Source organism: Pinus tabuliformis, chromosome 4_2, assembly GCF_031772625.1.
Source record: "Pinus tabuliformis cultivar Carrire ecotype Pingquan chromosome 4_2, CPIR1, whole genome shotgun sequence".
Taxonomy (NCBI): Eukaryota; Viridiplantae; Streptophyta; class Pinopsida; order Pinales; family Pinaceae; genus Pinus; species Pinus tabuliformis.
The window spans coordinates 363,826,930-363,971,108 of NC_142304.1; the positions used below are offsets into that span (position 1 = coordinate 363,826,930).

The 144,179-nt window shown below is 38.6% G+C and overlaps 1 protein-coding gene across 2 annotated transcripts; it reads left to right on the forward strand.

Moving 5' to 3' along the window:
• The first annotated feature begins 13,748 nt into the window (after window positions 1-13,748).
• LOC149169453 (uncharacterized) lies at window positions 13,749-80,180 on the forward strand. Of its 2 annotated transcripts, none has more exons than XM_089428697.1 (6): window positions 13,749-14,727; window positions 17,454-17,514; window positions 17,612-17,703; window positions 17,804-18,337; window positions 18,466-18,559; window positions 79,726-80,180. In XM_089428697.1, the coding sequence occupies exons 1-6, from the start codon at window positions 14,582-14,584 to the stop codon at window positions 79,810-79,812; spliced, it is 1,014 nt and encodes a 337-aa protein (XP_089284823.1). In that variant the 5' UTR covers window positions 13,749-14,581; the 3' UTR covers window positions 79,813-80,180. The 2 variants fall into 2 exon arrangements, with proteins under 2 accessions (XP_089284823.1, XP_089284824.1); XM_089428698.1 differs by having other exon boundaries at window positions 13,751-14,727; window positions 18,469-18,559.
• Window positions 80,181-144,179: the final 63,999 nt, after the last annotated feature.

The following is a 144,179-nucleotide window of genomic DNA, read 5'->3' on the forward strand; positions in this document are numbered from 1 at the left end:
TGTTATTTTTGGACAAATGTCCCCGGAAAAAACTAACGCGGGAAAACCGATGCAACAACTCTGTGGGTTTATTATTATTAAGCAGTAGTAAAATTCGAATACATCTCTGGATTCCCTCCCGACAATCTAATTACAGAGAATAATCATGACAGAGAGATTTGTGAGATTACCTCACACTATTAGTGGGAATCCTTGCTGATCCAACCCCAGATAAATTGCCCCTGACTTTTCTGGTTGCCTTTGCATAGTGTCTGCGTTAGCCCAGCATCAAGCTCACTGGGGACAATGTTAATCCTCTGGCTGGTCGATTTGCTTCCCAGGTGATTTGATTTCTGCTCTCGGTGTCACACCCCGGTTGTCGGCTTCTAAAACTAAAATTCCCTTTGCAAATTTTAGACTCCCTCTTGGCTTCTACTCTTCCTCTGCGTGGCTCTGTGTCAGACCCTCTGTCTTAGCACTAACACTGCTGGATCTCCCCTTGCCTTCTCTATTGAGTATCCTTCCGACCGGGAAGGATTTCCCTTCGGATACTATCCCCGCCCCTTGCTGCAAGAAATCTACTCGATCAGAATTTCCTCCTGAGAACTTCTCACTTTAGAAATTCGATATCTTGATCTCTCTCGATGTGTTTTCCAAGTGACCCTCAAGCCCCTTCTTATATCTTCTTTTTGGGCAACCAACAACCTAGATTAACTCCTAATCAAAGGCTCATATTTTTTTGACTTGATCTCCATCTTTTTTTAGAAGTTACACCCACAATTAGATTAATACCCATTGATATTTTATTTTTCCTAAGTTTAGACTTAGGAACTCCATTAAAAATACTAATTATTTTAATATAATTATCTCTGGGTGGAATTTTCCAAAATGGTTTCTACTTTCTTTGGAAGGCATGTGCCCAAGCCTCCTTGCAAAATTTGAGGCCTAAAGCACATCCGATGCTACCCCAAATCAACACTTCTTGCATAAATCAAGTTGTGTAGCACCAACGAGATTCCAAATCTGTTATGAATAGTCTGCTTCAAATCTCAAACCAAATCCCCCGTTCAAACCTTGATAATAACGGATTTCCCTTTCGAGGTTATCACAAAAATATGAAATGTCTTCTTCATGACCAAATTTGAATGAGGATCCTCTAGATCTAGTTTTGGTTGACAATCTAGGGTTTTCATGCAAGCTTGAAGTGGAACCTCCTTTAGTAGATTTAGTTTATGATACTTACCAACCCCGAGTTCAATTCCTTCAGCCAAAATTCTAAGCACCATGAAGTTGATGAGTTTCATTGAACTGCATAGGTGGTTGTTGGAATTTCATATCTTTATATTCCCCACCGTCGCATGTCACTAAGCGTTGACAAGGATGATCTGTCGTTGATCCATGTCTATCATTCGACTCCAAAGAGAAATAAAGGCCCAAACTTCGCATACTGGACTATTTGCTTTGGATGTTGCATGAAAACGAGGCTCCAACATAATAACCTTCCTACATTCTCCATAAGGTGGCCAAATCTTGCATGAAAGCTCATTGCTAACCATGGATCCACAATTGCAAAAGTGTGATCTATCACAATGGAAATATACATGCCCACTAAGACCCGTCTCTCCGCACATAATTTTTTTAAGCCCGCTCCAGCAAGAAAATTGTATGAGGATGACAAATCTAGGGTTTTGAGTGAAAGATCCTGCATAGGGATGAAGCCTACAAGAAAGGAGTTCACTGTAGTGTAATCCATACTACCTTTATCTCACCCCAACAACACTATTTCCATATATCCACAACCTTCCATCATCTCTCATAAAAAATTGAGATCCCTACTTCGCAAATCGCCACAAGGAAGAAAGACGAGCACAATCTCTAAGGTGGCAAAAACTGCACCACATGTAACCTTAGCACTCCTCAGATCCATTGTCACCACCTCCAATAATTATCATTAATGTTATGAATATCACATCCAAAATTAAATTAAAGTTTTTATAAAACATGTAAAGGAAATTGTTTCATATATATGTAACTATATGTGTTATTAGAGTTTTATTAAAATTAAAACTAAGAATATCTCTATGTACATAGATGTCAAGCCCTGAGGGTTGGCTCAATTGGTCAACTTCTTGTCGCTAAAACACCTCGCTTATGGGAGGTCATGGGTTAATTCTCCTTGACACCCTTGGGGTTAGGCTCTGTTAATAAGGCGACGAAATGTGATCCCTTCGAGTGGATCTGCCCGAATATTTCCTCGAAAAAAAATGTACAAAGATGTGAAATTTATATAAATACAAATAATATTATTAAGAACCAACATATATCCATTTGAACTTTAGATTTACCAAATGTAGAGATGAATAAAATCTCTACAGGTGCAAATCTTTCCTCAAGTTTTGCCATCAAAATGAAGTTTTAATCTTGAGAGATTTGATTCCTCTAAATGCTTGGTAGATTCAGAGTTAAGATGGATCTATGCTAGTTATACCCAACATGGAATTCACATGGTCTCTCTCTACATATATACACACACACACATATATATACATATACACACACACACACACACACACATATATATATATATATATATATATATATATATATATATATGTGTGTGTATATATACATACATATATGTAGTATATATATATATATACATATACATATATGTATATGTATATGTATGTATGTATATGTATATACATATACATGTATGTATATATATATAGTATATGTATATACATATACATATGTACATACACATATGTATATATATATTCTTCTCAATTTTGCATTTATCAAGTATCTAAAATAATCAAATCTCTCTTGGTGTAAACTTTTTATTTTTATTTTTTTGTAAGCAAATAGTCAACTTTCTATTAGCTAAAATATGTTACATAAAATACATTTCAAAAGTCATTGGGAGGCCTGAAATCAAAACCAAACTGAGAAGAACTGGGAGTGGATCATCTGCTTGTGATAGGGAAACTAGATGATCCCTTAGATAGAGTAGAGATTTTACAATATAACATGGACCAAATAGAAATCAAAACAAAGTTCAAAAAAAGCTTCGGCCATCAAAACAAGAGCCATCGATACTAGCATCATGTGAAGAGCTAAGGAGACACAAGAACAAAGGCAACTACAAAGGAAACCTAATCAGGGCACTTGTTTTCTTTTGGAGTTCGATGGAGCTTGCTACACTTTGCTGCTACTTGCTTCATTGACTCTTATATTGTCTGGGGGCTTGTCATCCACCTTTTCCTTGATAATAAGGTAACCATAGGAGTTGGTTTCTTGCTGGGAGTGCTCTTTGACAGTGATCTAGGCAGCGCAGGTGGGAGGCTGCTTTGAGCTACATGTCGTTGCTTCAATCTTTGGGCCTTGAGAACCATGGACAATAGGGCTTGTGCTTCTCCTACTGTGAAATCAAGGTGAAGAGGGGATATGAGGCTGGAAGAAGGGATTTCTATCTTTTGAACTGTCAAAGGCGCTGGAGGACGTCACTATAGTAGGCGAAAAGTCTATGCCTATGGATTTAGAGAAATGGCGTAACGAGAGACACATTTGATTGATTTGAGTATTTGTCTTTGCCATCTGCCTTTCTGCATTCCCTCTAGCTAGCTCCATAGTCCAGAGTGACATGCCAACAGATTCCAACAACCTAATGTCTGTCTCTCATTCTTCGGTGTTCCTAAGTTTCTAGGGAAGCCACTCTTTTATGGATATGGACAAGGATATCGAGATCAAATGACTCCATGGGGTCAATGATCCATGGAATGCGAGGAGGGCATCCCTTGCCTTTGCCACCTCGTCGAACTCTTCCTCTTTCATGAACCATGGTGGAGGGATTAGGAACAAAATGGATGAAGTCTCTGGCAACAATGACAAGGAGTGCAAGAGAATGATTGAGCTTATGTCTTGCTGCAAATATCTGCATGTAAGGAAACAGAGGGAGACCATAAGGTAGTGACATGAACATTAACTGGCACAACCAGGTTGAGGCGAGGTAAATCATGAAGCAAATGGGAGAACTGTGAGCTGGATTGTTTATATTAACTTGCATATCAATTGCTTGGAGGGAGTCGACCGCACATGAATGCCAATAGGTGTTTTTCAGTCATGTCGGGGATGAATGATGTCCTGCATGAATTGATAAGTTTCTGTTGTCGAAGAAGCACCCGGATCTAGGAGATGTAAACCTTTTATGTTATAGTTCATGTGAAATGCTATTAAAGTAATATTAAATAGCTATATATATATATATATATATATATATTTTATTTTATTTTTTTTTTTTATAGAATTTTTTTTATAAAATGATTATAAATAAGGGCACAGTCTAACTAATAGTGACCTTTTCCGAAACAAGAATGGAGACAAAAACGACCCCTTGGAATTGGACGATACGATTTCAAGTGAGATTGTGATTTATTATTGTGTAAAATTAATTTTTGAATGCATATGAATTCAACGCCCTAAAAGACCCAAACTTGAACTTTGCAAATTAAACAACTTAAGCGTATGATTCTTAAAAATCTCTATCGGATGTTGGCAAAATTGAGTGAAAAATGCAAAAAAAGAGCTATTTTGTCTATTAATTAGACTACGTTATAAATAAATTAACGAGTAGGCTTTAAGTGCGACTTTTTGGAAAGTTTTTCAGTTTATTTTCTGATTTAATTTGTTTAGACTCCGGTAGGGATTCATTGAAATCACAAGTTTGACAATGAACTTTTCACAATCGAAGTGCCCTTGGGGGTTTTGAGGGTGCTAAATCCACATATGCAGTAAAAAAAAACCCATTTAAACAACACAAATCAAGATTTGGCCACAATTTTTTTCGTCGGATTCCAACAAAAAACCATCGAAAACTCCAAAAAATCACACTTAAAGACTACTCCAATAAATTAATAATTTAAGTCATCTTCAAAGTATTTATTTATAATATGTTTTCATAAATATGCCCACATAAACCCACATGATTTTTCTCCATATGGTTTTGAAGCAACCATTTAAAAATAAATAAAATCCTCATAATACAATTAAATTTCCAAAACTTAATTAAACATTTAATAATCTTCTCAACCATATAATTTAAAATTTAAAAATATTTTTAATAACTTCTAATATCAATTAGATAAATTTTGGCTAAAATTTTATTTATTTATTTATTTATTGTTTGTCATGTTGTTTGTGATTCTCCAGGCTTGACCTGTAGCTTGAGGTGTCACGACCCAAAGGCATCTAACCTGTCAAAGTCACCCGGGATCGCACCCAACTTGGACCACACCAACCCTAAGCTGACTAGATTTTTTAGCGTATCTCTTCCCTTAGCACAATGCACAAACACCCCCTATGAGGTTTGATCTTGGGTCGTCTTGCTAACGAGGCATATCCTCAACGGGTTGTGCTAGTGAGACTTGACAAAATTTTATTTATTTTTAAAACACCATGAATTTAATATTTTTTTATTATTAAAACTTATTTATAATTTTGTTTTTTAAGACAATCATGGTTCGGGGTCATCCACGAGAAATAATCCACACAGATCCATCAAAGATGACATAATATATTGGGCCTAACCCCACGTGCATCGAGGAGATTTGAGCTCATGACCTCCAACCAACAAGTTACTTAACAACAAAATTCAACCAATTAAACTATCCTTGAAACTAAAACTTATTTATAATTATTTTCAAAATAAATAAATTAATCTCAATAATAAAATGAATAATAAAAAGATCATTTATTTATTCTGTTTGACCCGAAAAGCACACAATCCAATAAACATGAATAGGAGGGATTGCATTTAGTTTTTTACAATTCAGTGTTTGAATCAAATATCATGTTTATAACTAAGTTGTTTGAATCAAAGAACACCCAGTCCAATAAGCATGAATGCTAAGTAGGATGCCCATTGTTTGAAGAAAATATCAAGTTTGTTTCATGATTAATTTAATTGGAGATTGTGAAGATTTCAATTTAAAGAAGCTTAAGCTGACCTTTCTGACACAACACCACCAACTAGATCAAATGCTATGTCAAAATGATTAAAAGAGACAAACCAACCACAATAAGAAGTGGAGTTAAAAGGTGAATGAGAATCCATGAAGCTTTAATTTTTGTTCATCCTTCCAGGAAAGTGCAAATTAAAAAGCTTATGTATTGTAATCAGCTTGATATACCAAAAGAAAACATCAACGCTGTCATAGGTTCATAGGTATTAAGTCTGAGGCATGGGTTTCCCAAAGGTCCCAAGGAAGAACCCAAAGGAGGGCTGAGTGTCAGTTCCCAAGAGGTGGACGGGGCGTTCCCAAGTCAGAATGAAAGGAAGGTCCCAAGGCAGAGATAATAGGCAGAGGGTCAAAAGGTTGTATCACCATTAGATGCCTACTCTATGAGATTTTAGTGCCATCATGCTACCACCTTCCCTGTTTACCACCACTGACTCACAGACTTGAACTTAGAGCATTGGAAGGAAGGGGTTTACCTTAAGGTCCCAGATACAGACCCTGATTTGAAGGGACTGCTTTAGCCTGCAGGATGACTTTCTTTTGGACAGTTACCACCGTCAAGTCAGTCGTGGGAACAACTTTTCAATACAGTTGGACAACTTATACTGTAAGGGCAAAGAAAGCTACCCCGCAAAACAGAATGTGGAAACATTATCTCTTCTCTTTTTAGAAATGCCAGGCACTGAGTGGTCAAATAGGGGATTTGGGATTAGAGATGAGGTGAGATGGCTTGGCAGGTTAGAGGGTTTGTAGGTAGGAGCGTAATGACATATGCCCATATATGCATTGTCGAAGATCAGGTTCTCACTTACCGGAGTGAGCGTAGCGAAGGGTGATCACTTCACTTACCTTCGTAAGGATTGAGGGGAAGAAATATGGGTTCTCCTTACCTTTCGTCCTGTGCCGGTGAAAGGGAACTACTTACCTGAGCTCAGGCAGATAAGCACTTTCAGGATGCGCAAGCAGGCTCGACCATAAGGGAGAGGACCTTACCTCATAAATACCGGCTCATAATACCTCAACCATAAGGGAGAGGACCTTACCTCATAAATACCGGCTCATAATACCTCATAATACAGGCTCTTACTACGGGCTCCTAATACAGGATACAGGCTCAGGATACTCGCTCATAATACCGGTTCATACTACTGGCTCATAATACCTCTGACTACGGGCTCATAACTGACTATATCTTCCTCCTGATCTTCTCGGATCTTCTCGGATCTTCTTCCTTTCATGCCCAACAACTACTATCACACCTTCGAGAACGCACGCTAGCTTTCCCGACACCCACCATCCGCCTTCTACCCATAGTTGCAGAGCGTAGCGAGTCTGTCCTATAGAATGGGTCACTTTATGAATGGAGGTATCGGCTTCGCCTTCCTTCCATTCACAGAGAATATCCTTCTATCCCCAACAGCCTTTCCCAACAGCCTTTCCCCGCACCCACCATCCCCCACAACCACTTTCTTTCTTCCCCCGAAGAGAAACATTCCCCCGAAAAAGAATACTATCCACCATTCCTATTTCTTTCATCAGCCCTCTACTATCCCCAACCTTTTCTTATAGCCTTTCAATCACCCCAACATAATTCTTGACTTTCCTGCCCTACCCAACCTTCTATCCCCAACAGACTATCCCCAACAGATTGGTTCTCGTGGGCGGGCTATCCTATCTATCCTTATCTCTATCCTTTCTCCTTGAATGCATGAGCATCCTCGGGGGCACCTCATGCAGGCTCCCCACTCACCCTGACCAGCTTAGGCCTTTTGTAGTTCTTGTTCCCTGAAAAAGAAGCAGCGCCCATGCTTCCCTTCTTGCTCCCTCTTTACCTACTCTGATTCGCTCAGGGAAGCCTTCCTTGAAAGCTACGGGATCGGTAGAGCCAGTTCACCTTTCATAAGTAAATGATCCAGTTGATCAAGTTGATGAGCCATAGCTATCAGTTCCAGATCGAAAGGAAGAGCCTAAGTTTAGTGATCGGAAGAAATAGTCGGATGCTTGCTTGAGCCGAAGAGCCTGATGTTTGCGAGTCTGATGCTCGTAAGCGAGATTATGGTGTTTGTGGCCGAGATCCTGATGCTTCTGTTGCAGATCGAGACTATGATCTTTGTGTTCGAGATTGAAAGTCAGTTACTGATGATCGTGAGCTAGATCCAGACCTTCGTTATCCTTATCCAGCACCAGCAACAGAGGTAGTAGAGGTGGGAGCATGCATCCTCACCAGGAGCAGGAGCACAGTAAGCATCTTAGCTAGTCGTTTATGAGTAGTCAGTCGATTCTGATCTTTCTCCTTCAGTGGTTTAAGCAGTCGATCCAGAACCAGTAGCAGGACCGGCACATCATATACTTTCTTCTTTTGATCCAGGTTGAGAACCAGTCCTAGTAGCTTCCCTTCGCCCGGTTGGAGATTGAGGAGCAAGCCCCTACCCGAAATGATATATCATAGGTTTATGCTAAGTTACGGGGCCAGAACAAGGTAGGAAGCATAAAAGACAGGTGCCGAGACATCACTTACAGTTACAGATCGATATTTAGTTCCATATCCTGGAGCAGATACTCAAGGGACTGTATATTATGTTGATCCTGATCCAGATTATGATGTTACAAATCGAGACCCAGAAGCAGGAGTTGATTGTGTAGTTGGTTCTTATCGATGAAGCAGCCAAGGGAGCATATTCTACAGAGCGAGAACGGGCGTACCTTCCATCTCGAGAGACATATTCTGACTTTTGAGATACAGACCCGAAATAGATCTCTTTTTCTTGCTCATTACTAAAGTGTACCCTAAGCGTTAACCACATGTGGAAAACAGCGCGTCAAACCCAAATTTCACCCCAACCTTTTCAGGAGGTGGGAGCGTATGAATGATATTTGTGCGCTAAGCCCACCCAGTATATTTAAGAAATCTATCCACTAGTCATTATTTTCCTTTCGCGGCTTAAACGGACATGGTTCCAGAGGGAGGAGAAGGGGAAATAGCCTCCAAAGGGTGGGAAGCTATTTCCGCAAGGTAAGGTCACTTACCCAAGATAGCGAAGGGAAGGTCCTAGTCTTGGTCATTTCCCCTGTCGGTACCGGAAGTGATGATAAGAGTAGGAACGCTTTCACTGGAACGGACTGCACATGTTGGGGACAGTGGTTATGGAATTGAGATAACCAGATGAAACACCAGATACCTAGTCCCACCATTGGCCTGAGGACCAACCTCAGAAATCAGAACTCCTTTTCAAAATGGGAAGGTCGAGGAAGGAACTACTTGTCCGATGCGGAACAGATTAGAAAGGATCTACCAAGTCTGAATCCAAGTCAGCACGCAACTTCATATTTTATATAATAGGAGTGGCCAAGGGCTTACAATCCATCATCTAAAAAAGAATAAGCATCTATTCTGTGTACTTTCCCTACCCAAGGAAACCCTCACTTGTACCTTGCCACACCACTAGACCTAAGAAATAGTGCATCAGTCCAATGTCCTTCATCTCGAACTCACGTGCCCACTCTGCCTTGCACCATGCAATGGGCTTCTCTGAACTCTCTATAAGTATAAGGTCATATACATACAGGACCAAAAAAAACACATCTGATCTATCAAGTAAATAATCAAGATTGGAATCTACCAAAGTTTTGGCGAATCCCAAACCTAAGGTACTCATCCATCCTGGAGTACCAAGGATGCGGTGCTTGCTTCAACTCGTTAAGGGCTTTCTTCAACTTGTTGTCTTTGCATCCATCTGAAATAACTCCAAAAACTGATGCTAAAGACGTAATAGTCCTGATAGAAGTATACCTGGCAACTGGAGCAAAGGTATCCTCATAGTCAACTCCCTCTCTCTTGTAGAATCCCCTCACTATGAACCAAGCCTTGTACTTATCTATGCTGCCAATAGCTGCATGCTTCACCTTGTAAAGCCACCTGGAATAAACAACGGATTTCCCCTCTAATCTAGGCACAATATCCCACACATCATTCTTCATGATGGAATTGTACTCCTCCACCATGGCATCCTACCATACCTGCTAACCTATTGCCTCCTCATAACGGGAAGGCTCTGCATCAATGATGGAAGACATCAGTGCAACAATTTCTTAGAAGGATGGCTTACCCAAAAAGAATTCTTTGGGGCACCAACTTGCTCCTTTGCCTCCTGCAATGTCTGGGTAAGCCACCTGGGCCTCCTGGCTGTATTGGGTGGTAAAGTTGTCTCTGTACCTGTACTGGAACATGTCTGACCTAAACCTAAACTCCCTGAAACCTCTGAATCAACACTTGGGGCAGCAAGTGTTGTCTCCTCCTCCATCACTGTTGGAAGCTCCTAGTACCTGCAAGACCATGCAAGACCATGCAACCTCATCAACCTTCACATCCCGACTCACTACTATCTTCCTCGGAGATGGAACATAGATCTTGCCCCAGATGCCACCTTTATTTCCTTAATTTCCCAGTTGGACAGATAGAAAGGCCATCTTTTCGATTTATGAATTGACAATACCTTTATGACTTTTCACTAGCATCCACCCGACCAAGACTAGGTCAGATAGGGTTTCCTTTCATAGGCCACCTTTATGTATTGAATTTCCCATCTGGATAGGCTATGTGATCACTCTATATCATAATCTGGATATGATGCCACCTTTCAAGCAAATTTTCCATCTGGATAGACAAGGCTCTCATGCTCATACCACCACCAATGGAGAGGCCATCTTTCTTTCCTGAAATGACCAGTTCTCAGAAGGCCATCAGTAATAAGTGGATCATCATTGAACAATAGCCCCGTGAAAGCCTAAAGATACAAGCTTCTTATTAGTCCTGGTTAGTCCCGCCTAGAGCCCTATGGACACTTGCCTTAGTATTAAGCTTAGAGTTCAAGCCGTTAGTCTTAGCGCCTATTTAGACTGGACCTAGTCCCCCCCTTATGGATGGAATATGCTGCCTTAAGCCCTAGAGTTCAGGCCTATATATTAGTAGTCTATTTAAGCTTCGGAGAGGAAGACGAAGGATGGCTCGACTAAAAGGAGAGGCCCGGTAGGGTGAGGAACGAACGCTCGACTATAAGGAGAGGGACGAATGAATTCCGATGGGTGAGGAAGAGCTCGCCTATATAGTGGTGGGTGAGTAGGATTCAAATTCAAGCGCTTATTGGAGAGACTCTGTTGGAGCTTCGGGGAGGAAGAGCTCATGGAGAGTAAGATTCATTAGTCCCAACAAGAAAAACACCCCTATTCACGCTGTAGAGTACCCCTTCTTCTTTCGCCTTAGCCTTCCGGAGTGAAAGTCAGAGAGTGCCTTAAGCGCAAGCCTTCTTAGTCCGTGTCAACTAGAGATGCGAGTATAACATATATATGCCAGTATCACGTATCTATGCCTATCATATGTAGATATCTTTGATTCCGAGATTCTCGATTAGTCCCGTCAGAGACTCTATCTTAGTCCATGCACTTAGGTCTTCTGTGGAGTGAAGATTGTCTTAAGCTGTACATTAGACAAGTTAGTTCTTCGGAGAGTAATATCTAATCGGAGAGGAAGAGCTCTTCGGAAACAAGCCTAAAGAGAGACTACTAGCTTATTATCAGTTTCCAGTTAGTCCCGCCTGGAGCCCATGGACACTAGCTCTAGTCTTCTTGGTCCAAATAAACTCTTTAGAGACAAGCCCTATTAGTCTTTACAGTTCGAGCCCTCTGAACTGGACTAGCTGATGAAGTCTAGCCCTCTGGACTGCTGCTCTATGGACACCTACTAGCTTTAGTCTTCTCGGTCCAGCAGAGACAAAACAAGCCCTAAGAGAGTCTTCTCCAGCGTATTTCTAGATCACAACTATTGAATGCATTCTCTTCCACTCATATAACCTATAGTTTCCCGCCCCCCCAATACTGCCCCCAATATCTCTCTCAAGAAAACCCCCAATATACTCAAATTTGATCCCCGTTTGAACCATTCTTTTCAACTCAACAATGAGCTTTCTTTCTACTTGCCTATAGCGCCCGCACACGCACACACACGTACACGCATCGGAGAGTAAGATGAAAACTCGTAATCTGTATAGACGTGCCACCTTTCATGTATTGAATTGACCATATTCTAAATAGGTGGTCCTTAAGGTCTTGCCTTCTTGCTTGGTCCATAACTAGCCGGCCTTAAGAGACTCTCTTTGTCTACGCACTAAGTTCCATAGAAGAGTGAAAGCCTTTAGAGACAAAACTTAGTGTCTGTACAGTAAGAGCCCTTCATACCCTACATAACACCTTTTGTTGCTTAATTTACCATCCCCACAGGCCACCTTTTGTTCTTTCATTTCCCCATCTTGATAGGATTGCGTGAGCACTCTCTATTATATATGAAGCAACCTTTCTTTTCTTAATTTACCATCTAGATAGGCTACGTTCTCTCTCTATGCATACCCTATGCCACCTTTTCTTCCTGAATTTGCCATATTGTGATAGGCCAGTTAATACTCTCTATCATCTTGACTATGCCACCTTTCCTTCCTTAAATTACCACTTATTGGAAGGCCGGGTTCAGACTCTATCTCATCTACCCATGCCACCTTATCTTTTTCAATTTACCATAAAAAACTAGCTTAAGAGAGAGTCTCTTAGTGTCCAAGCAGTTACTCTTTTAGCCCTCTGAACTTACTGCCTAAAAGTCTTAGCTTAGTCTGTACAGTAAGCGCCCTATGTACAACACTTGCTTTAGTCTTAGCGCCTTGGTCCAACAGAGAAACCAAGCAGCCTTCTTAAGAGTCTCGTCTCTTAGTCCAAGAAGCAGCAGAGAAACAAGCCTTAAAAGAAGAGTCTAGCGTATTTTTAGATTTCACTTCAGAATGCATTCTTCTATAAGGTATTGAAGGTCTTGCCTTGGTCCTGTGCTGGGAAACTCGCCCAAAGAGACAAGCTTATTAGTCCAAGCAGTTAGTCTTAGCCCTACGAACTTACTGCTGCCTTTCAAATCTTGCCTTAGCCTAGCCTACCGTTCCGAGTGCCTTAGTTTCGTGTTAAGCCTTTGTCCAGAGTTTCAGTGACACGCCACCTTTCCTTCCTCAATTTACCACTTATCAGAAGGCCAGGTTCATACTCTCTATTGGATATGCCACCTTTTGTTGCTTAATTTACCATCCCCACAGGCCACCTTTACTTCCAATTTCCATCAATGAGGACTAGGCAGGCTCTTATGCTCGTGATCCAGATAGACATGCCACCTTTTCTCTCGCAAATTTCCCACTTGGATATACGGCTAATGCTCGTGATCTGGATATACAGGCCACCTTTCCTTCCTCAATTTACCATCCATCTCAATAGGTGTCTTGCCTTGGTCCAACAGAGAATCAAAAAGCCTGAATAAAGTCTCCATTGGAGTGAAGAGCGCAGGAACTCCAAATTAGACCTCCAATCTCAGGTTTGATGGTGGGATTTGGGCTATTGAGACATGTCAGAATGACATATCTCGAATATCGTAATTACGTATATAATGAATGCCGACCAAGACAATGAGTAAGTGACTGCTGGTCATTATGCAATCGAGATCTCGAACTAATTGGTTCATTTCGACTAGTGATTCCAGTGATTCATTATATGTCATTATTATATGTCATAAATTATATTATATGTCATTATTATATGTCATAAATTTTATTATATGTGATGCATGAATGAGATAAATGAAATTATGCTTTTCTTCTTTTGCAAGAATACAATAATTCTGCCGCGGAACTTAGAAGGATAGCCTAATCAACTAATTCTATTATACGTCATTCCCCCAATAACAGAGAGGGGGAGGTGGAAAATTGACTAGTGATACCCTGACCTTGCGAGTGCTGAATTGACCGTTTCACTTAACAAACGACTGGTCCATTTACATTCCTGAATCTGGGCTTGGGTTGGTCAGACTCCCCTAATGTACCTGGCCTTATGGGTGCCCAATGGTAAAATCTGCTCTATGAACCTGGTCTTATACAGGCTGGTAATTTTGAGTAGCAACAACGTTCATTCCCTTACTGAATCAAACCACGGAACCACACTCCGTGCCTTGCTTTTAGGGAGGACCTGTTATGCCTACTGGATTCATGTTGTCAGTTCGACTTACTGCTATCAACAATCTTTCCAACCTACCTTCTTTTCTTTTCTTTTCAAGAGGCCCGGGAGGAACAGGGGAGAAGGGAATCAATCCCCATTACAGTCAGATAGTGACGTAGGTAGGAGCTTCTTAGCCTATTTATAATACGTCATTACTGCATCGTTATATCTCCTCGGATTGAAGGAAGATAGAATCAATTCCTAGTTCTAAATGGAATACCAGTTGCGTTAGCTGCAGATACCACATGCGAACAGTCCCGGATTACGGGTCGAATACGTAATTCCCGGTTCAGCGAAGACCCCATTACGGTCAGACGGGAACGTTACAGTCTAGATTGATATCTACTCGTTCGGCATATCCCCTCGACCTCTTAACCTTATATTACGTATACAATCACATCATACATTCAGCAATATCTGTATGCAGGCAGGGTTACAGGCAAGCGAAAGCAACGTTGTGGCAGAAGGATAGGAAAGAGGAGAATACTTTCTGTGCTGAACACAGCGAAAATATGGCGGACAAGCCTTCCCGTGCTTTGTTGATCTATGGGGATGGCCTGATGCCTGCTCTGGGTTCTTCTCATTCTCATCTACATGCTCTAGCTTCTCGAGGCTGTTGTGGTTTCCTCGCAGTTAGAGATCTACCCCCGCAAGGCATGTTATATGTTTGTCTGACTCTTTTAAGGAAAAAGAACATATTAGTGTTTTTGATATTATGGGTTTAATGGAAACTACTTGTGAACTTTTGGGTTTAATGTCAAACCGCAGTTTCTGATCAATGACTGTAGAGTTCTATCAGGGCAGTGGGATTGTATTTCACATTTTAAAACTTTCCATCATTAGCAAACAGAGCTAGGGTGTACTGCACAGATAATGCTACAGCAAAAGACTTTTACATGAATAATGATCTTTGATATTGAAGCAACATTACCTGTTATGTTAAAGCGAACATCAGGATAACCAGCTTAAGGAATTCATATGGATAGAATTGGCCTGAAATAATGCACTTCATTTTTTTTGAAAATTTAAATTGGGACTTCACATATTGAATTTTTATTGTTGTTGTTGTTGCATAGGCTAGGTTTTCATATGATTAAAAAATGCACCATTCATAATTCTTGGATCACTGGGTCTAGCCTTTTTCTTATTCTCAATGTCCAACAGCACTGGGAAATCTATTTGTACTTATTATTTTTTAAGGTTTGCACCACTAAGCTAATCGCCTAAGGAATTTTACTGGTGGCAGTGCCAGTCCAGGTGCAACAAGAATTGCCAACCAGGGCGATCAATTCCAAAGCATACACTTGTAACATCTTAATCTGTTAGCGTTCTGCATCTCAATGGAAAATTTGTTTCTTATGTCTAGAACATGCAATGAATTGCGGCAAATTTTTTCCCCTCAATTTTTAAGCGATTAGACATTAAAAGTTTATCTATTTCATACCATTTCACTTGATGCAGAAGCCACTGCTTTATAATGCTCACATGAGTGTAAAATTTATGTCCTGATAATAAACCTATTGAATTAAGGGTTTTCTATTCTTGAATTCTTTACTTTAAATATGATATTTAATCATAAAATTTCGTTGTATTTGGTACATATTGTAAATTTGGGCAAAGCTTCTAGCTCTGCCGGATACTTGTTCCCCGTACCCGAAGTACCAGCGAACTTGCTCGGTGAAACATCTACACTTTGTCGAAAAAATTAAGGGCCTGGTCTGATTCATATACACGTCCAAGGGGCAATGGTGGCCATTGAATGGGTCGTCTGGGTTATGAGTGGGAGTGCACCATTACAGATATTTGGTTGACATTGCATTCAGAGTCTCATCTATGTCAATGCCATATTGGGCACCCCATGGCATTGAAACATTTAGTCCCTGTATCCTCAAAAGGATATGGCAAGCTTGAAGGAGATATCAACTTATCAAGGGGGTTGCACCAAGATTGGGGATTGTTACAACGGATGGGATTTGGCAGCACTTTCAGTTTGAACTTTCCTGGTGGAGAGGGGCCAAGTTAGTTTAATTCTTTCTTTACTGGAAAATGGCTAGTAGTTTAAAGTTTTTACATATGAAGAAACTTGTGGAACAAGGATTCCGATAAGTAGCTGTCTTGAGGAACCCTCCGTTGGTTTCCAAGGCTTCAAGCTGTGGACATACCTGCATTTAGCATATTCTGTTAAATAATTCCAAATGACAACTTGTTCAAGTTAAACTTGGAGTTCTTGGACCTATATGTAAAGATTGAAAATGGTCTTGTGGAATAGGACCAAGGAGCTTTATTCCAAGATTTGTGTGTCTTCCCATTATTGTTTCTCTTTATAGGAAGCTGACGTTTGAAGATCATATGACAAGATGTATTAGGCAGTCTCAAGTTATCTGGAAGTTCTACTCTACTATTCCTTTCAAGTCTTAAGTTCTTGGGTGGTTGGTTCTTCATAACATGCAAGGGGTAAGAATTGTCTACATCGTGCTGGTTTAACTGATAGATGTTATCATGTTATGTAGTTTGGCATAAAGCACAAATGGTTAATATTCTGTGAAATGGTAGGGTCACCAAAGTTGGTTGGTTATTGATTGTTGCTGAATGCAGTACCCTCTTGTTATCCCTCTACATTGGAAAGAGATTCTTTTTGAGGATACATGGATGATCTGACAAGCGGTAAGGAGTGTGTGGTATGCGATGTGACTACGGGGCATCTCCTCCTTATGAATAAGCTGGTGTCGAATAACCTTTCGTGGGGCAACCAATCTGTTCCATTTAGGAGAACTGACAACTTTTTAATCAGAGTTGGCTATGCAGATCTCATCCAGGATGGACTTATTTAGGAAGGATGTAGATTCTCTCGAGGTTAGAACCAAAGGAGATATTCTAGTGTTGCTTGATTATGTAAGGAGGGGCGGGTACCTGTAGTCTATGTGTCCGCTTTTTGGCTTCATGATGTATTTTTACTTTGTGTAGTAATGAACTATTAGATGCATTTTAAATATGCTTCTGTAAGAAATAAAAAAGCTATTGTGCAATTGATGTGGATGCTGTTCGTTTTTACAATACACTAAGTGCAACATACTAAAATACTAAGGCTGTATTATTTTTCTCAGATGTTTTTCCTATTTTATGTGAATACATCCTCAACAAATTTGAAGCAAACTATAATTTCCAATTATTGTTGTGACATGCGTATTATTAGTATTATTTATAAATCTCCATCAAATAAACGAATAATATCTTTGAGTTTGTCTTAAATTTTGAGTACCATCACTGTAGTATTTAGCATATTGAACACTGTGATTGAGCATGATTGATTTAATGATGCAATTTGAGAACATGCTTTAAAACATAAATGATTGTCATTTCTTTGGCTCGGTGTTTTACAGTGAGTGAAGATGAGAGAATGGTGAGGGAACTAGCACAACTGTTGGATCTACATGAATTCTATTCGGTAAGATAATTGCCTTATCTAGATTTCAGTCTGTGAATTTTTCCAATCGGTTTCTATAAAACCACTAACTTGTTTAGTACATCATCTATGCACGCAGAAAGAAAAAGCTGTTGAGAACAGTGCTGATGCTGGTGCAGCTGCCAGTTGGGAATGTAAGGAACATGCAATTATTCCGAGGATAGCAGAGAGGTATATTTTTTTTGGTTTAGTGTCTGGACTAGGTTTTTTGTTTAAGCCATGTTTCTAAACAAGTTTTTAAAGCCAATATATGCTATCTATTGAACTTCAGGTTTATGGGAATGAATGCTGCTATGGTAACAAATTCTGGCACTGCTAAGATATTTGGGGAAAAAGTGGGCTTTGTTGTCACACCCTTGCATGAACTTAGGAACAAAATGGAAAGCTCAAAAGAGTCAGAAGAGCCCCCAGATCCTCTTTCAGCAGCATCTGAACTTTTGGATATGATAGGGTTACAAGAAGACACAGTAGCAGATACTAGCAAGTTTGACCTTGTTATTGTGCATATTGCACCAACCCTGAAAGTAAAAGAAGCTGGAAATTGTGACAATAGCGCATCTCCAGCCAATGCCCTCGAATGGATCAATGCATTGGTTGGGGAAATAACAGAAATCGTGCACCATGGTACTGCAGCTGCCAGTCGTTTGTATCTTTCGTTGGTATTAAGCTATGGATCAGTTTCTCCTGACAAGACTGATGATTCTTCACTTCTAGTTTCGTCGGAGGAAATAAGTCCAAGCCTGGCATCACTCTGCCCACGTCAGAGCTACACCATGAAATCAGGGAAACCACTAGATGATGTGAGGTAGTTTTTTCAATCTACTTGATACCTGGGAATTAACATAGCTCAAGCATCTCTGATTGGTGTATAAGTATCATATGTCTAGTAAATATTCATATGTTTTTCCTGAAGAGCTAATATTGCTATCTCAGCAGGCACCATCATCCTATGCTAGTTGTACAACATCAGCAAGCTGTCACCCGATGTGACGATGCAAAAACATTTTCCTTTGAAGATTTCCAAGAGGTAGCAATTTGACTCTTCTGTGCTCTTTATACTCACATAAACACATTTGCAAAGTTTTTAATTAGTATTTATAGAATGCTGTGGCTGTTTTGTTGGGTTGCATGATGTTGAAATGGCAAGGGGGTCTGTGATGAGAATCTATGTGTTTATTCATGTATTTTAGTAAATGCTCACGTTTCTTATGTGCATAAAAATATATGTCATACATTTGTTGGGATATTTATGCTACGTCAAGATGAAAAGATTCTTAGACTTTATTTTCTGTTCTCTTCCAGGTTTTAGACATCCTTCCTATCTTTGAGAGCTGTTCTAATTTTTGAGAAATACTGCATATATTGCTTCCTAGAAAAAATAAATACATCATAACGTAGGGAATTACAGCATACTAACAACAGGGGTACTGGGAAAGTCCCGCCTCAAAAGGGCCCAAAAGTAAAGCATATGAGCCCATGCACCAAGAGGAAGGGACTCGGCATCTTGATGAAAGGCACTAAATTGAACTTTTGCAAGTAAAGCTAGCTTTTACTTAAAGCTCCATAATTACCCTAGGCTAAAAGCATAGTGGTCCTCATGAAAAGTTACTTTACACTGATGTTTCCATAGAAAACTAATTATAGCAGCGGAGCTTTGTGCCATAGAGATTTGTGGTTGTCCCTAATCATCCAATTGTTCCCCAGTAGAGAACCCTTCCACGAAAACAGGGCGGTGAAAAGGAAGTGAAATTCAGCTTGAAACCATGCCCAGAAAATTCTGATGGATCAGCATCTCCAGAAAGCCATACTCGACCATTTTATCCTTACTACACAGGGCACAGGCAAGATATGCTAACACCTAATTATGAAGCTTGCTCTTGATAGCCAACCCTGGATGAAGTAGAACGCACTCACATATTCTGTGTTTAAAAGAAGAGTGTGATTACCAAATGGACTGGCATCTCCTAAATCAATGTGCCATAAGATCCCTCAACCTCTACCTTTTGTTCAAGTGGGGGACAATGTTGGATGAGTGCCTTACCAGATCATAGAGGTTCTTTACCACATAGATGTAAAATGGCTTTTCACTCCTCCATCTCCAAGACCTCCAGAACGCCTGACTCATCTTGGTGCATTTTCAAAAGGAATCATATGACATTAGACCCTCTAAAACTGCTTTGTCCAAACAATTGAGCTCTTGAATTCCGTTAAGACTCAAGAGCATGGCATGTGTGCTATTGTTGGTGATCATGATTCCACAAATCCTTCCAAAAGAAGAGACCCTTTTTGGCCAATCTTTTGCTTGCAAACCTATGACCATTGAGGGACAAAAATTTCCAAATCAATTGTGATGTCAAATCCTAGGTGATGTCTCTCAAAATGCCAAGAAAGAAACAAGAAACAATTTGTGAAGCAATCCAGATTCCACACCCTCTTAAGTGGGGCAAAACTTATAATCATATGAAATCCTGAGCATTAGTGATTATTTCACAAAATTGAAAGTGATCTTTAATTCTTTGATTGTGTTGAGTTTGATGAATTTTGTGTCAAACTAAAAATTACCAAGCAGCATCCTTCTCCACTTTGCAAATTGCCGATTTTCTACCAACAACCAGCCCTTGAACTCTTACTTTATGGAGGCTCAATCCCCCTTGATCTCTTGGTAAATTGTAGAGATGCCAAGCCACCAAAGGAATCCCTTTTTGCCCCACTTTGCTTTCCGTAAAGAAAACTTCTAAGAATGCTCTTCAACATTTTTTAAGTAGGTTCAAAAAGGAAAAGATGAGGAATAATAGATTTGCTTGACTGCTAAGATCTTGTGAACAATTGGAACCTTCCCAGCAAGAGGAAGATTGAGACAATTTGTGAAGTTTTCTTCAAACTTGGCCATGATCCACTTCCATCGATCAACAAGAGAAATTTGAATGCCAAAGGGAATATCCAAATACTGAATGATCTCTCTAGCTTAAATAAATTTCCATTTATGGTTCAACCAATGAGGAGGGTCATCCTGGCCAATAAAAAATATTTCTGTTTTCTCCTCACAAACAACCACTCCATTAGCTTCTGCAAAAGTGTCCAAGCATAAAAAGTATTCCCCACAGACTGCTGAGTCAATTCAGGTATTAGGACCGAATTACCAACAAAGTGGACATTAAATAGTGGTTACCACCAGGCAAGGAGAAACCTCTAAGTTGCCCATTGCAATGTAGTATCCTCCAACAAATAATCTAGGGCACAATCGCATAACAATTTGGACTAAGAAGGAAACCATGTCAAATGTAGCATTGTAGAAGAATAAAATTAGAAATCACACTATTCGCACTAACTCTTGCTGAGGCCCATGAGAAAATAAATGTGGCTGACCTATGATAAAAAGAGCCAAAGTCCAACATGTTACGGATGGAGTCCAATTCAATTCTGTCATAAGCTTTATCAAAATAAATTAGAAAAAAAAGACTTTTGGCCAAACCACCATGCCCATTTAAGCCCCTCCCATGTAGTTATAAGATAATCAAGAATAAATCTGCCCCGAATTAATAAAAGTAATTGGGCCCCGTCCATTTTCCAACTCCCTCATACCACCACTTCGGATAGCTTCTTGGGACATTTTCGAATACACAGGGTCAAAAACCACATGCCACATTTTCTTGTACAATTCCACCAGAAGACCAATGAGGCCTGGAGATTTTTGATTCTTGGGTTTTCTAATGATTGTCTCCTCTATATATTTGTTTGGGGCCTCCTTCAACCCCCAGATTTAGCCAAGTACGCTTCATCATAGTACATTGGATTCAATGTGTAGGCTAAAGAATATAGATGGGTATCGTATTTATTATATTTACTAATGATTATGTCCAATAAGGTGCCATACAGAAGAGTTACCTGCTATTCAAGACTTGCTTAATTATTTCCAACAGATGGTCAGAATCCTCATAAATGTCACACAACATATGCACATATGAATCACAAAGTTGTGGCAAATCAACCAATGGCTCCATTATTGAAATAAAAAGCTCAGCTTGACCCTTCTAACCCCGACTGCTTTGCTGTGTTGCTTTGTTTCCATGTTTGCCACTTTTAATTAACAACCATGGAAGACAAAGCTTCCCTCATGTCTACTAGCCACTTAATCATTTTATAGTGGGTTGCAAGTCTGGTTTCTCCAAACTTTACAAGTTGGAGTTTGGCAAATCTATGATACATGGTTTCTGTGTGTTGGTGGTTAATGATAAATCCCAAATTTCTTTTGACTCTTCACATATTTTCCATCTGTTGAACTTTAGCAACAATAGATTTGAAAGTAAGATTTAAACTATGTACCACACACAGGGTCCAAAAAGTATGGTTACGCCTTTCCTCAATAATGGCAATAGCTGCTTTGCCCGAACATGCATTGTTTGTTATTCCAGATTTGATGAATGCCTTTCTTTGAGGAATAATAAAAGAATAATAAAACATAAGAGCTTTGGGAAATAGTATCAGTCAACACAACAACAACTTCTGAAGGCCAAACATTCTTAGGTATTCCATGATAAGACTTGATGAACATTGAATCTTGTTGCACCTTTTGAGTCATCCTTTCTTAGAGAATTAAATTCTATTAAAAGTTGGAAAGGATACTTTTTCTTTCCCACAGACATAGAAAATGATCAAGTAACTGCGCCTAAGTGGATATGGAGTTGGTTGTCAACTGCATGAACCAAGGTCTAGCATCCCCTTCCAAGGAATGTACAAAGAGACATATGAAAACATCTTGTTAAAATTGGCAACTAGGGACAAATTCCACTTTGGACAGCTCAATTGATGGAGATGATTATTGCATTGAATTCCTTTTTTCGAGATGACCAAAATTGACCTAAAGATCATCAAATTTGGATAAGGAAAAATATGTTATTGAAGTCAAGTCCACACATGTGCCGATTGTCAAGGTCGGCCACATCATTATGTAGGTTCATGAAGCCCAACAGACATGTCTTTTGATCCTCAACAACTTGTATAAATAAGAGAGACCTCCACTCTCATTTGGCACTTCATCAACTCACACATTCTTCTCTCTCCTCATCTGATTGGTTCGTACACCTCATTGGGCAGCTGATTTTCTCACACGTGTGGCAGGAAGCAGGACAAAATTACAGGGCTGAAATTTCTGAAATTTTCTGCAGTTTGACCAGGGTTTGACCAGCGTTGACTTTGACATTTTGGGCACTTTTTGACTTAGATTTTCAGGGAGAATTTCTGTTTCAGCAGGCTGCATTCATTGGCACCAGAACCAGGATTTTCGTGGCTGTTTGACCTGCGTTGACCACAGGGTTGACTTTTGTTTGACTGGGTTTGACCACTCCAAACAGGACTGTTTTGACTGCCGTTTGACCAACTAAGGCCGAGTTGAATGCACTTTGAGTCAGTTGCTAAAGGGCTGTTTTGACCCTTGACCGTTGACTGGTTAGGGCACACACTGCTGCTGATTTCACTGCTGTTGATCAGGGACAGAATTGCGGATTTGACTGGGCTGTTTTGGACAGTGGTTTTGATCATCTATTGGCAAGTCAATTTTGACTTTATTGTACTCTCTCTTTGCTGAAGATTTGATATAATAATAAGAAGAATTGTTCAAAGGGTTTTCCTCATCTTGGGGTTTTTTCTTGGTATTCGCCAAATATTGGTGTTCTCTTGTCTTGGCTTGACTTCTGCGTTTTATTGTTCATGTTCTATCTATAGTTTCTGTCAATGTGATGATTAATTTGATTGCTATTTGAAATTAAATTGGAAATTGTCATTGGGCTAACTAAAGGACATTAAAGGAATTGATGCAAGCATAGAACATACCATTGTTAACTAAAATTAACATGGTATCAGAGGCTAGGTGAAGACAAAGCCCAAGCAAGAGAGAGAAAAGCAATCACTAAGAGATCTGTTGGACAAGGCTATTGGACAAGTCTCCATGGCATCTACATCTTACTTCAAGACTGAGGACAAGCTCAATGACAACTCTGACTATCATGAATGGAACATGACTTTGGAAGAGCATGAAGTATTGGACTATGTGCAGGGAAAAGTGATGGAGCCTCTTTAAAATGCATTGGCTGCTGCTAAGACAAAGTATAGAAATGGAGCTCACTCTCATTGCACTTGGAGGTCTTTCAAGACCATGGGTTGTATTTACCACCACCATTATCAACAATGATAGGATACCTGGTTTTGATGAGTTATTGGGTAGATGCACTCAAGAGGAAACAAGGATGATGGAGAGAGATAAGCCCTCCAATGGAAATGAACCTACTGCCTTCTCCGTTCATGCAAAAAGGAAGAATAATGCTCGTCGAAGGAGACAGGGTCAAGGATATAAGAAGGGATTCAGAGAAGGAAGAAAAGGAAGGTGCTACAATTGCAACAGGTTCGACCACTATGCTAGAGAGTGCCCTCACAAGAACAATTCTCCAAGGGATGATGACAACAACAACAATAATTTCAAAGGCAATGGCAATCAAAGGAACAACAGGTTCAACAACAAAGGAAAGAGGAATGCTCCCACTGCTCAAAATGGAAATGGTCAACCTCCCAAAAGGACAAGAAATGCCAGGTATGATGAAAGTATTGTTGTAGAAAAACAAGATGAGTTTTGTCTTATTTCCGCTCTATTTGCTGCTCTCCTCCAGGTACTTTGGATCATTGGTTGATTGATAGTGGAGCCTCAAGGCACTTCACTGGATACAAAGAGACCCTCTCAAATTTAATTAAAAAGAAGACTAATCTAGAGATTATACTTGGAAATAATGCCACCTACCCCGTGAAAGGGATAGGTGCTGTCACTCTTCACTTGAACCAAGGTCAAACCATCTATCTACAAGAAGTGTTGTATGTGCCTGATTTGAAGAAGAATTTGGTGTCTATTTCTGCAATGGAAGATAAAGGCTTCAAGGTAGCATTCGTTGATGGAAAGGTACTTATTTGGCAAAGAAACCCTAAAGATGCATTTATTCTTGGATTTAGGGTCGATGGTCTCTGTCAAGTTGGAGGAAGTCCTTTGGGAGCTTTGGTGATTGATACTTCTCTTCAATGTGACTTATGGCATCAGAGATTTGCCCACCTACATTACAAAGCCTTACTGGGGGGAAGGAAGATGGTCGCAGGTATGCTTGAGTTTAATATGAACCATGAAGGTGTTTGTCAGGGTCGTGCAGTTGGGAAACATACAAAGAAGGTGTTTGTTAGGGTCGTGCGGTTGGGAAACATACAAAGGGACCATTCCCTTCTAGTGAAAGCAAGACAACTGATATTCTTCAATTGGTCCATTCTGACCTGTCTGGTATCTTGCCCGTAACTTCATTAGGAGCTACCTATACTATGCAATATTTGTGGATGACTGCTCACGCAAAACATGGATTTGTTTCTTGAAGAGGAAAGATGAAGTGTTCAAATGGTTCTGTTCTTTCAAAGCATTGGTGGAGAATCAAACAGGGATGAAGATCAAGATATTGAGTACCGACAATGGAACCGAATATGAATCAAATGAATTCAATGACTTTTGCAGAGAGGCTGGCATTAAGAGGGAGACAACTGTTCCATACACCTAAGCAAAGTGGTGTTGCTGAAAGGAAGAATCGAACAATCATGGAAGCCACTGGTGCCATGCTCCATGATCAAGGTCTACCGAATTTCTTATGGGGAGAAGCTGCCAATATGTTCAAAATAGGAGCCCTCATCAAGCGTTGGATTTCAAGACACGCGAAGAAGTTTTCATTGGTAAAAAACCCGATGTTTCTCATTTTAGAATCTTTGGTTGTCTGGTATATTTTTATGTGCCTAAAGAGAAAAGGAATAAGTTGGAAGCTTCGGGGAAGAAAGAAATATTTGTTGGCTATAGTGAAAATTCAAAGGCATATAAAATCTATGTGCTTGGTGAAAGAGATGTGGAAATAAGCCGTGACGTCACCTTTGATGAAGACACTGCCCTTGGGAAAGCCAAAGATCTCCCTATCCCAAGGAAGAACGATGATGATGCTGCAGAAAAATAGGATGAACCTCCGACGGATGAGCTTATGCTTGATGTCGAAGGCGTGATGGATCCTATTGATCCACCTCCTCGTGATCCCTCTACCTCAAGGAAACGTCCATTATGACTCAAAGATACACTCGAAGATGTTGAAAGACATATTGCTCCAAAAGGGACATTTTGTGAAAGTAAGAAGCCGAACAAGTATCAAGGTTATTTGGTTGCTATGAGTACTATTGTTCAAGCTGAACCATGTACATTCGAGGAAGCCGTAAAACACCAAGTTTGGAAGGATGCGATGAATGAGGAATATGAATCAATCATGAAGAATGATGTCTGGGATGTGGTGCCTAGACCTAAGGACAAGTCTATGGTCACCTCAAAATGGCTTTACAAAATTAAACATGGAGCTGATGGGAGTGCTGAAAAATATAAAGCCAACTTCGTTGCTCATGGCTTCTCTCAAAAGGAAGGAGTGGACTATGACGAGATATATGCATCGGTTGCCCGATATACCACTATTCGATCTATTATTGCTCTCACGGCCAATCAAGGATGGAGCTTGCATGAAATGGACGTCAAGACTGCTTTCTTGCATGGGTCACTTAAGGAGTAAGTCTACTTGTAACCACCGCAAGGGTTTGAAGTACAAGATAGAAGGACACATGTCTGTCGGCTAAAGAAAGCACTCTATGGGTTGAAGCAAGCACCCAGGGCTTTGTACGAAAGGATTGACAATTATCTTATAAAGCTGGGACTTACGAGGAGCTATGTTGATCCAAATCTATATTTTAAGGTTGAAAAGGACATGCCTCTTATTTTGGTTCTTTATGTAGATGATCTCTTTTTGACTAGTGTGAACCCTCTCATTTCTCAATGCAAGAGGGAGTTGACTTCTGAGTTCGAGATGAAGGACCTAGGTCTGATGCATTACTTCCTAGGCTTGGAGGTCTGGCAAAAGCCAGGTGAGATTTTCGTTTCTCAAGGAAAATACATTGTGAAGTTGCTAGAGAGATGTGGGATGGTGGATTGCAAGTCTGTGTCTACTGTGGGATGGTGGTTTGCAACTCTGTGTCTACTCCGATGGAACTCAACTTCAAGAAGCTATGTGGAAGTGCTGCTGGGCCCGAATTGGCAAAACCTTCTGAGTATCGACAACTTGTGGTGGCCCTGATGTTCTTGGTAAACTCCCAACCAGACTTATGCTTCACTGTGAATATTTTGAGTCAGTTTATGGTTGAGCCTCATCACATACATTGGATTGCTGCTAAGAATCTCTTGAGATATCTCCGTGGCACAATCAATTATAGGCTGAAATACACTATTGGGAATTTGAGGCTTCATGGATATTCTGATGCTGATTGGGCTGGCAATGTGGTAGATAGAAAGAGAACGTCGGGATGTTGCTTCTCATTGGGGTCTGCTCCAATTTCATGGATGAGCAAGAGGCAAAAATAGGTTGCTTTAAGCACCGTCGAGGCCGAATATATTGCTACTAGTATGGCCTATTGTGAAGCTATTTGTTTGAGGAAGCTCTTTAGTGAGCTATTTGAGCACGTGTTGGATACCATTGTGATCTATTGCGATAACCAGGGTGGGATTCACCTTTTAGAGAATCCTGTATTCCACTACCGCTCCAAACATATTGACATCAAGTACCACTTTATCTGGGATATGGTACAATGGGGAGCAATAAGGCTTCAACACATCAGGACTGATGAGCAGATTGCTCACATTCTCATGAAGCCCTTGGTGAAGGTTAAATTCTTAACCTTCCAAAAGAGACTTGGAGTCGTGGAAGGACCCTCCATGAGGGTCTCGCTTGAGTTGGACATTGAGCTCTGAGAGCTCCTGGGGGCCTAGGGTACTTCTTGGAGCTATGTGCGACCAAGGTGAGTGGTTCACCTTCCCCTATAGGTTCACTGTGTACAGGGTGAGTGGTTCACCTTCCCTTGTGATACCCCATGATGATATATGAGAGCATAGGGTGAGTGTTTCACCTTCCCCTATAGCTGATGATATATGCATAGGATGAGTGGTTCACCTTCTCCTACGGCATATGAGCGAGATGAGTGATTCACCTTCTCTTGCGGATGCCCTAGCATACATCCTACCCATGCATTCCGCGACTCATGGGAAGTACCTCTCATTTGGCCAATGAGTTGGGAAAAGGGGATAGGGACCATAGCACTATAGATGGATGCATTGTGTACTGTCATACTCCCTATGTGTAGGATGCATGGTGTTCAACAACTTGATTTGGGATCAAATCCGATTTGGGTTCTATCCCTGGACTGGCTTTTGTCAGTGGAGAGTGGCAAGGTCTTGTGACTCACTCTCGATTGATTCTTCTTCATTATTACATTAGTGTTTAACAAAATTGAGACGAGATGCAAAGATGGATCATTATGACATGATGGCATTATAATGGATGGATTGGTAAGTACAATTCTCCCTAGTTGAGAGGGAGTGTTAAAATTGGCAACTAGGGCCAAATTCCACTTTGGACAACTCAATTGATGGAGATGATTATTGCATTGAATTCCTCTTTTTGAGAGGACAAAATCGACCTAAATATCATCAAATTTGGATAAGGAAAAATATGTTTTTGAAGTCAAGCCCACATGTGCAAATTGTCAAGGTCGGCCACATCATTATGTAGACTCATGAAGACCAACAGACATGTCTTTTGATCGTCAACGACTTGTATAAATAAGAGAGACCTCCACCCTCATTTGGCACTTCATCAACTCACACATTATTCTCTCTCATTTGATTGGTTCGTACACCACATTGGGCAGTTTCTTTTCTCACATGTGTGGTAGGAAGGACAAAATTAGAGGGCTGAATTTTTTGAAATTTTCTGCAGTTTAACCAATGTTGACTTTGACTTTGACTTTTTGGGCACTTTTTGACTTTGATTTTCAAGGATAATTTCTATCTCAGTAGGCTGCATTCATTGGCACAAGATCCGATATTTTTTGGGCTGTTTGATCTTGTTGACCGCATGCCTATTTGACCCTAGGCTTGACTTTTGTTTGACTGTGTTTGACCACTCCGAAGAGGACTGTTTTGACTGTTGTTTGACTAGCTAAGGAGGCCGAGTTGAATGCACTTTGACCGACCGCATGCCTATTTGACCCCAAGGTTGACTTTTGTTTGAGTGGGTTTGACCACTCCGAAGAGGATTGTTTTGGTTGTTGTTTGACCAACTAAGGAGGCCGAGTTGAATGCACTTTGACCGAGCTGCTAAAGGGTTGTTTTGACCCTTGACTGTCGACTCGTTAGGGCACACACTGCTGCTGATTTGACTGCTATTGACCAGGGACAAAATTGCAGATTTGACTGGGCTGTTTTGGACAGTGGTTTTGATCATCTATTGGCAAGTCAATTTTGACTTTATTGTACTCTCTGTCTCTGTTGAACATTTGATATAATAATAAGAAGAATTGATCAAAGTGTTTTCCCCATCTTGGGATTTTCCTTGGCATTTGCCAAATATTGGTGTTCTTTTGTCTTGGCTTGTCTTTTGCATTTTATTGTTCATGTTCTATATACAATTTTTGTCAATGTGATGATTAATGTGATTGCTAATTGAAATTAAATTGGAATTTGTCATTGGGCTAACTAAAGGACATTGAAGAAATTGATGCAAGCATAGAACATACCATTGTTAACTAAAATTAACACACCCTTGTCCTCAACAATGGGGCTATTAGTGAAAACCTAAAATGTTGTGATATGTTCATTGCCACTTCTTGAGTCACTTCCACTAAACTTTGGAAGGATTTTCAAATATCCATTAGGCAAAGGTTGAGTGGTTATAGGAAAGATTAGGGGTTGATAGTAATAGTTTTAAAATTCGGCCGATTCGAAACGGAAACGGCCGAGTTGATCCGTTTCATTGCCCAAAAATGTGACTCGGTGGAGGAAACGGTTCAGTAGGCCGAGTCATGGCTGACTCGGCCAACTCGGCCGTTTCTGTATTGACTCGGCCGAGTCATAACCAGTGGCCTGTAACCCCATCAAAACAGCGATTTGACATTTTTTTAATGACATTTTGAAGTGTTTGCTGATTGGTTTGAACTCCAATGTGTTTTATGAATTAGTTAAATGTTATTTGGGGTCCATTTCCCCCTCCCAAACCCTATTTAACACACTCAAATGCTCTCTACTATTGATATGCTATTCAAATTTCATGGTAATGTTAAATTCTTAAAGTAAAAGTGACATTCTCTTTAATCTTCATTTTCATCCTTTTACTTAAATTTTTAACATTACCATGAAATGACTCAGGATGTTTGAGAGTGGTTTCGGCCTCATTGGATTTCATATGGAGAAAGTAGAATTTTAGATTTCATTCAAAATCCAGCAGACTTATCAGTTTTTTCAGGATTTCAGGATTGGAGGATTGCAATGTTTCCATTGAATTTTGTCATGTATTAGGGTATGGAACTCGTATTTAATCAAGAGCACCAATCCCTCTATGTACCTTGATGTTAGTGACATTGGTTGTCGAACTCCTCTGGGATTCGCTCCCAAACCAGGAGCTTCTGAAAATGTCGCTCCCGCTCCCGTTTTCGCTCCTGCTCCCAAGTAACACAAAGAAGAGAAACCGTTTGGATCAAAAACGGTTAAATGATCTAGTTTATGTCCAATACAACCTCCGGCTCAGACGAAACCATTTGCTGAACAAAAGACCTGATTTAGATCCCATTGTGTTGGAAGACATTGATCCAACATCAGATTGGGTAGTGGAGAGTCGTCCAGCAGAGTTTGATCCTGATGAGGATCTTGATTTAGATTTAGATATTGAGACATCAGTTGAACTTGAACATGTTGTTCAGTTGAATGCAGATCCCAATCCACCAGCCTCAGTCTCACAGCCAGCGAGGACTCCAGTTGTAGGTGCTTCCTCTGCTCAGCCACGACAGAAGCGCAGCCGCATATCTACTCTATCTCAGCTTGCATCTGCTGCAGTTGCACAGCCTGCTAGTGGTACCACTTCTACAGCTGCAGTTGGAGATGATGATGATGATGAGGAGCCATGGGGCCCCCTATCTGACTTTGATGATGATCCAGAGATTGATCGACATGATCTTGGCTCCTCTGGCAGTAGCTACTAGCCAGTAGCTGTAGTACTAGTACTGGAGTCTGGTCACAGTTTACCTTTGTTGTAGAGGCCATTTCTAGCCTCCTTGGTTATGTGTTTTTTGTTTTGAGTCTTTGATCATGTATGACAGTTGACTATGTATTGCCATTGGGTACCATTTTGATATAATGGATTGGTTCATGAGCCTACTTTGATCATATGTTGTCTTCCATCTATATTATAATGCTGTGTGTTTGGAAACATGAATGAAAATCTTTAAAATTATGTTTAAAATCTTTAAAATTATGTTTTTTTATAAAAAAAATAAATATTTAATGTATTTTTTACAACGACCGAGTCACTGAAATCGAGCCGGCCGAGTCATTACCGTTTCGGAGTCGGAGTCGGAGTCGATCCTCGGCCAAGTCGGAGTCGGAGTCGGAGTTTTAAAACTATGGTTGATACCTTGCACCTAGCTAAATATTGACATAGCTAGGTTGATTACTGGCCATTATGACAACTAATGCATAGGGCGAGTCATGGTTTTTAGCATTAGGGGTCTTTGAACATAAGGGTTTAGGGCAAAGAAATAGAGAAATAACATCCTATCTTAAGCAAGATTGACAAAGTATAGTTTTAAGCAAAAATGTAGCTGTAAGAAGGGTATTTTCCGAGATATTTTAATCAAAGAGACAACAAGGACTTTTAGGATGAGATTTAACAAAATATGCAAGATAAACGTAGAAGCCCAACTTGAATAAATGGTGTCAATGAAGAGTTGGCCATTGAAGAGATATGCACTAATTTAAGCTTGGTCCAACACTTTGAGATGGATGTGGAGTCACCAGGTGAGATGCTTTTGCCTGAAGAGCCACTTCTTACTCACCACAAGTATTGGATAATTAATAGTAATGGAAATAGGGCTTCATTGCCTAGTGGAGTCACCAATGACCTTCTATCAAGCTACAAATCTTCAATAATATGGGAAGTTGGGTTATCATTATTCACTAGGTTAAAAACCTAGTAATAGATGAACAATCGAGGCACTAATAGATTTGTTGTTACATGCCAAAGAGAACTTTGTCGTTGACAACAACACCAATTCCTATATTGTGACCCAGGTTGTCACCTATCACTCATAGAGGGGCCAAATGGTAGGGCATAATGTATAGGGTGCACCTTCTTGTGCTACTCTAGGCTTTCGAGCAAATTCTCGGCCTAGGGGGTATCCTCAATATTTTCTAAGGTAAGAGTGCTTGTTTGTCAACCAAGGATGAACTATTTAAATAGATGAAGCTTAGACTGGATTTATATTAGAGATAAAAGCTGCATGGAGTCAATCTTTGTTGTTGATTTAGGATAGAAAAAGGATGTTGAAATGTATTTTGGAGGTGATTCGAAAAGGGCCAATCAATAAGGGAGTTTAAGACGTTTCAACCATAAGAATGATTTATGAACCATGGCACCATAATCTAGTTTGTCTTGGCAAATAACTTTGAAAAAAGAACAAATATGAGTAGAGGAGGCATAATTACTTTCCTATCACATATTTATTAGATAGAAAATCAAATGGGTAAGGCAAGCATAGATCCATCAATTTATTCAACACCATGTGAGACAAAATGAAGAAGAAAAAACCTGCATGACTTGCTTAAATTTATTATTTACCAATGGAACTATTGACCAGTTCGTGTCAACCACCTTATAGTTGCATACATTTTTTCAAAGAAATCCATCATGTTCAAGCAGTCAAACATCCATATATCATCAACATTTTATCAAAGTTGTTAATCCAAATTCTATAGCCCTGTGGGCCTTTATTTTAAAAATGATTCTAGTATGACTATGAAGCCATGTAACACACCTAGGTAAGCTTAGGAATTTTCATCAACGAGTTTCATCTTATGGAGTTTTTTAACCTCAATTAATTACTTGTGTTTTTAAACAGTTAGATAATTAACGGAGTTTTTCTTTCAGATATACCCCCAAAGCTAGTGTTGGACTCCGTGGTGATGTCCTAAGCGAGTCCTAGTGTATCAAGTCTATGTATAATTATCATACTAGATCATGTCTTGAGTTTTGCAAAATTTGGTTAAGTCTAAGTGTCTATTTTAAATTATTAAAATTTCCAACTGGTTGGAAATTTAATAGTTATTTGGATGTAAATTGTAAAATCGAATGTTTGTAAAAGTTGAAGGGGGTAGAGTACTCATAATTAGAACCTCTACACCTCAACTTTGTGTTTAGACACCTTTTGGGGGTTGAAATTATGTTTATCCCCTCAATTACTTTTATTTTTGATTTTGGAAAATAAACGACAAGAAATTAGCCAGAAAAGAGTCAAAAATTAAAATTGAGAGAAAATAATATTCTCTCCGAGTGGAAAAACGAATTTTTGGAGAAGGTGGTATTTCCCGAGGAAGATTAAATTTGAAAAACTCAATTCCAAGGCAAAAAAACCCACAAAAAATTTGATGGGGTCAGAAAAGAATTAATTTTCAAGAAAATTAATTTTATGGGTCCAATTAGTTGAAGAAAATTCGTGGGTCCAAAAGAAATTAATTTTCAAGGCACTCCATCAATGGAAAAATCAATTTTTTAAGAAAAATTGAGCATATGGACCAAGATGGTTAAATAAAAAATGTTTTTTTGAGGAAAAAGTTCAAAATAATATTTTTTGGAGCAGGAAAAAAGGGATTTATCATGGAATTCGAATTTTTGCTCCAGATTGAGGGACAAAATTTAATTTAAGGATGGATCAAGCATCAACTAGCCATTATTCTCCAGGATCAAGTCAAAATTTTGCACATTTTTGGACCTAGCCATTTTCCACTTGGAGGGGGATATAGATCTTTCTATTTTCTATAAATTGAGCTTGAGGCTCCTCATTGTAATCATCTTTGGATGGTGATTTGGTTCTGAAAGCTCTGTAACAATATTTTTCTGATTAATAAAATCAAAGTCTTTGGGGGCTAATTATGGTGTATCTCTTCAGCTGGTTGTGGTAAATTTATTTTTGATGTTGCTTTAAATTTCTACTTTGTGCTTTAATTTGTTAAATTCTATAGCCATTTGGATTTATAGTTGCTTATTTGCACCTATATCTGGGTTGAGAACATTGTTGATTTGCTAGATCTATTGGATTCTTGTTTAATCACTAGATCTGCTTGTCCCCTTGTGACTTACCCCTTTTGAATCTAACAAAATCTTTCGAGTTGTGTAGAAAATATTATTAATCAGATATCGAGCATTTGAAGCGAGTTCTTGTTTGAATCTTCATCCCCTTAGCACACAAACAACGAAGAACCCATAGTGGGTTTTTCCCGAAGGCTCATGATAAGATTAATTAATGGGGGTTTTCTTAGCCACCTATCTAAAAGGAAATTTTTTATTAATCTTCAAAAATTCTATTGCATTGTGCTATAATTGATTTATATGATATTCAAAGAGCTTCAAATATTGTGATAATTTGTAAATTTTGTAAATAGTTGTGAATAATTATTTCTCTAACCCTTTTGTATCTATAGATTTTGTATATATTTACCGAATTGGAGCTTTTCTTCTTTGTTTCTTGCTTTTTATTTGTTTTGCAGGTAAATTTGCTCAAGGGTTGAAGGGAAAGTCGAAAATATTTTTCAAAGATCAGTGTCCTTGCTCCTGGCTTTAAAACCCTTTTTTCTCTCACTATAATTTGCGGCTACTTTAACCAGTAGGGTTTGCGGCATTTGGCTTTCGAATTTGAGCAAGAAAATAATATTGCAAGGCTTTGAATTTCAAATTTTGTGGGAGGCCTTCCAGCGAAGGGTTATAAATTTTTAAAATCTATTTTGGGCCTTTAACAAATCAAATTTCGAAATTTTATCCATTTATCCTTTATCCTTTTTGCAGAGAAACCATTTTTTTTGGGGAATCCAAACTTTGATTTGGGGAAGGTTTTATATTTTCAGGTTTGGGAATTGGTTTCAATTTTTTTCCTTTTTTTTAGGGAAGCCGCAATCTCCTTGAGGGCTTTCTCTCAAAGCTGCAAGCCTTCAGGGCTTTTCTCAGCAAAAGATCAATTTTTTACTAAGCCCTTGGAGCAAAATTTTTAGAGATTACAAATCTATGTTTGACCTAAGAGGGCTGAGATCTGGAAGCATACAATATTCTGGAGGGTTTAAGAAATTGAGGGTTTTCATTACAAAATTGGGCCGAGGATCTATTTTTGAAGGGTTTCATTCATTTGTAGATTCGTGAGATAGCCACAAAGGGGCAGGAGATGATTTCTCTAGGGCGCAGACCGTAGAAAAATCATTTTTCTCTTATTTAAATTCACTAGGGCTTCAACCTTTTGAAACTTAATAAATCCCCTATAATTATTTGAAATTTAACTCATATATTGTCCGGTTTTGGGAAGCTAGTTTTTTTTTCGACTTTAATCTTATTTTGGCACTGTTACCCACCAAGCCACCATCCATGAGTGGTATCCATAGGAGAATTTTTTTTTTCCTAGATGGTCCTCAACCGGCAGCCAACACCCCCTTGCAGCCACCAGATAATTTGATGTGCAACTATCTCTTCCAAGTTCCACTTGAGCCAACCATGTGGTCTCTCACCCATCTGTTATGATTGTATGTTTGAAGGTGGGCCTCCCGACCCCAAAGGTATGGCTTTTCATTGTGTAGTTTGGTAATTTTGTTTATTTATCATGGACACTTTTTGGGCATGGCTTAGAGGGGGGACACTTTTGTACTCGTCTCCTCTCCGCGATTTGATGGTTAACCTTGTCTCCTCTCATTTTAGCCCCATTCATCACTTTTCCCATCCAGGTTCACATTTGTCCATTGGGTCCACAAGGAGTTAGCCTCCTACTCCCCTTGCCCACACCTTGGGTCGGGCCTGGAATGATGACCCGGAGGTTGATGCAGCGAAAAGAAAAAGAAAAAGCATAGTTTGGCCACTTCAATAGGAAATGTACCATAAAATGCAAAAGATGGCCGGGGCATACACATTTAGCACGTGGGCAAAAGCCGAACATGAGCTCTAACCCTATCATTGTGGCCATCACCCCGGTTCCTAGGGTCCCTCATATTGACCCCTTTCATCTTTAAGCAACCCATGATTGTTCCAACCCCTATTGGGCGATGAACTACCTCACCTGAAAGGGGGTAATTACTGCTATATCCTACACATCATGCTCTCATCCCCTGAAGCCTCGAGCAGTTATAAAGAACATCAATAAAAGGCGAAAAGCATATGAAGAAGGGTGGAAAAACAAAGGTCGGGGTAACTCATGCACCATGATTGCACCCTCCTACATTCATACACCCAAGTGTGGGCTTCCCTTATTATGGATACCCTTATACTATGGCATGTGGCTTGGAGCCTTCCCCTGATGCCCCCATTTTGTTCCACCATTATATCACATAGTACCTACCAATTGACGGATGTACCATGGACATGTCACCCCCTTTAGAGGTAGAAACCGCCTAACAAGGTCCTTGGTTAACCCCCTTATTGAGCTTGGAGACACCTGTACATGCTAAAACCCACTATGGAAGGGCATGCCACCATGAAGTGTCCATTTGATTCCATGATTTGTAAGCTCTTTTACTCGATTACTCTAATGAGTTGTTGTACTGGAAGGCAAGGGAACACATTGGATCTTATACAGGATTGCAGGTGGGTCTCCATTTAGGGTTTGGTCTCCCTCTACGGGGTTCAAGCCCTCCAAAGGTTCATATTGGCACTTGTAGGGTGAGTGTTGAGAGCCATGGGCCTCCACCATAGCAGAAAGCATATTAGCCACTTCATGGATCCCTCAAAACCATTCATTGATTGCTCATGTTCCACCTTTTGAATGAGGATGATGCACCTGGACCACCTTGCCCAACCAGCTTCACACTTGCACCACATACTTGGCAGATGTTCCAGGGCCCAGATGAGGATGTGTCTCACCATGGGAGACAGAGGGAGGGCTCATGTCATCATTCTAGTCCTTACAGATGGTATACATGCATTGTTGATTCACTTGGAGACCCATGAGGATGCCATTGTGCCCCCACACCCATTTGGGGATTACCACATTGGATTCGCTTGAGTATCAAGGGGCCACCCCCTAGATCACTATGTTTGGAGCCTATTTTCTCACATTGCAACACTTTGGACTCCACTAGGCTTGCTCAACAACCCAATGACTCATTGTATTGACTATTTGCCCTCTTGAGAGGCTTCATTTTTGTATTATTAAGCTATCTTGGTGGGCTTGTCACCAAGTCATGTTACTATTGTACATTATTTTACTATTTGGGGCTTGATTAGGCCTTTTAGGCTATTCGAACTCCCTTATGGATTGTATAAATAGACGAGAGGCTCATTCATTCCTCTCATCATCACTTGGATTGGATTAGTATCTCTTGAGAGAATTTCACATTTCCTTTTGGAGGACGTGTTTGGTTTCATGGACGAATTTTAATGTTTGGTTACTATCTCTTGATCTTGGAGCTTTGAATTATGTCTTGAATTGATGGTTGGATTTTACGGCCTACTACTAAGCATGGGTGATCATAAGACAACACAAAAACTTGCTGCCTTGTGTGCTTGGTCTTTGATATATGCAGGTAATAGGTCTGTAGTTCCAAGAGATTGCTGGTGTTTACATGATCTCCTTGTTTGAGTACGTTCATGCGCTCTTCTGAGAGCTCATGTACCAGTTGGAGCCAAATGTTACCCACCACCCGTGGGTGGTATCCATAGGAGAAATTTTTTCTCCTAGATGGTCCTCAACCGACAACCAACAACCCCTTGCAGCCACCAGATAGCTCGATGTGCCACTATCTCTGCCACCTGAGCTAGCCATGTGGTCCCTCACCCGTCTGTTATGATCGTATGTTTGAAGGTGGACCTCCTGACCCCAAAGGTATTACTTTTCACTAAGAAGTTTGGTAATTTTGTTTACTTATCACGAACACTTTTGGGCATGGATTAGTGGGGGGATTCGGCGGAAAGAGTAGGCTAGGTCTATACTCTTGTCACCTCTGCGTGATTTGTTGGTTAACCTTGTATCCTAGTCCTGTGGGATCTCCTTTACTGACTACTAGCTTTAGGGATGGCACTACATGGGAAAGCCCGATTTTGGTTGCATGGTCCCGCTTCCCGACACTATATACATCACTCCCCTCCATAAGGAGTTAGCCTCCCCCTTCCCTTGTCCACACCTTGGGTCGGGCCTGGAACGATGCCCCAGAGGTTGATGCAACTAAAAGAAAAAGAAAAAGCATAATTTGGCCACTTCAACAAGAAATGTACCATAAAATGCAAAAGATGGCCGAGACATACACATTTAACATGTGGGCAAAAGCCAAACATGAGCTCTAAACCTATCATTATGGCCATCACCCTAGTTCCTAGGGTCCCTCATATTGACCCCTTTCATCCTTAAGGAACCCATGATTGTCCCAACCCCTGGTGGGCAATGAACTACTCCACCTTAAACGGGGTAATCACTGCTATATTCTACACATCATGCTCTCATCCCTTGGAGCCCCGAGCAGTTATAAAGAAAATCAATAAAAGGAAAAAGGCATATGAAGAAGGGTGGAAAAACAAAGGTTGGGGGTAACTCATGCACCACGATTGCTCCCTCCTACATTCATACACCCAAGTGTGGGCTTCCCTTATTATGGCTACCCTTATACTATGGAATGTGGCTTGGAGCCTTCCCTTGATTCCCCATTCCGTTTCACCATTATATCACATGCTACCTACCAATTGACGGATGTACCATGGACTTGTCGCCCCCTTTAGAGGTAGAAACCACCTAATAAAGTCCTTGGTTAAACCCTTATTGAGCTTGGAGACACCTGTACATGCTAAAGCCCACTATGGAAGGGCATGCCACCATGAAGTTTCCATTTGATTCCATGATTTGTAAGCTCTTTTACTCATTTACTCTAATGATTTGTTGTATTGAAAGGTAAGGGATGCATTGGATCTTATATAGGATTGCAGGTGGGTCTCGTTTTAGGGTTTGGTCTCCCTATACGGGGTCCAAGCCCTCCAAAGGGTCATATTGGCACTTGTAGGGTGAGCGTTGAGAGACATGAGCCTCCACCATAGCAAAGAGAAGATTAGCCACTTCATGGATCCCTAAGCACCATTCATTGATTGCTCGTGTTCCACCTTTTGGATGAAGATGATGCACCTGGACCACCTTGCCCAGCCAACTACACACTTGCACCACATACTTGGCAGATGTATCAGGGCCCAGATGAGCACGTGTCTCACCATGGGAGACAGAGGGAAGGCTCATGTCATCATTCTAGCCTTTATAGATGGTATACAAACATTATTGATTCACTTGGAGACCCATGAGGATGTTATTGTGCCCCCACACCCATTTGGGGATTACCACATTGGATTTGCTTGAGTATCAAGGGGCCACCCCCTAGATCACTATGTTTGGAGCCTATTTTCTCACATTGGCACACGTTGGACTCCACTAGACCTGCTCAACGGCCCAATGACTCATTGTATTGACTATTTGCCCCCTTGAGAGGCTTCATTTTTGTATTATTGAGCTATCTTGATGGGCTCGTCACCAAGTCATGTTACTATTGTACATTATTTTATTATTTGGGGCTTGATTAGGCCATTTATGCTATTCGAATTCCCTTATGGATTGTATAAATAGATGAGAGACTCATTCATTCCTCTCATCATCACTTGGATTGGATTAGTATCTCTTGAGAGAATTTCACATTTCCTTTTGGAGAACGGGTTTGGTTTCATGGATGAATTTTGATGTTTGGTTACTATCTCTTGATTTTGGAGCTTCGAATTATGTCTTGAATTGATGGTTGGATATACTCATTATACATGTAAATGCTCTTTTCCATGTTTATCTTTACATTTATCTTGTCACATGAATAATGTATGGAATTTTCGTTCTCTAGATCTAAAATTGCGGAATTTCGGACTTTTGATGTGTTGCATGTATTACCAGAGTCTTGTATGGTGAATGAATGTTCCTAGAGGTAAAAAAATCATTGATGTTACCTTGATAAGCCATCATATCTTGCACATTGAATTATAAATACCTTTGGTAACTGAGTTCATGCCCTAGATGCTATGTTAAGTTGCTTTAGGTCTCCTTGATTGGGTAAAAGGTTCACCAAACTTTGAAATCACATTGACTCCATCTCTCCCTAAAGGCAAGGTACTGGTCTAGTCCTTTGTAGTCAGTTAAACAAATACCTTTTCCACCTTTTTCTCCTCCATTCTAGGCCCCTAGAAGGTATCCTAGGGCATCAAGCGAAATCTTTTGTAGCCATCAAAAACCCTTGACAATCGGTCCACAACTACGTTGACATCTTCTCAAGGGGTCCTCCAAGTTTGAGCTCAATGACGGTGGAATCTCGAGATATTGTAAGCCTTAGCTTAAGGATCATTCCTCTCGCTAGGTTGCTTTGGGTTAGTGTCCTCATTTGGATCATTGCACTTGAATTTCAAAGAAAATTACTCCTTTGATCCTATTCTCCTCCCTAACCTGGTCAAGCCTCACTATTGTCGATCAACTCGATACCTTTGACCTAGTTTGGGCCCACTTGGGTTCTTTGTGGTCCCACAATTTTGTGACCCAAATTCCACAAGGATTACATAGAAATTATTTCTCCTTTGGGATCCCGAGGTCTAGGATACCTCTTGTGAAGGGATATTCTCCAACCCTAAGCCTAGGTATCGCCTTAGCCCTTCCTAGAGAGCCAATCACCTTGCTTCTAAAGCAAGCAAGCCAATTATTTGAGCCTCTCTTGTGAATAGGCTTTAGGAATCACCTTTCATCCCATCATTGATCTATCATTTCTAGTGATTCCTCTCACCTTGGGACTCTCCCATCGGGGAAAATCCGTAAAGAACAGGGAGCTTTAGCTGAGGTGATAGTGGGCTATTACTCCGTTGTTGTCACTTGATCTAGTAGTTGCTCTATAGGATCCCCTTCTAGGACCCTTGTTAGTCTGAGCGGTAACAAACACCAATCTAACTCTTGTTTGCATTTCAAGCTTATGGTAAAATCTTGAGTAGGCTGCAAGGGTCTGAGAACTCTTAGACAGCTTAACAGGCAGCTCACTGTTTTTATGGCCTTGAACTAATATATTTGTGATTGTAGGTGGTTTGAAAAGAGTTTGAGCATTCCAAATTTGCAACTTGTGATCTTTTCCAATTATACCAGCCTTTTGAGGCTAGGCCACATCCTTTGAAGACCTCATTGCCATCATTAAATACCCCTTTTGGTTACTGGAATACATATCAGATCTGAAAATAAATACATTGCAGACCCTAAGCACAAAATTGACATCTGATTTGACCCAAGATTAATCTCAAGAGTTTGGTTACCATTTTGTGCATATTTGTATGACTGGGTTTGACTGTTAGAGGACTGACATTTGCATTGCAGAGGTCTGATAAATTTGCAGAGACGCTGATATTTTGATTCTGAGGATCTAATATTCTTGGTTTTGCAGGGTTATTATCATCAAAGTGTCATCATAGGAATAGATCCATAATATTTGACAATCTTTGGATTCAAGAGTTGCTCTTCATTTCCATTAAGTTGGGAACTTCTTCATCTCTGTCTTCATTTCATCAGAGGGTTAATAAGAGAGGTTTCAGGTTGTCTCAAGAACATATATTTTTGAGGAGATCTATTTCGTTATCATTATTAAAGAGCCCTTCTCTCTTGTCTAAAAAGGCCTTTTCCATTGTAATCTCCTTTTAATAAAATCGTCTCTTCTCTTGAGGGAGCTTGGAATTCATTTCCTAGGCATCCTTTCTCTTTATTTAAAAGGGAGAGCGAACTCACTAACTCTTGTTAACTTAAGATCAAAGCACCAACACCTGCATATTCAATCATTGCATCTAACTGCATTTTAATTTGCATTTCCTGATTTGACTTTCCAGAAAGAACCATATTCTCTATTTTAATGGTTGACTCTTGTGCTGCTCTAATGTTTTCTGGATCATTCTCTCTAATTTGGAACCCCAACTCTCCGTTAAATGCATTGAGGTAATAAATGAGAATTACCGCTTTGGGAGGTTTAATATCTTGATGTAGTTTTGGGTAATTTGGTTAAAACTCTTGTTGAACTCAATGGCTTTTTTCATTTCTTTTGGCATTGGTTAGGGCAACCAACAAATATTTTTTATTTTTTGTGTTCTTCCCATTTTTCCATGAAAAGTTTTGCTAATTGGTGTTAGAAAATCAGAAAGGCGGAAATATTTCCTTAATGTTGATAATTACTTGTGTTCTTATTATTTTATTTAATGTTCTTTTATCTTTGTATCATCAAGCAATCATCAAAACAAAAACATGAAGATTAGCGACGCCAAATGAAGGCTCTCAGCCAAGGCTAAAACCCCTCTAGAGGGGAAAACCCAGTGAAACTCTTCCACTAGTAAATCAAATTGAGATAGAGCAAGACCTTAGACCCAGAAGACCTTCCTCCTCCACAAAGTCAGCCTTCCAAGATGATTCAACAAACTTCAGTAGTCTCTTTTTGTTCAGTAGCTATAACTCAACAACAATCCAGAACTTCGACCCCCAACAACTTCAGAATTTTGGTCCCCAACAACAATCTAGAATTTCAACCCAACTATTTCAGAACTTCGGCCCAACAACTTCGCAAATGTGAGATAAGAAGAGAGAAAATTTCGACTTCTAGTGCTTGATAAAGTCCTCCTTTTTCGCTAGCCCTTTCCTTCTTGTTCCTTGAATTTCACACCCTTTTCTTGTCCCAAAAATTGCAGATCGAATTTGATGAGTGAGTGCTCCAAATGAGGTCGAGTTGTTGCGTTTATATAGGAGGTTATGCCCCTCAATTAGGTTGACTTGGTGGAAGAGGCTTAGAAGACCTAATTTACATCAAAATAAATTTGTTTCTTGATTGACAATGCCTAAGAAGGGTCTATTACATTATGACATGGACAAGGACATTTGACATAAGCCCTAGAAGCCTACAATGAAGGCTTTCACCTATAAATCATTGACCCAAGCATGAAACCCAATGCTTTAATAAGTCAATTTCTTTAATAGTAAAATTTCTTTTTCTTTTGTTTGACAAATACATTACAATTATGAAGACCGACACTAGTTACATTCTTCAACACTCCCTCTTAACTAAGGAGGTATGCATAATTACATATATACATAGGTACATGAAAGATCTCAAAGTGATATACTCTATGAAGAGTCACAACACACACAATGCTACAGATTAGATACCTGACCAGGGTACTCTAATCGGGTGGCACTAAGGTGAACTCAAGCTTTAGCCACTATAGGTACCATCAAGCTTTTAAGCTCTATCACCAACCCATGGATCTAGGTGTGTATCTAAGGTCGGAGCTCCATGGCCAAGGCCACCCTCCCTACTTCAGGATTTAGATATCAACACATAGGCCGACTAGATGTCCTCCCAAGCATCTCGCCACAAGATGCTTTTGTTGGCATTATGATGCATGTGTTGTATTTGATGGCAACCCACTCGTAGCAGAACACTCACTTGTATATGGTAACTAGATGAATCTACGTAAATAGATGAACCTACAGGAGAGATACTTGACTAGGGTACTCTAATCGGGTGGCACTAAGGTGAACTCAAGCTTTAGCCACTATAGGTACCATCAAGCTTTTAAGCTCTATCACCAACCCATGGATCTAGGTGCGTATCTAAGGTCGGAGCTCCATGGCCAAGGCCACCCTCCCTACTTCGGGATCTAGACATCAACACATAGGCCGACTAGATGTCTTCCCAAGCATCTAGCCATAAGATGCTTCTGTTGGCATTATGATGCATGTGTTGCACTTGATGGCAACCCACTTGTAGCAGAACACTCACTTGTATATGGTAACTAGATGAATTTACGTAAATAGTTGAATCTACAGGAGAGATATCAGATGTGACAGAATGCATAGCAGTTGTGTTTACAAATGTGACAAAACGCAGGGTAGTTCAAAGGAATCATTTTAGAAGTAATATGGCAAATCGCATTATAACAGGTCTATTAAGAGGGAACAAAGTAATGGTACAAAAGAATAGGATGAAGGAACAAAGGACTACAAATCATTATCAAGAAATTGAAGAAAGAGAATGGTTTAAGAAGTATACGCTGGTTCACCTTGTCCAAGTAGCATATACACGCGGGTTCATAGAACAAAATGGCGTATACGTATGCACACACTTTCACAAGAGGAAAAGCGCATATATGTCGGAAAATCAAGGAATTTCAAGAGTAGAGAATACCAGGGGTTAATACCATGGTATTAGCCCACAATATTGAGTGGAGTAACGACTATTTGATCTTGTCCAAGAATACCACAGATCCTAAGTGTGGTTTTGGTCTGAGGTATTGGTCCAAGCTATTGATCCGAGGTTTTGGTCCGAGGTTTTTGGTCCGAGGTATTGGTCCTAAGTGGTTTTGGTTCGAGGTATTGAGAAAAGCCAAAACTATATAAGGAGGAGAAGATCAAAGGGCTAAGCGCAGAAGTAATGAATATCTTATGAAGTGCTAGATCAAAAGAAAATATGCATGTTATGGGTTTCTGATGCTTTGCTTGATCTAGACTAAGTATGCACTTGAGTGTTTGATGATGGATGAGATCTAATGATGGATCAGGATCATAATGACTTATCATTATGTGATTTGATAATGGATGGGCTAGATCTGATTGCTAACACATGTTTTATCCTTTATATGTGACGATTGGGGTATATCTGAAGTCGGGAATTGTAACGAAGTTATAAGTAAGTATTTGTAGATCTATACACTGGTTTGCTTTGGTGAAGGTGCATATACACGTTGGTTCGGCTCTTCCAAGTAGCATATGCAAAAGAAAAGCTTGATGTTCAGGGATGAATGATCTATCAGATTAGTACTGCTGTTTTGCTGCAGTTTTATTACTGTTTGTCAATGATGTCTTCTTAGATCTGAAAGTAGAACTGAATGTATAAGGAAATTGAGTCTGATTGATTGATTGATTGAGAAAGAAGGGTGATCCTTGTTGCTATCTATTTAGAACTCTGTAATATGATAGTAGATCTTCAGAATGTCACTGATTGGTACAGTTTGTGGTTCATAGGTTTTATGATTCAATATCTTTAGAGGTATACGTAGGTTGGGCTAAAGGAAGTAGCGTATACACGCAGGTTGGCTTCATTGAAGGAGCGTATACATTCTAACACATGCCTTTTGAGGTTACAGTTAGTTTTGGTTGTTGATGCAGTGATCTGGGTTCAGATCTGTGTACTAGTTATAGTGATTTGTCTGTTCCAGTTGATTGGTTGAATTTGATTAAGTTTGAATGAATGGTTGATTCAGTTGTGTCAGAGGTTCAGTGATTGTTTGATTCGGTTGTGACAGAGGCTCAGAGGTTTCAGTGATTGGTTGATGCAGATGTATTTGATGGTTGTATTGTAGTGGTGATTGATTTTGAGCTTCAATGTTACTAATGGGTCCAGTGTGAAAATTTGATGAAACATGGCCTTCATATTGTAGTGTTGTGTACCAAGAGTATCCAGTGTGAAAATTTATGAAACGTGGTCCCTGGAGGATACTGAGAGTTGGAGCTTTCAGTGAGGAAGTCTAAGCTTCTTGCTAGTAGTGGCTGGTGATTTTATCAGGGGGTTGGATCTCCCTTCCAGTAGCAGCTGGAAAACGAGTGAAGGTTGTAGCCTTCTGTAGGTCGGAGCCTACATACTAGTAAATATATTGGCTAGTATAGAACTAGGGGTTGTAGCTCCCTTCCAGTAGAAGCTGGAGAATGAGAGAAGGTTGTAGCCTTCTACAGGTGGGTGCCTGCATACTGGTATGAGTCTGCACCAGTATAAGATTGTAAACAGGTTTTCTTATTATTAAAAGAAGACAGAGACGACAACAACAAGTGGTTTTCACCCACATTGGGTTTCCACCTTAAATCTTGGTGTTCATATGTGTTGCTTATGTGTGATGATTTATTTTGTTATTACTGCACATGGTTACTGTTTAATGCTTAATAAAGTACTGATGCACTGATTAAAGATCAACATATGATGAATTAATTGAATCATAAGTTCACTGGATATACGTTGGTTACCTTAAGAACATTTGTGTGCACACACAAGTTCCCTTCACTGAAGTAGCGTATATAAATCTGATTATGGAAATGAAAAGTTATTGATTTGTAAATACAGATTCACCTCCCCTCTCAGTATTATTTCCAATAGCATCATCTCTCCTTATCAACTAAATTAGATATATATCCACCACTCCACGCATGCTTCGAATGTTCAATCTTTTTAGGGAGAGACCCTGCAAAATCACAACCCCAATCAGTTATAAACTTTCAAATATATATATACAAGTAAACACAAACCTTCGAGGTCCTTAATCATTCTGATGCTACTTATATCATCATCAAGTTATCCAAATACAACTTGTTGGAAGCTTTCTTCTTCTTTCATTTCTTCAATAGCACCAAATACAACCTCAATACTTCTCAAGTCTTTGTGAACATCTATTTGTAGACTTTCATTTTTCGGTTTTATTCTTACTTTAAGGTATTCATTATGACTGCCATAATATGCCCTCCCTCTCAACTGGGGAGATATACCTTCTTCTTCTATCAAGCTCCCTCTCAACTTAGGGAGATTAACAATTTCATAACATCAAAGAAACTTCATCTTTTTAAGGCTTCAGTTGTTTCTCATGGCATCAAGGTTATCTTGATCATCATCATTCTTATAGCTTCCTTCATCATGCTCATCATTAAAAACATTTTCAGTATCTTGAAGATCATGTACCTACAAAACTTTAATAGCAAGTACAACCAAATACAAATTGAAGCATGAAGTTAACTATATCAAAATCATGTCATTACAATGGAAGTATCAAATCATTCATGCTTTAAATACGTAAATCTATTTAGGTTCATAATCAGCAAGGGTCACATCTTTTATATTCTAGACTTCAACTTCTTGCTAGGGTTTTGTCATAAACCCAAGACACAAACATCAATACATCGAAGTTAGATATACAACAATTTTCACTAGGCTAGGGTTTCGATCAAACATACGAACATACACCTAGGGCTTCATTCCTAGGATCTTACTATAACTATTACAAAGGTTTTGTTCATAAACCCTAATTCACCAAACCCTAAAGATCTAGGGTTTCAATATATAGCTTAGACATTAACAAAAAACCCTAAAGAACTAGGGTTTTTATCATAACAATACCAAAACCCTAAACATCAAAAGAATAGGATTTCTAGACTTCATCAACAACCCTAAGTAGACTAGGGTTTCATAATCAATACCCTTAGCATCAAAATGTTAGGGTTTATTAGTGAACCCTAAAGGTTAAGGTTTCACAAGAATGATCAAATAAGAGACCATATAACGAGGGTATATTCAATATATCGATTAATCACCCTAACAAGAATCTTTAAGATTCAAAACCCTACACATAACGATGTTGTTGAGAAATCTAGGGCATCAATAGTTAGGTGATTTCTCTACTTATGACAATTGCTTGTGATAGCCTTTTTACTACTTGATTATGATCTTCTCTTCTTGAGTTATTATTGTGTTCTTTTCATCAAGACAATTACCAAATCATGAACAATAAGGAGATAAGAGACACAGTATATAGGCTTGTCAGCTAGGGCCAAAACCTCTCACTCTTTGAGAGGAAAACCCAAACAAAATTCTTCTTAAAGATCTTCAATTGACGAATACCAAGACCATGACCTAGACCCTTGACACTAGAGTTCTCCCAAGACCAAGTCACTAGCCTCCTCTCCAACACTGTTCTTCCTCTTCTCTTTCTCGACTTCCTTGAGAATCTTAGTCTCTCCTTGTAGGTTTGCAACCTTATTACAGAAAACCCTAGAAGACTTTCGCTCCTTGGTTAGTCTCCTTAAGAGGGAGACTACTTTCACTTCCTTACTCGGTCTCCTTGAGCAAAGTCCTTCCCAAAACTAGATAAATGCAAACTGCAGTCTATCCTTGCTAACTTCGGACTTGCGCTTTCTCACACGTGTGAGGACAATCTGGCCCAAAAACAGTCCTCTAAAGATGACCCTCTCCTTCACTATCTTCCTTCGTTTCTCACTGGCTTGGAGGCTTCTTTTAAGATGTAATGCGCACTTCCTTTTGGAGACTTTCTTCAACGAACTGCTTACCTTCAAATGAGGCCGAGCACTGCTTATATGTACATGTTTGCCCATGCCCCTTAGGTCGACATGATCACTTGGAGGAAGGCCGACATCATCTTCTAGATTTCTCCTTTCGTTGTAGGCCGACTTGAAGAGGTCTAGTGACAAGGTCTTGGAGGATGACTTTACATAAACAAGTTTGAATCTTTAGTCTTTTATGACTAGATGACAATGTTATAATGTGTAACATGTCTTCATTAAATGACAATGACTCTTTAGACTTTTATGACTAGATGACAATATCCCTAAGGGATCTCAATGGGAGCCTTAACTAAAATAAAATCTCTTGCTCATGAAACCCATGATGCAAGTAATACAATAATTTTATTTTTCTTCTTTATATTTCTTATATAAAAATCACATTTACATGTCATTATGAAGACCAAACCTAGTTACACTTTTCAACACTCCCTCTTAACTAGGGAGGTATTCGTAAGGGTACTTGGTCATTCTCAATCTGAAGAATTTCTCATAAGAAGAATCCGATGGTAACCCATTTGTTTAGCATCATATTAACCAACATTGTTATATAGCAAGGCCTTGACTAACAACTCTATCTCTCCACAATATTTGAGCTCAATGCTGGCGAGACCAATGATTTATAGACACCCTCATCATTGTCTCTCTCAAAACATACCCCACTCGGGTTCTCAGGGTGTGTTCCATGAAGACTATTCTTATCTTGGACTCCCCAATACTCAAAGAATATCGGTCCTCCATGACTCCTCTTATCTTGGATGCCCTATCTCATCCTCAAAGAGTATCAGATGCCAAATGATTACCCAATCCTCTATTTTGTCTTCCCAAGTGAAGACAAGAATAATGTGTCTATCTCTCCCTCTCAATTAGGGAGGACATAACTATTCCAATAAAGGAATGTACTCATTCCTACAGAAGGAATGTACCTAAGCTCCCTTTTGGCTTAGGAATTTCCAAGTTTTTTCCAAGTAAGAAACTTGTTTCCAGGCTCCCTCTTAATCAGGGACTTGCAGCAGCGCCTCAGGTGGAGATGATGGGACAACCAACTGCTAGAAGAAATCCTTCCTTCGACGTCATGAATTTTCTTTGTCTGAAAGTCTTCGTCTTTTGGGGACTTCTTCATAGGGCACAAACCATCCATCACTTTCATCCATGAATCAGTCATGTCATCATTCTTCTCATCAGAAAGTGATCTATCTGTCTATATATGGCGTTGCTTCATGTTATGCTACTTTCATCATGCTTTCTTCTTCGGAAGGATCTTGCATCCTTTTACATGGTTATCTTGGAAGACATCCATAGTTCTTCCCTCTGGTATCTCTGCATAAGCCCGTCCAGATACTAGTTCATAAATAAGAAATGAACACTTAAATCATAATTACCTTTGTGATTGTCTTTCATCATGACATCCTCCTGTAGGCATTAGCATCCAACGTACATGTTGACACATCCCCTAAAGATATGTATTGTCAAGGGTCTCTATCTTTTCGGACTTCCATTAGAATCTTCATATCTTTTCTGGGAGATATCATAGTCAAATATTCTTGGTCTTTTGGATGTTGATTGCCTTTATCGTTGTTGCTTATTCCATGATCTCTTCCTTTCTTTCTTCACATATTTCATTCCCAAGAACTTCCAATTAGAGCTCCTCAATTGTAGTCAGTTGCCTCATCTTCCATACGAGGACATATTATGTTGATTTCATCTAGTGAATATGTGATCTATGCATTCCTATATCCTAGGAGGAGATCCTTTCTCTGATCATGCTTCTCAAAATAGAACATTGATCCATGTTGTCTGCAACCATATGCCATGACTTTTATAATATCACTTGTGAGCATACATATCTCATCTTTCCTTTGGGTCATCTAGACTTCTTGCAACAACTTCCTCTGAATGAAGGAGCTTCATTCTATTAACCTGTTTCCCTGTTATGTCATCATGCCATTATCCCATGAATTCCACAAGTTTGGAATTCTTGATGAAACACTTGTCTCTCCTCATGATCGGTGAACCTTACAATGAAGATTCCATCAGAGAATTTGGAGGATCTAGCATATCCTATCCTGCAGATGTTATGTATGATGAGCCTTGTCCTAGATGACTTCTTCCTTCTCCATAAGTATCTTTCAATGAGGTTTTCAAGAGCTATGCCCTACATAGCTATAGATTTTTGTCCCAGACATTTTTCATGTTACCTATGTCATGAGCTCTTAATGCTTCTACCATGATGCCATTCTCTAATATGATGCATCCTATCTTATTTACAAAGCTTCCTATCTATAATTTACACAACAGAAGAATATCTTAGAGATCTCTCACTTCTTCCTTCTTAGGCTTCTTTGTTTCAGGTTCTTCCACTCCTTCGGTAATATGGGCTTCTTCCTAATTTCTCTTTTTATTTTCCCTTTTAGGACAATTTTTTTTGTAGTGCCTATATTCTTGACATCTAAAACACTGAACCTTAGCCATTTTCTTCTTTTTCTTCTGAGGACCAAATTTATCGAACTTTCCTTTTCTTTTAGTAACTGTTTGACCCCTTTTTCTAGGTTCTTCATCACATTTTCCCTTCAGCCTGTTTTCTTCTGTCTTGCATAGAGACCACAAATTGTTGAATGGGATAGATTCCTCTTCTTCATTGGACATGAGGTTACCTTGTTCATCAGTTAGTGCATTTAGAATGATGGAGATCATTTCCTTATCAGATACCATCTCTCTTAGATCTTGTAATTGAGTTTTTATTTGAGATGCTTTTGAGAGGCATGAAGATATCCCTTCATCCTTCGATACCTTCAATTTATATAGATCAGATCTAAGTGATATGATCTTTCTTATTGTGCTTCCAAAGAATTGATTTTACTAGCTCATCATATATCTCTTTTGATGTCTCCAACTCGGCTATATGAGGAATAAGAGGATCTTTGATAGATTCCTTAATAATCTTTTGAGCCTTTAGATCCTTTTCCATGTATTCAGGTAGTGCTTGATCTTCAGATGGCTTGGAGATCTTTCCATGGACATGATCAATGACTTCATTTACTTCGAGGACTATGTTTATCCCTCTATTCCATGCAAGGAAGTTTGATATCCCCAACTTATGGTTTTCCTTGAAACACGAAGTCATTTTACTAGATTATAAGAGAAAAGGTACTTACTTGTGAAGATAGAATCTTCAACTAGATATCTTTGTTGGTGATGAACTTGATGCTTCTTAGATGATCCTTTTAAGGATAAGAAGGTCCTTACTTCAATGAAGGAAAGACTGCCTTCTTTTGGATGATCTTCTTCCAAGTGAAGTCCTTGCTTCAATAAAGAGAGGATTGCCCTTTTCATGACAACACCTTGCGATCTAGCCTTCTTTAGTCCCTAAAATTCTTCCAGTCCTTAGATGATGGACAAATGATGATCTCGAATATGCTACTAGGGTTTTGGTCTTTCTTTCTGCTTCCTCCTTGATGATGATTCGATGAAGATCTTGATTTCTTGCTTGGTATTCTTTGTCTTGCTTTGATCCCTCTCTTGAACCTTGATCCTTATGTGTCTCCTTGATTAGATGCCCCTCAATTAGGCGATTTCTCTACTTATGATACCTTAACAACTTAGTTTGATGAAATAGTCTCATCCTTGCTGACGAAGGAGATGAGGTGGAGAAATATGGACAGCCAGAATGGTGATGCCTTGTTTGTACGAGGACGGTTCCAGAACAGAAACAAAAATAAGTCATCGAGTGGGAGATCTAAATCTAGAGGGAGTTCTAAATCTCCAGGAAAACCTGTAAAGGTGGTGTGCTGGAAATGCGGAAAGGAAGGGCACTACAAAAGGGACTGTAAATCTAAAGCTCCTGATAAAGGAAAGGGATTTGATGATGCTCCTTCTGCAGAGGCGAAAACCACCTCAGATGAAGGTGGGGATGTGTACTTGGCTTCTTCAAGTACACATGTAGATCATGAGGCATGGTTGATTGACTCAGGTGCATCCTTTCACTTCACTCCCCATAGAGAGTGGTTCTGCGAGTATGAGAAATACAATGGTGGTGATGTCTTCTTAGGGGATGATAAGAAGGCTAGAATTGTTGGTCGCGGAAAAGTAAAGTTGAAGTTGCAAGGTGGAAGGGTTAAAACACTTCCGGGTGTTCTGCATAGACCATAAATCTAATTTCTGTAAGCAAGTTAGATGATGTAGGTGTAAAAACAGTATTCGAGAAGGATACCTGCAAGATGGTTCGGGGAGCACTGGTATTGATGTAGGGAGTTCGGATTGGAACTCTATACAAGCTGCAAGGTAGCATGGTTGTTGATGGGTGCAACAGTTCTGTGGTTCCTGAAAGTGGAGCGGAAAATCTATTGGTCTCTGGAGAGAAGACCATGCTGTGGCATCAAAGGCTTGGACATATTGGAGAGAAGGGCCTTCGAATACTTCATGGTAAAGGTATGGTAGAAGGTATGAGTAATAGCTCTCTGGATTTTGATTTCTGTGAAAATTGTGTATATGGGAAGCAGAATCGGGTGAGTTTCCCCTCTAGTGGTAAGAGGGCGAAACATGTATTAGAGTTTGTGCATAGTGATGTGTTTGGACCTGTGAAGGTTCCATCACTGGGTAAGTCTGTGTTCTATGTATTATTTATAGATGACTTCTCAAGGAATACATGGATATATTTCCTTAAGAAGAAATCTGAACTCTTTGACAGGTTTAAAGAATTCAAGGCTCTGGTGGAAAACCAGATAGAGAAAAAGATAAAGGTGTTGAGGACAGATAACGGTGGAGAGTTTTGCAGTAAGAAATTTGAAGAATTCTGTAAGAAGTGTGGTATAGCACGACAAAAGACTGCTCCATATACACCTCAACGAAATGGAGTTGCAGAAAGAATGAACAAGACGTTGATGGAAAGGGCAAGAAGCATGCTCAATGGTGCCGGGTTAGGACAGGGATTCTGGGCAGAGGCGGTGGAGACAACGTGTTACTTGGTCAACAGATCACCTTCATCAGCGTTGGAGGATAAAACTACACAAGAGATATGCACTGGTAAGAAACCCTCTCTTTCACATCTGAGGGTATTTGGATGTGATGCATATGTACATGTTCCAAAGGAGAAACGAACCAAGTTGGATAGTAAATCTGAAAAGTGCATCTTTATTGGGTATAAGGATGGTTTAAAGGGTTATAAGCTTTGGAACCCAGTAACAAGGAAGGTTGTGTATAGCCGAGATGTGGTGTTCAGAGAGGTGAAAGATGTTATTAAACATGAAATCCAACCAAAGGAACTTGAGAAGATAGAGTTTGAGCTAAAGGAGGAAGAATCAGACTCTACAACAGAGGAGGAATCAGAAGATGAATAGCCACAAACTCCGAGTGTGAGAAGATCAGTTCGAGAAAGAAGACAATCAGAAAGGTATAGTCCATCTGCTTTCTGTTCAAATTTTGCTTTATCTATTACTGATGATGATCCCAGAACTGTGAAGGAAGTAGTAGATTCAGTGGATGGAAAACTCTAGAAAGAGGCCATGGTTGATGAAATGACATCTTTGCACAAAAATGAGGCTTGGGATCTGGTGGAGTTGCCGGCTGAAAGGAAACTGATTGGCAGCAAATGGGTGTTCAAGAAGAAGACAAATGCAGAAGGAAAGGTGGAGAAATACAAAGCTCGATTGGTAGCAAAAGGTTATTTCCGGTGTCGCGAATTGATTTTGGTGATATTTTTTCTCCTGTTGCCAAGGTAACTTCTATTATATTACTTTTATCTGTTGTTGCTGCTTTTGATTTTGAGGTAGAACAGATGGATGTGAAGACAACATTTATTCACGGGGATGTGGAAGAGGAAATCTACATGAAGCAACCTGAAGGCTTTGCGGTGAAGGGTAAGAAAGAATTGGTTGCAAGTTAAAGAAGTCTTTGTATGGGTTAAAACAGTCACCAAGGATGTGGTATCAGAAATTTGATACATTTATACGGGGACTTGGCTTCACTAGAAGCAAAGCAGATCACTATGTGTATTTTAAATTAATTCGTGACCGTGTTATTTATTTGGTCTTGTATGTGGATGATATGTTGCTGGTTGGAAATGACAAAGAAATTATCCAGGATTTGAAGACCCAATTGTTTTCCAAATTCAACATGAAAGATCTTGGTGCTGCAAACTATATTTTGGGCATGGAAATTAAAAGAGATCAGGCAAAGAGGAAGCTCCGGTTAAACCAAAGGAAGTATGTCGAGACAATATTGCAGAGATTTAATATGCAGGATAGTAAACCGGTGAAGGTTCCTATTCCTGTAGGTGTAAAGTTATCTGTTGAATAGTGTCCCAAGACACAAGAAGAGGAAGAGGACATGTCCCATGTTCCATATGCAAGTGCAGTCGGTAGCCTGATGTATGCAATGGTCTGTACTAGACCAGACATTGCACATGCAGTGGGAGTATTGAGCAGGTTTATGTCAAAACCAAGAAAGGAGCATTAGACAACAGTGAAGCGGGTTTTCAGGTATTTGCGTGGCACTAGTGATTATGGTTTGTGCTACCAAGGAAGACCAGGATTGGACAGAGTGTTGGATATTCGTGGCTTTGTTGATGCAGATTGGGCTGGAGATTTGGATCAAAGAAGATCTGCAAGTGGGTATGTGTTTAACCTATTTGGAGGTGCAGTCAGTTGGATGAGTAATAAACGATCTGTAGTGGTACTATCAACTACAGATGCAGAATACATGGCAGCCACTCAGGCAAGCAAGGAAGCAGTTTGGTTGCAGAGATTGTGTTCAAGTATGGGGTTAGTATAGGGAGTTATAAAGATAGACTGTGACAACAAAAGTGCAATTTTCTTGGCAAAGAACCCTGCATATCATTCAAAGACAAAGCACATTGATGTTCAGTATCACTTTGTGAGGGATATGATAGAAGACAAAAAGGTGTTGTTGGTAAAGGTGGACACTTTGAAGAATACTACAGATGCATTGACAAAATTTGTGAGCTCTGAGAAGTTCTCTTGGTGTAGAGAAACAATGGGCATTGCAGGGCTGGATAAATGACTAAGCTCTCTTGTGGCCCCCTGTGGAAAGAAAACAACAAGTGGGAGAATGTTGGGTTGTGTTATATTCTTTCCACAACTAGCCCACATAGTTAACCGGGGGGTCCGCCCCCCCCCTTTTCGTTGCGCTGATTGCGTAGCGGGGGGGTCACAGGCGGTTTGAGGGGTACTCGTAATCTCGTGCCTCGGAAAATTTTGGTTTCGGACTCTATGTTAGGATGGGCGGACCCACCTATGGTTTTGTGCATGATTTTCGCACATGGTTTTGGATGCGATGGTTTTCAGTCTATGGTTTTGGACACGATGGTTTTCAGTCTATGGTTTTGGACACGATGGTTTTCGGTCCATGGTATTGGATGCTTCGACATGTATAAATATGTATTGTAACATTGAAAGGAATATATGAAAAATCAAGCTGGTAGTCCCGGTTTTGGGATCCAGGGGAAAATCTCTGTGTATATGTGTTTTATGTGTTATGCTCTCGCATTGTTTATTTTCTGTGTTTTAGAATTCGTATGCAGGTTATATTTTTGTACGGTGTTAAAACCTACAAGCACAAAAAACCATAAAAGACTTTCGCTCTTTGATTAGTCTCCTTAAGAGGGAGACTACTTTCACTTCCTTACTCGACCTCCTTGAGCAAAGTCCTTTCCCAAACTAGATCAATGCAAATTGTGGTCTATCCTTGCTAAATTCAGACCTGCTCTTTCTCGCACATGTGAGGGTAATCTGGCCCAAAAACAGTCCTAAAGATGACCCTCTCCTTTGCTATCTTCCTTCGTTTTTCGTTGGCTTGGAGGCTTCTTCAAAGATGTAATGCACACTTCCTTTTGGAGACTTTCTTCATCGATCTGCTTGCCTTCAAATGAGGCCAAGCATTGCTTATATATACATGTTTGCCCATGGCCCTTAGGCCGATATGATCACTTGGAGGAGAGCCGACATCGTCTTCTAGATTTCTCCCTTCGTTTTAGGCCGACATGAAGAGGGCTAGTGACAAGGTCTTGGAGAATGACTTTGCATAAACAAGTTTGACTCTTTATAATGTGTAACATGTCTTCATTACATGACAATGACTCTTTAGGCTTTTATGACTAGATGACAATATCCCTAAGGGCTTTCAATGGGAGTCTTAACTAAAATAAAATCTCTTGCTCATGAAACCCATGATGCAAGCAATACAATAATTTTATTTTTCTTCTTTACATCTCTTACATAAAAATCACAATTACATGTCATTATGAAGAGCGACCCTAGTTACACTTTTCAATAGGTGTTAGTAATGTAAAGCAAATTAAAAGAGAATGAACATACCTTCTCTATGAAGAGAACGTCGTAACAAAATTTGTAGTTTAAAATATACCTTGAATTGTTCTTTCACAAACCTTGTAGGAAATCAAATCTTGACAGGCTTCCTTTGCAACAAAACTTCTTCCATGCTTCAAGTCTATCCTTTGAAGTCTCCTCCATAACCTTTGTGTATTTTGCAATCTTTTCTACCAAGGAAAATATAATGAAAATGTTATTAGCATACAATACAAATAAATCTTGATGTGAGGAGGAAACCAAACATGAAAAGATGAAACAAAGAACAAAATACCTATATTTTGGTAAAATGGTGGAGACTCCCTCTTAATTCAATCTTTCTGAGGGACACCTACAACTTATCAAAATAATTCAAAAATATTCTAACAAGACATGTTAGACCTACAAACACTAAAAATCAAAACATAAAGGAAAATAGTACAAAGCTTAGAATAGAAGACTAAGAAGGATATGTAAGGGAGGACTTAGTAGTATAACTTTTTGACTTCCGATTCTTCAGTCTTGTTCTTCTTAGGTGGAGCTTCATCAGTAATGTTTGCTTGTTCCCTATCTCTCTTCTTATTCCTAGGATTCTTAGGACATTGATTTTTATAATGACCCATCTTATGACAGTGGTAACATTCAATTTTGGATAGGCTGAATTTCTTCTTTGGTCCTTTGAACTTCTTGAAGGTTCCCTTCTTCTTGTGATGAGCAGAATAAACATTAGATGTGTTGTCTTCTTCATCCTCCTTCTTGTTGTTTACTAATGATATTCGGGCTTCTTCTTGACTGCATGCATTCTACATTTGTTCGAAGGTTGGCATTGTTGATTTTTGTTGCTTGGGAGGTACTCCAAGCCCTAGGTTTCAGGGTTTGGAGGTTGGAGCACCACAAAATCATTTGTGGGCTTGGAACCCAAACTTGGGGTTTTGCACCCATCGATGTTTGGGCCAAATCCATGGAGCTTTTTGGACATGAGATGGATGGCAATGATAGAAGATGGCGAGGAGAATCCAACGTTTCAAGAATCGTCGAATTCTAAGATGTTGTTGATGAGATGAATTTTTGAAGTTGACAATGAATTTTTTGGGTGTTCAAGTCACGTAGGCTTGAAGTGAAATTACCCAAAAGTCATGTATCTTCATGAAGTTGTTGAGCCCTCTTGTTTGGTATAAATAAGGGGTGATTTCAAGTCATTTTACCATCCAAATGTGCAACAAACATAGAAGATCAACTTCAGAGGTAGTCACAGCTCTAGAAGAAGGCAGGCCGAGTTTTCGTAGACTGGGTTTCTGCAGGAAGCGAATTTCTGCAGACTAGGTTTCCGCAGGGAACGAGTTTTCGCAAATTGGTTTCTGTAGGCATCGAGTTTCCGCAGACTGGGTTTCCGCAGGTAGTGCATTTCCACAGACTGGGTTTCCATAGGCAGTGCATTTCCACACACTAGGATTCTGTAGGTAGTGCCTTTCCGCAGACTGGGTTTTCACAAGCAATGCGTTTTCACATGCTGGGTATAGGCCGAGTTTTTGTAGGCAAGGGCCGCAGTTTGACAACATATTTGTGGTATGGCGATGTTGATTTTATGTTGAATTTGTTGCTAGTTGGATGGTCCTAGTGTGGACAGATTTGATGGAGTCTGTTGGCAGCCAAGAGGAAGGTTTCGTAAGTGTGAGGGTGCCTTAGCCAAAGGTATATGCTATAGTGAGGATTGGTGACTTGTGAACTGTTGGAGGGTAGCGTGAGAGTGGACCAAGTGTGGATAGCAATTGGGCATTTATGGTCTGGTGGAGGACAGCGTGATGGTGCCCAAGTTGGAGCTCGGTGTGCACCATCTTCATGGAATTAGATGGTTGTTAGAGTGGTAGAAGTTGAGCTCAAGATTTGATCAGCTAGAGGAGCAATTGAGAAGCCCTTGACTTGTGTGTTGAGGACTTCTACAACAGATGATGGGTATGGGTAGTCCTCCTAGCCCCTGTTCATTGTGGGAGGTGGACATCTTGCAGCGATAGGTGGCAACCCTCCGTGCCTTATGTTGGTCTTCATTGGAGCAATGCAGGAAGACCATAGTGGGCTGAAGTACCTAAGTAGCTAAGGAGCAACAATGGGTATATTGAGAGTTGTTCACAAACGGAGTTGTGAACTACTCGACAGGAGTCTCGATGTGTTGTGTCCTTGATAGACTAAGGCACAACTAGTGAGCAGATTGGATAGTTGAGGTTAGGTGGCCAGATGGACTTGGATCGTTGATAGAGGCAGTGCTGCAGATCTGGAGCCGAAGGACCGGGCAGGTACAGGGTATGACCAAGAGGAGCTGAGAGAGTGCACACACTACATCAGCGAGATGGTCAGTGTATCTTTATGGGCAGATTGGTTGTCGATGGACTGACACCAAGTCCTAGTTTTGTGTCTTGTATCAGTGGATGTATGAGGGCCATTATCCCTTGTACGGGAGCCCTAGACTGTTGTATTATATGTTGATTAATAGAACAAAGTTGGGTTGAAAATTGAAAAAAGTTGTCCATAGTTTGTGCACTAGTGGATTTACTGCTGTTTATATTTTGCCGTGCAAAGTAGTTTCATTGTGATCTTTAGTTTGGTAGCGTCAGTGATTTAAGATTCTATCCCAGACACCAAGATCCTGGAAAAACAACATGGTATCAGAGCGTATCTGAGCTACTTTGAGGGACAGTGAATCAGAGTGTGAATAGCGAAGCAACTCAGAGGGAGTTGTGGGTGTCTAGATCATGGAGTAGAGGGTTCAACTAAAGACATGGAGATGTGGTCTTGATTGGCTTGGTAGTGAGATTGGTTGGGAGTTTTGGTGGATGGTGGTGAGCTTGGTGAACAACAGTTTGTTGTAGGGCAAGTTGCTAATCATGGACTTCCTTTAACTTGCCATGGATGGTTGGGACAACTCGAGGGTTTCTTTGGCTTGGACAAGATCAGGTTGATCAAGATGGCTTCATGTGATGGACTATAGATTGGTAGGCTAGAGTCTTCATTGGATCGTCATCTTGCATATCCGAGATTGGAGGGATTTGCACGAGTGATATTTAATCTAAGAGGATGAGTGCTTGCAGGACTGAGCTAGTGGAGATCGTGGTGGCTCAAAGGGAGTCTAGCCTCAGAGGGAGCAACCCTATGGAGGTTTGAGATCTTCAGGTTCAAATATGATGAGGCGGAGGCACTATTGAGATTTTCGGGTTCATTCTACAAAATACACTACAGTGATGGATGCCAGATGGGCTAGTGTCACCGGATGATGATGGTTACTTCCTAGTCTTGGAAGTACCTCCCTCGCTAAGAGGGAGTGTTGATTTTTGTAGCTTGGGAGGTACTCCAAGCCCTAGGGTTTGGGGTTTGGAGGTTGGAGCACCACAAAATCATTTGTGGGCTTGGAACCCAAGGTTGGGGTTTTGCACCCATCTATGTTTGGGCCAAAACCATGGAGAATTTTGGACATGAGATGGATGGAGATGATAGAGGATGGCGAGAAGAATCCAACACTTCGAGAATCGTCGAATTCCGAGATGTCCTTGATAAGATATTAATTTTTGAAGTTGACAATGAATTTTTTGGGTGTTCAAGTCATGTAGGCTTGAAGTGAAATTACCCAAAAGTCATGTATCTTCATGAAGTCGTTGAGCCCTCTTGTTTGGTATACACAAGAGGTGATTTCAAGTTATTTTAGCATCCAAATGTGCAACAAACATAAAAAATCAACTTCAGAGGTAGTTGTAGCTCTAGAAGAAGGCAGGCCGAGTTTCCGCATAATGGGTTTTCGCAGGCATTGAGTTTCTGCAGACTGGGTTTCCGTGGGAAGCAAGTTTCCCCAAGCTGGGTTTCCATAGGCAGCGAGTTTCCACAGACTGGGTTTCCGCAGGCAATGCGTTTCAACAGACAATGCGTTTCCGCACACTGGGTATAGGCCGAGTTTTCGTAGGTAGGGACCGTAGTTTGACAATAGATTTGAGGTATGATGTTGTTGATTTTATGTTGAATTTGTTGCTAGTTGGATGGTCCTAGTGTGGACAATTTGATGGAGTCTGTTGGCAGCCAAGAGGAGGGTTTCCTAAGTGTGAGGATGCCCTAGCCAGAGGTAGATGCTACAACGAGGATTGGTCACTCGTGGACTGTTGGAGGGTAGCGTGAGAGTGGACCAAGTGTGGATAGTGATTGGGCATTTATGGTCTGGTGGAGGACAACGTGATAGTGCCCAAGTTGGAGCCTGGTGTGCACCATCTTCATGGACTTAGATGGTTGTTAGAGTGGGAGAAGTTGCACTCAAGGTTTGATCAACCAGAGGAGCAGTTGAGAAGCCCTAGACTTGTGTGTGGAGAAGGAGTTCTACAACAGATGATGGGCAGTGCTCCTAGCCCATGTTCATTGTGGGAGATGGACATCTTGCAGTGATAGGTGGTAGCCCCCGTGCCCTATGCTGGTCTTCATTGGAGTAGTGCAAGAAGACCATAGTGGCTGAAGTCCCTGAGTAGCTAAGGAGCAACAATGGGTAGATTGAGAGTTGTTCACAAATGGAGTTGTGAACTACTCGACAGGAGTCTCGATGTGTTGTGTCCTTGATGGACTAAGGCACGACTATTGAGCAAATTGGATAGCCGAGGTTCAGTGGCCAGATGGACTTGGATCGTTGATAGAGGCAGTGCTGCAGATCGGGAGCCAAAGGACCGGGCAGGTACAGGGTGCGATCGAGAGGAGCTGAGAGAGAGCGCTACATTAGCCAAATGGTCAGCGTATCTTGTATGGGAGATTGGTTGTCGATGGACAGACACCAAGCCCTAGTTTTGTGTCTTGTATCAGTGGATGTATGAGGGCCATTAACCTTGGTACAAGAGCACTAGACTGTTGTATTATATGTTGATTAATATAACAAAGTTGGGTTGAAAATTGAAAAAAGTTGTCCATATTTTGTGCAATAGTAGATTTACTGTTGTTTATATTCCGCTGTGCAAAGTAGTTTCGTTGTGATATTTGGTTTGGTAGCGTCAGTGATTTAAGATTCTATCCCAGACACCAAGATCGTGGAAAAACAACAAGAGTATCCTTCCAACTGCTAATTTCTGATGCAAAATCACCCCAAGATTTTGGTAGACCTAGAAGAGCAACAATTTATTTATTTATTTGGTACTACTTCATCTATTGCTTGGAGTTCATCTCTTATTGTAGATATCCTTACAAAATATGTGACACAATATAATTTTATGTCATCCTTATTGTCCTTAGTTCATTCTTGAAGCTAGCTATCTGACCAATGTTCTTGATGGTGAATAACTTGGAAAGAGCTTCATACATTTCTTGAGCGAAGTCTATGTTGGATATGTATGGAATTAGGTTATCCTTTACTCCATCTACTATTAGATTCATGGCCAAGATTTCAATTTCTCTGAACTTCTCCTTTCCTTCATCATCAGTACATTTCTTGACTTTTCCTTGAACAAGATCCAAAACTTTGTGCTTAGCGAGGATAAGATCTATCCTCTTTTTCCATGCCTTGTAGTTGGAGGCTCCTTCTAGCTTATTTTCTCCCTTCATTGTAGTTGACATAGTTTCTATAGATAGTAGTCTCCTTGTATAGTCCTTTTTCCTTAATGATCTTTGTTTGATCACCTTTTCTTCAATAGATCTTGAAGCTACTTTTTTTTCTTTTTTTTAATCTTCCTTCTTCACCTTAGCTCTGAAACCATGTTAGAAAATTAGAAAGGTGGAAAGATTTCCTTAATGTTGATAACTACTTGTGTTCTTATTATTTTCTTTAATGTTTTCTATCATTGTATCATCAAGCAATCATCAAAACAAAAACATGAAGATCAACGACACTAGATGTAGGCTCTCAGCCAGGGCTAAAACCCCTCATTAGGGGAAAACCCAGTCAAACTCTTCCACTAGTAAATCAAATTGAGATGAACCAAAACCTTAGACCCAAAAGACCTTCCTCCTCCATTAAGTCAACCTCCCAAGATGATTCAACAAACTTCAATAGTCTCTTCTTGTTCAGCTGCTATAGCTAAGCAACAATCCAGAACTTCGACCCACAACAACTTCAGAATTTCAGCCCCAGCAACAATCTAAAATTTCGACCCCAGCTATTTCAGAACTCTGGCCCAACAACAATTCAACAACTTCGCATGTATGAGATAAGGAGAGAATTTCGACTTCTAGTGCTTGATAAAGTCCTCCTCCTTTTTCGTTACCCCTTTCCTCGCTGTTCCTTGAATTTCACACCCTTTTCTTGTCCTAGAAATTGTAGATTGAACTTGATGAGTGAGTGCTCCAAATGAGGTTGAGTTGCTGCCTTTATATAGGAGATTCTGCCCCTCAATTAGGTCGACTTGTCCAGTTTGAGGCCGACTTGGTGGAGGAGGCCTAGAAGACCTAATTTACATCAAAATAAATTTGTTTCTTGATCGACAATGCCCAAGAAGGGTCTATTACATTATGACATGGACAAGGACATTTGACATAATCCCTAGAAACCTACAATGGAGGCTTTGACCTATAAATCATTGACCCAAGCATGAAACCCATGCTTTAATAAGTCAATTTCTTTAATAATAAAATTCCTTTTTCTTTCATTTGACAAATATATTACAATTATGAAGACCAACACTAGTTACATTCTTCAACAATTGGTTCTCATCTCGAATACTATGGTTAGGTATACTTGTGAACCAATCAAGGACATTGACTTCTAATGATAAGTCCAACAACTTCATGAGAGAGTCCAAATGTGGTACACTATGTTTTACAATTAAACTCATGAAATCCCTCCAATGATCACTTGCTGTAACAACATTGTTTCCTGGGAAGGTGGGTAGTTTGTCAATAACCTTTTCAGGTAAGTTATGTGGACATCAATTTATTTCTGAAAATTCAAGCGGTTTGTAAATTTCATCCAATCAGGGTGCAACCATGTTAAGTGAATCTAAGTCTTCAAATAGGAACTTAACGTCTTCGACTACTTGATCAAGGTTTAAACTGTTTGAAGGTCTATTTTATTACCCTTTATCTAAGATATCTCTCAGATTTTGGATTCATGTGATTAAGGTCTTGTGAGGAAGTCTTAGTAGGATATACTGGGGGCACAACTTCACTCAATTGTTGTCAATGAACGTGAATGATCTAAAGTTTTGTGTTTATGCTCATCAAAGGTTTGTGAATATAAGAATTCTAAACATTTCGTGATAGCTTGTAAAGCTTTGCCTGCTAGATTGCCCACCCTATATATCAAAATGACAAACATCACCACTTTATCCTTACATCTATTTCTCCTAGAAATTTGACTTATCTTGCATAAGCAACTCAATGCTATGCATCAGTATACACCCAAAGGAAGACACAAGATTGAGAAAAAGCTACTTTATTCCAGGGAAGATCATGAAAATGTTACAACAAAATCTAGCACCTCCTAAGTATAAAGTCCCAAGCACAAATAGGCTCTAGTGGCCTTTAGTATCCAAAAAAAATCATGCTACAACAAATGCCTACATAGCATCAAAATCATTGCCTATATTAGGATCTTTGTCATCGATATAATCCTCTAAGCATTAAAATAAGATAGAAAAAACGTAGCATGTCATGTCAAGATTTTGTTTCTGTGATGGGTACATTTTTAGTAGAGTTGTGATAGAGGAGTTCGACAACCAATGCCACTAACATCAAAGTACATAGAGGGCTTGGTGCTCTTCATTAAATACTTGTTCCATACCCTCATACATGACAAAATCCAATGGAAACATTGAAATTCCCCCAATCTTGAAATCTTGAAAAACTGTTAAGTCTGTTGGATTTCGAGTGAAATCTAAAATTCTGCTTTCTCCATATGAAATCCAATGAGGTTGGAACCAGTCTCAAACATCCCGAGTCATTTCATGGTAATGTTAAAAATTTAAGTAAAAGGATGAAAATGAAAGATAAAGAAAAATGTCACTTTACATTACTATGAATTGCATTACAATACTAGGGCCATAGGCTTGAATATTAGGTTGAGGGCTATAGGCTTGAATATTAGGCGACCTAAGGGATAATTAAAAGTGGGCCAACCAATCTTGAAAAAAAATGGGCCAACAAATACAAATAAAAATAAAACATTTTTTTTTATGCTAGCTCGGGTAGGTATAGACTACACGAAACCGGTCCCGAATTGTTCGGTTTGGTACAGAATCGTCCTATTCCGGTTCCAAAGCCCTTGCTGGACCGGTTTTGGGCCCAAACCGATCGGGATGGCTGATTCTGCTGGTTCTGATCCGATTCTGATAACATTGGGGTGCACTATTCCAAGTCAAATTTCCATCATCAAGGTGAAAACATGGTGTGAATTGGGCTTATTCAAATGCGTAGGTGGACCTTCTAGTGGAACACACCACCAAGGAGTGAATGCCAAGAATATGGAGTTATATAACTAAGTGGAAAAATGGTTAAATAAATAGGAAAGTGGACAAATGGGTAGGACACATTCATAACTAACCCTCATAAACTGTGTAAGCTCAATCACCTCCTCAACATATGTGCCAAGGCTAATAAATAGTCAACAAAGAGTGGTAGTGTGAGTGTGAATTTTTGAAAAGTGTAACTAGGTTCGGTCTTCATAATGATGTGTAATTGTGATTTTATGTAATTGATGTAAAGAAGAATATAAAATTATGTTTGTAATGCTTGTCTCATGGGTTTCATGAGCAAGGAATTTTATTTTAGTTATGGCTCCCATTGTGTACCCTTAGGATTGGTCATAAAACAAATTGACTCAAACAAGAAGGATCTCATCAAGGAAGCTTTGTGTCTTTGTCTTGGAGTGGCAAATAGGTCAAGGGTCTTGGTCTTGGTATTCGTCAATTGAAGTGTCTATAAGAAGAAGAATTCGTTTGGATTTTCCTATCAAGTGGGAGAGGTTTTGGCCTTGGCTGACCGCCTATATTGAGTGTCTCTTGTCTCTTTATGGTTTATGCATTGGTAGCTGTTTGATGAAGAAGAACATTATAATAACATAAGTAAAAGAAGATCCTAATCTAAGAAGTAAAAAGCATTCAGAAACAATTATCATAAGAGAAATCACCTAATTGCAAAGCCCAAGTTTTGTCAACATGGTTTCAGAGTGAAGGTGACAAAGTCAAGGAAGGACATCAAAGCAAATTGAAGAATATCAAATCTCAAGAAAGACATCAAAGCAAATTGAAGGATATCAATGTAAAGTCAAGATCTACAAAGAAGTATCAAAACCCTAGATCGAAGAAGAAGTTTACACCAAGAAGAAGTCTTGGGATCCTCAAAAGACCACAAAGACCTCACTCAAGTTGAAGGGACTTATGAATCAAGTTGCTTGAAGACTATTCATCCTAGATAAGCAAGATCAAGGACATTGTCATCATCTTCAAAAGTTCTAAAGTAATTTACTCTCGTCGAAGCAAGGACCTTACCATTCAAGAAGATCATCCAAGAAGCATCAAGACATCACCCAAAAGTCATCATCATCAACAAGGTCATCACTATCAAAGGGTCTAAAGTGATCTCCTTCTTTGTGAAGTCAAGGATCACTCTTGAAGAGATCTATCTTCATCAAGGAGAAATTCTCTATCATCTATATTATCATCAAATTCAAGGAGGCAGTGAGTGGAAGAAACATCTTCACAAGTAAGTATATTTATGTCTGAATCTGTCAAAATGTATTTTTGCAAGGAAAACAACAAATTGGTTGAGGCTTCAAACTATCTTGCATGGATGAAGAGGACAGATCCGAATCTCATTGAAAATGAGGTTATGTTTCATGTCAAAGGATCTATCACCAAACCAACGAAAGAAGATGCTCAAGCACTTGAAAATTTTATGAAAGGGGAAGTGAGGGCTCAAAGGATTCTCATAGAATCCATCAAGGATCCCTTCATTCCATGTATCTGAACTCGACACCTCAAAAGAAATATATGACAAATTGGTAGAGTTGTTTTCTGTAAGCACTGTAGGAGAAGTTATCTCTCTAAGGAAAGAACTCTACAAGCTAAGGATATCGAAAGAAGAAGGAATAGCCTCATACTTTATGAGGATATCTGAGATAAGGGATCGACTTCAAGATCTGGGTGAAATAATGTCTGACAAGGAGATGACCACTGTAGTACTAAATGCACTACTAGAGGAGTGGGGCAACTTTACTTCAAGCATCTATGGGAAGAAAGAAGCTACTCCATTCTAGGATCTATGGTCACTATGTAAGATTGAAGAAACTAGGTTGAAAGCTAACACTGATGTGGGATCAAGTGATCAAAATCAAGCATATGCTGCTATGACAAAGAGAAGAGGAAAATCTAGGAAATTTGGTCTTCAAAAAAAGACAAGGAACATGGCTAAGATTCAATGCTATGGATGTCAAGAATATGGGAATTACAAAAAAGATTGTCCTAAGCTCAAGAAGGACAATAAAAAAGAGGTAGAGAAGAAGCCCATATCACCGAAAAAGTGGAGGAAGCGGAAAAGAGGAAGTTTAAGGAAGAGGAAGTAGGAGATCTCTGCTATGACCGAGATATTCTTCCTCGCCTAATTCTTTTCAAGTTCCTGTTTTCAAGTTTTCTGTTGTAAGATATGGCTATCGTAAATCACTAAAGAAAATGTTAGGATGCATCATGGCATCATAAAAGCATTAAAAACAAGAGCTCGTGACATCATCATAGAGAAGCATGAAAGATAGCTAAGGTCTATGGCAGTCACCCATGGAAGGATATAGCTCTTGGAAACCTCATTAGTAACAGAGGTGGTACTTATAAGGTCATCTAGTACAAGGCTCATCATACATCTGTCAAAAGGAAACCTCTGTTGGATGAGGATACTCAAGATCCTCTATTGGAATCTTTGTCGGAAGGTTTACCAATCAAAGGAAGCAAGGGTTTCATAAGGAATTCCAACTTGTGGAATTCATGGGATGAGGGTATGATGACAAAAGAGGTGAAGCAGATCAAGGGATTGAAGTTCTTTCAGTCAAGGAAGTTGCTGAAAGAAGTTTGAGATGACCTAAAAGAAAAATGAGGTATGTATGCTCGTATTTGATATTGAAGAGTCATGTCATATGGTTGTAGGTAACATGGATAAACGCTCTATCTCAAGAGCATGATCAAAAGAAAGGGATCTCCTCCTTTGCAAGGATGCAGGAAGGCATGGGTCACACATTGTCTAAATCAGCATAATATGTCATATAGAATATGAGGTGGTTGACAATAATTCGAGGAACTTTGATTGAAAGTTCCTAGGAAGGAAATGTGTGAAGAAAGAAAGGAAGATATCATGAAATATGCAACTATGGAAAAAGGCAATCAACACCCAAGGACTGAGAGATTTGACTAGGATATCTCCATGAAAGATATGAGGACTTTGATGAAGTCTAAAAAAAGGAGACCCTTGACAGTTTGTTTGATGGCTCTTTTGCTGAAAATAGTAGCAAGAAAGGTCCTTCTTGACTTGTGCCTTAGTCAAGAAGACCTCACCACCAGTCTTTCCTTAGCATGCACGGATTCCTAAGGAGTAGTACAAGTTCATGAAGCAGTGACTCATGCGCAAGAGTTGGAGGCTCAGTTCGTTTGTCTCCTAGTGTGAATTAGATTTGGAAAAGGACAAGTGAGAAGTCTCAAGTTCTAAATTGAGATTAGGACGAATTACACTAGTCAGTTAGACTCTTAACTTAGCAATCACAAGTTCGAGTTCCAAAAATACACTTGCTAGTTTTAGCATGATCGAAAAGCATATAAGGAGGACAAAGGCACGTAATTATTCATTCTTGTATGCACGAGATTGTGTGTGTGAGAGGCTTGCTAGGAGAGCGTGTAAGGAGAAGCCTATATGCAATAAGAGAAGAAGAGAATTTTTCTTGCAGGTGTGCGTTAGGATTTAGGAGGATCCTAAATAATAGGAGCCCAAATCTGCGCTAGGAATGGGAAACTTCCTGCACTAGAAGATAGGCGCAGAGAAACAATGCAAGCAAGAGGTGCTGGATCAAGATTGTGTGTAGGGTATTCAAGATTAGTTTAAGTAGGGCAAACATGTGTGTTTTCTAGTGAAACTATATTGCGTTGTAAGAGATCAATTGCTCAAATTCTCTCAATAAAATCTGCGGTTAGTGGAGGGTTTTCCTAGTTGGGTTTCCCTAGAAAAAACTTGTGCTTCTTGCTATCGCGTGACTATGTTTTATTTCTGTTCTATTTCACTGCAAATTGGTAGAGAATTTCTGCGTCTCGGTGCAATGATTAGTTTCAATTTTTTTTCATCACAACAGTTGCAGAATTTCAAAGAAATTCTACATGGTATCAGAGCAAGGAACAAAATAAAGACCAACACAAGTCATAAGTGCAAATATCATAAGGTGAATGACAGATAGGGGAGCTACAGCCTAGAGGAGTCTTTCCAAGAGAAGCAAGGACGAAACCTGACGTATCTTTGCTTTGTTTGGGAGGTTGAGATAGGTTGAGGGTAGGCTGAAGTGTTTGAGAACAAATCTAGGCAAGTTTGCTGTGAAAGTTTAGGGTGCTCTTTCTCTGTTCAGGTGATAGGTTGCTCTGTGTTATTGCAGGTGGACAAATCTCCTTTTTTTGGGAGGGCCAAGAGGCCTAGAAGGTGGCTAAACCTTGGCCGCAATCACATAGAACAACAACACAACTGTAGGAGCCTTGAAGTGGAGGAATTGCGTAGTTGTAAGAGGAGTTTTAGGGCTGATGTGGATTGCAGAAGCCCTAACCAGAGCCAAGAAAAAAAAACTCAGAATACAGTGCATACGCCAAGGAGATTTCTAGGGCATAAATCGTCATCCAAACAGAGGTCTATTGTGTCATTCCAAGTTTTTTTTTTTGCTAGGTTGATGTGTACAGGTTGGACAACTTGTAGAATAGTCATAGTACAATATTGTGGAGGGTTGTTAGTGGTTGATTTATGCCCAAAGTTCAACCTATTGTGAAGGACTACAACGCTGCTCATGGGCAGGTGTTGGAGAGCTCTCTGGGGAAGCAGGATGGCGTACCAAGGATTGAGAGCAAACCACTGTTTTGAGGGAGCCTCTAACTTTGTCTCTTGGAAAGGGAGGATCACGATAGTGTTGGAAGATAATGGGGTGGGAGAGTTGATAAGCAGACGATAACACCACCTCGAGATCCCCAACAATTGGCCCAACATAACAAGAATGATATCAAGGCAAGGAGGATTATTCTAGAAGGGGTAAGAGATCACATAGTTCCTCATATCCATGAGAAGAAGACAACATATGAGATGTATCAAGCCATATTACAATTATATCAGAGTACTAGTGATACGAGGAAGCTTGCTCTTAAGAAGAAGCTAAGGAGTATCCAGATGAGCAAGGATGAGCCCATCGTCACATATTTGTCAAGGTTCACTTAGGTACGGATGAGCTAAGTGGTGTGGTTGTGACTGTACCAGAGCATGACCTTGTGAGTTTTTCTCTTCTAGGACTTCACAAGTCTTGGTATGGTTTCCAAGATGCAGTAAGTGGGAGAGAGAATTTTCCTAGTTGGGAAAGGCTATGGACTGACTGCGTTCAAGAAGAGATCCGGAGAGACACCAAAGATGGTAGATCGATGAAGACAGAGGATGAGGAGAAGTTTGCTGTGGTAGGTAAGAGTAGTAAGGCCAAGGGCAATGAGGGCAAACGAGTGGCCGAGTCCAGTCAGAAGGGAAAAATGACGGATCTAAGCAAGATCAAGTGCTTCCATTGCCATGAGTTTGGACAATATGCCACTAAGTGTCCTAAGTGAAAGGAGTCCAGTAAGGATCATGTAGCTGCATCAACGGAGGTAGATGCATTTTCTGCCCAGTTCGAGAAAGATTTCTCATTGATTTCTTGCATGGCAAGCTCAACAGACAACAATGTATGGTATACTGATTCAAGAGCATCCTTCCACATGACTGGGAACAAGAAGAATTTTAGCATGAATATTTTCACAGTCAACAACTTGATGTTGTTGAAAACTTCTGGTAAACTTCATCGAACACAACACACAGTTTACCAAAAGTTTTCAACAACAACAAGAAGAGTTTCAGCCACTTGAAGGAGAAGGACATGTAATTTCAGATTGAGCTAGGAGATGATGGTTAGTATGTAGCTAGTGGAGTTGGCAGTGTTAGTTTTCAAAGGGAGTCAGGTAATTCTCTTCATCTCAGAGATGTCCTATATGTTCTAGGATTAAAGCATAATCTTGTTTTGGTAGCTACCCTTGAGGACAAGGGTTATGATGTCATCTTCAATAGAGGTAAGGCTTATCTCCAACACTTAGCTTCTAGATGTAAGAAGCAAATAGGTGTGAGGAAGAAGAATCTCTACAAGTTTTAGGTAAAGACAGGTGCAACCTTGAGCAGCATGGCAGGGAGATCTCAGAGTAGAGAAGTGATGGTTGGGGAAAGTAGAACTCAGAGGGAGTCCTCAGAGCAAGAGTCAATAGAGTACTTGAGAAGAAGCTACTCAAAATGGAGCCTCAATCAGTATCTCAGTCTCAGTCTAAGCTAGTTGGCAATTGGGCCGACCAACAAGATGATGAGGAGCATAGCCCAGGGCGAGTGGAGGTAGCCACTCAGTCAGTGACTCCCAGTATAGGGAGAGTTTGAGCCAAGTGGGCAAAGGATTTGTTTAAGGGAGATCAGGAGAGAGATGGATCTTCTAGTATCACCTTCAGCTAGAAGAAGCAACCACAAAGGTACACAGGGTACATGGCACTTATGGCTAAAGTGATGGACTTGCAGAGCATGGTTGGAAAGAACAGGTCTTCAGATCAGATTCCTCAAAAGAAAGAAGGGAAGTCTTCTAGTTTAGAGGGAGCAACTGCAACAATGGAGAACATGGTAGTGTTAGAGACAGATCCAGGTGGACGAGGTTCTTCCAGAAGCACCTTCCTTGCTAAGAGGGAGTGTTGAAAATAGTTGCGAGAAAGGTCCTTCTTGACTTGTGCCTTAGTCAAGAAGACCTCACCACTAGTCTTTCCTTAGCATGAACAAGTTCCTACGAAGTAGGACAAGTTCATGAAGCAGTAACTCGTGCAAAAGTTGGAGGCTCAATTCGTTTGTCTCCTAGTGCGAGTTAGATTTGGAAAAAGACAAGTGAGAAGTCTCAAGTTCGAAATTGACACTAGGACGAGTTACACTAGTCAGTTGGACTCAGTTAACTTAGCCATCACAAGTCCGAGTTCCAAAAATACACTTGCCAGTTTTAGCATGATCAAAAAGCATACAAGGAGGACGAGGGCACATCATTATTCATTCTTGTATGCACGAGATTGTGTGTTAAAGGCTTGCTAGGATAGCGTGTAAGGAGAAACCTATACACAACAAGAGAAGGAGAGAATTTTGCTTGCAAGTGTGCGCTAGGATTTAGGAGGATCCTAAATAATAGGACCCCGAATCTGTGCTAGAAAATAGGAGACTTCCTGTGCTAGAAGATAGGGGCCGAGAAACAGCACAAGCAAGAGGAGCTGGATCAGGATTGTGTGCAGGGTGTTCAAGCTTAGTTTAAGCAGGGAAAACATGTGTGTTTTCTAGTGAAACTGTATTGCCTTGTAAGAGATCAGTTGCTCAAATTCTCTCAATAAAATCTACAGTTAATAGAGGGTTTTACCAGTTGGGTTTTCATAGAAAAATCTTGTGTTTTTTGCTATCACGTGACTGTGTTTTATTTCTGTTCTATTCCGCTGCAAATTGGTAGAGAAATTGTGTGCCTTGGTGCAACGATTAGTTTCAGGTTTGTTCATCACAGCAGTTGCAGAATTTAAAGGAAATTCTACATCTTTTGCTTATGATAAATTGCTTTCCCGCCTTCTTTGTTTTTTTTTTCTAAATTGGACTAAATCTATATTAAAAGAAAAACAGAGTATTTTACAACAGGCCACAGCCTGGAAAGTTCAAGTCAATACGCATACGCGTATGATAGAGATGCGTTGGATCATCATGACAGAGATGCATTGGATCAGGATACATTAGATCAGAATGCGTTTGGAAATGACAATCCGGTTTGCGCATGTCGTGGCTAAAACCTGTGTGCTCCTGACGATTGCACTATCCATTCAGTGAAAGGAAATGTTTCAGTCTGTCCTCCTTACCAACATTACGCTGCCAGCAGAGGGCGTTCTCCAGCTCAGAGGTGGGCCTGAGTGAGCAGAAGAGGACCGCCTTCGTTGACTTGCGTGGCCCGTTCCTAGCCATTGCCATGGCCCCTGTATGTAACCCATTGCCTGACATTTTCGACCATTTCCTGCAAGCTTTCCGATCAGCGCCTCTGTGCCTGGATTGAAAAGTCCTGTTGCGCCAGAGCGATGCATTCCTTCTGGAGCTGTTCATCATTTATGTCACTGAGTGGGCCTGAGAAGTTGTGAGTCTGCTGACTGACCCCCTGGTTGGCCATTCTGTCTGCCACTTTGTTGGTTGTGCGTCTTACGTGCCTGAAAATGATGCTTCGGGGCATCCTCAGTCTTTCCTCCATCTGTTCCAATCTGCTTAGTAATCTCCAACTTGTGGCTGTTTTGGAAGCTGAGGAGCCTGCCTGGATTCTGATGACCGCTTCTATTATTATGAGGGAGTCTCCTTCAACCTCAAGAGGATACATGTTTTCTTGCTCTGCTATGCAGATGCCTTTCCAGATTCCTTCCAGCTCCGCTGCATTGTTGGTGTCGATGCCGATGTTGCCGTGATAAATGTGTCTAATTGTGCCTAATTCATCTCTGAAGACTCCTCCGTAACCAGCGGGTCCTGGGTTTCCCTTAGCCGCGCCATCAAAGTTTAATTTGAACGAATTGGGAGCAGGGGGAAACCAGAATAGAGGAGAGGCAGAGCTGGACGGGGAACAGGGGTTGATTTGGACCGGAGTGGAAAAGTCCATGTTCCAGGCATTTAAGATAAGGCGTTCCTGAGGGAGTTCTGGCAAGTCCGCTGGTTGCCAATGTCTTAATGCCAGAGTCTCTCGGAGATTGTGCTGGAGGAGAAGCCATAGAGTGTCGAAAGGCTTGCTGGAGTTGTTGAAGACCCTATTGTTTCTCTCTTTCCATAATATCCAATAAGCGAAGCCTGGGATGAGGTTCCATAGCGAGTTTAACAAAGAGCTTTGAAAGGGATGCCTTGGCCAGTTTCTGATAGTTTCTGCAATATCTCCTTGTCTTCTGCCAGATCTTCTGTTGCAGTTATCAATTTTCTCCCATAGGAGAGTGGCAAGAGGACAAGTATCCATTAGATGCACAACTGTTTCTGCGTTGAGATTACAGTTAGGACATCTTGAAGGGCCTATGAAGCCTCGTTTTTGCAGCTTGTCCCATGTGAGAATGCGCTGTTTGCCAAGCAGCCATAAGAAAGTGGAGACCTTGGGCCATAAACCTGGTTGCCATACTTGGTCCCAGAGTTTGTCTTTGTTTGCCTGCGTGGGAGTATAGCGAAGGTGATGTGCTTCCTTCGTTGTGAACATACCTTTAGGCGTGTGACCCCAGCGAAGCTTGTCCTGTTGATCAGATTGCTTTATTTTCCTTTGATTCAGTTCCTGCTCTATCTCTGTATAAGATTTGTCTTGCCAATTGGCCTGCCAAGTGCTTGCTAGTTTCCAGCAATGAAAATCATGAGAAGTTTGTTGTTGCCAGAAATGATGAATGTTGATGAGGTCAGCATGCTGCATATGGGCCTGCCACATTGGCTTGTGAAAGAGAGACGCTAGTTTTGGGAGTTGCTGCCATGAATCCTCCCAAAATCGAGCTGAGGTACCCAAATGCACTTCCCAGAAGCTGTGTTCCTGTATGAAGGCACTGTGGAGCTTGGTCGCATTCTAGATCAGGGAACCAGGAGTTGTGGGGCAGATTCTAATAAGATCTTTCCATTGGCATCCAGGTACATATTTTGCTTGCCAAAGACGAGCCCAGGGAGTGTGAGGTTTGGAGAGCCAGTTCCACCAAACTCGGGCTCCCATTGTGTTGTTACTTTGGAGGGGATCTCTCAATCCTAACCCGCCGATTGCTTTTGGTTGACAGACTTCATTCCAATTTACCAGTGCCCATTTCCTGTTGAGACCTGAGGAGCCCCACAGAAAGTTTCTCTGCAGATTGCGGATTCTTTTAAGAACCCATTTTGGAGCAGCTAAGACAGAAAAGAGATATAGGGGCATAGCCTGGAGAACGGATTTTATGAGGATGAGTCTACTGGCCATGTTGAGCGAGCGAAAGGTCCATGAGGAGAGCCTAGATTCCAGCTTGTCTATGAGGGTTCTCCAGGAGGCATTTTTAATAGCTGAGTCCAGGAGAGGAGCTCCCAGATATTTCGAGGGAAGCGTTGCAATGGAGTATCCCAAAATTCTTGCTATGTTTCTTTGAGTGGAGGCTGGAGTATGAAAGAAGAAAAGCTGGGATTTGGTGGCATTGATAGAGGTGCCAGAGGCTTCAGAGAAGAGAGAAAGCAGATCTTTGAAGGCAGAGGCTTCGTGAGATGAAGGGTGTCCAAAGAGCATGGTGTCATCAACAAACTGTTGGTGAGACAATGGGTGAAGACCATGAAGAGAGATGCCTTTCAGGGTTTGAGAAGAGATCGCTGAGTGAAGCAAACGGCTGAGGCCTTCAGCCATTAGAACAAAAAGAAAAGGGGAGAGGGGGTCCCCTTGACGGATTCCACGAGAGGGGCGGAAGGGCTTGGAGGGAGAGCCATTGAGCAGGATTGAGAAGCTGGGTGAAGAGATGAGGTTCATAATCCATCTAGTCCATGTTGCATTAAATCCAAATGCCAGTAGCATCTGTTGTATATAAGACCAGCTGAGTTTATCAAATGCTTTTGAAAGATCAAGCTTTAGAATCATACCTGGCTTTTTTAGAAGCTTCAGTGAATGAATCACCTCGTTTGAGAGGATTATGCCGTCCATTATTTGTCGCCCCTCTACATAGCCAGTCTGCTCCTGCGAGGTTAGGAGTGGGAGAAGGGGTTTGAGCCTGTTGGCTAAGACTTTGGAAATAAGTTTGTAGATGACGTTACATAGTGCAATAGGCCTGTATTTGTCAGGCGTGTTTGACTCAGCCCCTTTGGGAATTAATGCTAAGAAGGTGGAGGTAAGCGAAGGGAGAATCCAATGCATTATCTGTGATTCCTCCACTAATTCCCAAACTTCTGTGCTAATCAGCTCCCAAAATTCATGAAAACAATTTGCTGTGAACCCGTCAGGACCTGGTGCTTTGCCATCTTTGATTTGAGCTATAGCCTCTTCCACTTCTTTCATTGAGATAGGTTGAAGCAACTGTTTGTTGTGGTCTTCCGTAATTGTTTTAGGGATGAGTTGTGTGATTTTTTTAATAGCCTGATCTCTGCTTTCTGGTTGTTCCTTAAGGATTTCCTGGAAGTGTTCTTGGAATTCCTTTTCTATTTCTTCATGCTTTTCTAATTTTTCCCCTTGCCTGTTGTTAATGAAAGCTATATTATTGTGCATCCTCCTCTGGATTGCGGATCTGTGAAAAAACTTTGTGTTTTTCTCCCCCTCCTTTAGCCAGCGAATGCGAGATTTCTGCCGCCATAGAGTTTCTTCCTGCTGTCTGCGTGTCTCGATCTCAGTCCAGAGGATCTGCTCCTGGTGCGCTCTGTCTTCTGTTCGCCCCTCCATAATAATCTTCTGTTGTAAAGTGCTCATTTGCTGCTCCAATTTTTTTCGCTGCTCAAATATATTGCCGAATTGGGTATGATTCCAATTTTTAAGAACCTGCTTGAGGCTCTTCAATTTCTGTTGAAATTGGAACATTTTGGTACCTTCAGAGGTTTTGAAGGATTTCCATGCCTCCTTCACCACTGATTTGAAATTGGTGTTGGTGAACCAAAACGCCTCAAATCGAAAGGGTCTGTTGCTTTTTGTTCCTGGGCGTGCCCATTGCAACAGAATGGGCCAGTGGTCGGATCCTCCGTGGGGCACAATAGAGGCCTGAAAATCCCCTCCAAGGTGTATGGCATTGTCCGAAATAAGAAAGCGATCCAGTCTTGAGGCGATGTGCTGAGAACCACTGCGTTTATTGGACCAAGTATAGACTCCATTTGATGTGTGAATATCCATGAGGTGATTATTTTGAATAAAGTTACGAAAGCCAATACTGTCTCCTTCTAGTTTCGTTCTGCCGCCGCTTTTTTCTTCCAGGGCTCTGATGATGTTGAAGTCGCCCCCTCCAATCCATAGTGGAAATTGTCTGTTAGAATTCAGAGTCGTGAGAGAATCCAGAAGCGCCAATTTCTGATTTAATTGTTGCGGGAAGTAGACATTTGAAAGGTGACCATGAATATCTGTTCCTGTGAGATGAAAAGTGGCTTGGATGAAGAAATGAGAAGCGTGGAAATCGTAAAGACTGAGAAGTTGTGGGTTCCAGATGATCGCTAGTCCCCCCGATGCGCCTGAGGCATCCACAGTGACAGAGCTGCAGCCGGCCCAGATCTTCCTCAGAATCTTTTCTAAGGTAGCACTGTTGCTTTTTGTTTCTTGAAGAAAAACTATGGAGGGCTTTTCTTGCTGTATCACATTTTTTAACATTCTATGTTTAGACGCACTGTTCAAACCTCTTACATTCCAGGAGAGGAGCTTCATGAGGAACTGTGGGGTTGAGATTTGTAGTACTTTGTCAGCTTAGGAAATCTCCCCGATTCCATGAGCAGTTCCCCTAGTATGATGGTCCTCTGCAGGTCCGTTTTGCGCCCTCTTTTTTTTGTTTCTTTCAGGATTTTCTTTCCATCCCAAGGGCTTCCTGCTTGTATTCCTAAGCATTTGTTGTGATGCGCTTTGCTAAGAACTCCTTCTAGCCTTTCGATTTCCCATGGAGGGATTGAGTTATACTCTTTTTGTTTACAGGCTGTCTCCAGCTTGAGAATATCTAAACCTTCTAAGCTAATACTCTCTGGATCTTCATCCATTTTTGAAGGCATGTTTTGTTCTTCCCTGAGATTATTGTCCTGAGTACTGAGGATTAGAGCCGCTTCCAGATCCATGAAAGAAGGTTGCGCTGCATTTTCTGGATCAGATATCTTATGAGCAGGGGAGACGGGAGGGCTTGAAGGAACAGAGTCAGCTGAAGTGGGAGGATGCTTGAGGATCCTGGAGGGAGAAGGTGTTTCAGCGTTATCCAAGGATGAAGCTGGAGGATTTTCAGCAGGTTCACTAGGGGTGAGTATTGCAAATCTGTTCTGGGAATTTAGCTTTTTGGATCTATCAGGAGCAGGGGTAGGTTTCTTTGCATGACGACGGCGATTAGGGATTTTGATGAAGCCTTCTGAGTCTGTGCTTGGATCATTGACAGAGGGTTTGGGTTGAGGATTGAGGGGACAATCCCTGAAGAGATGGCCATGCTCATGGCACTTCCTGCAGCGAAAAGGAATGTGCTCATAATCTAAAGATTGGATCCACTCAAAGTCGTCGTGAAAAAGACTTACCGTATCTGCAAGATCTTTGGAGATGTGCATTTGGACACAGATCCGGGCGTAAGAAGTGTATTTGCGAGTTTTAGTTTCCTCAGAAGCTTTGATGAAGGTCCCCAGGCTGTTGCCTATGTCCCTTAGAGTTTCCTCCTTCCAATATTCTACAGGAAGGGAATACATTCGTATCCAGACAGGAGCCCAGCTGAAATCCTCCTTGTCTGGATCGAATCTTTCTTTCCATTCTCTTAAGAACAGTCCAGAAGAATTAAAGAAGTACGGACCTCCTTCAAATATTCGTGATTTGTCCTCCAGACAGTTAAAGATCGCCGTGAAGAAGCCTTTGGGGCCAAGCTGCAAAGTAACTTGTCCCTTAGGCTTCCATTTTGAAGCGATCCAACCATTCAGGGCCTTTTCAGAAGGCCAAAATCCGAGGAACTTGCCGATGAGTGCATGATCCCTCATAAATTGAATTTCGCCATTGATTCGTTCGCTGGGTAGCTCGACTTTGATTCTTTCAGCCTTTTTTGGTATGCATGTGGATGAAGTCGCCTTTGTTGGCATCTTAGGAGCTTTCTTATTCCCGCCATTGTCTTTGCCAATGTCATCGCATGTAGCAGCAGCTTCTACTTCATTGGTAGCCGGATCTGGTCCTTGCTGCGTTTCAGAGAGGCCTGCTGGTTTGTGCAGAGGATCATTGTGTTTTTCCTTTGAGTTGTCAGAGGTTGAGCCAGAGTATGGAGGGGGGGTGGATCCTGCCCCCCCTGGGAGCGCAGTCATTGGAGAACCGTCAGTCAGGGCGCTTCAGATTGCAGGTTGAGCACTACGTGAGGCGAGGGTTTCAGTTTGGAGAGCCGAGGCGATTCCAAATCGCATTTGCAGAGCGCAGTTCATTCCCCACCTTCCCGCCTTCTTTGTTAATTGTAATTTCTTTTCACTTTTATTGTGAAGTCTAAAATGTTTCCTTTGAATTGAAGAGAGAATCCTTTGGTTTGACATATACCGTAGGTGGTAACGTGTAAGTATCAGCCCAAGAGTAATATTTGTGGTCACTAACTCCATATAGGTTAGGTTTGATGGCGTCTTTTTCATGTCTCGCTCTTCATTTTTATACTCCAGCATTTGGAGATCTATACCAGAGAGTTATTTTGTTCACACAATAAATAGTTAAAAAAATACAAATGCTAAAGCTAGCAGTTGACTTTAAATGGCCCAATCAACAGATTATCTGGTTGATAAAAGAATTTGTCCTCTATGATCTAGACCTAATATCAGTCTATTCAATAATTCTATCTACCGAATACAAGTACAATATCTGACGGAAATGTCCAATGCATAATTGGATGGTTTTGGTACCATATTTTTGGTTAGTCTACTTTCCCTAAAACCTAACTGTTCCCAAACACTGTTCAGGGCATAACATAGATGTTAATTTCCTCCTTAATTAACTAGTAGGCCGATGCTGAAGATGAATAATTACATGGTGATGTCATTGTTTTCTCTTTGCATGAATGAAACCATTGGTCAATTACAAAATGACATTGTTTCTCTTCAGTTTTCATTTGAGATTGATGTTCATTTTATTTAATATTTTGCAGAGCTAGATGATTGTTCCTTGCAAGTCACTGATTTTAGCAGAGTAGAGATCTTTATTTTGTTTCCATTTTGGTCACTCTATTTTGTCCAGATCTTTATTTCTTTATTGTATATTCCTCTCCACTAGAATTTATAAAATTCTGACGTTAAAAGTGTGATTAGATATTGGTGTGTTATCAATAAATGATCTCAATCTTTTTTATTTTTTTGAAGAATTGGAGAGAATTTCGAGTTGTTCTTTTGATCTTTTCACTAGTTCACATTTTGTGAAGGTTTGTTCTTCAAGTTCCTCGCAGTAATGTAATAATCAGTCGCATAGAAAAAATTAAGTGGAATAGTCTCAGGGCATTTTAGAAAGCCATTCTATTACCAGTCCACCTATGTTAGCAGAAAAACACACTGCTGTACTTATCTCAAATGATACAAGGGCTATATGGAGATATGTGTCTGAAGGAATTAGGTTACATGTGCATCGGTCAAAATAGCTTTCATTCAATTTTCTGGAAATGGTGTGTTTTGATTGACTATTTTTGTGTCTTAAACTGTTTAATCTATTGACTGGTGAAATACCTATGAAGCCTGATAATAATTTCTGTTGCAGCATGGAGGGAATCTTGCAATACTTGCAGATCGGCTATTATATGAGATTGCATTCAAGCTTTGGAAAGCCCCAAAATATGGAGCATGATGATGATAAATGTCTTTTGAATAAAGAAGCTCGTTACCGCTTAAGTATTTTGATTTGCAGAACTGAAACGATCTTCCAAAGTAATTTGAAATTTTGAGGTTTCCAAACGGGATTTATGCAAATGTATTCTCAACTGGTGAGTGCAATTATAGTAGTATGATCTCCGGCCAGGATTTATATGTACAAGAAATAAAGCTATCTGTCTATGTTCCCAGATCTAGTGATTCAAGAGAGGAGTTTATGAAATCTTTGTCATCATTGACATATTGTTGCGAGAATCATAAAATAAGCGATGGAATTTTGGAGCAAGCAGATTTTGTGAGAGATTAATTTGATATATGAAAAAACATTCAGTGCTTTGGGACTGACTCCGGCATAATGACTGTTTTCTTTTTTATCTAAGACTGCTTTAAACTTAGGTGCAAATTTTCTTACTTGAAAATTTAAACTCAGACAATTCCTAGTCTCAGAAACTTTTCAAGCTTAGCAATGACAGAGTTCACAATTTGCATATCTATACGTGTATGTGTATTTGTGTATCTATGCATCCACCCACCCACTCACCTGCTTCCTCTCTGGGACTTCTGGCTTAGAATACTTCCAGACAGGGAATAACTGCTTGTAAAGCGAAAATTGAAATAATTAAATACAATCTTGCATTTTGAGTATATTCCTAGAGAGGATATGATCACAATGTACTTTTATATGTGCAGAGTTCACCTAGCTAGCTCACCCTGGTGCTAACCCTAATATTGGATGGATGAACAATTTGCCCAATTGTAACATGTTGTCACCAGTTTTGTGCTCTAAAATCAGATGGAAGAATGATTTGCCCAAATCAGGATTGTGCGAGACTTGGGTCGAGTCTAGGCATCACTTGGGATAGTTTATTTTCCTCATAATTGGCTCTCACCCTCAACACCTCCTTATGAGATTTGAACTTGTGACTTGATGAGGACTAAACCCACATGGGTTGAGATTCTTTCATAGCGCAGGAAGGAATTGCTTGGTATGGAGGAGTTTTCTTATCCCGTAAACAAGGGGTATGATACACCAATTTAGTATTTGGCTTGTATGTGACCTTTTATATATATACACACAAACATTTCACACATTAAGATACATTAATGATCAAATAAAAATTTGTTCAAACATTAAGATACTTCACATAAAAATAAAAAATAAGTAGATTGGAATCTATGATTTTTAATATATATTTTATCATTTTAACTATTTCCAAATTAACTTACAATTTATATACAAATATTGAATATTAAAATTCGTGATAAATCATTTTAATCTTTTAGAATATTTTACGACTTATGTGGGCCTAATGGTTAAGAGTATGTGTTTCCTTTTAACAGGCCACAGGTTCAAATCCAAAGGGGGTAGGAGGGAGGAGGGATTGAGTATGTATGTCTTTCTAGATTTTAGCAATCAAATTGTTGTGTGAAGGTGGATCCCTTCTCCTACAAACAAAGGGGTTTTATATACCAATTTATTATAATTAATAAAAATAATTATATTAAAATTCTTCATACAACCATTTAAACCATTTAAGAATTACTTAACAATTTATATAACAATAACTATATTGGGATCAATGAGAAATCAATCATTTGAAAATTAATTGATAATTTATTTAAGATTTAATATTTAAAAAATATATTAATAAATAAAGTTTTTTTCTTTTTCTTTTCAAAATTACATCTTATATGTAAAAAATTGTTTATACCTAAAAATGTAAACGTGGAAGGGTATATACAATGAACTTCATAACTTCTTCTCAAGAGTTACTAGAGCAAAAATAAAAGCATAATACTATGTGGATCCAAAGATTATGCATCTTTGATCAACATAGTTCTTTTTGCTAAACATTGATGGCAAACCTTGTTGAGAAATCTATAGGGCATTGGTTAGAGCGATTTCTCTTTCACTCCTTGTGTTGTATTTTTATTTTTTTCTTACTTATTAGCTTCTTTACTTATTATTATGTTTGTATATCATCAAACAACTACCAAAACAAGAAGAACAAGAACACAAAATATACGCTGCAAGCTAGGGCCAAAACCTCTCCAATCGAGAGGAAAATCCACATATCTCATCTTATAGATTCTTTAATTAGCGAATTCCAAGACCTCTAGACTAAGACCAGTACCCTCCAAGACCAAGTACAACCTTTTCGGATGATGTGATTTCCTTGAACAAGTTGAACCCATTCAAATCTCTTTCAGTAGCACAACTTCGACCCCAAGCTGCAGAATTTCGGCCTCCATTATAGACCTGAAATTTTTGGCCCTCTATAATTGTTGCTACCACACATGTGAGCTTTGTTTACCCTTCCAAGGCTTCCTCAAACTTTCACTTGGCTTTCTCTTCCTTCTGGAGCTTGATGATGGCTTCTTGTGACCTTTGCTTGAGCTTCTTTCCTTCTCTTCTTCAAGATCGAACTAGTAGAAAAAACCTTAGGTCTGTTGCAGAAACCCTAGCCTTCCTTCACACCTGTGAGAGAGAAATAGCCCAAAAATAAGTCTTCTTTGTCCTCTTCCTTCTTTGCTTCCTTCTTGTTCCTCCTTCGCTTGGATGAGTGAGGGATGAATGTGCTTCAAGGAGGTCGAGCTTTCTCCTTTATATATGCTTCTCAAGGTGGATGTGGCTCCTCAAATTAGGCCGACTTGCCAATTGCCATGCCGACTCGGTCTTGAAGGGTATTTTGACACTTTTAAGGTAAAAATAATTTTCTTTACAAGTTACAAGGTGCCCTATTTGAGCTGAAACAACTCTAATCAGAGACACAATCGAGCATCCAACTGATTTATAGCAAGACTAACAACTCTATCTCTCTGCAAGATTAGAGCACAATGCTGGCGAGACCAATGATTTATAGAGACCATCATCATTGTTTCTCAAGGTAAAAACCCCACCCGGGTGTTCACAAAGTATGACCTTCTTTGGACTATTCTTATCTTGGATAGCTAGTCCTCAAAGAATATCGGTCCACGACTACTCTTATCTTGGATGCCTACCACATCCTCAAAGAGCATTAGATGCGTTTACCCAATCCTCCATTTTGTCTTGCCAAGTGAAGACAAGAATGATGTGCCTATCTCTCCCTCTCAATTAGGGAGGATACATCAACCAAACCAAGCTTGTCTCTAAGATATACAAGCTTCTTATTAGGAAGAGATTTTGTCAATATGTCAGTTCCCTGCTCATTGATGGAGATATATTGTGGCTGCAACACACCATCTTGTACTAGCTTCCAAATGTAGTGATACTTCTTGTTGATATGCTTTGTCTTTCCATGAAATACTGGTCCTCAGACAATTGTATACAATTGGTGTTATCACAATGTATCACTGTAGTGTCCATTGGTCCTTCAAATAAGTATGATAACAACTTCTTAACTAGACAACTTCTTTGCTTGCTTCACATGCTGCAATGTACTCAGCCTCAACACTGCTCAAAGCAATCGTATCTTGGTTTATGCTCATCCATGAGGTCATGGAGGATCCAAAACTAAAACATCCCCCTGTAGTGCTCCTTCCATCCTGCTCACTGCCTCCCCAGTCGGAATCTGTATATCCAATAAAGTGGACATCATTCCTCCTATCATATTTTAGGCAATAGTGGATTGTTCCTTACAAATATCTCAGTATGTGTTTTGTTGCTATCCAATGATCATGTCCACTTGGAATTGACTGAGAATATTCACTACAAAACATATGTTTGGTCGAGTATTCACCAAGTACATCTGTAAGCCAATCAATTGCCTATACCTGGAAGGATCCACATGGCTTGATTCATAACTCCTTAGTCTTTTCAAGTTTGTGATCATCGGGGTTGTCATTGGTTTGCAATCCATCATGTCAAACCTCTTCAACATCTTGATGACATACTACCATTGACCTAGATAGATTTCATCAGGTCTTTGCCAGACTTCCAGTCCCAAATAATAGTGCATCAACCCTAGATCTTTCATGTCAAATTTTGCTGCTAGATGCTTCTTACATTCTTCAATTCGACCTTCCACACACGTCAAGAGAAGATCATCCACATACAGAAGAATGATTACCAACTCTCTCTTCACAACCTTAATATAAAATTTTGGATCATCATAACTCTTTGAGAAGCCTAGTCTTTGTAGGTATGCATCCATTCTAGCATACCATGCCCTTGGTGCTTGCTTGAGGCTGTATAATGTCGCCTTCAATCTGTAAACATATGCCTTTCTGTCTTTAATTTAAAATCCCAAGGGTTGCTCTATATAGACTTCCTCATCAATTGTGCCATTTAGGAATGCAATCTTGCCATCCATTTGGTGGATGTTCCATCCCATTGATGCTACCAAAGAGACCAATGAATCAATAGTTGTATACCTTGCTATTGGAGCAAATGTCTCTTCATAATCAATGCCTTCTTGTTGATAGAATCCCCTAGCCACAAATCTTGCCTTATATTTATAAATACTTCCATCTGATGCAGGTTTGATCTTGTAGAACCACTTGGAAGTTACCACATATTTGTCTTCAGGCCTAGGTACGATCTCCCAAGCTCCATTCTTCATTCATGGCATCCTTCCATTCTTGGTGATTGACAACTTCTTCAAAAGTGGATGGCTTTGCTTCAATTAGTTTTGTCATGTACGCTGTATACCCAAAATATCGTTTGGGCTTCTTACTTTCCCTGAATGTACCTTGAGCTGCCCCATGACCTTTTGCATCTAGAAGTGTAGACTTCAACTAGTTAGGTATTTTTCTGGTTTTCAGAATTACCACAGGTTGTATTGGTTCATAGGGACCTTCACATTCATGGTTTGATTCTTCTTCCCTAGTAACTTCTTCGAATACCGAAAGTTCTTCATCATCAGAGTCCATAGGGAGATCCTTTGATTTCTTGAATGCAATACTTTTGTCAAAGATCACATCTCGATTGACTTCTAGTCAATGTCCTTCCTTTATGTAGATCCTATAGGCCTTAGAAGAGTTACTATAGCCCATAAAGGTTCCCTTCATGCTAGATAGATCCAACTTCTTTCTTTTATCCTTAGGTATGTGTATATAGATAGGGCAACAAAAAATTTAGAGATGATCTACGGTTGGTTTCTTCCCAGTGAACACCTCTTTAGGAGTCTTGTTATCTAGAGACTTGTGGGGACTTCGATTTTGTATATATACAACTATCTTTGTAGCTTCACCTCACAGAGATTTCGGTAAGTCTTGATCATGTAACATTGCTTTACACTTCCTTCAATGGATCAATTCTTTCGTTCTGTAACTCCATTTTGTTCAGGATTACATGAGACTATCAACTCCCTCTTAATCCCATACTCCTTAAAGAAAGCTATGATTTCCTTGGATGCATATTCTCCTCCATTATCGAATCTTAATATCTTGATTCTTCTTTCAGTAAGGTTCTCTACTTCAACTTTGAATTCTTGAAACTTAGTAAATACTTCATCCTTGGATTTCATTAAGTAAACCCAAGTCTTCCTTGAATGATCATCTATAAATGTGACATAATATAGATGACCTCCAAGTGATTTAGGAGTCATAAGACCACAAACATCGGAATGAATAAGATCCAAGATTTCTTTTGATTGTGAAGCACTGCTTCCAAATGGTCTCTTGGTGTTCTTACCCAATGCACATCCCTTACATACCCCTTCGTGATCTTCTTTTAGTTTGGGGATTCCATCTACTATAGAGCTTAGAGTTGGAATAATTTTGAAATGGAGATGACCAAATCTTCTATGCCAAAGTTCATTTATGTTGATTTCAATGTGAACTAAAGCTTGAGCAAGAGGGGATCACAACTTGTAGAGTCTTCCTTCACGAATCCCAATTACTCTAGCATTTTCTATGCTTGAGTTCTTACTCCATACTACAACTTTTCCATCAATGAAAGCCACTCTATCACCTTTATCTTCTAGACTTGAAATGGAGAGTAAGTTCTTATGCAAACCTGGAACAAATAGGATGTTGTTGAGATGAATATTGCCTCCATTCTCCAACTCTATTGAGGTTGATCCAATTCCTCTCACAGGATAACTCTTATTATCTCCAAGCTCTATGGAGTAAGAAGACTTTCCTTTTGAAAATGTTTTTAGTTGCTTCTGATGCCCGGTTACGTGCCTTGATGCTCCACTATTGATTACCCAAATGTTCTCATCTTGAAATGTGCCAGTGAACGCTGAGAAGAGTCCTTCGTCCTTTGTCTTTGTTACTTTCTTCTTTGGAGTAAACAAGATATTCCATGCTTCTTTGATACCCTTCTTGAGATGACTTACTACCTTTGAACACTTCTTTAGGAACTTCTTCAATGTAGTAGAGATCTTCATAATGCCCTCTGCCAACCATAGCCTGACACCATGTTGAGAAATCTATAGGGCACTGATTAGAGTGATTTCTCTTTCCTTGATAATTGCTTATGATGTATTTTTACTTTTTTCTTATTAGCTTTTTTTCTTATTAATATGTTTGTATATCATAAAACAACTACCAAAACAAGAAGAACAAGAACATATAATATAGGCTGCAAGTCGGGTGGCAAAACCTCTCCAATTGAGAGGAAAACCTACAAATCTCTTCTCTCTTATAAATTCTTCAATTGACGAATTCCAAGACCTCTAGACCACGACCAATACCCACCAAGACCAAGTCAAACCTAGTCAAATATTTAGCACAACTTTGACCCCCAGTTGCAGAATTTTGGCTTGCACTGTAGACCTAAAATTTTTGGCCCTATTGTAGTGGCCGCTGCCACACATGTGAGCTTCGTTTAGTCTTCCAAGGCTTCCTCAGACCTTCACTTGGCTTTGTCTTCCTTCTGGAGTTTGAGGATGGCTTCTTGTGACCTTTGCTTGACCTTCTTTCCTTCTCTTCTTCAAGATCGAAATAATAGAAGAAAATCCTAGATTTTCTGTAGAAACCCTAGCCTTCCTTCGCACATGTGAGAGAGAAATAGCCCAAAAACAAGTCTCCTTTGTCCTCTTCCTTATTCTTGTTCCTTCTTCACTTGGATGAATGTGCATCCAGGAGGTTGAGTTTTCTCCTTTATATAGGCTTCTTAAGGTGGACGTGGCTCCTCAAATTAGGTCGACTTGCCAGCTGCCATGCCGACTTGGTCTTGAAGGGTATTTTGACACTTTTAAGGTAAAAATAATTTTCTTTACAAGTTACAAGGTGCCCGATGGGGTCTTCAATGTATGACAATGACTCTTTTGACTTCTTGACCTAGGACCAACCCTAGAAGCACTCAATGGGTGCTTGGCCTATAAAATAAAAAACCTTGAGCATGAAACCCATACTCCAAAAATAATAATAATAATTTTCTTTCATTCTACAATTTACAAGAATAAAAAATACATTTCATATTTATGAAGACCAAACCTAGGTACACATTTTTCAACAAACCTCGTCTCGTCACATAACACTGAAGGTTGACAAAAAATTATACCCTTGACCAAAAAATATTTTGCACTTGAGTTTCTAGAGAACAAACAAAGTCGATATTTGTAGACAATGTCAAATCTCGATGAAAGCATCGCGAATAAGAGAGCAACAATCTGCAAACTACAAAATGTGCCAATATATCTATCAGGTAATTTATTTGCATAAATTTTATGACATTTATTTATCAACCTAGATTTATAAATTTATGAAATGCAAGCACTATATTTGCATAAGTGGTTTATCTACTATTCAAAACCCTATTGATCTAATTTATCCTACTTGTATGCAATTCAAACAATCACAATTATGTTGGGTGTGGAACCTCATTATCTTGCTAATTGTTTTGAGATTTTTGTTTCAGCTGTGGATGGATCTTAGTCCTTGATGGGGGGAGGGGGGGTTGCGGGCGGTGAGGTGTGGGGGGGATTTCCCCCCCACTATTGTTGTCAACGATGGGGGAAACTGCAATTCTTTGGAGCCCCCCCGATGAGGGTTCGGGGGTGCTGCCCCCGAAGCAAAAATTAGATGAAAAATTGCCTTGTAAAATATTGTAATTTCGTAGTCAATCTGGGCTGTTCATTAGGTGAAATATCTGACGGTAGAAGTTATGCTAATTTATGGTTTTTTCCCTAGAAGACAACCCTCGGTTTATATGAGGGAATTGTATTGCCACTGTGTAGTATTATTTTGTGCGAGAAAAAGAGAGGAGACTGTGTGGGAGCGAAGAGGAAGAGCAAAGAGGAAGAAATTACAACAAATTTGTTGTAGGTTGTATCTCTTCATTTTGTTGGATAGTATAAAGGAAGGACTGGAGTTTTTCCATGGACATAACCAAAATCGGGTGAACCACGTATATCTATGTCTTTCTTGTTTTATGTTTTTTTGTGTTTGTGTTTTCACAATATGTTATGTGTTCCATTGCTCCATTATTTCATTTCTAACAAATTAAAAATGTAAACTTGATTTGTCACTAAAAAAAGTATTTTATAAATCGTGTGCTATTTTGAAATATAATTGTATGGACTAAGGTTACAAGCATTATTAAGTAAATCTTGTTTTTAACATATACTCTATTTTATATCATTTAACTTTTATGATCCATACAGAAACTTTTCAGATAAAAATTTACACATGTATTCTAAAGCAATGATATGAATTCAAAGTTTGGAAAATGAAAGGAATATAATGTCATGTATTCTAAAGCAATGATATGAATTCAAAGTTTGGAAAATGAAAATAATATAATGTTTTTTAGGATACTAAGTACAAACCTAGACTAATACAAGATCAAGTTTAATCTTCCAATCAAAATTTGCTAAGTTACTATAGAAAAAACTCAGAATACAACATTATGACCAATTCAATGAATTGAATGATTTATGTAACAATGTTCTAACCTAACTTAGTTCAATCAAAATGGGAAAATATTGATCCTTGTAGGTTACTATTATGGATTATGATATCATTTTATAAAACCAGTGAGTTCATATTGTGAAATAGAGCTTTTATATTGTAGATTCGAATTATGCCCAAAATTAGTAATCTATATATGCAAGAAATAACAAAAATTATAAAAGACACATGTACTAGAAAAGGGGGGCCTCTAGATTTGGTATACGTTGTAGAGTAACTCTTAGTACCATGGAATTATCACACTTCACATGTATTAACAAGTTTCATATCCAATTGAGAATGGAAATCAAGGCATGCATTAAAAACTAAGTTGGTGATCTTATAATTCCTATGATCTACTATTTTCGTTAACGGTTAGATCCTAAAATAGGGTTTTTGATACTCTATATTCATTCAAATATGGTTTGCATTCTACAGGTGCTAGATTGATATTGAAAGTAAATGATGCCCGTTTCAAATTTTGTGGATATGCAATTGGTGCTAAACCATCTCATGGAACCTGCAAAGAATCTTCCAGTCACTCATCTCTATTTAAGACAACTTTGATATGAAAATCCACAAATTATTACTGGATCTACAAGTTGGTTACATGGTTCACATTGCAATTACAAGATCTGCATATTCACAATTATTGATGTTGGCCATGGTTGGGTTGAAGACTATCATTTGCCTTCAGGAAGGTTCGATAGGAATTTAACCATACCATGAATATCACAAATCACTCCTAACTAGTCACTTTAGCTTTGACAAAGTGATGATAAGTAAATCGATGACAAATTATCATAATATGTTCCAGTAATTACCAGTTAGAAAATCAATATCTGATATCATTTAACTTGTCAAATTAGGAATTTGGTACTAAAGAATAGTTTAACACCTCATATGCTCATTTTAAAGTTCATTTATTGGAAATGACAAGGATATTTAACCAAAATGGATATTCTTGGTAAAAAATGATGAAAAAAGGTAGAATCTGGCTTAGTTCATAGTGCACAATTAGTAATAGATTACAAGCCCAATATTTTCCTAAGATGAAGGTTTTGCATGTCCACATTCAAATTTCAATATTAGTGCAACATTTGGGTTTACTTTTGTTATTACTTCAAATATTCTCTCTTGCCCTAATTAAAATGTCAAAATTGGAACTAGATTGTCTACTAAATTTCCTTCTTAGTCTTTCCATTAAAACTTTGATATTGAAATTTTTGTTTTTCTCTGAAGTCTCTTTGAAAAATTTAAGAGCCTGTTCTTTAGTAGTTGATTTTCAAACTTCAATTCTATGTTTCCTTCCACAATTTCGACACTTTTGAACTTCCAATTGTGCATTTTCATTCTTAATATATCATTCTAAACCCTATAATTCCTTTACCTCTTTCTATAATTTCTTGATTATTATTATTTTTTTTTCCAGTAATTTTGAGATAAAAGGAGTTTGGACCTTGTTTTCAACTATTTGAGGCTCCATGACATCATCAACATCTTGCCAAGAAAGTGTTTTTTCATCATCTATTAAAGATTCTAGGTAATCATAAAACTTTTGTCGATGAATATTAGGCTTTGGACTTTGTTAAGGTCATATGGTAGCATTTCTAGTGCAAGGTCTCCTTGGTAGGTTTGAAAAAACAAGGCTTTCCATATCAAAACTGTCATGGCCTAATTCTTTTTTCTTAATTCTTGTAATTCTTTGTCGAGTTGCGGTCCTGCTTTAGAGCTTGATCCCCGTTGGTTCTTTAACAATCATTCTAATCTCCCATACTCTTGGACTTGAACCCTCATCTTGTAGAGACCCTTGTCCATTATCATTCCCTTCTTGACCTTCAATGGCAGGTTCTTCCCAGAATCCATTGTCATTCTAATCTGACATACTCTTGGACTTTAACCCTCATCTTGCAGATACCCTTGTCCATTATCATTCCCTTCTTGACTTTCAATGACAGGTTCTTCCTAAAATCCACTTTGAATAAAAAATTCTAGCCATGCAATATTCTTGGTTTATAATTCATCCATGATAATCATTTTAATCAAGCCATGATGGTAAAGGCTGCAATGTACATTCCTCCACTGCTTTTGAATACGTTGTGCCATTTTGGTAAGTTTTCTTATAAAATAAAATGACACATTTATCAATATGTTATTTTTCAAGTGCGAAATAAGGCATATATGATATAGAAAAATGAGACTAAATTGCCCTTCATAGGTTATATATTTCTCAATAAAGAATACAACATTTCTCTAAGGGTTTACCAACCAGGCCCTAGGTACTCACCCCAATTAGGATGTTGCTTTTCTTTATTCAAAAATGGTGTCCAAGCCTCTTCGTGTATACTTTTGTTCTTGAACCATTTCTCTCCCTCCTATGGTAATCCAATAATTGTAGCTAATGAAGTTTCTTTGACCTGGATTTATAAGTTAACTAGATCCTTTTCCCCATCAAATGTTTCAACAAAGCCCTTTGTTACCTCTACATTATGTCCCTAAAATTTTGTAAAAATTTCAAGCTAGTCTACTCTCTCGAATGGACAATGACATTCGTGATAAGCTTCTACCCCTGCAAGCTCGTAAAAAACCACTCCTTTTTTGTCATCTTACAATGTTCGAATTGTATGCACAATATTCCTTATCTACTTGCCATTCTTTAAATGGTCTGGTTAACATAATGAAACTTGCAATTCACGCTAATTGCTCTATGGCTAGGGATTTTAAGTTTGATGCCAACAAACGAAAAAAAAAATAGAGGCTTAAACTTTAACAATGGGATTTGGGAACTCATAAACATCACTCTTCAAGTCTAGTCAATTATCTTAAATCATGATTTCATATGTTCATACTTAAATTTAATTCCACTAGACATGTCACAAAGATTGTAATAGTGTAGGCGGATAGGGTAATTATGGTTTAGAAGTGGCAATGATATTCATATAACATGGTAAGTTACAATGTAAACTATGTTTGTTTAGATAAGCTAAATTACTTATTATTCATAATAATAGTAGTAATTTCCAAACTTTAGGTAAAATGGATGAATAATAAATTTTGGTTAAAAGAACATATTTAAGAATTTTTTTGTTTTGTTTTTGATTTTCTTGCTTTGACAAGATTAAATGTATAAACAAAATTGATTTATTTATTACCAAGCCTAGATTCTAGTAATTACATTGTTTAGCGAATTCAAGTTTTTAGTGGCTGATCTCTAAAATAGAGTAAGCTCTTGATTTGTCGTTAGAATTTGTTTAGACAAAAGCAAAGGAATCTTAGTATTGAATTCTTGATTGCTGAAATTTTATACCTGGAGGTTGCATAAATTGAAACAAACCTCTTGTAATATTGTAAGATACTGACATTTAATTTTATGATTACTTAGGAACAAAGATCTTTGACAATTGTTACTAGATATGGAGTCTGAGACAAAAGTTCTAAACTGATTTTGGATCTTAAGTGCTAACTTCTGAACATGCTTCTTGTAAAACATGTTTTAAATGCTAAAACAATTGTAAATCTTGTGACTTTAAAAACGAGTTACACGATTTGACAATTCTTATAGTTTTGTTTTGAAAGTGCTAACATAAAAACTTTTGAAACTTCTACCGAATGAAGTTGAGTTATGGTCTCTTGTGATACTTGGAATCTAGAATATTTTATAGACACTTGACTTTTGCACTTCTACCTATTATGAAAAAAATCTAAAAAATTGAAACCAATCACAAGATTTCACATATATGATTATTGAAACTCTAAAGATGTTGTTGTTGGAATTTTGAAAGAGCAAGATTTTAACTTCGCTTACTAAAAATATGGTTTTCAAACAAAGTCCAAATCTACCTATGCCAAAGGTCTGGTTTTCACATCTAGACATCATTTTTTATCTTCTTCTTCTTGTATATATAAACTTTGCTAGTCAGTTTCTTGGTTTCCAACAAAGTTCTTATTTAGTTGTGCTAGAGATATAATTTTCATAACCAAACTATATATATATATCTCGGAAAAGTAAATTCAAGATGGAGTAAGGAGAATTACATTTCACACTCACAATTTGTATCTCGGTTTGCTTAAGTAAAGTAGAAATAAATTCTTGTTGAGATATAGGTTTGTTGTAGAGTTTCAATCTATGGCCATTGACCACAAATGAAACTCTTGCATTATCAATTATCTTTATTCTCACAGAATCATTATCAAAAACTTCTTCAACTTCATAGGGACCAAGCAAATGAGTTGTAAATTCACCTTTGAATTTTTTGAATTTTGACTCAAAGAGTAAGGCCCGATCACTAAGTATAAACTACTTCTTTTTGATAATTTTTTCATGCCATTTTGTTCGTTGTTGTTGTTGCAAAGTAGTAGTTTGCTACAAGACATATTGGCATATTTCATCTAAACTCATTCAACTATGTAATATGTTGTTGTTGTGATTTAGACAGAGTCATTCCTGGTTCCGTTGCAATTTTACACGTTTTGATATGAAATTCTATAGGAAGGACTTGCTTACCATACCATAATTCATATGGGATAAAACCAATAGTATTTCTCCATATTGTTCTATATGCTCACAAAGCTTCAGGAAGGTTTTATGCCTAATCTTAACAATTAAATTGAACTATTTTGGTTAAAGTTTCTTCTAAAACCTTGTTTGTAGACTCCACCCAACCATTGGCCTATGGATGATATGGAGAAGATTTATGGTACTTGATATTATATCGTTGGATGTCAATTGAATGTACTAATTTGGATGTAAATTGTGTTCTCTGGTCAATAAAAATTGGACCTCCAAATTGGACAAAAATGACTTCAAACAGGAAATATACTATCGATTGTTTAGATTATTTTGCCAAAGGTTTTGCTTACACCCATTTAGTACCATAATCAATGCAAAATAATATATACCTCTTTTTATTGTTTAATGAATTAATAGCCCCTGCAAAGTCTAGAGCCCATTTTTCAAAGGGTTTAACAAGTACTTGCGGTCAAAGTGACATTTCATTGGTTGTTATTGGATGAACCATTATCTGGCAACTATTATAACTTTTGACATACTTTTTAGCAACTTGGAAAAGAGTTGGCCAAAAGTATCATAAGTGAAGTATTTGATAAGCACCCCTCTTATTTGCAAAATGTCCACCACATGGTTAATCATGGAAGGTATTCAGATATCTCATCTTCTATAATAATCTAGAATAATTTAATCTAGACGTGTGTAGCACATATGTCCTTGAAACCATGAGTATTTTGCACTTTGTCTAATAATCTTTTCCTTTTCTCTTACTGGAAAATTATGATGGTAGTTTTCATGTAGACAAAGAATCAGTGGCAACAATAAACCATGGTGATTTAATACATATAGAAAATAAATTTTCATTAGGGAAACTATCTTTTACAGAATTTGTTTCACCAAGATTATTGATATGGGAAATAAAATTTGCAACTAGATTTTCACTTCCAAATTGGCCATGAATGTTAATATTGAATTCTTGCAATAGTAAAAGTCACTTCGTGATTCTACGATTTGTTATTGGTTTGTTCATGAGGTATCTAATAGTAGAATGGTTAGTGTGGACAAAAAATAAGTTTGTAATGTGTAATATGGTGTCGAACTTTATTGACAAGATGATTGACTACCAACATGTCTTTTTTCAAAGTAATGGTATAATTGAGATCAACAAGAGTCATGTTTTTACTAGTAAAATAAATGGCATAGATTTAGAAATGGTATGATGCACCAATGGATATATGGAATGATAAGAGCGTACAAACAAAGTATCAAAGGTTTAAGCAGAAATTAGAATATGGTAGTTAGACCTGATTGTTGAAATAATGAGAACCAATTTTTACTCATTTTGAGACCACCTTCTTTGTTCATATAATCAATACAACCTAGTCACATATGAATATTAATATATAGTCAGTGGCAATAATTGGGTAGTTAGTACTTACAATAAATACTATAATTATAAGCCAAAGTTTAAGCAAAAGAATATGGTAGTTAGACCTGATTGTTGAATAATGAGATTTTGAGGCCACCTTCTTTGTTCATACAATCAAACAACCTATCACATATGAATCTTAAATTGTCATGGCTAGTTAGTATTACAATAAAACTAAATATCCTTTGTAAGTAATTTGAATAATGATAGACTATTTTACTAAAATTTTCTATGAAACAGTTTGCATAACCCAAGAAAATTCATATGTCCATTTGAGTGGATGGGATTGGTAATTTAATAATCAATTCAATTTTCACTTGGTTGTCTTTGATTCCTATAACAAGCACATGATGGTCAATAACAATTCCTTCAATTAGCAACATGTAACTTTTTTCATTACTTAGCGTAACATTTGTTTCTCAACATCTGATTAGGAGTTTTTGCATATTATTTAATGCTTCCCTAAAATAGTTTCCATATATTGAAAAATGATCTATTTACACCTCTAGACAGTCATGTATCAAATCAGAAAAAATAGTTAGTATCTCCATTCGAAATGTGGCGGGTACATTACATAGTCTGAAGGGAAATACCTTCTAGGCATATGTTCCCCAAGGACATGGAAAGGCCATTTTGTATTTATCTTCTAAAGATGCTTGAATACGATTATACCCACTAATTTTATCATAGAAAAGAAAAATATTTATTCCTTGCTAATGTATTGAGAACTTGATCTTTGAAGGTTAAAGGAAAATGGTATTTCAAGGTTGCTTTGTTTATTTTCAGTAGCCAACAAATATTCACCATTTTCCATTCTTATTAGGAAGAATTACCAAGCATGAAACCATTGGTGATCCAAGACGGAATAAACAAAATATGCTTTTAATAATTTCTAAAATTTCTCGTGGGTCTCCTAACAATTTTAGCATTTTTCTATATATAAATATGATGAATGCATGTATTTGAATGGATACCTTGGATACCTTACATATCAATGCAATATCAGGAAAATGCATTGGCATATTTTTGTAGGATTTTTTTTCTTTTTTTTTTTTGTTCAGACTTGTCTGAAGAAAAATTGATATTCAAATACTTCCCAGGATAAATTTCAATAGTTTTACTATTAGATTCTAATATAGAATTTAATAGAAATATAGAGTGAAATAAAGGTGTTAAAGTATTCTTTTGGTATGGTCATGAAAATTTTTGTTCCAAAAGATGATCAACAAAAAAATGCTAAGAAGATGACAACTACCTTACAAAACTAAAGTAAAATTAGGATTAGAGGTGAAATGATTTAGCAAATTTCCATTGATATTTTCTTTGAGATTCACTACTTATGTAATCATTAAAACAAGTTGGATTATTTATTCAGAAGAATCAGTCTCATTAAGCCATGGTATAGGTTCTAATTCATTTACAAATTTGGTAAGGGGAAAAAATGTGATTTGTTTCATTTCGATAACATTTGTAATGGTCATGTTCCCATATTGGTAGCTAATAAACGCATCAGTTGTTGCCAACCACGATCTCTCCAAGATTAAACGATATCCTCCCAAATTAGAGTTAGGTTGTAGGATTATGAAGTCCTTAGGGTACTCCCAAGAGTCTAGGGAGAGAATGATGTCTTCTATTACACCATCAAGGTAAATTTTCGATCTATTCCAATACTATGGGTGTTGGTTAAAGATTACTTATTTTAAATGTTGCATAGTTTCCATTTTGATAACATTAATAGCTACACCTAAATAAATTAGAGTATTTGAAATAGAAAAATTAATAATAAAAATTGTAACAATTGGAATTCCTATATCACTATATTTTTCTATAATGGTTGTGGTTGACATAGCTTATTTCCCAATAACTTGAATATTTGATGGGTATTTCCTTCTTCTTCCCGATTTTCTTATGCGTTATTCCTAAATTGTATTGCGTATATCAATATATCTTTCATGGTTTGTAGCAAGATAGTTTTTAATACAAATATTTTTTAGTTCATTCAAGAAGTCGAACTTAGAGATAACCACTAATTTTCCCAAATTCAACCTTTTTCGAAAAGACATTATTTTCAATAACAATGATTGTTTTTGCTAAGGTTTAGGTTGTTTTGTTGAAATTTTATTGTTAGCATTCTTATATTGAATAGGTGTTTCCTCCTCTCCATTTTCTTCTAATATTATAGGATATTTTTGGTGGAGTATCTTCCTAGACCTTAGATGGATTTCTTGTAATTGTATTGGCACTATTAAATATGTAGGAAATGTTTCTACTTCAACATTATAAACAAGTTTATCTATGTTATTATTAGGATTTGCCACTGGATGATAGTAAATTACGTAGGTCAAGGTGGTGGTTGATTAGATGACAGTTTTTGATTGAATTGTTTGTGGATGTGGATGAAGTAAAGGATATGTTTGTTGCATTAGTTGAGAATATTCTGAAAATGGTTGATATTGTTGTTGTTGTGGAAATTATTATTGAAAATATTGTGGTGGAAACTGTTGTTGATATTGATAAGGAAGCATGGTTCCATAGGAAGGTCCTTTCCATCCTTATCGATAAGGTTGAATTTGGCCTTTTTGAGGAGACAATTCCTACCAAGGCATAGAAGCATTCAATATTGCTTCAGTAGGATATTGATTATAAAATGTAGGAAATTGTTATGTTGTTTTTTTGCGGCATACACATTGCTTGTGGTTGCTAAGGTTGCCTAGGTGCAATATTCTATACATACTCTTCTACCTCACTTTCACCTTGATAGATTTCGTTAAGTTCAGATAAAGTAGGACACTTTACAAATATGACAAAGTTGAATTTTATTTAAAGGACAATCTCTTAGTGGATGTTTTTTCCTACACTTCAGACAGAAGATGGATAAAATTACATTTTGTTCTTCTTTCTTGTCTTAGTTTTTAATGTGTCAATTTCATAACTAAATGTACTAAGGAGAACAATTTTGAAATTTTCCAATATATTTTCCAACTCTACTCTAGTTACACTTCCTATATCTTATTTTGTGACTTTAGAAAGAGTATCTTTATTTCCTTTTCCAACTTAAGCTTTCCCTCTTGAATATTTCCTGTATAACTATTTTTTTTTTATCAAATGATAAATAAGAAATATCTCTAGATCCCATCAGATTAAGTATGTCTACAAATCCTTCTCATATTCCCTTTAAAATCATTGTTTGAATAATATTTTGGTTCAAAGTAGTAAATTATATCGATATCTTTCTAAGTAATCTTTTTGGATTTCATCTTCTTGTTGTGTCATTCTAAAAACATCTTCCTTAGAATCTCTAGGTCCACAATATTATCCATATCATCCCAAAATGCAATGGTTTGTTTTCCTAATACCATGAACCACTTTAAAGTAGATCCTTCTAAATTAGTAGGAAATTGTTGTTTTTTCCCTTGGAAATTCAGGATTATGTCTGTCTAAAAGAAGACCACAAACACACTAAAATGCCACAACACCAAGCACTTTTTACAATGGAAAATGTACAATAGTGAATTAATGAAGCACACAAAAATTTTTGCAACCAAAAACTTGTTATATTACAAATTTAATACAACAAACATAGGGCTCCCATACCAGGGACCATGGCCCTTACAATTAGCCTTGCTACAAGGAAAGCTAGGGATTTATGCCAACAACACATGACCATCAATCTACCCTTGAATATGAACAACTTGACTTACTTGTTGAAGAAGCGCTTACCACAACCCTTTTAATCCACTTTCCTTAAACGCCTAGCAAGTCATTTCCCCCCTATAAATGTAGAGATCTTTCTCCTCCAACACCTCTGACACTGCTACTCACAAGGTCCTCTGCAACTTCAAATTTTCTTGCATAATAAACTCATCAATCTACCTTCTATCAATGGTCTATGCTGCTCCAAGAATGACTGAACATAGGCACCTAATTTTTTCCCTAATGCAACAACTTTGTTTCTTCAAAAGTCATCGTTCTTGGGCTTAACAAGTCTGGCCTCTAACCATACCCTAGCTGCTCCAAGGATGACTGTACTTAGGGCACACATGTACAACCCTCTCAAAAAATATTTGTCACACCAAATTAGAGTACTTAGGGAACATAAAAGTTAGCCTCCTAACAATGATATTACACCTCAAATATCACAGTACTTGGGCATTAAACTAGGCCTTCATTACAACTCATTTTCATATACAAATGATTGTACATAATACCTCTTACTATGTTGGGAAAAAATGATTATTGATTAGACCTTCACACTCAACAATCATCAAACATAAAGACAACAAACTTACCTCCTTAAGGAACTCAACCCAATCCTACGAATCCTGGGCATTAATATCTTTGGCCTAGATTATATACCTCTGGGATCTACAGTTTAGACAACCTTAGTCACTTAGATGCTATGATAACCTCCCTTATAGACCTGTGATCTCTTTCACTGCTCCTTGAGGGGATTCAACCCTCACTCGACCTTGTCTCCACCACCAATAGGGGTCTTGGACCTCCTTGAACCCACAAATTTCAACTCGGCCTTGTCACATAAGTTACCACAAAAAATATGAACATAATTATGCCCAACATTCCATGATCATCCATCCTTGAACTTGGCCATCCATAACACAAGAAAAGAGGCAAACTCGTTCTTCTTCCTCCTTACTAGCTTGGATCCTTGAGGTCTGTGGCTACTTGTGCTTGTCTTCCTTGTGATAAATTACCCTCGTGATGGATGCCAAATGATATTCCCTTAATATATTCTTATAGTAATCTATGTTGGAATACATTAGCCACCAAGGGCTAGGACTTGTAGCCGAAGACGACTTGAGCTTACATACAAAAATCACACTAACATAAGAAATCAAATTTCTTTCATTTGGTTTATCCACCTCCATTGCAGCCGCAGGTACCCCTTATCCAATAAAGGTTGGTCCTCATGCATCCAATTGTTGCGTATTTTGTCTTGATGTCAAAGTAGGTGTAGGTTGTAAAAGGAGGTGTAAGATGTCAAAGCAGGTGCAATATGTCAAAGCAATTGTAGTATATTATCATCCTCAATATGTTGGTATGCATGGATGAGATGATCTAGTGATGAAACCTTAGCTCTAGGGTTTGGTTTCCTTGAACGATGATCATACCCCACACTTGTTGGAGATTTTGATGATGAAAATCACTATATTTGAATTAGAGACCATAATCATTGGATTCTCCTCATCAGGATGATTTTTTTGATATGTGGAGTGCCACAAGATCCCTCTCTATTTGAGAGATATGCTCAGCCAAAGATTGTGCACCTAGCTAGTGGTTTGAAACATCAAAGGTGTGATGATGTGGAAGCTTCAATGGTGTGATGATGTCGCATGAAATTATTAGATAATTGACATAACACAGAAGGATTGATGGCCTCAACACATTGATGACGCGACAACACATAATTGTTGAAGGAATGGGCCAAGTAAATATTATTTTTAAATAATTAATTTGTGGCCCTAAGTCAAGTCAAAATCAAATTAATTATTGGTCTAAAATTTTGTGGAAATTTTTATTTAAAGTTCAAAAAAGTTATGTCCCTCAATCCTAGTCGATTCCAAGGAATTCCAATGGAAATTGTTTCAAAAATGGGAACCTTCACGTTGGTCTTAATGTTTGGCTCAAAATTTTAAAATTTTAAAATTTTAGTCTTTTTCTCTAAAATCTTTGAGTCAGTTGTCCTCAAAGCCTCTTATCTGAATACTATATAAGGGCACCCACTTCTCCTTCAAATGAAATGAATTGAAGTGCGAACCTTGTGATGCTTCTGTGACCTAGTAGAGTTCTATAAATTCTCTTCAAGAAGCCAAAGTTTGGCTTGAGGTGTTTCTCTTTTGTTTTAATTTGACAAGGGTTTTGGGTTATACTTCCTCTCATGGGATTTTCTGCATCATTTTGTTTATGCTCCATAAGTAGCTTGAAGAAGGGTGTATTCAAATCAAGGACCAATACTTCTGAAGTACGTCCAGAAGTAGATTGACTAAAGGATAGAATAAATAACCTAAGTCCCCTATTTCTTTTGGAGTAGAAACAACTTATTCTTTTGGATTATGTGCAACAACATTAAGAAAGGTGTGTCTCACACTGTTAAAGGAATGAATCTTGTCTTATTGATTATGCTTGTGGCCTTCTCTTAGGGCATACCTGAAGTGATTGTCAGCTACATATCTTAGGTTGTGTTGACGGGATGGAATGTACCACCAATAGCTACGAGATCTCCTCAGAATAGGATCCTAATTAGATTCTACATCATTTGGTTTAGGTGTCCCAATCGATATGTGGCCCGACTTCCATCTCGTTAAGTGCTATTTTTCTTTGGACAAACAAGTGTCAACGTGAGAAAACAAGTAAAACTTAAAAAATGCAAGAAAGTAACCTACATAAATCCAATATAACAAATTCCATGAATAGAAACAACGTAACTTCAAAGTGTGGACCTCAAGGAAAGAAGTGTTAGCAAAGCCTTAAATTAGATTCAAACATGTATAAATATAATCTTATCAATCATGAAAGAGTTTGTGATTAATAACCATGTGAAATCATAGATAAACATACGATTTCATAAATATATAATGCTAAAACCAAAGAAATAGTTTATTAACACTAGCCAAAAGGTAAGCACATTATATATAAGATGTTCACCCCCAAGAAGAATCCCATAATGCACGATGATACACGAGGAAACAATAAGCCAAAGTTCAAAGAACTTAAAACATTAAGTTGAGAATATACAAAGCACCATCACATAATACATCCATCAAATCCAAGAGTGGAAATAGAAAATTACTTCTTGCATTCACTAAGATATCTCTTAATTCTCAAACCATATTCACAAAAGATAACCCCAAAGCTAAAAGTTATTTCAAATGTGTCATGGGGACATATTTATAGAAAGAAGGGCGACTTTTTTCCTACCCATGACTATTGAGCTACCTTGTGACCTTTCACATCCCCATGAGGCTCTACTCTACTCTTGTCTCTATCCTATTATGCATATGCTACATAAAAGAGATGGCTCTACTCCACTAATTTAACCAAAGATAATTCAAGAACATCTACATGTAATTCATGCACAAGATATGAATGCCAACGCTTGTACTCTGTTTCCATGATGAACATCTTTTTCTACTCATCTCAGTGCATGTGAAGACACTCTAGGGAATCGTATATTAGAGTGTTATTTTTTACCTTGAATTGATTTGATAAGGTCACCAACTTGGTATATATCCTCACTGGTTCTATCACATACTGGGCAATTTTTTCTTTTGTCACCTGCAATTTTTCCATAGTAGAGGCATGTTTGAGAGGATTTAGAAATGATTGAATTTCTTAGAGAGCCTCTTCTCACTACCTAATTTTCCCGACCGATCCAATAGAACGAACTTTGTGTACTTCAATCACAAATTCTAGTCCACTCAACAAATGATTATACGAAGCCAATACTCTATCTACCTCCTTTTCTAGTTTGTCTCGTGATTGGACCTTGATGCAAATTTGGACTTTGTCATTTTGAGAAGTTATCCAATATTTTGTAGGTAGAGTTGATGGCATATTCAGATATTTGGTAATCCATTCACATATGTTGTTGATATTTGTGGTGGCTTGTTTGAGCATAGTTGTCTTCTCCTTAGTTCTAGTTTGTATGATTGGGAATGGTAGCAGACTTCTTGTAAGAGTACTCTGTTTGTTGTCAGTGTAGAAAGAGCATGTGGAGGCTTATAAGAGCTGAAGACTTTAATATAGGTGGCCTCTCCAATGGGAAACCAATCTACCACCTTGTTTATTGTTTCCTTATCCATTTTACACATGCCAAGGGCATCTTCTCCAAAGAGAATCTAGTGTAAAGGCGCAATGAATGATTTAGAATTAATTTCATGAATAATTTTGTAGCCTGGATCCCAGAAGATTTTATAATAAATGTGCACGGGCTTTGATACCTTTGGGGACCAACTGTAACTCCATCCATCAAATTGACGTCTGGAACATATTGCATCCAAGAGGTATGATGCCATATAAAACTCTTGCGGATGATCTTTTTCAAGATTCTTTGCTGCTTGTATATTTGACTTCAGATATGATGCCATAATGCTTTCCCAATTGACAATATTTCCTCTGGTAGCTACCATTCACCTGATAGGGACCCATGTTCCGAAGAAAGTGTCAATTTCTGGCCTACCATATAATTGGTTCATCATTGCTTCCAAAAGATGATATAATTACCTAAGGCCTTCCATTCTATATACTTGATCTTCCTTGACCCAGTAATTGGAGGGTTCTTGCCACCATGACTTTATAATATCTTTGGTTGGAATCTCAAAATATGATAGCCACCTAGTGTTGAAGGAATATTCTCACTTTGGTAGCTTATAGTAGGCATCAATATCAGTAGTAGTGAAGCAAGTGAAGGCTTCACATGTGTGCCTCCTTATAACCCAACGATTTTAATAGGTGCTCTATAGTATCCATTCAATGTTCTCTACACACAGGAACACTAGAGGATACACAACCACTTTATGAAGCTATGGGCTCTTGATGTTGATATAAAATCTGAAGTCCTCCAGGTCCTGGGGAATATCTCTTTTTGAGAATTCTGAATAGATGTCACACACGAGAGCTTGGTGGTTTTATTGATATTACATGTTGTGTCCTTGTAGATCGGCCTTGGTGGTGGAACTTTGATAATTTCTTGGACCTTGATCTCTACACTTATGTGGGATTTTTTGACCATTGGAGGTGCCAAATCTCCAAATAAAGACTATATCGAAATACAATCCAGATCAATTTCACCTGACATTTGAAATAGACAATCCCAAGATAAAAATGATGGCATAAATAATACTATCCAGAGCAACAATTTTAAACCAAGTTTCGGAAGTGTGGGGCATAAAACAAATACTTGAGTCAGGAACTAGCTTAAGGGAAGGTCGTGGGGTCGCAAGTTAAATGGGTCACTATTCAAAAGAAGATTAAAATTGTGATTGTGACTTGATACTTTGAAGAGGCCGAAGATCATTAGGTTGCAATGTTGAAATATTAATAGTTGCAAGCATCGAAGGCTGTAGAGTAGCAGGGTTGCAAGGTTGCATCATTGCATCTAGACTCGTGGCATGACTTTGTGACCTAGCGACCATGGGGTCTTGGGGAAGAGATAAGTTCTGAGTTGATTAGTCATTGGGTTGTCTAGGATGCAAGGTTATTATGATGTTCAGGAGTGTGGACTGGCTTCTGTCGGTGGCTGGAGCAACAAAGTAATTGCTAAGGAGGAAAAGCAAGGTTCCAAGGTCTATTGTGAATTCATGGGAGAAAAAAGGATCAAGGGAAAATAAAGGAATGAGGTGATATTATCTAAATGAGGAATGGGGAACTAAAACATGTATATGAGTAGTTGAATGGAGATCTTGAGGGCTTATGGAAAGTTCATATTTGAAATGGCCTATTAAGGTGGATAAAACACAAATGCCATGGCAGATGCAGAGTCAAAGAGACACATGGCATACCTAATGATTATAGGGCAGGTGAAGAGTCACTAACCTGGAGAGAAATTTCACCCGCCTTCCTAATCACAAAACCCGCCTACTTTGAGCACTCCAACAAGCCGATGAGTGATAAATGAGGTGAGGGGTGTTATATAGAAAAGGTCGCATGTGCGGAGTTGGAGGTCGCATATTATAACCTCTAGTAAATCACAACCCTGACCATGGGACCAAATGATTTAATTTCTTTATGAGGTTGCGAGGTCACAAGTAATGAGAGGTGTCAAGAAAGAAGGTCAACATTAGTGCGACTGTGTGACTTTGCGACTTGAGCTTGAGTGAGAAGTATAGGTCGCAAGGTCATAAGGTCACGAAGTTGCTGAAATTATGAAATTCATAGTTGTACAACTAAGCGATTGCGCGACCCAACGATCTGGGAAAAGTGAGGTGTGTTTGATAGGGGTTGCAGATCACATATTTTAAGTTGACGATAGGGATTCCAGATTTGACTTGTGACTTTGGGGAGAAAGTTAAGATGGAACTTATGAATTGAAAATATCTCAAGTGTTGAAGGAAAACTTTTCTCGGTTCAATGAGTGTGAAAGCTTAACACAATGCAGATGAAGGTCAAAATCTCAGAGAGGAGGGGGGCTCCAAAATTTTAGGGTGGGTCAAATTTTTGGGTTGTTGTAACGACTACAAAAATTGGCGATTCACTGGTGGAACCTCAAAGTCTCTACCTGTTCTCTATTAAGAGTGCATTCTCCCCTTGTGAGTGTGTCATCCCAAGCTCATGGGTCCCACTGACGTCTCCAAGTTACCCTAGATATTGATTAGAAGCACCCCATTTCTTTAACTTGGCTTACTCAAACACATCGCTTGAGAATGTTCCCAATAACTCAAATAGGTGTCTAGATAATGATATATGGGCTATAAAAGTTTAGTTATGTAGTTTTAGATCTCTGGTGTTGCTACGCTCCCAACGAGCCTGGACAATACCTCGGCAGAGTCGTTGCATCACCTCTCTGGACGAGAAGCCTTTCTCGATCATTTTCTCTTTATTTCACTTTTACATTCTTATGTGATCATTGGCATAATTTATTAGGCATTTATTTCGCCAGGGAGGATGAGGGATCCTATACAAGAGAGGTTGTTTTTAGTTTTCCAGAGACTTTATTGTTTTCTCGAAAATAGTTTGCCCATCATAAGTTTTCCTTCTCCCTTTTGAGTTAGTGGGTGTAAACCAACTTTTAATATTTGAAGCCAAGTCAAGAGGAAGGGTCTTGATGTTTAAATGTAGGTGTCACAGATAATCAGGTTTCCATACCTACTTCGTTTTCTACACTACAACAATGTTTTTCCTTTAAAGATAGTTGAGAGTGAGCATAGACAAGAGGCAAACAACTCAACCATTGGTGCAGGGGATACCTCAACTCTGGGAAACAATGGGTTTAGAGTGATGTCCAAGAGTGATTTATTTAGAGTGAAAGAATTTATTCATAAACATGGTTATTAGAATGGACATGATATGAAATGGATTCAAGGTGCCAGACTAAATGCAAAACATAAAATGTAAATTGTAAAAGGAAAATATGTACAGGGGTGAGCGGGTAGTTGAAAGAGCTGCTAGGTAAAGTAGAACTTAAGATCCTAGCCATTCATAGGAAGAGCTTCAATCTTCCCATCTAGTGTTTGTAAAGTATAGGTATGTCGGCCAAGTTTCTCCTTAACCTCAAAAGGTCTGATTCACAGGGATTGGAATTTGGTATGCTTACCTTTGTCCTCATGGGATTTATCCTTGTTTAGGACTAGAACACCTATGTTAAACTTGTTACTCCATGTAGATTTCTTATCAAACAACCTCTTGAATTGGTTTTGGTGTACGACAAACTTCTCCCTAGCCTTTTGTCTTTCTTCCTCAAGTTTGACGAAGGTATCAATTCGGTTTTGGATAGTAGGATACAATGTACCTTGAGATTCTTATGAGAAGTGGAGGGTAGGTAGGTACAAGTTTGGCAGCAAAATTACTTGCTTCCCGTGCACTAGGAAGTAAGGAGAAGTTCTGAGACATGGTTTAGGGGTGACACAATCTGCCCACAAGGAATTTGTTAAGGTGTTGTGCCAATTTAGTTGATGTGATAGCAAGGTTTTCTTGATAATACATATTAGTTTCTTATTGGTGGACTCTGCTAATATGTTTCCTTGGGGGTATTTATTAGTTGAATTTTCAAAACAATACCATTTTCCAAAGCAAAATCATACAATTTGAATGATGAGAGATAAGTAGCATTATCAAATACGAGGGAGGTAGGAACACCGAACCTAATTATAATGTTTTTATTAATGAAGCAAATTACCCCCTTGTCATTGATTTGACGTAAAGGCACAACTTCCACCCATATTGTCAAGTAGTCTGTGGCTGTGAGTATGCACCTATGTTGTTTTGATGAATCTGGGATGATTTCCCCAATGATGTCCAACCCCCACTGCTGAAAAGTTTCTTCAACTACTATAGACTGGAGTGGTGTAGCTGACCGTGATTCCCTTCTGGCACACTTCTGATAGATAGAGCATTTTCACACGTATTCATGGGCTTCCTTAAATATGGAAGGCCAATAGAAATCGTCCCTCATGATTTTATGCACTGTAGTATCACTGACATAATGCCCCCTTACCGACCCATCATATAGCTCCTTCAACACCTTCTGGGATTCATCATATTATAAACATTTGAGTAATATGCTGTTGTGATGTTTACAAAATAGATTACATTGAACTAGCTGATAAGATGTAGCCTTAAGCCTCACAACTTGTTTTTTCTTTGCGAACAAGTCACGAGATAAGGTTCCTTGTCCTAAATACTACTTCAGATCAGTATACCAAGATGACAAAGAATCATGTGATGGAATCAAATCATTTGAGTACATTTCAATTTCCTGATCCCACCCTTACAACTCTTTGTCTAGCTAGTCAAAAGCTTTAGCGACCAATTTACATAGCATGAATCCTTTGATTGTGTGAGTAGGCTTGAACTCCAAGTCATATTCCTGGAGGCATGTCACCTAGTTAGCTCTTCTTTTGCCCAAATCTTGTTGGACAAAAAACGACCTTATGTTTGGGTGGGTTACAAACACTGTCATGTGATTCTTCAGGATGTAAGGCCGAAAATGTTTAACAACTTTGTAAAAAACATATGCCTGTTTGTCCATGTCAGGATAGTTGAGCTCGGAACCTTGCAGACCGATACTCATGAAGGACATGGGTCATTCGTCACCTTTATTATCATTCTATGTCAGCACAACTAGTAATGACGAATCTAAAACAAAGGTGTACAAAACGAAACCTTTATTGAAATCAAGGCTATACAAGGCAGGAGCTTCAACGGTGGATTTCTTGATATAGTCAAAATATTCATTCTCTTACATATTCCATTTGAATCCCTTCTTATCATATTTTTCAAAGGCTTGACTATCTGAGCAAAACCAGAGATAAACTTACGAAGGAAGTTAATTTTAACCTGAAAAGACTACATCACCTTCTTACTGTTGGGGTACAGGATCTATGTGATAGATTTGAATAATTCTGGATCAACAATGATACCTATATTGATTATTATATGTCCCAAATGATTACCTTCAGAGACCACAAAGATGGTCTCCTTGGGGTTCAGCGATATCCCATACTTCTACAACGTACAAATATTTTCTTTAGGTGATGCAGATGATCCAATCTTCTCTTAGAGAACATTGCCACATCATCAAGGTACACTACCATGCTTTGGCCAATAAGACCTCTAAATTCAATATCCATTACCCTTTGGAAGGTAGCTCTAACATTTATAGGACCAAAGGGCATGCGCATAAAAGAGAATGTCCCCCACTTCATCTGAAATGTTGTCTTTAGCCAATCCTACTCTGCAACTAGAACTTGATTATAACTTGAGAAGCCTTCTAGCAAGGAAAAAATTTCAGAACCATAAATTCTCTGCAAAATCTGATCCATAGAGGGGAAAGGATAGTTGTATTTATCGGAAGCCCGATTCAGATTTTGGAAATCGACGCATAACCAAATTTCACCAGACGTCTTTATCACCGATACTAGGTTGGAGACCCAAGTGGAGTGCTTGACCCTAAAATAATTCTCGCATCTAACAACTTTCCGGATTCCTTCTGAATGAGGGGCTCCAACATTGGGTGCACTTTCGTTAAATTTTGCTGGAAAGGCTTGGCCCTGTTTTTTATAGGTATGACATATTAGATTATTTGTGTGTCATATGTCTTGAGATCATCGTACATTTAGGAAAACACATCCCAATACATGTAGAACAATCTAATGAATGCTTGTCTTTCAGCAGGTGAGGCACCAACACAAGATTGATGAACTTAGGTGTGCTTCACTCCCAAGATTAATTTTCTCATGTGATAACGTGGAACTTTGGACCTTGGTATTTGGGTGTCCCCGAAACCGGTTCTATAGATCAAATAATTTCTCCATCATAACAACAACTTTGGGCATGGGGTTACCTTTGCATGCATCGACTTCTTCATGTAAGGCTCAGTCATGTTCTTCTTTCTCTATTGTCGCATATTTAAATAGATATGTTTTTTCCATGAAGTCTATTATCTATTGATCATCATTGAAAACACATAGATTAGTTACATTATCCAGGACAATAGGTTTATGGAAAATATCAATAGAAAAACCATCCCTTAAAGGTGTAAACCTAGCTGCGACATTAGCTAAAGTATCAACGGAAACATTATTAATCCTAGGAAAATATTTAATACCAAAAGCCTTAAAAGAATAAATAAGGTGCCACACCTCTTGTTGATAGTTCTTTAGATGCAGTGATAAACAATGAATAATATTTCGTAACTGCCTTGTGATAATTTTAGAATCACCAATCACCTTTAAAAATTCAAATTTGAGATTGATGGCCTTCTTATGTCCAAGGATCAAAGTCTCGTACTTTGCAGTCTATGATAAAACAATTTACATCTATAGTACAAGATTCATTAGCATCAATTGGGTGAAAAGAAAGGAGTTCCAACAACGTGTCTGATAGAATAGGTGATGGTATGACTTCATAACACTGATGTCCATCTCTAAAAAGCACATTCCCAACTCCTCCTGAGTGAAACCAATCAACTCATTTGGTGCTTCCAACTTAGTGACTGTATGCTTCATATAGGGTTCACTTTTGAATCTGATCTGGTTGTTCTTTCCTTTGTAAGGGAGCCATAGATGAGACCAATCAGTTGCAAAATATCCCTGCAACTTGCTAGACCAGTCCCTACTCAACAGTATCCCATAGAATTTGGGTATCTATGTCAATGCATTGGTGCACTCTGGAATCAAAAGACAATCTAATTATGACATTTTTCAACTCTCTGACAACAAGGACTTGATATTTATCGAGCTGGATGATTTTAACATCTGTCTCCTCTGGCTCAATGTTTACCTTCTTAAAAACTAAAAAAGGCGTGACATTTTTGGATGCACCGAAATTTAAAAGACAATTGTGCACATTATAGTTAAATATCTCAAAGGTTAAAAGAAAGGGAGTAGTTGGAATTGGCATTAACAACATTGAATATAGATTGTAGGTTAACTGATGTCTTGGACTAACCGAAAGGGGTGGATTTTGAGGAGGAAGAATATTTACTGGAAGGAGACGTTGCAGAAAAGGATTTGATGATTAATTCTCATTGGTTGGCTGCCTTAACGAGTTCATAAAGTGAAATATTAGCTTGTGTCTTCTTCATGTCATCTATAATGTTGTATCCCATATCCAAGGACACAATTTCCTCTTTAGATAATTGAGGAGTAGAAGAAGGTTGCGAATATTTAGCTATGGTTTCAAGAGCATTGGAGTTGCCTTTACTGCTTGTTGAAGTGCTCTTCTAGGTTTGGTTGGATAAATTTTTTGGAGTTGAGGTTGAAGTCAAGGTCAGATTGTTCAAGGGAAAAATCCTTCTTAACAATGCCTTCTTCTTTCTTCCAACGTGGGTTCTACTACCAACCCAATACTCCTTAGGTTATATGTCTTCGATGTATTAAAGGGGGAGTGTCTCCCATAGGGGCTTCTTGGATGGATTGGTGTTCACCCCCTCGAATAAATTCAAATGTTAACATCGAAGAACCAACATTATCATCCAGGGAAATTTTTCCTCTTCAATGTCCTTAGTTTCCTGATTTGCATCACCAATCGTATGATATTCAAGAACCTTGGAAACCACGACAATTGATCAATACTGGATGATTATATTATTTTTCATCCATATCAATGCATTTGGAGTGGAAAAAGTGGAGGAATCAACTCACGGGACCCTTTTTACCAGTGGTACCTGGTTTGGTAAAGCAATGTCTGAAACCTTCAGGAAGCGCATCAATCAGAGTCTGTATGCAAAAGTTATGCTACTCAGAAGTTTACCTTCTTATTTTCACAACTATAGTTCGAGAGGATGACATGTCAGCCCCCATTATTCATGGAAAAGGGGCTAGCCACGTGATTATGATGTAAAAAACTCTAGAAGAGTCTATATTGTAACTCTAGTTAAGAGTTGATGTAGTCAAATTAAGCACTAGTAGGCTATCGGGCTGTGTTATAACTGGGCCACTAGGAAGAAGAGCCACTCCATTCTTTCGAGATCATTTTGTTCCATAGCCGAGAAAAAATAACCAGGAGAGATAGGGGGTAGAGCACACAGAGAGGATCTGTGCACTGTAGCAACCCATGGGCCATAAGCATTACTTCTTTGTACCTGCAACCATATTTCCAGATAGAGAAAGAGAGAGAAGCAGCCTCACCTTCCAGTTGGGTTTTCTCCCAAAAGGGTTTCCCATAGATAATATTTTGTGTCTTATGTGTGTGTGTGTGTGATATTATTTTGTCGTTCTCTACTTTTTTGCATAATTTCCATTTGCATGCATGCACTAGTTATAGTAAAATCTACAGATCTAAAAATTAAATAAAACCATAATAATGTAGAATCTCAGAATTTAAATAAAATATTATCAAATATGTTGTGACGAACCATCCAGTGGAATATCCACGAAAATTTATGGATCATGAACAATCATATTGTGTGTCCATTGTGGACACATCTTTTATGAATGATAAACTTTGTGAAACGTGTATTAATTCTCCATACCAAGCTGTTATCTGTTGAAATTTACATTAGAGCTCCGAGCTGACTTTGCAGGCAAATTATTATTTGTTTTAAATAAAGGCTTGTAAGACTTACTGCCCAATGAAATCTCATCGGCTTTCCTTTTCAACTCAGAAACTTCGTTGGTCAACTGCTTCAAATATTTTTCTTAAGCCTCAAAATAAAAATAATCCTTATCATGGGATTTGCTAGCTGACGATTGAGTTTTCTTACCAACAGACTTTGAATCTTCACGAGTGTAAGGCTCAAGTGCTCTTATAGAAAGTAACTCCTTTTCAACAGCAAGGGCCCCTGCAAAGTTTTCAAGAAGAGTAACCTTCACTTCTCTCTTTACAAACATGGCAATATCATGAGGTAAGGCTTTAGTATAATAATGAACAGTGATTGAATCATCAAGAGAAAAATAAGCTGGGAACTTATTCAAGATGGTGGTGAATCACTAATTGAAGTCTTTAAATTTTTCATTCTTACCCATCTTCAAAGAACTTATCTCGGTAAGAAGCATAGATGATGTCTTATCTTCAACAAAATTTTCAAGGAAAGTCTTTCGAAACTCATCCCAATTCCGTATAGAGTCCACAGGAAAAGAGTGATACCATGTGGCTACTTTATTCTAAAAGGTGCGAGGGAAAATCCTGCAGGAAACATCATCATTTTGTACTCATAATTTGCAAGGCTAGATAGAAGTTGTTGATATGGTCTTTAGCCATGGTCCCTTTCTCGGGATCAAATTTTTGGAGGTGTTTCTTGGGGTTTCGAAGCATATCGTGAAGCTTCCCCCTGATATCCAAAGTATACTGAGCCATCGAGGCTAAAGGTTGTCAATGGTTAGCTTTGGGTGGATGATAGATGACTTTTTTAATGTTATCTTCCTAATAAATTTCAGAGCCAGACCTGGAGCCTTCACTAATGTATGGAGGTTCTTCTTCATTCCCCCTAGGGACCATTAGGTTTCCCAAATTCCTAAATTTTCTAAGGTTTCTAATGTTCTCAAATTCTTTAGGAACCTAAGGTTCCTCTTGTTTCGAGGTTCCTCAACATTTTGAAAATCGACTTGCTTCCTAACATTCCCTTCAACCCTTGGTCTTTGAACCACCTCAACATTCTTTTTCCATATTTGGTTTCCACCTTGTGAATTCTCGCCTCTATGTCCCTCCCTTTCAGATTCCGGGGGGCTCTCCAAAACTTTGATTGAAAGTCTCTCAACAACATCCACATAACCATCCAAAATCATACTAATCAAATGTGGTACCAAACTTACAAGGACACCTTTATAGGTATGGTAAAGATTAGAAGTGCGTGGATTAGGGAGGGAGCTCGTGGAAGGGATACAATTGAGGCCTTTAGAAAATTGTCGAGTAATAGGGTGTAAAGCTCTAAACTGCTTGTATGTGACTTCATAGAGAGGTGGCTCTTCCTCAACTGGAGCATTCTCAAGTGGAGGAGGTTGAGAATCGTCTGGGGGAAGGTCATTGAAAAGTAGACCAAAAGCGGGGTGGTGAGGTGACGTAGAAGGAATAGGGGGAGGTTGGTTACTAGATTGTTGGGATGTTCCAGGATCAAGACAGGTGTTAGTTCCAACCATTTTGTAAAGGCCCTCCTTCCAGTGCCAAAATCTATTAATGATATGGAATGTACACCAACATCTAGGGGATCTCCTCGGTGTAGGATCCCAGTCAAACTCTACACCGTTTGGTTTAGGAGTCCCATTCGGTATGTGGGCTTAAGTTCCATCTCATTAAGTGCTATTTTTCTTTGGAAAAAAAAGTGTTAAAGTGAGAGAAAAATTAAAACTTATCCAATGCAAGAAAGTATCCTACAAAAATCCAATATGACAAAGGCCATGAATATCAACAACATAACTTCAAAGTGTGGACCTCAAGAAAAGTTGTGTTAGAAAAGCCTTAAATCATATTCACATACATATAAATACAACATTATCAACCATGAATGAGTTTGTGACTAAAAACCATCTGAAATCTAAGCATACGATTCCATAACAATATAATGCTAATGCCAAGGAAATAGTTTATCAACACTAGAAAATATTAAGCACATCATATACCAGCTGTTCACTGCAAGAAGAATCGCACAATGCATGATGATACATGAGGAAACAATATTCCAAAGTTCAAATAACTTAGAAAATTAAGCTGAGACTATCCAAAGCACCATCACATGAGACATCCATTAATTCCAAGGGTGGAAATAGAAAATTGCTTCTTGCATTCACTAAGAGATGTCTTAATTCTCAAACCATATGTACAAAAGATAAGTCCAAAGCTAAAAGTCCTTTACAATGTGTCATGGGGACATATTTATAGAAAGAAGGGTGAATTTTTGTCTACCCATGACTCTTGAGCTACCTTGTGACCTTTCATATCCCCATGAGACTCTACTTTACTCTTGTCTCTATTCTACTATGCACATGCTAAATAAAAGAGATGACTTTAGTCCACTAATTAAACCAAGAAAAATTCAAGAACATCGACATGTATTTCATACACTATATATGAATGCCAAATCTTGTACTTTGTTGCAACGCTAACCACATTTTGTTGCTCATCTCCGTGTCTTTGAAGACACTCTAGAGCATCCTATATTAGAGTTATTTTCGACCTTGATTTTAATTGATAAGATCACCATCTTGCTATATATCCTCACTAGTTCTATCAAATACTAAGTAATTGTTTCTTTTATCACGTGCAATTTTTCTATAGCAGAGGCTTGTTTGATAGGAATGAGAAATGATTGAATTTCTTGGAGAACCTCTTCTCGTTTCCTTACTTCCCCGACTGATCCAATAGAACGAACTTTGTGTACTTCAATTACAAATTCTAGTCCACTCAACAAATTCTTATATGAAGCTAGTACTTTGTCTACAACCTTTGATAGTTTTTGTTGTGATTGGACCTTGATGCGAATTTGGACTTTGGCATTTTGAGCAGATATCCAATATTTTGTAGGGAGAGTTGCTGGCGCATTCAAATATTTGGTAGTACATTCACATATGTTGTTGATAGCTATGGTGGCTTTTCCGAGCATAACTGTCTTCTTCTTAGTTTTATCTTGTATTTTTGGCAATGGTGCTATATTCTGATGCAACTTCAACATCTCTTCATAGACTATATTCATATATTCCTCTAATGTTTCTACCTCTTCTTCAATAGACACTTTCAACTCCTTTGTTCTTGAATGGGCTAGTAACAAAACTTTATTCTCTTCTTCAGACTTAGCGACTCTTTGCTAGGATGCTTAGATCTTGGCTTGAAGTTCTACAACCTTTTTGTTGATCCCTCTCACATTTAGCTCTGTTGTAGTCACAAAGCAGGTTCCAGCCAAATAAATCATTTCAGGGTTCATTATAGTATCTAGGACAATATTCTTCTATGTAGCCATTGATAAAGGCTTGGAAGGATTCTTGACATAACATCTTCTTCTCTCCTGCATAATATTACAATAGACCTGATCAAAAGTCAATCTAGTAATGTCCAATACTTCTTCCTCTTCTTCTTCTGGTATTCCCAACTCTTTGAGTGGAATATGTTCGCTAGTAGTTGGGGTGGATGGAGGAATGTCCAATGGAGATAAATAAATTTGCATCCCGGAACCTTTCCCTTATTGGTCATTTGTTGTACTTCCTTATTTCTTGCTAAGGTGGACTAGCTTTACCTTCTTATGGAGTTCTTCTTGCCGTCTCTTTATTTCTTATTCAACCTGACTCTCCTTGTCTTGTTCGATTTTCCTCTTTCATTCCTCTTCAATTCTTTCCTTTTCTTACTCCTCTTCTTCCTGCTTCTTATTTAGTTCCTCCTCTTCTTGTTTCTTCCTGATTTCTTCTTCTTATGGCCTTTTCTTTTGGTCAACTTCATAGGCTTTCCATTCTTCCTCTTCCTTATTAAGTCATTCTTCTTTTTCCTTCTTAATTCATTCTCGTTCCTTTCCTGTTCCTGATACTTTTCCTCTTTCCACTGCTGGCGATGAAGTTAGATGACCTGTTGATTTCCTACCCCTTGTGATTGTCTAAGCTCTTCCTCCCTTTTTCTCCTTATCTCTTGCTTCTTCCTGGAAATAACTACATTCCTTCCTTCCAGGGTTTCTTCATCTTTGTTTCCCTCTTATTAATCCAATGGATCCTCTTGGTCATTTCTTTTATGCTTCTTTTGTTTTCCATCTATATTTTGATTCACTCTCTTCCTTTTAAGCAATACGGATTTAACTTCCAGGCTTATACTTTCTTGGGAGTCATCTTCTTGTTCATCCTCCTGCTCCTGTTTTTCTCTTGGTCCTATTTCCCTAGTGGCATTGTACCAATTTCTAACTTTTTCTTCATGACTATCCTTGGTATTAATTTAGGACCAACTGAAACCTACCCTTTTGCAATGAGATGCTACGACTTCCTTTGGGTTGCATTGTAGTGGCTCAAATCTACAAAGTAGAAACCTTTCATCTCCTTCACCTCCTTTTAATCCTCCCTGAAGTTCTCTAGGGTGTATGCCCCAATGGTTAGAGGGAAAACATGCCATGTATTTTTCCTTCCTTTACCTAATATCTTAGAGAACCTTGTAGTTAATTGGTAGTAGACTTGAGGCAAGAGCACTATTTCTATTGCTAGTTTAGGAAGAGCATGTGGAGGCTTATAGGCGCTGAAGACTTTGATATATGTAGCCTCTCCAATGGGAAACCAATCTTCCACCTTGTTGATTGTTTCCTTAGCCCTTTTAGATATGCAAGGGCCATCTTCTCCAAAGAGCATCTAGTATAAAGGTGCAATGAATGATTAAAAAGTAATTTCATGTATACTTTTGTAGCCTGGATTCTAGAAGATTTTATAATGAATGTGCACGAGCTCTGGTACCTCTAGGGTTCAAACATAACTCCATCCCTCAAATGAACATCTGGAACATGCTGCATCCAAGAGGTATTATGCCATATAAAACTTCGACAATTGATATTTTTCATGGTTCTTTGCTGCTTGTATATTTGAATTCAGAGTTGATGCCAAAATTCTTGCCTAGTTGAAAATAGTTCCTCTGGTAGCTACCGTGTACATGATAGAGACCCATGTTACCAGGAAAGTGTCAATATTTGCCTTGCCATATAATCAATTCATGATTGCTGCCAAAATTTGATAGAGTTTCCTAAGGCCTTCTGCTTTATATACCTTATCTACCTTGACCCAAAACTTGGAGGGTTTTGACCACCATGACTTTAGAATATCTTTGGTTTACATCTATAAATATTATAGCCACCTAGTGTTGAAGGAATCTTCTCACCTTGGTAGCTTATATTAGGCAGCAATATCAGTAACAGTGGAGGAAGTGAAGGCTTCACATATGTGCCTACTTTAACCCAACGATCTTTATCAGTGTTCTGTAGTATCCATTCAATGATATCTGCACATGGGAACACTGGAGGATGTGCAAGCACTTTATGAAGCCATGAACTCTTGATGTTGATATAAACCCTGAAGTCCTCCTGGTCTCAGGGATATCTCTTTTTGAGAATTTTGAATAGATGTTGCACCGCGAGAGTTTGGTGGTCTTATTGATATTACATGTTGTGTCCTTGTAGATTGGCGGTGGTGGTGAACCTTCGAGATTTTATTGGACACTGATCTCTGCACTTTTGTGAAAATTATTTACCATTGGAGGCACCATATGTCCAAAGAAAGACGATATCGAAATCCAATCTAGATAAATGTCACCTGGAATTTCAAACATACAATCCCAAGATGAAAATGATGACATAAATAATACTATCAAGAGCAACAATTGTCAACCAAATTTCACAAGTGTTGGGCATAGGAAAAATACTTGATTCAGGAGCTAGCTTAAGGGTTGGTCACAGGGTCGCAAGTTCAAGGGGTCGCTAATCAATAGAAGATCAAAATGGTGACTTTGCGACCTAAGAATTTGAAGAGGCTGAAGGTCATTAGGTCATAATTTTGAAATATTAAAAGGTCCCAAGCATAGAAGGTTGTGAAGTAGCAGGGTTGCAAGGTCGCATCATTACAGATAGAATCATGGTACGACTCTACGATCTAGTGACCTTGTGGTCTTAGGGAAGAGATAAGTCTAGGGTTGATCAATCAGTTGGAAAACTAGGTCACCAGGTCGCAGGATGGAGGTTATCATGATGTTCAGGAGCATGATCAAGCTTCTGTCGGCTGCTGGAGCGATGAAGTAATTACTAAGGAGGAAAACGAGGGTTCCAAGGTTTGCTATGAATTCATGCGAGAACAAATGATCAAGGGAAAATCAAGGAATGATTTTATATTATCTAAACGAGGAATGAGGAACTAAAACACATAACTGAGAAATTGAATGGAGGTTTGGAGGGTTTAGGGAAAGTTCATATTTTAAATGGCCTATTAAGGTGGATAAAATATAGTTTCCATAGCATATGAAGAGTTAGAGAGACACATGGAATACTTAATGATTATAGTCCAGGTGAAGAGTCACTAACCTGGAGAAAAAGTTGCGCGTCTGCCTAGTCTCAAAACCCGTCTACTTTGAGCGCTCCAACAAGCTGATTAGTGACAAATGAAGCAAGGGTGTATATATAGAAAAGGTCACACGTGCATAGCTCGAGGTCGCATATTATAACCTTTAGTAAATTGCGACCTCAAAACCATGCAACCAATTGATTTAATGTCTTTACGAGGTCGCAAGGTTGCAAGTAATGATGGGTCACAAGAAATAAGGTTGACAACAATTTGAATATATGACTTTACAACTTGAGATTTAGTGAGTGGTACAGGTCACGAGGTCACAAGGTCGCAGAGTCTCTGAAATTATGAAATTAATAGTTGTGCGATAAGGAAACTATGCAACCAAAAAATCTAGGTAAAACGAGGTGTGTTTGACAGGGGTCATAGGTCACATCTTTTAAGTTGAGGATAGGCATTCTAGATGCGACTTGCAGGTTTGGGGAGAAAGTTAAACTGAAACTTGTAAATTGAAAATCTCTCAAGTTTCATAGGAAAACCTATCTCGGTTTGATGAGTGTGAAACCTTAATACAATGCAGATGAAGGTAAAAATATCAGAGAAGAGGGGGGCTCCAAAATTTTGAAGTGGGTCAAATTTTTGGGTTGTTGTAATGGCTACAACAATTGGCGATTCACTTGTGGAACCTCAAAGTATCTACATGTTATCTATTGAGAGTACAGTCACCCCTTGTGAGTGTGTCATCCCAAGCTCATGGGTCCCATTGATGTCTCCAAGTTACCATAGATGTTGATCAGAAGAACCCCATTTCTTTAGCTTGGCTTACTCAAACACATTGCTTTGGTTTTACATAGTAGGATTGTTAGGTCCCTATACTACTAGTGTAACCCCTTATTGTTATTAGTGAAACACCCTTATTATATTATTGTGCCCCATAGAAGCCCACTATTGTTATTGTTGTGCCCCTACAATATTATTGTCATATAGGCTCTAATTGTATTGGGACCCCTTAAACTCCTACATATATAAAGGAGGTCTTGTCATTTGTATCATACAATAATTGTTCATTTGTGTAATGTAAAGGAGGTTTAACCCTCGAAGAGGCTGATTTTGAAGTTGTTGATATATATTTTCTTCTATTTTGTGAGCTGGTTACATAACATTTGGTATTAGAGCTTTGGATTCTAGGGTTTCGCTGCTCCAAATGGGTCATCGTGGCATTTTCGCTATAACGTTTTTTCTATGACATTTCAGAAGCTGAAATTAAAATCTATTTGATTCGAAATCACACTGAACCTTGGGTCCGAATTAGATATTTTATCGCTATATTTTCAGAGACAGGATCCAAGGAAGTTAGGGTTTTTACAGGCTCACGAATTATATCTCAAACATATGACCTGTGCAAAATAGTCATGACTTTCTCTTTGAGCATCAAATTGAAATTTCATAAAATGTTACATAAAGAGGATGAACTTTAGTTTTCTTTATATATGTTTCAGGTCCTAAGGTCGAAACAATGACACATGGAACTTCGTGCAAGTTTTCTCTTCTGAACCCGTTTATAATCAGGTCATCGTGGGATATTTGGCATAACTCTTCCTTGGAGAATCCAATCTTGATCAGACTTGCAGGGTTGGAAAGAGGACTCAGAGGGCTAACACAAGATGAAATTTCAGACCTTGGAGATCTAAAATTACAGAGATACAACAGATTCAATCTCGAGCTCCTACAAAGTGAAAAAGGGTGTGTAGTTTTTTTTAAATTTTGCATAAGTTTGGTTGAAAAATTAGTTTGAAGGAATTCAAAGGGCATACTGAAGCATTATTATCATTAAATGATGCCCCAAAGAAAGAAAATGGAAACACCTAGTAAGCAACCTAAAAGCTCTAGCATGAATCATGAAGAAGAGAAAGAAATGCAACATGATATATCAAAATTACGAGACCAAGTGCAACAAAATTCACTATCACAAAAAGTAATAGAAGCTAAGATGGATGGTTTAAAGAAATATGTGGAAGCTAAGATGGATGGTGTGGAAGCTAAGCTAGATGGTTTAAATAAAGGCATGGAAGCTAAGATGAATGGCGTGGAATCTAAGATGGATGGCACAAAAGAAAAAATTAAAGGAAGCATGGAAGATTTGAAGACAAATTTGACAAAGTTGCTACAAGAAATGCTTACTAATGGTGAAAGGGTAGTAAAGGAAACTCATGATGAGAACAAAAGAAATGTTAATCATGATTTCATAGACTCTAACGTTGGATTGAAGATCCACCATGTTCCAAAGATCGATATGAGGAAGTTTGATGGCAAGGATCTCGTAACATGGATGCTATAGATGAAGCAATATTTTGATCTCCATAATGTGCAAAACACACAAAATCTATGCATTGCAACTTTATATGTGGAACAAAATCAGTTTGTATGGTATCGATGACTTTGCTCTTGTAAACAAATTGTCACTTGGGCAATTTTTACGAAAGAAATGATAACACATTATGAGGATACAAAAAGCAACACCTTTTTTAGCTAATTGATAAATCTCAAACAAAAGGGTTCAATGATGGAGCACATTGAGGACTTCCAAAAATTGAATATAAGGGTAAAAGATATTCTAGAGGAGCATAGGATTGATGTGTTCATAAGGACTTTAAAAGATAACATCCAACATGAGGTTCGCCTTTGGGAAATTGATTCATTAGAGAAGGAATTCAGGTTGGCAAGAAAAATGGAAAGCAAAATTATGGCAACAAGGAATCCTTCCACTCACAACTATAAAGATGGAAGTGTTGTTGCCCCTAGCCTTGCACAACCTACAAGGTTGACACCAAAACAATTGGAAGAAAAAAGAGAAGAATTTCTTTGTTACAGTTGTAATAGAAAATACACTAAAGGTCATAAGTGTGCTGAGAAGAAATTATTTTAAATAGATTGTGAAGAGGAGGAAGAAAACTAACAAGAAACGTCAAAAGAAGAGGATATACACCAGGAACAAACCCTAGATAAAGAAGAAATGAATCCGACCATATCTTGTAATGAATTGGCCAAAATTACCACTCCTCAAACTATCAAGATAGAAGGAAATATCAGAATAAAAAGGTAATGGTGTTGATTGATTTGGGCAGTACCCATAATTTTATTCATTGTAAGATAGCCAAGGAATTGAATTTCCTCCTATATCCAGCACTAGAGTGTCAAGTGATGGTTGCAAGTGGAGGAACCATAAATTGCTTTGGAAAGTCCCATAATATCAAGATATCCATGGGAGAATAGGTATTTAATATCCCAATGCTTTCCATTCCAATGGGTGGTGCTGATGTTTTACTAGGAGTCCAATGGCTACAATCCTTGGGTACAATAGCTTTTGATTTTCAAGAAATTTTCATGCATTTTTTTTCAGAAGGAAAGGAAGTTGAATGAAGGGGCATCGCAAGGAAACTGGGAAAGATAATCAGCTCTAACGGAATGAAAAAGCTTCTATGGAAATAAAAACAAGGCGTAATTGCATAATTATGCTCACTAGAGGTTTCCACATTGAAATCCTCTGTTTCTCCAGATCTCCAAAAATCCTTGGACAATCATTCCAAGGTATTTGAGACTCCCAAAGGCCTACCACCTATTTGTGATCATGATCATGCTATTCATTTGATTCCAGGAAGTGTTCCCCCAAACATAAGGCCTTACAGATATCCATATGCCCAAAAGAGTGAAATTGAACGTATGGCTGCAGAAATGCTAGAGGTTGGTATAATTAAACCTAGTCAAAGTTCTTTCTCTGCTCCAGTGGTATTGGTACACAAGTAGAATGGATCATGGCACATGTGTCCAGATTATAGGGAGCTCAACAAGCTTACTGTTAAAGATAAATTTCCCATTCCTATCATTGATGAACTATTGGATGAATTACATGGAGAAATTTACTTCACCAAGTTGGATCTTCGTTCAGGATATCATCAAATTAGAATGAAGGCTCAAGACATTCCAAAAACAACATTTAGAACTCATGAGGGTCATTATGAATTTTTGGTCATGCCTTTTTGCCTTACCAATGCACATTCTACATTTCAAGGTTTGATGAATTCCATTTTCAAACCATTCCTTAGAAAATTTGTGTTAGTATTTTTTGATGATATACTAATCTACAACAAGTCTTGGAAGAATCATGTTCAACATGTTGACAGGGTGCTAAAACTATTGGAGGAGAAACAATTATATGCAAAAGGCTCCAAATGTTTCTTTGGAGTACAAGAGCTAGGATATTTGGGTCATATTGTATCTCATGAAGGTGTTAAGGTAGACCCTAGAAAAATTAAAGCCATTAAGGAATGGAAAATTCCCACATCCATAAAGCATCTGGGAGGATTTCTTGGGTTGACAGGGTATTATCGCAGGTTTGTTAAGAATTATGGGAGAATATCAGCACCTCTAACAACATTACTAAGAAAGATGCATTTTCTTGGACTCCAGAAGCAACGAAGGCCTTTGAACATCTTAAAGAGGAAATGTGCCAAGCACCGGTCTCAACTACGACATACTTCACAAAACCTTTATTGTGGAATGTGATGCCTCAGGAAATGGAATTCGTGTTGTTTTATTGCAATAAGAAATACCCACTTCTTTCGAAAGTTGTCCAATCAATAGAAAGGATTTACACAAAGCTATTTACGAGAAGGAAATGTTGGAAATACTACATGCACTCAAGAAATGGCGACCTTACCTAATGGGAAGACACTTCAAGGTAAAAACAAATCATGATAGCCTTAAATAATTTTTAGAACAAAGATTATCTTTAGAAGAACAACAAAAATGGGTCACAAATATGTTGGGATATGACTTTGAAGTCATCTACAAAAAAGGGAAGCAAAGGGTTGTTGTAGATGCACTCTCAAGAAAGGATGAGGATGCAGAAGAATTATTTTGTGCCATTTGTATTATCCAACCAGATTGGATAAATGAAGCAAGGGATGAATGGAAGAATTACAAAGAAGTGTGTCCACTAATTCAAAATTTGCAAAATATCCCAATTCAAAAAATATTTCCAGAACTTGAAGAGGAAGGAAAAATCATATTGGAACCTGAAGCAGTCACAGAAACAAGAAATTGACAGCTACAAAATTGATCAGTTTCAGAGTATCTCATCAAGTTGAAGAACTTACCTGCTGAAGATTCCACATGGGAGGATGATAATTTTATACAGAAGCATCCAGAACTACTCAAGCATTGAGGACAACAATTTTTTAAGGAGAGGGGCATGTTAGGTCCCTATACTACTAGTGTAACCCCTTATTGTTATTAGTGCAACCCCTTATTGTATTATTGTGCCCATATAGTCCCCATGTTGTTATTATTGTGCCCCATAGAAGCCCACCATTGTTATTGTTGCGCCCCTACAATATTGTTGTTATGTAGGCTCTGACTGTATTGGGACCCCTTAGACTCCTGTATATAGAAAGGAGGTATTGTCATTGGTATCATCCAAGAATTGTTCATTTGTGTAATGTAAAGGAGGTTTCCCCCTCAAAGAGGCTGATTTTGAAGTCATTGATCTATATTTTATTTTATTTTGTGAGTTGGTTACATAGCAAGGAAAAGGTGTACCTTGATATTCTTGTGATAACTAGAGGGTAGGTAGGTACAAGTTTGGCAGCAAAATTTCTTCCTTCCCATACACTGGGAAGTAAGGAGAAGTCCCGAGAGATAGTTTAGGGGTGACACGGTCTGTCCACAAGGAATTGGTTAAGGCATCGTGCTAATTTGCTTGATTTGATAACAAGGTTTTCTTGATAATACATACTAGGTTCTTATTGGTGGATTCTTCTGGGTCGTTTCATTGGGGGTAGTAATTAATTGAATGTTTCAAAACAATACCATTTTATAAAGCAAAATCATAAAATTTGAATGATGAGAAATAAGTAGCATTATCAAATACGAGGGAGGTGGGAGCACCTAACCTAGTTATGATGTTTTGATTAATGAAGCGAATTACCTCTTGGTCATTGATTTAATGTAAAGACACAACATACACCCATATTATGAAGTAGTCGGTGGCTGTGAGTATGTTCCATGTTGTTTTGATGAATGTGGTACGATTTCCCCAATGACATCCAACCCCCACTGTTGAAAAGGTTTTTCAACTTCTATAGAATGGAGTGGTGCAACTGACCGTGATTCCCTTCCGGCACACATCTGACAAATAAAGCATTTTTTCATATATGCATGGGCATCCTTAAACATGGTACACCAATAGAAACTAAATCTCATGATTTTATGCATGGTAGCATCACTAGAATAATTCCAACCTGTCAAGCCATCATGTAGCTCCTTCAACACCTTTGTGGATTCATCAAATTCTAAACATTTGATACACCATTGTGGTGTTTACAAAATAAATTACCTTGAACTAGCTAATAAGATTTATCCTTAAACCTCATAGGTCCTTTTTGCTTCGTAGACAAGTTAAGAGACAAGGTTCCTTGTCCTAAATACTGCTTCAGATCAGTATACCAAGATGATGAAGAATAATGTGCTGGCATCAAATCATTCTGGTACATTTCAATTTCCTAATCCCACCCTTCTAGCTCTTCTTCTGGTTGGTCGGAACCTTCAGTGGCAAGTTTCCACAGCTTAGATCCTTTAATTGTGTGAGAAATCTTGAACACAAATTCATATTCTTGGAGGGATGTCATCCAGTTAACTCTTATTTTTCCCAACTCTTGTTGGACAAACAATGACCTTACGCTCAAGTGGGGCATAAACATTGTCACGTGATTCTTTAGGATGTACGACCAAAAATGTTTAACAACTTTGTAAACAACATATGCCTATTTGTCCATCTCAAGATAGTTGAGCTCAAAACCTTGCAGACTGGTACTCATGAAATGGGTCGTTCGTTAGCTTTATTATCCTTCTATGTCAGCACAACTATTAATGACGAATATGAAGCAAATGTGTACAAAATAAAATATTTATTGAAATCAAGGCTATACAAGGTAGGAGCTTCAACGATGGATTTATTGATATAATTAAAATATCCATTCTCTTCCTAATTCCATTTGAATATCACTTCCTTTCTTATCATATTTTTTGAAGTCTTGACTATCTGAGCAAAATCAATGATAAAATTATGAAGGAAGTTCATTTTACCTAGAAAAAATTGCATCGCCTTGTTACTATTGGGGTGCGCGATATGTGTGATAGATTTGAATCATATGAGATCACTCGTGATACTGCTCTTGGTTATTATATGTCCCAAGAGATTACCTACGGAGATCGCAAAGATTCTCTTCTTTGGATTGAGCGATATCCCTTACTTTCTGCAACATTCAAATATTTTCTTTAGGTGATGCAGATGATCTGATCTTCCCCTAGAGAACACCGGCACATTATCAAGGTACACTACTAAGATTTGGCCAATAAGACCTCTAAATTCATTATCCATCACTGTAGGTTTTAACCCCGTATAGAAATTACCTGAATACAAATTCTATCAACGTAAAATAAAAAATGCGAGAGCATAACACATATACACAAAGATTTTCCCCTGGATCCCAAAACCGGGACTACCAGCTTGATTTTTTATTATGTTCCTTTCAATGTTACAATACATATATATACATGCCGAAGCATCTAATACCATGGACTGAAAACCATCGCGTCCAAAACCATGTGCGAAAACCATGCACAAAACCATAGGTAGGTTCGCCCCACCTAATATAGGGTCCAAATTTTTTTCTCGACCCCGTAGAGGGGGGCTAACCACCCCCCTCTAACCCCCTATACAAGGGGGGCTACCACGTCCCTGCGTCGCAGTTGGTGCAACGAAGGGGGGGCTATGCCCTCCCTCTAACCCCCCGATTAACTAGGGGGTCTAGTTGTGGAAAGAATATAACACAACCCAACAATCACCGTTTGGAAGGTTGCTATAGCATTGATAAGACCATAGGGAATGTGCCGAAAAGTGAATCCCTCCACTTTTTCCAAAATGTTGTCTTCAGTCAGTCTGGCTCTGCAACTAAAACTTGATTATAACCTGATAACCTGACAATATAATTATGACATGTTTCAAATATATGACAACAAGGACTTGAGATTTATCAAGCTGGATAATTTTAGCATATGTCATATCTGGCTCAATGTTCAACTTCTTACAAACTCAAAAACGCATGACATTTGTGGATACGTCAGAAGCAACAAGCCAATTGCGCACATTGTAGTTAGAGATCTCAAAGGTTAAAAGAAAGGGAGGATTCAAACCCATAGAATTGGCATTAGCAACATTAACAATAGATTGTAGGTTAAATGAAGTCTTGGACTGACTGGAAGGGGTGGATTTTGAGGAGGAAGAAGATTTACTGGCAGGAGACATGGCAACAAAGGTTTTGATGATTAATTCCCATTGGTTGGCTGTCTTAGGAAGTTTGTAAAGTGAAATATGTTGGAAATATTACTGAGAGGGGGGGGTGAATCAGTATTATCAAATTCTTATCAATCTATCTTCCTTATTTATACTTAGAATAATTCTTCAAATATTGATCATTACTTTGTATGTCAGTATCATAAAATAATGAGCAGGAACAAGAAAAGCAAATAGTCACACAAAAGAACACCAGATATAAGGTGGAAACCCAATGTGGGTGAAAACCACCTACTGCAATATGTCTCTATCTTCTTTCAATTAGAAACTCCTTTTACAATGATTTTGTACTGGTGCAGTCCTTTACCAGTACGCAGGCTACAACCTGTAGAGAGCTACAACCCTCTCTCGTTCTCCAGCTTCTCCTGGAAGGGAGCTACAACCCCCTTAGCTCTTGTACTAGCCAAGATACTAGTACGTAGGTGCTGGCCTACTGAAGGCTACAACCTTCTCTTTCTTCTAGGGACCACGTTTCATAAATTTTCAAACTGGATCCATGAACATCAATCAATCATCAAGTATATCTGCATCAAACAATATCCTTTTCCCAATTAGCACTGAATCAAGTAAACACTTCTCTGACAGCTGTACCCAGAACACAGTAACAGTAACCACACACCAAATTCTGAACCCAGACTACTGCAGCAATAGACAGAGGCAGCTAGATCATAATTTAAAGATATACGCTACTTCAACAACCTGAAACCTGCGTGCAGATCTATAAAGGATAATTCCTTCTTTCAAATATTCAGACACTAGTTAACCCAGATTGTCAAATTTATAGATCAAGCATGCGCCTCATATAACTGATCAAAATCATGCAAAGATACTATTATTCAAGCATAAAGATTATGACCCATCAAAAGAACTTATCCTTCTTTATGCGCTAAGGTTCCTCCTTCATTCAGATCCAGATCTGCACCATAACCCAAACACAAATATTTCAGATCTAGCACTTATTAGATATTCAATTCATTCGATGATGCTTTGCCAAATGATCTCCTTCCTCTTTTATAGTCTTAGGCCTTCCACAATACCACGGTCCAAAACCATAGGATCAAAAAAACTGTTGGACTAATACCATGAACCAACCATGAAAGAGCGTGAGATCAATACTTTTGGATGCAATACCACGAGCCAAAACCATAGGATCAAAAACTATAGGACTAATACCATGACCCAACCATGAAAGTGTGTGAGATCAACACTTTTGGATGCAATACCACGGACCAAAACCATAGGATCAAAAACTGTCGGACTAATACCATGAGCCAACCATGAAAGTGCGTGAAATTTTCTCTTCATGAAAGGAATTTTTCTCTGCATGAAAGTGCGTGAACTTTTTCTCTACATGAAATAAACTTTTCTCTGCATAAAAGTGCGTGAACTTTTCTCTCCATGAAATAAACTTTTCTCTGCATAAAAGTGCGTGAACTTTTCTCTACATGAAATAAACTTTTCTCTGCATAAAAGTGCGTGAACTTTTCTCTACATGAAATAAACTTTTCTCTGCATAAAAGTGCGTGAACTTTTCTCTACATGAAATAAACTTTTCTCTACATAAAAGTGCGTGAACTTTTTTGCACTATAATTTATCATCTGAGATGAGTGGGTTGCCATCAAGTACAACATATGTATCATAATGCCAACAAAATATTGGCCTGTGTCTTCTTCATGTCCTCTGTAATGTTGTATCCCATATCCGAGGGCGTAGTTTCCTCTTTATATGATTGAGGAGTATAAGTAGGTTGTCAATATTTAGTTGGGGTTTCGAGAGCATTAGAGTTACCTTTATTTCTTGTCAAAGTGCTCTTCGAGGTTTGGTTGGATGAATTTTTGGGATCCTAGGTTGAAGCCTTGGTCAGATTGTTTGGGGGAAAAATCCTTCTTAACAATTCCTTCTTCTTTTCATCTAGCATGGGTTCTTCTATCAACTCTTTACTACTTAGGTTATACGCCTTCGGTGTCTTGGGGGGGGGGTGGGTGTGTCTCCCACAAGGGCTTCTTGGATGGATGGACTTCAGCCCCTCGAATAAATTCAAATGCTAACATTGAAGAATCAACATTAGTGTATGAGGGAACAATTTCCTCTTTAGCGTCCTTAGTTTCCTCATCTTCTTCACCGATCATCTGATCTTCAAGAACTTTGGTAACCATGAAATCTGTATTGTATATTCATTGTGGACACGTATTTTCTAAATGGGAAGCTTGGTGAAAGGTGCAGTAATTCTCCATCCCAACCTCTTCTACGTTGAAATTTTCATTAGTGATATGAGATGACTTTGCATGCGGATTATTGTTATTTTAAAAGAAAGGCTTGTAACACTTACCGCCCGATGAACTCTCACTGGTTTTCCTTTTCAACTGAAAAAATTTGTTGGTCAACTGCTTCAAAGATTTGGATAAAGCCTCAAAATCAAAAGAATCCTTATAATGGGATTTTCTAGATAAGGCTTGAGTTTTCTTACTAGTCGACTTCAAATCTTTGCGGGTGTCAAGCTCAAGTTCTCCTATGGAAAGTAAATCCTTTTCAACAAGAAGGGCCTCTGCAAAGTTTTCAACAAGAGTAACCTTTTCTTCTCAGTTTAAAAACATGGAAATATCAAGAGTTAAGGATTTAGTATAATAATCTGTTATGAAACCAGCTCACAAAAATATAGACAAGATAAATGAACGCCTTAGAAATCAACCTCTTTGAGGGGGAAACCTCCTTTACATTACACAAATGAACAATTCTTGGATGATACAAATGACAAGACCTCCTTTCTATATATAGGAGTCTAAGGGGACATAATATAATCAAAGCCGACATAACAATAATAATGTAAGGGCACAATAATAACAATAGTGGGGTTCTATGGGGCACAATAATAACAATATGGGGACTACATGGGCACAACAATATAATAAGGGGGTTGTACAAATAACAATAAGGGGTTAAACTAGTAGTATAGGGACCTAACATGCTCCTCTCCTTTAAAAAGTGTTGTCCGCAACGCTTGAGTAGTTCTGGATGCTTCTGTATAAAATTCTCGTCCTCCCGTGTGGAATATTTAGTGGGTAAGTTCTTCCACTTGATGAGATACTCTGAAATTGATCTATTTTGTAGCTGTCAATTTCTCAGTTCTATGACTGCTTCAGGTTCCAATATGATTTTTCCTTCCTTGTCAATTTCTTGCAATATTGTTTGAACTCGGATCTTCTGCAACTTTTGAATGAGTTCCCACCCTGCTTCGTCATTCTTCCATTCATCCCTTGCTTCATTTATCGAATTTGGTTGGATAATTATACCAACCTCTAACATTTTGGCAACCATACATTCAATTTCACTCCTTTGGGCATATGGATATCTATAGGGCCTGATGTTTGGAGGAACACTCCCTAGAATCAAATGAATAGAATGATCATGATCACGAATAGGTGGGCGGCCTTTGGGAGTCTCAAATACCTTGGAATGATTGTCCAAGACATTTTGGAGATCTAGAGAAATAGATGATTTCGATGTGGGAACCTCTAGCGAACATAATTGTGAAATTACACCTATTTGTTCTTTCTTTAGAAGCTTTGTCATTCCGTTAGAGATGATTATCTTTCCCGGTTTCCCTATGATACCCCTTAATTCAACTTCATTTCCTTCTGAAGAAAATTTCATGAAAAGTTCTTGAAAATTAAAATCTATTGTACCCAAGGATTGTAGCCATTGGACTCATAGTACAACATCAGCACCACCCATTGGAATGGAAAGCATTGGGCTATTCAATACATATTATCCCATGGATAGCTTGATATTATGATGATTTCTAGAGCAATTTAATGTTCCACCACTTGCAACCATCACTTGACACTCTGGTGCTGGATACAGGAAGCAAGTCAAGTCCTTGGCTATCTTACAATGAATAAAATTATGGGTACTGCCAGAATCAATCAACACTATTACCTTTTTCTTATTGATATGTCCTTCTATCTTGATAGTTTGAGAAGTGGTAATTCCGGCCAATGCATTACAACATATTTTCGGATTCATTTCTTGATGCTCGGTGTGATCTTTCGCTTCTTGAACCTTTTTCTTCTTGATATGTCCGTTTATCTTAAGAGTTTGAGGAGTGGTAATTCTTGCCAATTCTTTACAAGATATGGTCAGATTCATTTCTTCTTTCTCTGGGGTTGGTTCCTGGTGTATATCCTCTTATTTTGAGTTTCTTGATCCTTTTCTTCCTCCTCTTCACAATCTATGTAAAATAATTTCTTCTCAGCACACTTATGATCTTTAGTGTGTTTACTATCACAACTGTAACAAATCCATTTTTCTCTTTTTTCTTCCAATTGTTGTCGTGTAAACCTTGTAGGTTAAGGCTAGGAGAAAAAACACTTCCATATTTATAGTTGTGAGTGGTAGGATTCCTTGTTTCCATAATTCTGCTTTCAATTTTTCTTGCCAACCTGAATGCCTTCTCCAATGAATCAGGTTCCCAAAGACGAACCTCATGTTGAATGTTATCCTTTAAAGTCCCTATGAAGACATCAATCCTTTTCTTCTCTGAAATATCATTTACCCTTATATTCAATTTTTGGAAGTCCTCAATGTGCTCTGCCATTGAACCCTTTTGTTCGAGATTTATCAATTGGCTAAAGAAGGTGTTACTCTTTGTATCCTCATAATGTGCTATCATTTCTTCTGTGAAAATTGACCAAGTGACAAGTGCTTTATGTGAACAAAGCCCTTTATACCAAAAAAATTGATTTGATTCTAAATATAAAGATGAAATATGTATTTTTAATAGTTACACCTCATGTAGATCAAAATATTGCTCCATCTATAGTATCCAATTTACCAGATCCTTGCCATCAAACTTCCACATATCGTTTTTTTCTTGATTTTAGGAGCTCGACTTTGAAACAAATGTAACTCTGTAATTTCGGATCTTTAAGTTTTAAAATTTCTGCCTGTTATAGCCTTTTGAGTCCTCTCTCTAACCCGTAAGTCTGATCACAATTGGATTCCCGAAAAAATAGTTATGCCACATCTCCCACAATGACCTGATTATAGACTGGTTCAGTGGAGCGAACTTGTATGACGTGCCATGTGTCACTGTTTTGACCTTAGGTTCTAAAAATGATACCCAAAAAACTACAGTCTGTCGTCTTTCTGTCACTTCTTACGAAATTTGAATCAGATGCTCCGAGCGAGAGTTATGACACGTTTTCCAAGGTAACCTATTTGGGATGTAATTTGGGGGCCTGTAGAAACCCTACATGTCTTGGACTGTATCTCTGAAAATATAGTGAAGAAAAATCTAAAGTGCAGGAGCAAGTGTCACCACTTTTTTGGCTCAATTGGGTTTTAATTTCAGAGTCTGACACTTCGTAGAAAAACAATTATAGCGAAAATTTCACGATGGCCTGTTTGAGATGGAATTCTGGAGCTTGCAAAAACCCTAAATTCCTCAGATCAGATCTCCGAATATATAGTGATACAAGATCTGAAATTAGTATCTGAGGTTCAGTGTGATTTCGTATCAAATGATTTTTTGTTTTAGCTTCTGAAACGTCGCAGAAAAAAAGTTATAGCGAAAATGCCACAATGTTCGGTTTGGAGCAGCGAAACCCTAGAATCCAAAGCTCTAATACCAAATGTTATGAAACCATTTCACAAAAAGATAGAAAATATAGATGAACACCTTAGAAATCAGCCTCTTTGAGGGGGCAACCTCATTTACATTACAAAAATGAACAATTTGTGGATGATACAAATGACAAGACCTCCTTTCTATATATAGGAGTCTAAGGGGACATAATATAATCAGAGCCGATATAACAATAATAATGTAAGGGAACAATAATAACAATAGTGGGCTTCTATGGGGCACAATAATAGCAATATGGGGACTACATGGGCACAACAATATAATAAGGGGGTTGTACTAATAATAATAAGGGGTTAAACTAGTAGTATAGGGACCTAACATAATCATTAGTGATAGAATCATTAAGAGTAACATCAACAGGGAACTTATTCAAGATGGTAGTGAATTACTGATTTAAGATGTTTAGATAATCTTCGGCAAAATCATATAACCAATCTTTTGTCGACGCGTTTCGAACCAACCAGTGTGGTTCATCGTCAGGACAAGTTGAAGAACCAATCTGGCTAAGCTTGATTAAATAGAGGTGCAGAGACTCCAACGGCTAATTTTGACCAATGACCCTAGTCAAATTAGTTAATATTTAAAAAAAATTTAATAACGGAGTTAATTTAAAAATAAATAAATCTAATATTAAATATTAAGAGAATTCCTAGGTAATACCATATCTTAATAATCTAGTTATATTAGTCATTTCACATTTATTTATATTTGATATTATTCCAATATATTTTTCTAAAAAAGTAATAAACACTATTAGGTAATTGGTAATAATGGTAAGATAGATCTTTAGAATATATTATTTTTATCTATTATTTAAATATAATGGTCTGTTCAAATTTAAATTTAGTAAGTTATATATGTTTATTAAATAATCTACTTAATAATTTATAATTCCAACCAAATCATAATTATTCCTAGAATTTAGCTCCTTAAGGTAAATATCAGATTATAGGGTTGTTAAAGTCCATAATCAAAGTGTAACTAATAATAATGGTATATCGTAAATATCTATTAAACAAATGGTCAAATATTCAGTATTAATTCAATATTTCAAGTTTAAATATATTAACACTAATAATATTGGTATATCATAATATACCCTTAAATATTCTATATTCATTAATAATCCATATATATATTTAAATATTAATTCTTCCAAAAATTAATTATTAGACATAAGTTAAAGGGAAACCCGATTCTAAAGATGAAATATGGAAAAAATCAAATTTAATTATAAATTGCCCAATAGAATCAAAAACAAGTTAAGGTAATACACCAGGAAGCCCGAAACTAAAACAAAACCTATAATGACTTAAACACTTCATAATAATAGGACAAACCTGCCAAAAGAGAAATTAAAGGAGGATAGAAACCCTAAGACCTAACACAAAGGGGAATGAGGAGGCTAGGAAGACAGGGCTGGGACCCAGCAACGGCTAATCTTCTAGCCATCATCCCTATTAAGATTGTTCGGCCTTTTCTCAATCTCCAGGGCCTCTCTAAATTTGCGATGGTGAAACTGCGCAATTTTGGCAATGACTTGAGCCTCCTCTATGCATACATGATGCATAGTCTTCCCTGCATGCTCAGCCAGGGCCGAGGACTTGGTCCTACCATGTCTTAAGTCAGCCGAATGCTCGTTGATCCGCTGATTGATAGAACGACCAGTTTCACCGATATAAGGGGTCCCACAGGAACACGGAATGACATAGACACCCTTCATGCTCTTAGGGTCAACCGGGTCTTTTACAGACCCGAGGGAGCCACGGATAGTATTGAGAGGTCTAAAAGATGCGGATACATCATACTTCCTTAGAATCCTCGCAATCCTGTCCGTGGTCCCTTGGATGTAAGGAAGGTTCACACCCAGGACATGATCTTTAGGAACCTTTCGGATTGAAGGCTCCTTCTTGGCCTTGAGGAAGGCTTTTTGACCGAGGTGCCTATTGTAACCATTCTTCTCAAACACTTCTAGGAGGTGAGCCTTCTCCGTTTCCAGGCTCTCCTTATCCGAAATTCTCACAGCACGGGTGGCAAGAGTGCTAAGAACCCCTAACTTCTGAGCGGGGAAATGATGCGACGAAGCATGCAAGTATTGCTCAGTATGCGTCTTCTTTCTAAACACCTGATGAAAAAAGGAACCATCCACCTTCTTCGAGATGAGAACATCCAAGAACGGAAGACAACCATTCTCTTCTTTCTCCATCGTGAATTTAATGGCGGCGGATTGGTTATTGAGGTGACAAAAGAAACGATCCAGCTCGTCAGGACCATGAGACCAGACAACACCAGTATCATCGACGAATCTTTTCCAAAGCTTTGGTAAGAGACGAGAGGAGGCCAAAGCCTTAGACTCAAAATCCTCCATGAAGAGATTAGCGACAACAGGGGACAAGGGGGAGCCCATGGCAACCCCACAAGTCTGCTCATAGAATTCTCCTCATAACAAAAGATTGGTTATGTGATTTTGCCGAAGATTATCTAAACAATGTTATGGATCACAGAAGTCTAAATTCCTTAATTATTTCCCTGCACGGAGAAGCCGCTGCTAAGAAGGTTCATCTATTCGAGCGGTCACGCATGTAGGTTACTAAGTTGAAATCTGATCTGGTATTTCTGAAACGTTGCAGAGACTCCTCGGTTATTCCTAGCTTTGCCCGGATTAAGCATAATCTCAATGTTCCTAAAAATCATAACGTGTTTCTGAAGGCTAGCTTAGGGTTGGTCAGATCTGAAATTAGCAGAGTTAGGAGGGATCTAGATCATCGATCTAGGCTTCTTCTGTTGGCTCATTTGGAGCTGGCGAGTATTTTTTCTGCTTGTCTCTGGTCCAGGATTGATGCCTGTTCGGCACTGAAGTCCCTGAGATTGGAAGAGCTCCTTAAGCTCAGGCAGTCTGCGAAGTTTTAAACTTTCGCGCTGTTCGTTTCCGGAATCAGATCTTGTCGATGATCGGGGTTCTGGTAGTCGGGTCTCCGTTAACCAGGTCTCCTCCCTAAGGGCTTGGGTTTCGAGCGGATCTGCTTCTGATGGTCTGAAATCGCCTACCTCTGGTTCGTATTCGGTGAGAGGAAGCGGTATTGTGAGCAGTGGCCAGGTTTCGAGCGATGAAGCTGTCTGCCCGTTCAACCAAGTAGCAGGTTCGTGTGTTCGCTCTCCTTTCCATCCGCAGAAGTTAAGTGATATTTTTTCGGTTGGCATCTCGTTTGGTTTGTCATCGATTCTGGATCTGCACGGAGAGGAGCCGATTTGCGAGGATAGATCACGCTGTTCTGAGGTGCGTAGTGTTCCGGCCGATGTTGAGCTGGAGTCTTTGGGTCAAGGTACGTATTTCCAGGAAAATGTGTCGGTAGAAGATGAGACCGTGGGTAGCGTTGTGGGTATTGAAGACCCTGTTTCGGGCAAGAGTGTTAACGTTAAGGTTAATTCGAATAGCGAGTTGTTTCAGCTTAATTCTAGTTATAACAATTGTAATTATAATAATATAAATGTTTTATATGAAGGTAATAATGATATCGATTATGATTTTATTAAGGTAGGTAATAATAAGAACGATTGTAATGATAATAATATAAAGGTTTTATATGAGAGTAAAAATGATATCGCTAATGGTGAATTTATTAAGGTATGTAATAATAATAATAAGAACAATTGTAATGATAATAATATAAAGGTTTTATATGAGAGTAAAAATGATATCGATAATCCTAATGGTGAATTTATTAAGGTATGTAATAATAATAATGGTCGGCCTAATATTAGTAATAACAATTGTAATGATAATAATATAGATAGTTTATATAAAAGTAACAATGATATCGATAATCCTAATGATAATAGTGGTCGTTATATTAAAGTATTAAAGGGGGTTGATCCCATAAATTGTAAGGCTGGTGTTAAGAGTTCGTCGGTGTTAAATTCAAGTTCCCTCCCTCGGGACAATAAGGTGGTGAATTTGTCGAGCTCTTCCTTTCCGCCTGCGGTTTTTAATCTCTTAGGAAAAGGTCTTAATTTTGCCCTAGCGCCTAGAAAAATCCCAGTTGAAGACATCATTTGCGATATAGAGTACGGCATTAAGAACCTTCCGGAGAAGATTAAAGACACGATTAGGCAGGATTGTGCCGTTACCCTGAGGAGGGCTAAGCCTCCCCGTAGCAATATCAGCAAGGCTGAGTTTGAAGCTCTAAAGAGCTTGAACCAGAATCGTGACATTGTGGTCTTAAAAGCTGATAAAGGTGGGGCTGCTGTTATCATGGATAGAAAGGATTACAGAGATAAGATGCATGACCATCTTTGTAATAGTGGTAGTTATAAGAAGCTTTTGAAGAATCCCCTCAAGAAGGTTTCCAGAGCGGTCGCCCTTGCGATCAAGTCGTGCAATTCCACGATTCCTCTAGCCCAGAAACTTATTGAGGGAAACCCCATCACTCCTAGGATTTATGGTCTTCCCAAAATCCATAAGGATGGGGTCCCCCTGAGACCCATTGTCAATACCATCGGTGGTCCGACTTACCTCCTGGCCAAATTCCTCGCCGCTAAGTTAAGACCCTTGGTTGGGCAGACTGAGTCCTTTGTCAAAGACTCAGCTTCTTTTATCGAGGATCTTAAGAGAATTAATCTTGAGCCCGAGGACATTTTGGTTAGTTTCGATGTGGTCTCTCTTTATACTTGCATTCCTATCAATGAGGCCATGGCGGTAATTAATAAGCTGACCGGCCCTGATACGGCTAAGTTGGTTGAGCTTTGCCTGACCTCTTCCTTTTTTAGCTTCGAAGGAGAATTCTATGAGCAGACTTGTGGGGTTGCCATGGGCTCCCCCTTGTCCCCTGTTGTCGCTAATCTCTTCATGGAGGATTTTGAGTCTAAGGCTTTGGCCTCCTCTCGTCTCTTACCAAAGCTTTGGAAAAGATTCGTCGATGATACTGGTGTTGTCTGGTCTCATGGTCCTGACGAGCTGTATTGTTTCTTTTGTCACCTCAATAACCAATCCGCCGCCATTAAATTCACGATGGAGAAAGAAGAGAATGGTTGTCTTCCGTTCTTGGATGTTCTCATCTCGAAGAAGGTGGATGGTTCCTTTTCTCATCAGGTGTTTAGAAAGAAGACGCATACTGAGCAATACTTGCATGCTTCGTCGCATCATTTCCCCGCTCAGAAGTTAGGGGTTCTTAGCACTCTTGCCACCCGTGCTGTGAGAATTTCGGATAAGGAGAGCCTGGAAACGGAGAAGGCTCACCTCCTAGAAGTGTTTCAGAAGAATGGTTACAATAGGCACCTCGGTCAAAAAGCCTTCCTCAAGGCCAAGAAGGAGCCTTCAATCTGAAAGGTTCCTAAAGATCATGTCCTGGGTGTGAATCTTCCTTACATCCAAGGGACCACGGACAGGATTGCGAGGATTCTAAGGAAGTATGATGTATCCGCATCTTTTAGACCTCTCAATACTATCCGTGGCTCCCTCAGGTCTGTAAAAGACCCGGTTGACCCTAAGAGCATGAAGGGTGTCTATGTCATTCCGTGTTCCTGTGGGACCCCTTATATCGGTGAAACTGGTCGTTCTATCAATCAGCGGATCAGCGAGCATTCAGCTGACTTAAGACATGGTAGGACCAAGTCCTCGGCCCTGGCTGAGCATGCAGGGAAGACTATGCATCATGTATGCATAGACGAGGCTCAAGTCATTGCCAAAATTGCGCAGTTTCACCATCGCAAATTTAGAGAGGCCCTGGAGATTGAGAAAAGGCCGAACAATCTTAATTGGGATGATGGCTAGAAGATTAGCCGTTGCTGGGTCCCAGCCCTGTCTTCCTAGCCTCCTCATTCCCCTTTGTGTTAGGTCTTAGGGTTTCTATCCTCCTTTAATTTCTCTTTTGGCAGGTTTGTCCTATTATTATGAAGTGTTTAAGTCATTATAGGTTTTGTTTTAGTTTCGGGCTTCCTGGTGTATTACCTTAACTTGTTTTTTATTCTATTGGGCAATTTATAATTAAATTTGATTTTTTCCATATTTCATCTTTAGAATCGGGTTTCCCTTTAACTTATGTCTAATAATTAATTTTTGGAAGAATTAATATTTAAATATATATATGGATTATTAATGAATGTAGAATATTTAAGGGTATATTATGATATACCAATATTATTAGTGTTAATATATTTAAACTTGAAATATTGAATTAATACTGAATATTTGACCATTTGTTTAATAGATATTTACGATATACCATTATTATTAGTTACACTTTGATTATGGACTTTAACAACCCTATAATCTGATATTTACCTTAAGGAGCTAAATTCTAGGAATAATTATGATTTGGTTGGAATTATAAATTATTAAGTAGATTATTTAATAAACATATATAACTTACTAAATTTAAATTTGAATAGACCATTATATTTAAATAATAGATAAAAATAATATATTCTAAAGATCTATCTTACCATTATTACCAATTACCTAATAGTGTTTATTACTTTTTTAGAAAAATATATTGGAATAATATCAAATATAAATAAATGTGAAATTACTAATATAACTAGATTATTAAGATATGGTATTACCTAGGAATTCTCTTAATATTTAATATTAGATTTATTTATTTTTAAATTAACTCCGTTATTAATTTTTTTTTAAATATTAACTAATTTGACTAGGGTCATTGGTCAAAATTAGCCGTTGGAGTCTCTGCACCTCTATTTAATCAAGCTTAGCCAGATTGGTTCTTCAACTTGTCCTGACGATGAACCACACTGGTTGGTTCGAAACGCGTCGACAAAAGATTGGTTATGTGATTTTGCCGAAGATTATCTAAACAATGTTATGGATCACAGAAGTCTAAATTCCTTACTGATTTAAGTCTTTAACTTTTTCATTATTACCAATCTTCAAAGAACTGAGCTCAATAAGAAGCATAGATGGTGTCTTATCTTCAGAGAACCTTTCGAGGAAATTATTTTGGAACTCATCCCAATTCCATATATAAGCTACATACAAAGAGTGATACCATGTGGCTGCTTTATTCTCAAGGGTTTGAGGGAAAAGCTTAAAGGCAACATCATCATGTTGTAATTTCATAATTTGCAAGGCTAGATACAAATTGTTGATATGGTCTTAAGCCGTGGTCCCTTTCTCAGGATCATATTTTGGGAGGTTTTTCTCAGGGTGTCAAAGAATACCATGAAGCTACCCCCTGATATCCAAACGAGACGGAGCCATCCAGGATAAAGGTTGTTACTGATTAGCTCTGGGTGGATGGTAGACAACTTGGTTAATGTTATCTTCTTGATCATTTTCAAAGCCAGACCTAGAGCCTCCACTAGTGCGTGGAGGTCCTTCTTCATCCCCCCCCAGGGACCCTTAGGTTTCCTAGATTCCTAAAGTTTCTGAGGTTTCTAAGGTTATTCAAATTACTCGGGGATATAAGGTTCCTCTTGTTCTAGGGGTCCTAAAAATTGTGCAAATTGATTTGATTCTTAATGTTCCATTCAACCATTGGTTTTTGAACCACCTCAACATTATCTTTCTGTGGTTGGTTTCCACCTTGTGAATTCATGCCTTTATGTCCCTCCCTTTCAAATCCTGGGGGGCTCTCCAAACCTTCAATTGAAAGTCTCTCAGTAACATTCACATAATCATCCAAAGTCATACTGATCAAATGTGGTATCGATCTTACCAAGACATCTTTATGGGTATGGTGAGGCTTAGAAGTCAGTGGATTAGGGAGGGAGATTGTAGCATGGATACATTTAAGGCCTTTTGGAAATTTTTGAGTAATAGGGCATAAATATAGCAACTACTCGTATGTGATTCCATAGAGAAGTGGTTCCTTCTTGATTGGAGCATCCTCTAGTGGAGGAGGTTGAGAATCATCTGGGGGAAGGTCACTGAAAGGTGGACCAAAAGAGGGACGGTGAGGTGATGTGGAAGGAATAGGGGGAGGTTGGTTACTAGCTTGTTTGGAGGTTTAAGGATGAGGATGGATTTTACTACCAATAGTTTTGTAAAGGCCCTCCTTTAGCACCAAAATCTGTTGACAGGTTGGAATGTACAACCAACAACTAGGGGATATCTCCCATGTAGCATCCAAATCAGACCCTGCACCATTTTCTTTAGGAGTCCCATCTGGTATGTGGGCCCGATTCCATCTCATTAAGTGCTATTTTTATTCAAACAAACAAATTCCATGAATAACAATAATATGACAAATTCCATGAATAGAAACAACGTAAATTCAAAGTGTGGACCTCAAGAAAAGCATTGTTAGCAAAGCCTTAAATCATATTCAAACACATATACATATAAGCTTATCAACCATGAATGAGTTCATTATTAATAACCATGTGAAATAATGGACAAGCATATGATTCCATAAAGATATAATGCTAATGCCAAGGAAATATTTTATCAAAACTAGAAAAAGGCAAGAACATCGTATAATAGTTGTTCACTAAAAGAAGAACCCTGCAATGCACAATGATAAATGAGGAAACAATTTTCCAAACTTCAAGGAACCTAGAACATTATGCTAAGAATATCCAAAGCTCTTTCACATGAGACATCCATCAAATCCAAGAATGGAAATATTTTTTTTTCTTGCATTCACTAAGAGATCTCTTAATTCTCAAACCATATGCACAAAATATAAGTCCAAAGCTAAAATTCCTTTACAATGTGCCATGGGGACATATTTATAGAAAGAAGGTTGAATTTTTTCCTACCTGTGACTCTTGAGCTACCCTGTGACCTTTCACACCCCTATGAGACCCTACTCTACTCTTGTCTCTATCCTACTATGCACATGTTGCATACAAGAGATGGCTCTACTTCGCTAATTAACCAAAGATAATTCAGGGATATATACATATAATTCTTGCACAAGATATGAATTCCAAACCTTGTATTTTCTTGCCATGCTAACCACCTTTTTCTAGTCATCACTGTGTTCTTTTTTTACCTTGATTTGATTTGATAAGCTCACCATCTTGGTATATATCCTCACTAGTTCTATCACATACTGAGTAATTGTTTCTTTTTTCACTTGCAAGTTTTCCATAGTAGAGGCCTGTTTGAGAGGATTTAGAAATGCTTGAATTTATTGGAGAAACTCTTCTTGCTTCCTTACTTCCCTGAATAATTCAATAGAAGGGACTTTGTGTACTTAAATCACAGGTTCTAGTCGACTCAACAAATGCTTATATGAAGGCAGTACTCTGTCTACATCCTTTGCTAATTTGTCTCATGATTGGACCTTCATGTGAATTTGGAATTTGTCATTTTGAGCAATTATCCAATCTTTTGTAGGGAGAGTTTCGGCGCATTCAAATATTTGTTAGTCCATTCACATATGTTGTTGATAACTGTGGTGGCTTGTCTAAGCATAATTGTGTTCTCCTTATTTTTAGCCGGTATGATTAGGAATGGTGCTATAGTCTAATGCAACTTCAACATCTATTCATAGACTACAACCATAACTTCCTATATTGTTGCTACCTCTTCTTCAATAGACGCTTTCAAATCCTTTGCAATTGAATGGGATAGGCACACAAATTTATTATCTTCTGCAGCCTTAACATCTCTTTGCTCGAAAGCATAGAGATTGGCTTGAAGTTTTGCAACTAGTTTGTTTAGCCTACTTGTATTTAGCTCTATTGCAGTCACAAATGTGGTTCCAACCGAAACGATCATTTCAGGATTCATTGTAGTATCCAGGACAATCCCCTTCTCTGTATTTATTGATAAAGGCATGGAAGGGTTATTGGCATAAAATTTTCTTCTCTCTTGCATAATCTTACAGTGGACTTGATAAAAAATTAATCTAGTAATGTCCAGTACTTCTTCCTCTTCCTCATCTGGGATACCCAAATCTTTGAGTGGAAGACGTCTGCCAGTAATTGGGGTGGATGGAGGAATGTCCAATGGAGATAAATCAATCTGCATCCCAGAACCTTGCCCTTGCTGGTCATTTGATGTACTGCCTTATTGCTTGATAAGGCAACCTAGCTAAGCCTTCTTATGGATTTCTTCATATCATCTCTTTATTTCTTCTTTAACCCGATACTCCTTGTCTTCTTCAGTTTTCCTCTTTCATTCCTCTTCAAATACTTTCTTTTCTTTCTCCTCTTCTTCCTACTTCCTCTTTAGTTCCTCCTCTTATTGTTTCTTCCTAATTTATTCTTCTTCTCGCCTTTTCTTTTTCTCAACTTCCTTTGCTTTTCGTTCTTCCTCTTCCTTCTTAAGTCATTCTTATTTATTCTTTTTTAATTCATTCTTCTTCCTCTTGTTGCTTATTCCTTTCCTCTTGTAACTTCTGTTGTTGAAGTTCCCCGACCTACTGATTTCCGACTCCTTGTGATTATCTAAGCTCTTCCTCCCTTTTCCTCCTTATCTCTTGCTTTTTCCCAGCAATAGCTGCATTCCTTTCTTCCAGGGTTTCTTCATCTTCGTTTCCCTCTTGCTCATCCAATGGGTCCTCTTGGTCATTTAATTTATGCTTCTTTTGTTTTCCATTTGTCTTTTGTTGCTCTCTCTTCCTATTAAGCAGTGTGGCTTTAGCTTCCAGGGTTATACTTTCTTGGGATTCATCTGCTTGTTCATCCTCATGCTCCTATTGTTTACTTGGTCCTATTTCCCTAGTGGCATTAGAATAGATTCTAACTTTTTCTTCATGCCTATCCCTTGTATGAATGTATGACCAATTGAAACCTACCTTTTTGTAATGAAATTATACGATTTCCTTTGGGTTGTAGCTGCGGTGGTTCAAATGTACGAAGTAGAAACCTTTCATCTCCTCCACCTCTTTTTCAGCCTCCTTGAAGTTCTCTAGGGTGTGTTCCCCAATGGCTAGAGGGAAAACATGCCATGGTTTTTTCTTGCCTTTGACTAAGATCTTGGGCAACCCCTGTAGTTAAGTGGTAGCAGACTTCTTGTAAGAGCACTTTGTCTGTTGCTAGTATAGGAAGAGCATGTGGAGGCTTATAGGAGCTAAAGAATCTGTGGCCTCTCCAATGGGAAACAAATGTGCCACCTTGTTTATTGTTTCCTTATTCATTTTATACATGCAAGGGGAATCTTCTCCAAAGAGCATCTAGTATAAAGGTGCAATGAATGATTCAAAAGTAATTTCATGCATAATTTTGTAGCCTAGATCCCATAATATTTTATAGTGAATGTGCATGGGATCTGGTAAGGTTTCTTTGCTGCTTGTACATTTGACTTCAGAAATGATGTCAGAATGCTTATCCAGTTGAAAATAGTTCCTTTACTAGCTACAATTTACATGATAGGGACCCATGTTCCCAAGAAAGCTTCAATCTCTGGCCTTCCATATAATTGGTTTGTCATTGCTGCCAAAAGCTAATAGAATTTCCTAAGGCATTCCATTCTATATGCCTAATCTGCCTTGATTCGGAACTTGAAGGGTTCTTACCACCATGACTTTAGAATATCTATGGTTGACATATGGAAATATGATATTCACCTAGTGTTGAAGGAATCTTCTTGCTCTGGTAGCATATAGTAGGAGACAATATCAACAGTAGTGTAGGAAGTGAAGGCTTCACCTATGTGCCTCCTTATAACCCAACGATCTTCATCGGTGTTCTATATTATGCATTCAAAGGTCTCTTCACACGGGAGCACTGGAGGATGCACAACCACTTTATGAATCCATGAGCTCTTGATGTTGATATAAACTCTGAAGTCCTCCTGGTCCTGGATAGATGTTGCACCACAAGAGCTTGGTAGTTTTATTAATATTACATGTTGTGTCCTTGTAGATTGGCGGTGGTGGTGGACCTTTGAGAATTTCTTGGATGTTTCTCTATGCACTTTTGTGGGAAGTTTTGACCACCCGAGGCACTATCTCTCTAGAGAAATATGATATCAAAATATAATTCAGATCAATGTGACCTGAAATTTCATATAGACAATCCCAAGATGAAAATGATGACATAAATAATATTATCCATAACAACAATTGTAAACCAAGTTTCAGAAGTGCGGGGCACATGACAAACACTTGAACCAGGAACTAGCTTAAGGGCATGTCACAAGGTCGTAAGTTAAAGGGGTTGTTAATCAAAATATGATTAAAATGGTGACTTTGTGACCTAAGACTTTGAAGGGGCTGAATATCATTAGGTCACAATTTTGGAAGATTAAAAAGTCGCAAGCTGGAAGGTTGTGGGGCACAGGGTCACAAGGTCACATCATTACACCTAGTCTCGTAGTGCGACTCTACGACCCAGCAACCTTTGGGTCTTCGGGAAGAGATAAGTACAGGGTTGATCAGTCACTGGGATGACTAGGTTGCTAAGTCACAGGACGAATGTTATCGCGATTTTCAGGAGCGTGACCTAGATTTTGTTGGCGACTGGAGTGGCGAAGTAATTGATAATGATGAAAATAATGG

What these genes read in the sequence shown, in the direction of transcription:
- LOC149169453 (XM_089428697.1), top strand. Translation starts at nt 14,582, where the DNA reads ATGGCGGACAAGCCTTCCCGTGCTTTGTTGATCTATGGGGATGGCCTG. An exon ending in GATCTACCCCCGCAAGGCAT is followed by an intron (nt 14,728 to 17,453) that starts GTTATATGTTTG and finishes TTTTACAGTGAG; the next exon opens with TGAAGATGAGAGAATGGTGA. An exon ending in CCTTTGAAGATTTCCAAGAG is followed by an intron (nt 18,560 to 79,725) that starts GTAGCAATTTGA and finishes TTTCTGTTGCAG; the next exon opens with CATGGAGGGAATCTTGCAAT.